General features: G+C 39.5%; 2 protein-coding genes across 7 annotated transcripts; one reads left to right on the top strand and one right to left on the bottom strand.

Annotated features, from left to right (window-relative positions):
* Window positions 1-50,246: 50,246 nt before the first annotated feature.
* On the bottom strand, window positions 50,247-93,490 carry ACOX3 (acyl-CoA oxidase 3, pristanoyl). 4 transcript variants are annotated; one of them, XR_010071168.1, is made up of 19 exons: window positions 93,338-93,490; window positions 89,730-89,908; window positions 87,959-88,192; window positions 86,838-86,909; window positions 85,326-85,415; window positions 83,209-83,352; window positions 82,280-82,368; window positions 72,663-72,759; window positions 72,065-72,247; window positions 70,532-70,654; window positions 68,028-68,148; window positions 67,407-67,526; window positions 66,608-66,721; window positions 64,826-64,941; window positions 62,015-62,189; window positions 61,438-61,505; window positions 60,658-60,744; window positions 54,671-57,199; window positions 50,247-52,841 (listed from the first exon to the last, which is right to left on the bottom strand). XR_010071168.1 is itself a non-coding variant. In XM_063335545.1 (19 exons), exons 3-19 carry the CDS (start codon window positions 89,895-89,897, stop codon window positions 57,080-57,082), a joined length of 2,121 nt encoding a protein of 706 aa, XP_063191615.1. In that variant the 5' UTR covers window positions 89,898-89,908; window positions 92,957-93,107; window positions 93,338-93,359; the 3' UTR covers window positions 52,919-57,079. The 4 variants fall into 4 exon arrangements, 3 of the variants coding, with proteins under 3 accessions (XP_063191616.1, XP_063191615.1, XP_063191614.1); XM_063335545.1 differs by lacking the exon at window positions 50,247-52,841 and adding an exon at window positions 92,957-93,107 and having other exon boundaries at window positions 52,919-57,199; window positions 93,338-93,359; XM_063335544.1 differs by lacking the exon at window positions 50,247-52,841 and having other exon boundaries at window positions 52,920-57,199.
* Window positions 52,726-113,474, top strand: TRMT44 (tRNA methyltransferase 44 homolog). 3 transcript variants are annotated; one of them, XM_063335548.1, is made up of 12 exons: window positions 93,116-93,875; window positions 97,707-97,824; window positions 98,560-98,779; window positions 100,056-100,124; window positions 102,771-102,878; window positions 104,360-104,431; window positions 107,609-107,715; window positions 108,344-108,527; window positions 109,180-109,567; window positions 110,484-110,600; window positions 111,566-111,661; window positions 113,075-113,141. In XM_063335548.1, exons 1-11 carry the CDS (start codon window positions 93,446-93,448, stop codon window positions 111,646-111,648), a joined length of 1,896 nt encoding a protein of 631 aa, XP_063191618.1. In that variant the 5' UTR covers window positions 93,116-93,445; the 3' UTR covers window positions 111,649-111,661; window positions 113,075-113,141. The 3 variants fall into 3 exon arrangements, with proteins under 3 accessions (XP_063191619.1, XP_063191618.1, XP_063191617.1); XM_063335549.1 differs by lacking the exons at window positions 93,116-93,875; window positions 111,566-111,661 and adding an exon at window positions 52,726-52,850 and having other exon boundaries at window positions 113,075-113,474; XM_063335547.1 differs by lacking the exon at window positions 111,566-111,661 and having other exon boundaries at window positions 113,075-113,474.
* The last annotated feature ends 5,482 nt before the right edge of the window (window positions 113,475-118,956 follow it).

The following is a 118,956-nucleotide window of genomic DNA, read 5'->3' as shown; positions in this document are numbered from 1 at the left end:
AGTATCTAGTTGGGATCCCGTTGTCCTCAATTCTGCCTGTACGTGACAAGAAGCAGAAAGGAAGCACCATTAACCCTGTTACTACAGCCGGAGCCTGTGAGACTTTTACATGATAAACCCGGGACAGAAACTGCTGAGAGCTAAATCCAGATCTCCTAGGTCTCCTAAACTACACAGCTATCTTCTTTGTTAGCAAATGTTGCTGCTGTTTCCAAAGAGACAGAGGAGTGTCTCTACAGCAAGCTGTGTTTTCTAGACTTGGTCTTTAACTCCTTTTTGCATCAGAGTGTGTCTTTGGGGCAGCTAGAACCTTTCCTTTAGGTTCCCATCACGTTTAGACACTCTGGCTATTGTTTGTGACAAGTCTTGCACCTTTGGGTTTGTAAGATGCCAGCCATGTGGAAAAGAGCAATCTGTTCTTTGCTTGCTGGCTGGCTGTGACTGCAACTGTACGGCTGAAAGGTGATGGGGTATATTCCTCCTAAAAATGAATACTGTTTCTTTCCATCACATTATCACCCATGTCTTTAATAATGGCGTAACACCCATGCTGTCACTAAAAGAAGGGCTGTTTTCACCACTCCAACAAAAGATACTTGCACCTGTTGAGTGTTCCATATTCAGAGGGATCATCTCCTTTCTATTAAGATACAGCCTTAGCATCCAGGCTTGCAAAAAGCATAAGCGGGTCCTGAACTTAGGATAGCCGTGGAATGCAGGACACTGTCGTGCCTAAAGTCAAGCCTATCCATAGGTGTGTACCACGCTAGGACTACCATTCCACGGTTTGTGAGGGGTGTATGTTTGTGTCCATTGATTAATGTTTGACAACTTAAAATATTCCACGAGTTTGTTGCTAATTTTTCAGATTATTGATCAACAAATTGTTTGGTAAGGAGACCCATAGGGCGGTGAGTGTCTTGTTGCAAGAGAGGCTTTTTGGTTTCCAGATAACATAGTAGTGATTTTGAAATAAGTTGCGTAACAACTCTTATTACAGTAATACTGAATAGAGTCTGAAAGTGACATAGCATTAAAATGAAAACAATACACTGTTGTTGGCGCTGGCCAAGTGCCTTGGCTTTTAAATCGTGATGCCGCATGGAGAGGAGAAAGGCTGTTTCCTTACTCATCAAAAACTCTTGTGTTCTACCCACAGCCCCTTTTTTTTAAGCTTTCTCGGACAATTTTGTGGAGCTCGCACGTCTTGGAGTCTGCAAGTGCCATTGCATTATAGCAGATTTCACTTTGAGGGAATAAAGGTCAGACGAGGTTCCTTTAGAAAGAAAGCATTGTCATTTCCTTTGGCTGCGGGAGCGTCTGTGTCATTTCAGCTGTGGCGTGACCCTTAACTGCTGAGATACAAGAGCAGACTTTATTAATTGCCACTCGTCCCCCCTGACATCGGCCAGAGCTGCAAAGGTTAATTGCTCAGATTTAAGATAGAGTCAGCATCTACCGATGCCAGCAGTTAATGTTAAGTCTATAACACAACCTTCCTAGCTTCGTTTCTTGGCTAAGAGAGAAAATACAACAGCAGTCAGTGTCTAAAACAAAACGTTCAGCAACTTTTCTGTTAGAAGCAGTTACTGGCTGTGTCTGTCAGGCAAAAAAAAAAAAGTAACAAAAGTATGATCTTGATCTCTCAAGGAAACTGGCAGCTGCGGCTTTTCCAAGTCAAGGTTGGGTCAGGAAGAGGAACGTTTTGGATATTCATCAGTCTGACCACTCTTTTATTACCATGAAGATTTCTAAAGCGGCCTCGTTATTTCTGCAAGGCCTAATCAGCAAAATGAGGAAAGAGAAAGCTCAGCAATGACAGCACGAAAGGCATGAGCATTTCAGGGCGTTTCTACGCTGCAGCCCGGCCGCGTGGGCAGTGGGAGCTGCTGAGCACTGCCAGGGAGCTCAGCCCTGCAGGGGAGCTCCCTCTGGCCTGGCCTGCCCACCTGCGGGTGCCTGCTGGGGGCAACGCGCAAGGTAAAGGCGCTTCAGGCTCAATGTTGGGTAGAAGACAGGAACAAGGTAACACCATGCATAACGCAATACCATTCATAGAGAGAGATGGGGGCTGTCAGGAAGACAAGGTACATGTGAAGCAGAAAACAAGAAAGGGAAACAGCACAGAAGAACAACAAAAAAAGAATTATATTCTTAGGACATTTTTTTTTTAAAAGAAAAGAAGGCATGTCTTTTAGTTTCTTTAATATAATTAGATGGGCACGACACTGGGCCGGACTGCTGTACAGCTGCCAGGTACTTGAAGACCCCTTTCTGCAGGGATGGCAGCTCTGTTAGTATTTATCTCTGTACCCTCAGAGCAGTTTGGGATGGGAGGGAAGGGTAACATCCCAAAACACCCGTGACCCTCCCCAAGAGGAACCAATAACGGGGAGAGTGCCTTCAGACTGCAGTCAGTGCGACACGCACCTTGTCACCCTCCCTGAGCCCCACGTAGCAGCTCCGATGGCTGATTATTTATGACTATCTGCTCCCCAACTCCACAAGTGCGCCATCACACTTCAACTTCTAATACCAGTTAAAAAATATGATGCCACTGGCAAGAGAGGCACTTTCTATTTGCAAGCAAGGAAAACCCAGGGAATTCCTTCCTTTACAGGGGATCCTGTAGCTCTGTCAGGGAACTGGACGTGACACGAGGGGTACATGAGTCCTGGGGCTTGCCTGGGTGGAAAAGGCTGGCAAAGCTGGTGATTTGCAGGCTGTGGTTGCCGTGCTAGACAGAGCACTCTCACGGCCCAGCAGTTGTACCTGATGCAGCTCCAGGAATTTTGGCCTGTGGGGATCTGAAAAGGGTTCAAAAGGCTGCAGAAATGTCACACATAAAATCAGTGCACAGCAGCTCCTCAGTTCTCTGCACAACCCCGTACCCAGCCAGCAGTCCCTCCGTTCCATGTATCCGTTGTGACTGCCACTGTGCACCATGCAGCCTGTGCCAAGCTCTTCTGTGTGGCTTCTTCCACAGCGGCCCTTTCACACTTCTGCATTTTGCCTTCTACAGCAGCTGCTCTGTTTGCTCTTCTCCGCTGGTTTTGCACCAGCTATTCCATACCACCATATATCCCAGACAACAGCCTCTCACTCTTTTAATTTTGTTTTGACTGCTTGTTTCGTGCTTGAGGCTTTGTTGGTTTAGCAGAAATCCAGAAAAAAGGCGAATTTTATTTTTTTCTTCCCAGGCTCTGAAGTCTGGAGTGCTGTGCTGAGCATTTCAAGTCCATAGCATAATACTAGGGCAGTGGGTTGATGAAAAGTTTGTTTAACCACAAGACGCTGCAAGATATAGAAGGTGATGCTGCCTCTGTTTAGGCGCCACCAGCCAGAAACTGGTGTTCAAAGACACGCAAGGGTGAGAGGTTATCCCAGAGAGGGAGTGTATGGATAGTATGGGTACGCTTTCTGTACCCACATGTAGGACTAAAGTCTGAGGGTTGCTTTGAAGTAGGAAGAAGCCCTAAAAAGGGAAGGGAAAGGGGGTGTAGCATGTTTATTTTATTTTATTCCCCTTATTTACTTGGGTTTCTGTAATCTTCATTTAACTGGACATGCCTGGGGAAAACATCCAGGTCTGTGTTTGTTCCCATCCCTCTTCCCACAGCAGGAGATTTTTTTTGCAACTTTGGTATTCTGCAAATAGTAGATTTGGTCTTTAATCCAGACCTTCCCAGCAGACACAGCATGGTGGGGTTTTGCTGTAGAAGAACTTTCCAGGCCATGCCATGGGGTGTAAACCTCAGCAGAAAGAAGCAGCACCAGCAGTTAAGGCAGAACTGCTTAGAAGATCTTGCTGGCTGGTCCAATTCTTTACCTTCTGGCAAACACGCGAGGTAATGTTATATTGCATTTTTCTACTAAAAATGCTCAATAGTATATTCACTAGCAGCGAGCTAACGCTTGGGGAGCACACAGCATGCATACGGGAGCAGGGCTTCAGGCTGCAACAGTCACAAACAAAAAAAGAGGAAAAAGATGTTTATTTTTTCTCTTTTGATTTTTATCCTCTGGGGAGCAAGGCCAGACAGAGCAGGTCTCCCTCCATCCTCCCTTCCTCTTCCCCTCCCTTTCTGTCAAAAGGCTCCTCCAGAGACTGTGAGAATATGTCAATATTAAACAGCGTTTTCCCTATAAAGTCCTCTAGAGAATAACAGAAGCAACTGCTCGCTCGCTCTTTCTTCAACAAACACTGGCCAGGCCTTCACAAACAGCCCACTGAGGCATAGTCAGGAAAAAACAAGTTCTTAGAGGAAGCAGTCGCCAAAGAAAATAATTGGGCAGCACGAGGGGTTTGGTGACGCAGCTGCACAGCTGCTAAGTTCAATGACTTCTCGATTGCCTCCATCTGAAGCTGTGTTCCACTACAAAATGGTCTTCTGCCTCCGTAACTATAAATAGCCAGGCACGATGATTTGCTGCTTGAAATCCCAGAAGCAGCTTGGGAAAGAACCCAAAAGTAAACCCTAACAACTAACCCAACGCACAACAAGAAAACAAGACGCCTTCAACTATCTTCTCAGTAAGAACCTAAACACCAAAGGCAGAGAGAGAAGCTACAGCATATAGCGCTAATGCTTTTGAAGATGACTTTCTGATGTCTTGTTTGGTCAAGAAGACGTGCAGTGCTACAGCAGAGTGACAACTGGTCTGTCCTCCTTCTGTGGGAGGAAGTCTACCTCAGGGTTGGTGCCACATAGACTGCCAGTCATTCCATCTGAGCTACCTGTCTAGATTCCCTTTGCATCAAGGGGAAGAAACAGTAGCTTTTCTCTTCTCAGAAAGTAGAGGTTCAAAACAGGCCTGAAAAGTTGTATCCTAAAAATATTTACTATAAAGTCTCCTTCCTGTAAAGAGGGCCTCAGATGACCAGGATTGATGTACGCATCTGTGCTGTATGGATCCCAAGTTAGGTGAGATGACTTTCAACCCTACAATCTTAAGACGGTTTCAGAAAAATGAAGGTTTTTGCCTTTGGTTACTAGCTAAAGTTCAATCCTAATTTTGAATGCGTGAAAAACAATCGCAGTTTTGCCTCGTGTCCAGCAGAAGTAATCCGTAAAGTTCTGGGGCAACGGGAGAAATGAACTCTTTCTGAGTGGAGTAAAACATGGTATTTCATGGTATTGTCTAGGTTTATCTAAGACAGCCTGGGGTAGGTTTTTCAATCGAAGGGAGTAAAATGATGGACCCTGCCTCACTCAGGTGTCAAGCTCGCTACACCATGCCATGCCTACCACAGCCACCTACCAAAAGTTATCTGTCAGAGTTTGAAATGTGTTAATTACACTTTCCTTTCTAGCCATTTTACCTCTAAAGATGTTTCTTTCCCATCTATAAATCCAGATGCAAGGAACATAGGAAAATACGCCTAAACCACCAAAAATGCTTCCAAATACATTTTTTATGTACACAAAAATATTGGAGTGCGAAAGTCCATCATGCTGGTAGTCTTTGCGGTTAGACACCTGCACTCTGTTTCCCACTGCAAAGTACGCAGGGCTGTATATCCCACTGGAAAACTAGCTATTGCTTACATTAGGGGCATAAAGCTGCCAGTTGTGCCTCTACAGCAAGACTTCAACATCTGAAATACGTTACTCCACTGGGATCAAATATTGCCATTCTCGTCTACTAAAATATTGCTGTTCTGGCCCATAAATCTTACAATGAAATCCCCCGTTTAGGGAAAAGCAGAGAAAATTTTGCGGCAGATTAAGGGAGTTCTGCTGTTTTGAAAAGCCCTTTACAGCTTCTCGGTGGTCTGGGATGTCAGATGTTATATGAAGAGGAGAAATCGGTGGGCAGAGTTTGAGGAAGTGATGGGAAATACAATGATAAATAAATACCATTGTTTCTCATTTTTTCCCCAAAGATCTGTACATATGGTCTACATTTTTACTGGGTTTGTTGCAGTAAACTTTCTGAGTGCTTCTGAGATTTTTTAAGGAGAAGTTCTCTGATTTCTTGCTAATCGATGTCATTAGTGTCATTGGTATGAGGCTAAACAACCACAAACAGAAACGGAATGTGGTCTGAAAGCTGAGGGACCTGCTTTGGGTTGTATTTTTTTTGCTCCACATCTGTAATGGCAGCTGCAGAAAAGGTAGACACATGAGTAAATCCTGGCAAAAATGAAAAAGAGCAGCCCCTGAAAGCAGCCTGGCAAACTTCTGTAAATCACCACCACCCCTTTAAAATAAAGCAAGCTTTTCTACAGCTTAGTTCTACCACTGAAGCAATTTAATATATAGTTTGGAAAAGAAAGATAGTAATCTTTACACACTTTGCATTGCTAGGCATTACAGATTTGCCTTAACTTGGAACAATATTTGCAAAACTTACTTTTTGAACTGTTTTACCCCCGAAGATGGTAGGTAATTAAATAAAATCAGTATTTTCTTAAGAGAAATGTGAACTGGACTAAGATTATTTTTTTTAAATGAGCAGTATTTTCATAACACAACATTTATTTTGCATAGTACTGAGGAAATTTGACCCCACCGAGTAAATTGCTAATGCAGTCAACCCTAGTGGCACGGAGTCGGGCTCTGAAATGAAAGACTAAGGCAAAGAGGCTCTGTAAAAGATACCCGAAAATTTGCTTGCCAGCTAGCAAAGCCCTTCCATGGACTTTGGGTAGGTTTCTGTAATTCTGCAGGTTGCTGCAGGTCAGGCATAATTTGTTTCTGCGTGTAACTGTGAAGGCTTTGCAAGTTTGCAGCAACTGCTATTAATTACAACAGCTGGGGAGAAGTTACCTCCCTCAGCTTGCTGATAGCAAAGACCTTCCTTATCAACCTCATCTGACCAGGTCTGAGAACATACTTCTGCAGATGATAAATCAGCATCAAATATAGAGTTTCCTTTTTTCCAGAAAACTCTGATTCCTGTTCAATGACACCTATGTTCCTCTTTTTACATGTAAACATTTGCTACAGCTGTCGTCCTGTTTGGGTCAATGACGTTTGGTGGGTAAATGCAAAGAGATGCTTAAGCTTCAGATGGTCAGTGAGGTAGCAAGGAGTTGTGCCACTAAAAATCTTAGATTTTGAGCAGAAGGAGCTGTTGACACATTTTAATTTTGCATGCGCAGCATGAGTTTATAGCCACAGACGCATCTTTTGAAAAATCAAGCCCCGGTGGTCCTTTTTTTTTACAGAAAAGGGAAGTGAAAAATGAGCTGCATGCCATCCTGCTTTCTCTATTAACACGGAGGAAGAAGCAGCAGAAGAGAAAGGCAATCGTAATCTGAAGCATCAGCTAGCTCTTCTTGGTGTTAGGAGCGGCTGGATGATGCAGAGGTTTGTTTAACTGTCTCTGTCTTTATACAGTCCCATTCCCAAGGCATTTGAGGTCCAGATTCTCCAGAAGATGTAGGTGGTATGCCATGAATACCTTATAGATTACGTGATTCGCTGTGTGTGGCTCATGGGTGCTATATTTCCTAGAGACTGACCATAAGACAAAATTTATACGTGTGTGGCGATTCCTGACACCACAGCACTGGTTTGTGTCCTGATTTAGGGAAGAACAAGTTAGAATGTAAACATCTTTCTTGGAGCGAAGATTTCCCACAAGTTCATCCCGACACTTCCAATCACAGTGACATATTTTGATATTCATTTATCTCCCTAAAAACACAGCAATAGCTCAGCGAGAAAGTCAATAATTTATAATCGCAGAGCACACAGAAAACCTGGATCGAAGGTAGGGCAAAAGGAGACATTTTTATTTCACATATTATAAAGCGCAGAAATTTGTTAGTAAGTAGATGATATATCCAAATCTCACACGCTAGACGAGTATTACGTAAAGAAATCTTACCAACATCTGGCAAGCAAAAGACATCCATCACAATTGTATCTTGTCACTGTACACAATTTGTCAGATTTTTAATGGCAGCAACATATTAATAACAAGGAAAAAATGGGGTTTCTCTCTGTAGGACGAGTCTTAAGCTAAAACTGCACCATTTTGAGAATTTGCTTCATGTTCAGGTTTTAAATTTATACGAAATAGGAAAGAGCTGCATGAAATTAAAACTTACTGCTTAACGATGTGTAGCAGAAGTCTTTCTGCTGTTAGTACCAAAAATACTTCAGCTCGTTCTCACTGATAATTCCCCACCGCCATTTGTGCCAACACTAACAAATAGAAAGTCATATTGATTGTAATGCACCGCATAGGGTGGGTTTGGTTTAGATTGAAATTCTCCCCTAAAAACAGAAAAGAAAACCCCAGTCAGCGTGCTATTTAACTTTCTTTTGTGCGTGTGTGTGTGCAGAGATTAGGAGGATTAGAAAAGAGGGTCTTAGCGGCATTGAGGGTGTTTTGGGTTAAACCCAAGATCTAATCCCATGACTGTAGCAGTAGTATTTTGAAAAATCATTTTTCAGCTGCTATGGTAAATGTTTCTAAAAACAGAGGAGAGGTTTACAATCTGTTACAACAATGAATCAAAATAACTGCTCATTTTCCATGTTCAGTCTCAAGAGCCTGGGTAAACGCCACATTGGCTCATTGGAAACAGAAGAATGATTGACAATGTAGTGCAACCAAAAACCTGAAAGAGAGAACAGGTAGATTAATTATCTCTTCAGTTAATACTCGTCTACTCCTCAGAATTCTAGTCACCAGAGCTGGGTCTGCTTAACAAATAAACTGTCTGTGGGTCCAGCACAAGTACACCATAGAAACCTAGGCCCTGATCCTAAAATTGTGAAGCGAAACATATGCTTGAAGTTAAGCATGTGATTAATACGCTGGTGAACATCGAAATCTGGTCCGTACCGGAATTCTCATGATGCGAATATTAAAACAGGCCTCCGAATCTCTGCAAGTGAGTGATCACCGTCAGCCAGCCCAACGCGCGTTTCACCTGCCCTCAGTAGCAAGCCCATAGTGTCCCTGGTCTTATGAGTGACGGCGACATAGCACACAAACCTAATTACCTCCACGTTATATATACTATAAACCACACACGATGCATACACATGTATTCATTTTGCATGCACCTATGCAGTCTATACACGCGTAACATACAAAAAGGGAAGTGAATATAAATAAGAATATAATAATTGTAGAAGTATTCATCCGGGAAATGCAAAGATCAAAAATGAATTCTGTGGGCAGCTGATGTTAAAAAATCTGACACTGGGAACTTGAAAAGAGCTCTGCTTACCCTCGATAAGTTAAAAACACTGGTGGAAGTACTGGCAATAACGCTTAAAACGTTGCCTGACAGATATTTCCTTCTGTGATACAGAGGTATTATCAAATGAGAGAATAGCAAATGTGGCAGATAATAATGACATACTTTCCAGTTTAACAGTAGCTCAGAATGAAGTACAGAGAGCTGTATCTAGAACTAGGCTTTCCCCCCCTCTTTTTTTCCTTTTTTTTTTTCTTTTTCTTTTTTTTCTTTTTCTTATTTGATCAGGAGGTTCAGGTAACTTGTAGCTGTTTCAAAAGCCGTCTAAACTGTCTAATAGTTCATGTTAACTTTCTGTAAACCTAAGAACTGTGGTCATGCTCCATGAGTAGCTCCGAGTGAGACTGGAAGAGCTCTGAAATTTTTAAGGGCTTCTAATTGTTGAACTTATAAATAAGCACCAAAGGGTAGATTCTGATGGAATTTTACAGTCAGACTAATAACTTTGCAGCTGATAAAATTAACTGAAACTGGAAATGATAACTGTCTGGAAAGAAAGGATGATTTTGATTGCATTTTGTGCAGACCACAGGAATGAGAGTCACATGGCAGTAAGAGGGCGAGGGAGGAGGTGGCTGTGGTAAATAAGCTCTGACTTTAATACAGATAAAATGTTTTCTGCAACTTATTTGAAAAGTAGGGGGTTTGCAGTTCAAATCTATTCCAGGCTGTGATTGATGCTGGACTAGTTGCTCAAGCCCTCCTCTTCTTCGGTTCCTGCATCCACTAGATGCGACTGGTAGCAATTCCTAACATGAAGCACTTTGAAATCTCAGGCAAATAAGCTTATACTATCAAATTGCAAACGCTGTCACTACGTGATTAAATGAAATGACACTCCATGAGCCTGTGTGGTCTGTAAGAAGACAGATGTGTAAATGGACGTTGCCTCCTCTCTGGTGTTCACTCTCTTCACTGAAACCTTAGCTCATGGATGAATATGTGCTTTTATATAAGTCTGAATTCAGTGCCTCAGCAGGGTATAGGCAACCTGCCCAATTACTCAGGGGGATGTCTCTAAGCTTCCTAACGTTTAATTTGGACTGACTTTCAGCTGACAGTTTAAATTTCAATGTTTTTCTTTTAAACTGTGATAAGTCAGCATCCATTCTCCAACATGTTTTGTTTTCCTGGCTCAAATTCACATTCTGTGTTTCCCCTTTATCATAAAGTGTCAGTTTTGGCGTTGTTTTTTTCTTCTTCTTTTATATATGTTTTCTTTCTGTGTCAAGTCTCAACTAGAAAATTCTAGTAGGATATTAAGGTTCTTATAATTTAAAGATAGAATACTAAAAATAAAATGAAAGTATCCCTTAGAACATTTCTTTTTAACGTCTGTAAACTAACGCTAAACTTTGTATCATAGGAAAAACTCAAAGCAGAAAATCTTCCACTTTCTTGTAAATTTTTGAGATGAAACATCCGGTGCTTGAATCAAAACTGGGAGAAGTCAGCGGGCAAGGATGCTCTCCATATTCATAGGATTTGGAGGAAAAAAAAATCCCAATGAAATCTGCTTCCAGTGGGAAATTCTTCGCGAAATGTGACCTGCTGCTCTCTTCATTATATGATATGAAACATTTGAAGTAACTTGTGAAAGAGATTTGCATTAATACTTAGACATGTAGGCTCATTAATTTGATGTGTTGCCATCTAAGACCAAAAAACAAAAGATAGCAAGTAAAGGCAGGTTCTTGAAGTTCATGGTATTATTCATCCAGCTGCATCCAGTGCTTGAAAGGTGATGCATCTGCCAAACTGTGTTCAACCAGGTAGAAGTCAGCCCGTGGGCCAGTAGCTAACTGGCCTGACTGATTCAATCGTGCCTGTGTTGACAGATCTTATCTGCATAACAACAGCAGACATTTGTCTGAAAAAGTCGGGTTTTTGGAAAACAGCCTTCATTATCAGCCAGCTGCAAAGAACTCAACATTCAAACAACCAGGAACAGGAAAAATCCCCATAAGAATCTATGCACGTTAACAATGCTTTTGATTCTGCAAGGTCTGAAACATCTGGGAGCATTTGGAGCGTTTGTGCTATGAAAACCAGCTGAGGGTTTCAAGGTGCGCTAGAAGCGGTTAACTACGAGTCACCTGTCAGCCTCCTCGTAAATCTGTTAAAAAGCAGAATATGCGTAGACTGGCTGGTATTCTCCATTCTCATGCAGGGAGTAATATAGCAGCAGGTGACTTTAATATAAGCCAAGTAATTTGTGCACATTATACAGCATAAACTCATCAGGCAGCTATTTTGATACTGGCAAGACTTCTGAGCAAGCCAGTTTTGAGGAGGAAAATCGAAGACATGATTTATTCCATTTTCTTTGATTCCACAAGATGCAAGAAAGCGTCCAGCCTTTTTGCTACTAAAGCATTCAGAAGACCCATTAGGGATTATACTGGAGCTGTATGTTCTGTGCTTCACCACTTAGGCTAGGTCATCAAATTAAATAACCTCTAGCTCCATGATCCCTGTCATTCCACTCCCACCAGTTGCTTTTTGCCAAGCCATCTTTTCCAAATAGTTGCAGCAGGCAAGCTTGGGGAAACGTCAGGCAAAGAAAGGGAGGATTTACGAACAGAAAAATCTGATAAATTTTAACTTTTTACGAGAGTTCCTGCCTTGTTATTACCTATATACAATATTGTAAATCAGAGGGGGGGATGTAGTGAGGCAAGATTTATTTATTACCTTATCATGAAATGAAGCTAAATAAGAAATCTTCATTGTAATATGGAAAATAGTAATTTCCTCAAAATAAACTTTTGATTTTGATTTTGTGGAAAAACCCCCCCAAAACATTATCTGATAAACACTGATGAACTATTTTCAGTGGTGACACTGAGAAACGATATGAAGGCAGCAAAGAGTAAATCCAGACAGCAGTCAATCACTGCCATCTTTGTTGCAAATACAGACAAGGTACTCACCTTTGTCATTACAATTATAAACTGCTGAGAGCTGGACTAAAAGCAACAAAGTCCTTTTGCATTTGTCGTGAAACAGCTATAATTTTATGTAAAGGAGTGACCTGGATTTGAGCCAAGTGGCCAGCTGGAAAATATACAGCCAGTTTTAGGATCTGTATAAATTACTACGTTGACTCCTTCTGAAGAAACAAGCTAAAAATGTTCAGATCCTTTTGAAACGTTGCAAGAGTCGAATTGCAGATACATCAAACCAAATGGAGGATAGTCTAGTCCCATCCTATCCTATCCTATCCTATCCTATCCTATCCTATCCTATCCTATCCTATCCTATCCTATCCTATCCTATCCCATCCTATCCCATCCTACCCTACCCTATTCTTCCTTATGTCTTGTCTTGTCCTGTCCTGTCCTTCCTTGCCCTTAACGTGGTAATAAATAAAAATGCTACGAGGCAGTTGCAAGGTGTTACTTTGTCATACTCTTCCGAAGGAGCGCATACAGTCAGTAAAAGTAATATGACTATGTAAAGGTCTGTAGTTTTTAGCTAAATAAAACAGAGTAAGTTTAAGCTCTAGGAAAATGTTGCCCTCAAATCAGAGGAGTTTTACCCTCATCGGGATGAATCCCAGAACAGCTTAGGTGTATCCCGAATTTTAAATATACTTAGGTCAGATATTGACCATTTGGGAATAAAGGGATTACGACCTTGGGCTTCATTGGAGTATGTCATGAGTCAGAGTTGTACCCAAGTTGTCACTGAAGAGATGGGCTACAGTATTTTACACTAACATTTCCTAAATGAGCAAGGCTTTTAGACTAAATAGATAGCCATTGCTGCTGTTGAAGTGAGGAATATAAAGGCACAAGTAACTGTGATTACTTGACAGAGAAACAGAACACACGGTTCCACAGAAATAGCCCAGATGTCATTGTACTTTTTTTTGAGGCTAATGAAGAGGTATGCCGATAATTAAAGTTGTTACATTCCTATTCAAAATGCCAGATGCAAAGTATAATTAGAATGAGCTGAAATAGCAAAATCTGGTCCTAGTCTCCAATACCATGAGAGTTTGTTGGTCTGCTCCAGGTATATAAATACAAAACTAACAAAATATTGTATTTTCAATACTGATGCTGAAGCAGGGTAAAATTTGAATCAACACTGAAGCCAGTTTCACGACGTTTGTTGTGGAGCTGGATATACTGATAGTAAGATTCAACTTCAGCAATTGCCCATAGTCTCTTATAGCCTGGAGGCACATTTTTTGGTGCGCATTATTCTCGTGACATCTCTTGCAACGGTATCTTATTGTTCACACAGGATTTGAATATGACATAGATGTATCTTTTTAACTCCACATATTGTGGCAACTGTTTCTTTACAACAGATGTTTTGTTCCTCTGGGAGAATCTCCCAATTAGTGGTGGCATTCTGTAAGAATGCTTTTGTAAATGCGGCTTCTTACATCTTTGGCTGAAAACCGAAAAAAACAACCCATAGCATCTTATTGTTGCCTTGAATTTTGAGGGTGTACTTACTTCTGCAATTAGATCAGTTCTTTTTCCAGTTACTTTTCTAAATCCATTTATGGTGATGCAGAAGGTAATATGACCAATAATGGAAGATTAAGAAGACTCCAATAGAATAGCTTTAGTCCGATCCTGAAGAGTGTGTAATAAAATTCTATCCTTTAGTAAAGAGTTATCAGATCTCAGAAAATAACCTTTGCAACCCTACTTTCTGCTTCTAAATAAAGTAGACATAGTTCCGATAAGGCTATTATTAGGATTTTCCTTTCTGGGGCATAAATGAATTCAAATTCCCCTTTTGAAAACTAGACATCTAACTGCTGCGTGCGCTGCAGTGAATTGGGTCTCCTTTCCTGCTGCGGGCTGGAGCCTCTTCAGAGCAACAACCGGCTTCACTCTGTGCGTGTGCAGCCTGAAGCTCACGGCCAGAGCCCAGCTACTACTGAACTCTAAATAAGCGCATTGACACACACTCACTCTGACTTGGCCTGGGTTTGTGGTTTGATATATTTCCCAAAAGCTTAGAGAATTTAGTCTGAGATTTTTTGCGTGCCTGGCATATGGCTTAACGCACAAGCAAGAGTGTGGGAATACACTTTTTTTTTTTTTTCCTTTTTCTTTTTTCCTACTTCTCCCTCATCAATAGTAAAAGACTTCATCTGTGAAATTTTCTAACACGGACCAGAGTGCAACAGGGGAGCCACAGAGGTAGAAGTCAGTGAGCGTAAGTAGTCATGGACTGAGCAGTTCTGGGACCAGTCCTACAGCTCACGTGCAAACCCTTATCTCCTCGGTTCCCTTGATCTTCTGTTGAAGGCCTTATCCCAATGTGGGCTATGGGCAGTATCTGCGAGTCCACCCCTTACAGCAGATGTGCTGCAGTCAGCAATGTGCTTACTCATTCAGAGCGAGAAGAGACAGCAATTGCTTCACTTTTGTACTTACTGGAACATGAACATTATGGAAAGGTTGGGTTTTGGGTTTTTTTTTTTTTGGTCGGTTGTTTTTTTCCCATGATGTCTTTTATTTCTTCCTTTCCACATAGGAGATGGACTTAGTTATATTCAGACCAGTTGACCTTTAAGCTCTTGACAGATCCCTTTCACAAATTACAACAAATGCGTTAGCTAATGGCACTGGAAGCAAGAATGGGAAAAACTGGTATTTCTTACTCAGTGTCCTGAGAGTGCTGTGTGATTCCTGCCCCAAGAGGAAGAACAATGACCTGATGGGATTAGATTATGAGGACTAGGGTCTGAGAAGCTGTCTCAAATAAGTCTTAACTGAGATTAGGCACTGCAATCCAGTACTGCAATATTGTAACATCTCTCCTCAAGTGCTGTTGATGTTGACAAACGTCTAAGCCCCAAAGATGTGCACACCTACAGCTGCATCTCTGCATCTACCCTATGTCAGTGCAGCTGTGATGAGGCTAAGTACTGTAGATAAGCCAAAATCTATGAAGTTGGATGTCAGAATCTCTGCTCCACAGCTTGTTCTTGTAGGTGTTCTTGAAGGGGTGCTATGCTATGGTATTTTCTGTCTCCCTGTGGTGGCTTCCTCTTTCAACAAACAAGCAAACAAACAAACAAACATGTTTAGGAGGGAATATACCTTTGCAATACAACATACTTGTGACTTTGCCACTTGCCCAGGAAATGTGGAATCAGGCTTTGATTCCATTCATTGGTTAAGGGAGTTCAAACTAACGTCTCTTATCTTCTAGTCAATTGGCTTCACTAACTCACTGTCAGGGAAAATGGCAAAAAATGTGCTTCTGTGAGAGAAAGGATTTAAGAATTGTCATTTCTGAACAAGGGCATAGCAACAAGCATGACCTTAGCTTACTTAGCAGAGTGACCAAGGCTTGGTCCTTGGCTCTTAATGAATTTTATCAAAAGACAGCTTTAACGGGATGCCCCTCAGGTGGTCAGGACCTAGCACAGGTTTCTGAATTCAGCTCTGGGAGCAAGTACTTCACAGCAGGTCACCTGGACACAAAGTCCCTGTGCTTCTGTCAGCTTTAGAATTCTTTTCCTTTCACGCGGTTTTTTTTTTTTTTCATTTGTGCTTAGTTGTTGGCCAATTTTAGAGACCTTTCTCTAAAAGCAGAGGAATGGAACAAAGTCTTAAATCAATGTGAAATGCTCTCAGAAAGAGGTTGTCCATACACATCCTTTCTTCTTTGTGAGTGGCTACAGAGAATGATCCTATTTCTTATACAGAGGCAAAAGGGCAAGACAGGGGAAAAAAGTTGACCCAACTGTAAGCATCATTGTAAGCAGCTCAGGGGGACGAGGGTAACACAAACACAGTTCCATAAGATGGAAATCGCTTTATTAAAAGCATCTGGCATGCAGAGAAATAGGATATTTTGGCACCATCAGAAACTTTATCAAGATTTAGCCATGTAAGGCTGCACTGATTGTTATTTATAGTGTCAGCTTAGAGGGGGTATGGAAATGATACCAGGAACCTCATTAGTATCAGCATGAGAGCCATGGCCAATCTCGCTGCTCTAGTGATTGTATTCATTCCATAGCACAGATATAGCAAGCAGTCAGGGAGAAATCTCAGTGCCTTTCAGCCTTATTATGGAGGAAACATGTGAAAATGGAAAGCAACTACAATACTGACCAGGCAAGACCTTTCAGGGACTGTAACTGTCTTTTCTAGATTCACAGACATATACTGGCATCCCAAAGCAGATTTGTCTTTTCTTCAGAAATTAAGCCATTGGAAAAGGGAAAGTTTCCAGAGACAAAGTTTTAAAAATCTGTGATTGCTTTCTTCAGAGGAAAGTGTGCTATAAACTGAAACAGTCAAGGGATGACGTATGCCATTAGCAGATGTGCAAGTTATCTACTGCAAGCGTTCAGCGTGGTGAAATCGGGCATGAAATGGTTTTAATTGTAAACCTCTTATCACTTTGAGATCTTCTCAGAGCTTTGCAGGCACTTATTTTCTTTAACCTGACAGCGAGCCAAGTCAAAGGGATGGCTGATTTATTTTTTAAATCAAGGTGCTGCCAATTACTAATATTGCCTATATAATACAAATACCGCTGTAGGTGTTACAGCTCTGGACTTATCCCTGATTTGCAGGCAGTATGCATCTGCTACAGTCTCTTTTTGAATGTTTGGTGTGCTCATGGGTTTTGCTTCAAAAAGCCCTTATTCAGGTCTGAGCAGCTGGTGTGTCTGTCACACTAGCTCTTGTCAAGGGAAAAGCTGAAAGAGGCTTGGTTTTCAAAGGGTTTGAAGTAGTGGTGTGTATATTTGAGGGCTTCGGTACTTAGCATGTTTGCAGACTGTGTCACCAGAGAATTACAGAGCGGACAGACTGAATCTGAGGAGTCTCCGTCTGTATAAAGAGCAGGGCTGCAAAAATGTTATTGAAAAGAAAAATCATGGCTTGAAGTGTAGAATTTTCCCTATGTGCTTGCTACTGCTTATTGTCTGCATTTAATAACATATCCAGAGTGTTAAAATTCAAACTCCTATTCAATATGACTTTAATCTACTAGTTTGGTATCAGGTAGATGAGTGGAAAAAGACATGCAGCAGCACTATATTTTGAATTCTGCATTCCTGTGGGAGTCTGTTAATTTTCAAAGGTTACAGTTCAGCCTGTAACTGAACAACTGGGATAGAAGTTACCAGTCTTAGAGTTTTAAGTATTATGCCTTAGCTGAATTGGGTTTAAAGGTTTTTTTGGGGGTTTTTTTGTAATCAAGGTTTATCTTGCATTCTGTATTGGCCTTAATTATTTCATTTATTAGATTCTTTATTGATAGCAAATTGGGTGATAAAGGACACATGAAATACAGCCATGTCAGCAATTGAACCGTTTGATTTAACTTGTCTCTCCAGTTTGGTGTAGTCATTCCTAATTGTTTTACCTCTGAACTTTTCTTCTCTGTGGATTAATTACCCAGGAAAATGTATCCTGACAGCCTCACTCATGTCTGGAGTTACATTATGTTCAACCAGTGTATCCATCCAAACTTTTTCCCTTGGGCTGAATGTCAGTTTAGTACATTCTCTTGTCTTATACTTTGGATACTACAGGAAAATCTGAAATGTCTGGGCCTTGGATATACTATTTTCAGGTGGGATTTTTAGATGCAAATTCATTTTCTCCTTTTTAATAATATTCTAATCTGATCTACCCTTTGCAACAGTTACCTTCGAGTTCTTATAAGGGCCAAGTAGATCTGCCACAACATATGTACATCTGAATTGGCACTTTAAAATTTATTCTTCGTAATTCTTTCCCCTTATTGTTAAAAATCAGGTGAAGTAACATCACGTATTTTCAAATGACTAAATGGTATCATTTTTCTCATTGTCAGTGCAGAGATCCTTCTGCGTCATTTATCTACGACATTGCTTCCTCTCTTGCACATTATTACATTTGCAGACAAACTTGAGGATTTCTAGTAGGCATTTTTACTGAGAAATTACCTGCAATATGCATTTGTCTGTAACTCTGGAAGAATGTCTCTTATTTCCTGGTAATGTTTTATGCTGCTTTGTTTAGGATTAGACTTCAGCAAGCAGAAACTTCCAAATCCCCAAAGATCTTTTTAACTTATTCTCTTGTAAGCTGTCAATAGGTGATTGAAGTTATGTAAACTTGTGTTTTCTGGGCCACAACTGTTGAAAAGGGAATCACCCTGTTGTTCTCAAATGAGCTATTAAATAATGATAGAGGACTGCACGGTTTCTAGTAACTGCACTTGAAGTGTAGCAGACAGACATTAAACATCCTGTGCCTCCCATTTCCATAAACATTGGTTTGGAAATCAGTAGGTTCGGTAGTCTTCAAAATCCTCAGTAACCACCTGGCTACCGTTAGAAATTAGATGTACAAGACTGACTTCAGGACATGAGTGACCACTTGTGAGAGATGTGGGTTCAGGATCATGCCCAGGCTATGACTAACACCTGAGAGCTGGAGTTGACAGCTGGCAACCAAAGGGATGCTCTTCACACATCACTTGATAAGGGCAGAGGGACAGGAGCAGAACGTCAAAAGGACCAACAAGAAGGACCAACAACATTATATTTATACCTTGCAAGTCATCACTCCTTTTAGTTCCTTAAAAATTTAGCTGGAATACAGAACCACAAAGGATATGTGTCTGCTTTCCTAGAAGGAAATTATGTTACCTACCTAAATGCTTCTAAGGCTTCTGTGTCGCATATTTTGGATTTTTTAAGGCTACTTACTATGCCTAGTACCTGTACCCAAGTTAGAAAAAGCACTATTCTCCATTGACTATGGGAAACGAGAGCTTCCTGAGATAGGTGCTGATGACTGAGATATGAAAATCTCCCTTTGTAACTTGTTGTTGGGTATCCATTCGAGTGTGGTCAGGGAGAGAGAAGTATTAGGCTTTAACTCTGCAGTCCAGAAGTAAGAGTTAGGGATATAAAATAATTTTTAATATTACGTAGAAATTCCTGCAGAGATAATGGCAGCCAAGGAGAGAATTTGATAAAGTAGGTAGGGGAGGAAATGCTATTAGGCTAATTGGAAATCTGGGATAATGTAGTGAAAAGGAACAGTCTGAAGAATAGAGGAGTGTCTGGCAAATGTTATATAACTGAAATTATTCTGGCCAGCTTTGGGTAAAGAGGAGCCAAAACCCAGAGCAGGCTCTGGTAAGGACCGCCCAGAAAGAGGAACTGGAATGGAAAAAACTTGTGAAGCACTTTCCAACTGTCCCAAATTCCTTTGTCAGTAATGCAAAGTGCTCTTTACTGATTGCCTTGGATGGGGCTGGAGGTGGTGAGGTAGCGTCTAAGCTTTAGCGTATACCTAGCAGCTTTCGCGCACACGCAAGCCGAACGGGAGGAGAGGAAAGATGAGTCCCCAGTATTTCTGCAGAGAAAAAGAAGTTCTATTTAGTTGCTGAATTTTGCCCAGTTTGCCTACCAGCACTAAGCCATTGTAAGAATACTCAGCTCATTGTCTCCAGAAAAGACGTTACCAGCAGAGCAGCTGTGGTGTTTCAGTGAAGCATCTAAAATTAAATCACATGAAGCTGTCTAATTTCTTATTTTCCCATCCCAGAAGCCTTTTTTTCTGGTTCAAAAACATCTTGAGTGCCCTCAGCTTTTCATGACCTACATTCCATGCATTGGATAGTCTCGCCCTGCCCCCGACCAGTGACAGACACCCAAGGACTAAATGTCAATAATATTTTCCCAGAAATAGAGATGATGCATGTCTGAGTCAGGGACGGAGAAACCAAAGGGTGTACAAACAATACAAGCACAGAAAGATGAAAACGATGCAAGAGAATCTGCTGGAATTTGTTGTCTTCATAATTTTACATGAACACTAAGTATATTCAGTATCAAAGTGGTGCTATTTGCCTTTCAAAGTCTTGGAGGTGGAATAATTATTGTTTTGCCATTTCAAAGTTGTTATTAAATTTGGCATCGTATTTTTGTTCTATAATTTTCTACTGTGTAAATTGATCTGGGCAATTGTTTTTAACCTGTATACCTCAGATGCATAATGATGCAATTTTAATTTTTTCCTGGATACTTATTAATGACATCTATTAGCATGACATATGAGTGTTTTAAGATACATTAGGTATATATTCTTGAAACATCTCTAAGCAGTGTTATTACTGAAGTTTTGAAGCAGAGGCACAGACATTTAAAGATAACCCAGAACAACCAACAGTGTAGTAGCTTAAAGCTGATGACAGCCAAAAAACATGTAGTCCCCTTAAATGTCTAAGTCTCCTTTTCTGTCTTGATCCCTATGATTAAGATCTCATACTTTGGAACATTTAGCTTTCTTGATAGAATGAGATTAAAGAGTGTGATCCAAATGGGGGTGGCAGTTAGTATGTTGTTTTTTAGAACAAGAACACTGATGGTGAACTTTAGAAAGTACAGAAACAATAAAGGTCTTTTTAGCCAAGTACCCTGTATTTTTGAGTAGCCAGTAACATCTTGTAAAGAAAGAGAGTAAGAACAGGGCAAGTAATCAGTGATATGTAGTCCTTGTATTGTTTTCCTAGCAAAATATTCTCCTGTGACTTGAGGAATTTGAGCTTCAGGTTTGTGTCTGTGTTTTTGTGTGCAATAGTATTCCTGAAAAGACTTTCCTTTCATTAATTTATCTGGTTGCTATAAGAGGATCAGTCTACATACTCTCTGCTTTAACATAATCCCCCTAAGAATCTGCAGAGGATTCTCAAAGACAAAATGCTAGATTACACAACCAGAGCTGGTTCTCCCTTTGGGATGGTGCCTTCCATTCAGCCTTAAATTGCTTGGCTTCTTCAGTTTGATTGAGTCATGGTTGCACAGTTGTAGAGTCTTTATCTTTGGATGTTTTCAGGACCAGGCTGAACAAAATTGCAGGTGGCTTGATCCAGCTTTGGTGACCATCCTGCTTTCAGTGGGAGGCTGTATGGGATGACCTCCAGAGGTCCTTTACAGTCAACATTTCTATAATTCGATGATAATTGATGTGGTTGAGGGAATCTGAAATAGAAATTTCATTTCTTGTGGTAAGGCATGTGTAACGCTTACGACAGTAATTGGAAAATGTGGCTGAATCCAGTGTAATAGTATTTGTCTCTGTAGTCCCATTCACATTAAGGAGAAGTGATTATAGATTGAGCTATTTCATCCACTTGTATTAGCAAATCAGTTGCACAGACTTCAGCAGAATATGCTGGATGGCTTCAGTGGTTGGATGGAAAAGTGTTTAATTGGAATTGCAAAGTGGCAAGTCTCCAGCCAGTGGTTTGCTGTGACTCTGCTACAGAAGGCCTTTATGCTTCCCTTTCTGTGTCCAAAAAAAATCGGTGTTTAGATTCTGTAATATGCTTTGTAAATATTTTGCTTGTCACACTAATAAATTGTTTTTCTGTTTTGAGGGTAAGTAAGTCTGTTGGCTGTGGATGTTTTGGATAGGCCAAGTAAACTGAGATACAAAATTTTGGTACGTAGACAAGAAAGCTGATGATATGAACCTATCCCATAGGTCTCTGACTTGGTTTCCTAAGAAGACTTTGATGCCTTTAGACACCAGCATTTTCAGTTCATTGACCCTCTGAGTGCAAAGAAGTGTGTATGAAGTACGTAGGCTCCCTTTGAACAGCAGGGGGAAAATTAGACATCTTGGAAAATACATAACACATGTATTAAGCAAGAAGAAGATTAATGCTAACCAACAGGAAAAAGTAAGAACAGGGGTTTTATATGTTATGAATACTATCCCTCTCCAGAGCATAGAGTCTGGATTGAAGCCTACAGAATGGTGTATCCATCCATTTTAGAGCCTAGGGTCTTCTGTGGCTAGACATTTACATCTGGTTTTTGAAAGAATAACACTTGTGCTTTTCTTTAAAAATAGAAGACGAAAGCGGTACCCTTGTTTTATATAATAGTCTTATGCTTTAAGCACTTACCAGCAAAAGAGCTGGTCCAGACAGGCACTGAATGCAGGGCATTTGACCATGCTGTTCGTTCCGGATACCAGTGCCCTGGTCTCCTGGTCTATGCTGCGGAGAACTGGAGCCGAAAGGAATCCTAGGTCCAGCAGGCAACAAAGCCAGAAGGGGTTTGCAACTTGTGGCTAGTGTGGAGGGGGCAGTCTTGGGTTTTGGTCTGTTCTAGTACAGCTAAAATTTGCACTTTATATTCTTTGAACAGAATATGCGAAGAAAACTTGTACTATGTATATGAACAGTATTATGTCTTTTATTAGGATTAGGATTTTCTAGAGATTAGGAATGTCTCTAAATTAGGTGATTGGACCTCTTTGGGCACAACTGGAGGAATGGTTTGTTCCTGTATCCTAGGTGGACACAGGGCAGAAGGCATCTAGCCTGAGACATTTGGGCATCAGTACCTTTATTCCACCAGAATCCTCCCTTCGTGGTCTAAATCCCTCACTGGCTGTGGCTCTCAGTGGTTTGCTTACATCTATACTATTTAAACTAAGGACTGAATCTACATCACCTCAGTCTAGCCTACAGCCTTACTACAAAGCCACTGCTCCTCAAACGCGTATTACTGCTTTAATAAGCAGCCTGTGGGCTCTTAAGTTTGTGGCCGATTTCCTCCTCTGGTGATTGTTCTCAGATTTCCTCCCTTTCAGGAAGGCGAAAAGGCTTTTCTAAGAAAACCCCAAACTAACAGTGCTTGATCAGAATCCTAGCAAGTCATTGAAACCTTTCTGTTGAGCCTTGCAGTGTGAAGCCTTGGAGAGCAAAGACAAAATATAAGCTGCTTCAGCTGAAGATAAGCTTCAACCTTTCTGCTGTAGACAGGAGGGAGAATTGATATCCATGGAGTTGAGTTTCCTGTGTTTGATGCTGAATGAAAAGGAAAGCTTTGCTGGTGCTTTGGTGGACACCAAGTAAAACTGTACAAAGTTAGAGGCCAAGCCAAAGAGTGGAAAAAACAGTGACTGACTCTTCTTAAGCTCAACTGTAGGTGAAATAGCACCTTAGGTTTTCCAACCAAAAAGCCAGAAATCTCTGGGTTTTTTTGATTTAGTGTAATAAAAATCTCAGAAAAAGTATCCAGAATGGTTTGTAATTTTCTACTTTGGTTTCACAAATACTTAACTGAACATTGAACTGAACTTTGGACAGCATAAATTCTGGTACCCAGAATAAAATTTCTTATACCAGGAAGAGAGATAAGGAAATCTGGTGTGATGAAAAAAACAATGCACAAGGAACAACTAATACTTTAGGGAATTATATGTGCCAGCACACGCAGAATCTTTTAAAATGTCACAGGTAAATTTAGAGACCAAAATCAGGCACTGAAATCTTAGAAAATAATTCTTTGTGCACAAGCGTTTTTCTTCCATTGATATCATGCAACATTTTCCACAGGCTCACTGCATCATCAGGGTGTGAAAAGAATTAACAAAGACCTACTTATTATTTTTCTACTGAATTCTGAGTTCTGGCCTAGGTACTATTCAAATTATTTCATTATTCTTTGTGTTCTAGGCCACATTCTATCTGGAGATTACTGTCATTATGAGTTAGGTGATTGGATTGTGTGAATGCTCTTTGGTTCATTGCAACGTCAGTCAGGTCTGAGCCATCTTTCAGCCAAAAAAGTCACCAGAATTCAAACTGATGTTGGGGAGACATTTTTAGGCACTTCATCTGGTGATGATGTAGCCGTGGGGACAGTTAAATCCACCAGAGGAACAATAATCAACTTTTTGGGATAAAGAGCAGTGCCATCTTAAACTATGGTACCCATGTCTGACTAGGCATGATTTCCTATTTCTTTTCTTGTAAAAGAAGTAGAGGTATTTCATCATATGTCATTGCAGAACTCAGCAGGGTGCTGTCAGGCAGTTTAATAATTTATAGCAGAAGTAAATTGACATAATTTATAGAGACCAGCTGTGAAGGAGAAAAATGCTCATAGATCACAAATGGGTTTCACAACTACTATCTGGCAACAGCAAATGATGAGACTTAGGAAGCTGGGTATCCATTACAGGCTAAAAAAATATGTTATGACTCCCAACTTGTCACTTTGTGTCTCACCTTCTCCAACATGTTCCTATGACTGCATTGATTCTCCTGGGCTTCTTATTCTGTGTAATTTGGCCAGTCCCAGTTCCCATCTTCCAGCAAAGTCTTAAATCTTTGTTCACTCATTTTCAGAGCGCCATTCCCTTCACTGATCTGTCTTTGTCCCCTCTCCCATTCTTAGGTAGACCATTTCTCCTCTCTGCTTCCTCATATCCAAGTTCATGTTTCATTTGCATTTGCATCGCCTAGTTTTCTGAACTGAAAAAAGGGAGGAATCTGGAAGAGAGAGATACCCTATTTCTCATGCTGAAAGAGCAACACTACAGGAGATGTGAGAAGCTTAAGACTGTTCAGTGAGGACAGAATTGGTCTGTTTAAGAGCTGTTTAGCTCTTAAAATAGAAGCTGTTTCTACTGGGCCCATTGAATCTGTGATTTTGTAGAAGTTTATCTTGTAAAACTTTGTCTAGATTTAGTAGAAAACAGTGAAAGATGCTCCCTGTAAGAAAGCATTATTTTCACTGTTTCTGTGTTGTAGTGTAGGCTTCTAGCTTCTCCAAGAAAATGTCTGTATTCTTTTAACATTGCAAAAATTGTTTCATTTTCTCAGTTTTGTTCTTGGAGAAAGCTGAACAGTTGCACAATTTTGGCTGATACTTGCCAGTAAAATTCAGCCTAAGGCTAAATTTTCTGAGAAACATGTCAAATTTCAGCCCAAATGGTTCAGGTCTGGCAAAGTTATAAGCTGTTGACTATGGTGTCTTGTAAGTGGAAGTGTTAGGAAAGTTTAATAGTAGGCAGTGCTACCAACTCCACCTATAGAATATCTTAAATCTACTGTTAGGTCTATAAATTAGATCATGCTAAAAGTAATAATAAAATAGTAACAAATATGTTTTTATGAAATCTGAAAAGTCATAAAAAGCTTTACAGCCTTAAGCTGATATATAAATGTAGGCTCTGATCTTGCAACGTTTCATAAGCAGAGGCGGAAGTCAACACTTTTGAGTTGTGGTGTCAGTATTCCCACAACAGCCTATTGGCGAAGCTTCACTACCTTCATGTGCTAAATAAAATTTTGGTGGGAGTTCCTGTGCTCTGCAGTTCATGCCCTGAAATCTCTGCTCAGTCATTATATGGACCAACTCCCACTGAAGTCAAGTTTCCCCTAAAGAGTATTGAGCAATAACTGAATAAGGACCTCTGTGTGTAGAAACATTTTTACTGTAACTCTATCCATGTAGTGGAGTTTCTGTGATGTTTTTATGATAAAGGAGAGCAGGATCAGGGTGTACGGAGGTGGGAGTAAGAGAGCAGTGTAATAATTAACATCTAGCAGACTTAAATTCTTTCTCAGTTGCTGGAAAGCAGCTGTAGTAGGGATGAAAACAAAGAAGAAAGAGCACAGTTGTTTCAGACAAATACATCCACTAAGGCTTTCCAAAGTTTGTGTTGAAAGTTTGGTGGGCAAGCAAACAGAGAATAGAATGAAAAGTCAGGGATCAAAATGAGGTGGTTTTTTGGCAGGTAAAGCTGGTGGACAAACTGATAAAAGGATGGGCTTCTCTCAGTTTCTCCCTCCCCTTCTTGTCCCCTCCCTCTCTCTTTCCGTCTCCCTCTTTCTACAAATCTAGAATTCTCAAAAAAAAAAAAAAAAAGAGTTGGAACTAAAAGAATTAAATGTCTTGAAATGCCCATATTATAACCCAGCTCTCATAGCTACCATGATTTCCTCTTCATACTTCACGAGCAACCAAGATACCCTCCCACCTCTCATTACCATATAGAGTTGTTTCTTTTACCAACTTTAGCTAATTCCCAAGCCGCTCTTGAATTCCTATTGTCTTTTCTTCTCTCTGATGATGAGTGTCTGATGAGATTTTGTGCTCGGGATGCCCTGAAGTAAGATGACAACTAAGGGTTAGCAACTGAGACCGTTGCTCTTCTTTACCTCTTGCCACTGGTGTGGGTTTATTCTGCAGAATAAGAGTTAGAAAATGCAAGAACTCTCCAGCCACTGCATTGCACTTTAGATGCTCTTCTGTGGGGTGATGGGTTGTTTGCCCCACTGCAGAGAGAAGGCTTTTCCTTATCTAGATTCAGAGTTCCTGCACGTATGAATCAGATTTTCAATTGCCTCCACCCTTCTTATCACTAAAGACAAAGGTGCAAAGGAATCAAGCAGAGATGAATTTTCAGTGCGGAGAAGCTTAACCACCTCTCTCACTGATTATTACAGAGTAAGCCTTTTGAGAACAAACATTATTTTAAAAGAAACTTTTGGAAAAGAGGTTTTAGTCCTTAGAGCATAATGGGGCTGTATTGAATAAATCGAGGATAATCATACTAAACTAATTCCCCCTCAGAATGCCAACTTTCCTGAAGGTATTTAGAAGACAAATACCTATAGAAATGAACTATGTTTCTAATAATGCAGATGAATGGAGCCCAGGCTTATGAATTCTTGAGGAAAATGAATAAATGCAATTTCATGCTGGCTCCTTGGCATAATGATAAAATAGAAGGTCCATACTGCTGTACATAAAAGGCGTATGAGTATTCCTGAAATCTAGAGTCGTCTCTTCAACCTGTCAGACCTATTTCCCTTATTCTTGCTGTGCTGGGAATGCTGGTTCTTAACACTCCTTAGGCTTTGTGTTCTTCTCAAAATGACACCTCTGGTAAATTGGAGTGGCAGGATTAATATACAATAGGAATTCGGAAAATTTGCTGAATCTGGACTTTATAATAGCATGGCATGTAGTCTCATTTCAGAAATGAATTAAAAATGACTTGGAGAACTACACTTTCAAGTAGGCTGGCAAGCAGACAAGGGACCATAAATCAAGGTTAATGATAATGGCAATGTACCAATTTGGAAGGGAAGACGAACATAAGGAGTATTGCAAGAATTGGTGCTAGGCCCAGCTTTACTAAAAGCTATTATTTATTATGTTAATGGAAACTAAAGAACACTGAAGTCAAAGCAGTTGCCAAAAATCTACGGAAGGTGGAGAAGACATCTTGCCTAGCTTCAGCTATCTGAGTATTACTTGCTTAGAACATTTCAGTTTTCTAAATTTTACTGAAAAAAAATGAAGAGAAAAAGGTACCTGAAAAAGAAGTGACAAGGCTAAGAGGAAGGATGCACTGTCCAGAAGCACCTTTCTATAGATTTGGAAAAAGCCTAGACGAATGTAGTTGTTAGATGACTGAAGTACTTTTGGGATGAATAAATGCGATTAAATCTAGAAAAAGATTAAATTATGTTCCCCATTGGATTTGCTTTGGGCTGAGATATACAGCTGGAGAAAGATATTTTGAAATCTTAGTGTCAATAAAGAAGTTTTAACAGAGATCAAGGAGTAAAAATCAGCTTTCAACATACAATAGTTCCAGAGTCTAGTGTTTTACTGTTTCATATGTAAAGCTTAAATAGGTATTAAATAATTTAATTGCAAAAATAATAAAGAAATATATGTTGAATTTGAAGAGTAACAGTATTGAATGAGAAGTCAAAGGGTTAGTTCAACAAATCATATATTGAAAGTTAAAAAAAAAAAAAAAGAATCAAGTTGGGCCAAAGGATGACTAAGAGGGAAAAGAAAACCTGCTAAAAGTATTTATTTAAAGATGAAAACAGCAAGGGGAGTGATAGCCCAAGGGGCATGAGTAAGGAGGATGAACTCACTGTAACTATAAGCTGAATATTAAAATTATTGCTTAATACTAAATTTTTTCAGACTCTGAAATATTTTGCAAGAACAAAGATGGAAGCCCAATAACATCAGGGTTGGGCTTTTTTTGTTGTTGATTTGATTTTATATAAATCAAATATATAAACTGGTTTTATAAAACAATGAGAGCATGCTTTGGAGTGTGTTTCTATGCTAATTATGGCATGGGAAAACTAGAAGTGAAGTGAAATATGAATGCGGTCCTCTAAAGACAGAAGAAAAGAGTGTCTATCAATGGTACCGTAATAAGTTTTTATCAGACTCTTAAGGTTTGCCCAAGGAAAAATGAATGAGACAGAAGTAATGAAATCAACACTCTAATCTAGTGGTTTGATCCTTTCCCTGGAAGACGCAAACATGCTCTTTCAATTTTACTGCATTTAGGAACGGTGCATCCTATTTCTACAGTATCCATAGTAATTGGACAAGATATTTAAATGGGTCTTACAGCAAGGACTGGAACCCAAGTCCACTCTCACAAAGGAATTCTTTAAACTGAAAAAAAGAAGGATTATCTCTTGGCCTAGTGAATCTTTTACAACTCCAGGGAAAGCTGGCTCTCTAGAAGGGTGTATGAAGTCATCCTCCAGCAATTCAATGTTTAGATCCTATTCCTGGGACACGTGTATTTGATATTCCTCAGGCTAAGAAAACAATTTGAAATAGGTGTTTCACAGGCTGCGTGAGTGCTCTACCCACTGCATTAATGGATGACAAACCGACACTACAGCCACCAAAACCTTTGCTGGCATTTCTGTGCAGAACCTTCCTCAGCAGGCATGCTATAAAAATCTTTAATATGTAAGCGAGATAGAAGGATATTCATTGTCTTCTGATGTAATTAATGCGCTGGACTTTTCTGCATTGTCAGCGATAGAGCGTATGTGGCTGGTGTTGCCATAAGCACGTGCATTATCGGTGAAAACGGAGGCATCAAAGGGCTGCCATTTTGCAGTTAAGCAGCCTGTGTCACATATCTGACTTCATATTGCTGATTCTGAAAAACATAATGTTCCGACAGCAGTATCTGCCTGGAAATTCACTGGAAAGAATAGTCACACAGTCAATAAAAGCTCCAGACCTGACTTTCAGGAAGCAGGAGTGGAGGACTGGTATCTCTGAAGGCTACCTACTTGCACTACATCACCTGTGTTATTAATCCTGAAAACCTTGCCATTGTCTGGAAACGATTTGCTTTGAATATATTTGGGAGTTCTGGACCCAGTTTCCACCTGCCCGAAAGCAATTCCCTGCACAGCAGGTAGTCCATTAAACAACACAGAATCCCTGTTTAGGGTTTCAAAAAAAGGCTTTTGCTTTTTGCAGCTCCGTTTGGATTTTTATTGACTGGATGGAGTAGACTATTATGTCACTTGCCCTGTAAAAATACACAAGCCATGAAAAACATCAGTGTCAGAGCTAAAAGAGAAAGGCCAAGGTCTGCAAAGGAGCTTAAGGTACTTAAATTCAAAACGTAGATCTCTGAAACTTTTTCATACCTTTCAAAGAAACTTGATTCCCACCAGTGCAGATTTCTAGATGTCTACATTTCTCGTTTTGGAAATATGGATTTCTTTCAAAATCCTGATAGCAGATCAGTAAGTTTAGTACTCTCAGGGTTCCCAGGCTCCAAACGTTTTGTCAGTCTTACTCACAAGGTCCCTGTCCTCTGGGCCATGCTCTTGGGACGTGTTGCAGTTCTGCCTGGAGCAAAGCTTGGAGGAGGAGGTGAAATCTCTTTCGAATCTTTGACGGAGCAGCGATTAAGGCTGTCTAGTCTGGCCCAGAGTTTTTTGCTGGGATCCATCCGTACATTCTCACATAGGTCAATGAAACCTCTCCTGTCTGTAGCTCACCTCAGTCTTTGGTGAACACCTTCTACAGAAGAACAAGTGCATGCCTAACTGCCCACCATTCTGTCAGGAGAGGACTCAAACCATCGGGCTGTTGGTGCACAGACTGACTTGTGCTGCTCTTGAGGTTTCTTGACGGATTGTTTCACTGTGCATAAGCTGACGAATAATCACAGCGTTGTGGTGGAAAGTGATGAAAAGTCTCTCTGTTACCATTGCTAATGCACCATGCTCAGTGTGTAGGCAACACAAACCTTGCTCCCCTACCTAGATGAGTGCCCTGATCGTCTGGATATTTGGCAGTGAGAGGGCTCTGCATCTTCGTTTAAGGTGCTTTGTGAGAAAAGTGCTGGGCTGAGCTTGGGCCTAATTCCAGGCAAAGGTTATCCTGGATCCTAAGAAAAGGGATCAAACCCCTAAATTTTCAGGAATGTGGCAAAAAATCCATAGGCCAATGGTGGAATAGAAAGCCGAAGATCTGATGTAGATTCTCTGAAGTTTGGGAAGTTTCACATCCATGGGACTGAGCAGAAGTCCCTAGCCACCAGTCTAGGGGCTATTCGAGACTGAGTTAAAGCAGAAAAACATTGAATCTCTGAGCAGGCGCAAGCAGGCCATGGATTTTAATGATCAGGGAAAATGGATGTCTGGATAGCAATCGCAGGAAAACCATTGGGAACATCATAAAACCAGTTTTCTTGTTTCTTAACTAGGCATGCCATTACCTGTATCATAAGTCAGTCCAGAATGGGTGTTTAGAAAGTGCTTATGCAGGCTTGGGTAGCACTCGATAGCTTCAAAATGCTGCAAGTAGCCCTTCTGCTGTCTGCAGGGTGTGTTGAAAGCATGGCTGGAGAAGTGGGAATTGAAACAGCATTCTTTGGGTGGGTGGATCTGCTTGTCACCAGCTATTGGCACGGTGGGTGCTGTGTCAGAGTCTGCCTTCAAGTTTTCATTTTTAGACAATATGTTCTCATCTCAGATCTCCAGATATCCCTGAGGTTTCATGTTGTTACTAATGATAAAAATATCTCTATCTTTCTTTTTTTTTCTATTAAAGACCTGCTGTCTAGCTCAAACCGGATCTCTGCTTTTTTGGACACTCGCTAATATCTACCTGGACTACTGTTAAAGTAAAAATCCATTTGCTTCTCTTTAACTAATGTCGTTCAAACATGGTCTCTGCAAAATGTAATTTCCATCTAATGCTTGAACTAGACCTCATGAAATAAAATGCTGCGAAAGATTTACGAGTCACCAAGGCTCGAGCTAATGTGCTGATAGCTGTGGAATTTCAGATGTTCAAATAGAAGTACTCACAGCTGCATCAGGAATTTCCTAATTTGCCAAAAGCCCTTAGAAAATAGCCCTCCAAACAACGGTAACTGATGTTTTAAACCATATATGTGCACTTGAATTTTTTACAATTTTAAATAGTTCTTACAACCAGTAAAGAATAATTCTGGAATAATATTCATACATAAAGATACTTCTGAGGATGGAGCAAGCAAGGAAGAGTGAGGTGGACCTTTCTGACTGCTCTGCCCCTGGGAATTCTCCCGGGCGCATACACCTGGTGGCACCTGCCCTGCGGCAGAGCTGCTGACACAGCCAGTGGCCTCTGGGAAGTCTCTTACTGACTTCAATTTGACTGAGACTTTCCTCAGCTTCTAAGCACAACATATATCGCGTAACAGACCAGCTCCTGCCTTGAATACTCATTTGAAATATTCAGTGATATTAAGTGAATGTTTCACTTAGGTAAAGGCTGCAACACCAATTTCGTTACTAAAAATAATGGAGGACTGATGCAGTGGAAAGCTGATTTACGAGTATGTCACACGTCAAATCCAACTTTCAGGTTTTTTGGTTCACTTGATGTTATTTCAAGACATTAAATGGGCCCTACCCTATGTTGTTTTCTGCAGGAAAGGTAGAGTGCAATCCTCTTTGATATGTTTCATCCTTAAAGTAAATGTTCAGAAGAGGGATAAGAAGCTATCTGAGGAGACAGGCAGTGCTTATAATCTTGTAGCTGGGATTGTTTAAGAATGTTATTATTTTTCCAGTGTATATATGCTGGCATAATGCTAGTTTGGATGCAGTTATGAAAGTATAATAATAAAAAGTTTTTTACAAGTATAATTCCTTTCCTGGCCAAAATCGGCTATAGAAGCATAAGCATATGTACGTAAGTGCATCTATGTTTATACCATTACCTGGCGCAGCTGAAGGAGGATAGCCTTTTGTCTAGGCAAGCCCATGTTCCTCATCTCTTCAGAATACATCAAAATGGCACCAACCTTAATGTTTAGAGATCTGACCATTTTTTTGTGAACAAATTATACATTTTTTCACTCTCCTCTGCATTTGGGGAAGAGTCCTTAAGCGAACATGTTTAAAGAGATGTCATGCTTCCAATCGAGGCATTGGAAACATTCAATTTTTCTGCAGTGTCTTTCAAAAGCTAGTCATGTCGAGCACGCCAAGTGTTTGATGTTGGTAGCCCGACACGAGCACTTAGAATTGTGTTGTTTGTGATCTGATTTTGGATAACACAAGCATCGCCGTGCTTTGATGAATCCTTGATGTTTTAGTTCTTTTGGGGAAAGATGACAACAACATCTAACTTTAGCCAAGAATCCTCTATTCTATTTAAGTTGCAGCCAGATATCCAGCTGCAGGGAAATGAAAGCCTAGGACATTCAGATAAAAAATAAAACCAACCTGGATGTGGACTGGCTAGCTCACACTTGGCCTGTTGCTGAGTAACAGCTTATGAGAGAGCATTATAAACCCGTTATAAACTCCTGTACTAATATATGGAATTGCCTTAGGACCAGAAGCAACAGTTTCATGTCCAAACTAGTGAAGAAACACAGTGGAGAGATGTGGCGTAGAGACATCTCAGAAGAATGTGTGTTGATGGAGCTAGTTGCCTGTCCACCCTGGCATTATTTGCAACTCAGATGATCCACTAATGATTAAGGGAAGTTGACTACGAGTGCATCTACTGGTGAAGAAATACATCTTCCAAAGCAGCAGGAATTTTACTCTTCATTTAGCAAATGATCTTACTTCTGTGCTCACAAGTGAACATGTGAGATGTAAATCCAACTAATTTATTTTTAATTTGTGGGTTGTTGGAGAAGAAAAAAGGCAGTACTTTTCAAGGTCTGACCCAAAGTTCATTGAAGTCTACGGATGCTTTTTTGTTGCTTTTTATGGTCTTTTCTGCAGCCTCTTAATAAATCTGTATGTGCAGTGCCTGGGCTTCCATGATTCATTATATTGCCCAGATTTCACACTGAGTTGGAATGAATGTGTGGTATCAGTTTGAGGAGAATAAAAATCATTAGAGAATTGTTCCAATGCTATTTGGGACAACCTATCGCAAAATTAGGTTATATATTTTCTGTCTTTCTTAATGTAGCCAGTCAGTACGTGTCATTCCGAAAAGAAGCCGTTGAGTTAGGATGATTTCCAGTTCACTGTACGTTTTCAGGAATTTGCTGCAACAAATGAGAGATCAGTCTGTCTTAGGAGGAGAGGGAGCCTACTAGACATCACTGGGTGTGTGGACTTGGACGAGTCCTACATAACAAATATCTTCCAAGGGATCAGCGACATCAGATGCTGTTTGAACACTGATGAAACAAATGTGCTAGGCACAGGCAGTTCAGCACAGGCTAGAGTAAATTTTATACTTTGCAAAACAAATGACTTTGCAAGTGCAAATTCAGCACTCAGTCAAAGCTTGTGGTCACAAGGAAGTCATCGGTTTTGTTTTCCCTTGTTCTTGTTAGTTGCTTTTATTAAAAATGTCTTTGATATTCCCTAGAAGACTCTTCTCATTTTCTTGATATTTTAAGGTATGCTGCTGAAAACACAGCGCTGCGCAAAATGATCTCCTACAGTGTCAAACTTCTCTTCATTTTCAATTTGTTTCAAAAATAGTTCTAAATTTAAATATTGTCTAGCATAGAAGCACTGAACCATTTTTGTTAACTTGGCCTGTACGTGACAGAGTGGTATATTTTAATTTTGTTTGAGAGAGTAGCTGTTTGATGTGCAGCTATTTCAAGCCGATTCTACTTTCTAAAATCCTTCTAATCAAATTGGATAACCTTCTGATAAAGGTATTTCATGAAAAAAATCACACTTGTGATAATTTTTGTTCCATATTGTAAGTTTCAAACTATTCTCACACACATGAAGAAACTGCTTTTACTCTCATGTAAACTCGAAGACATTAACATTTATCTTCTACCTCCTAGACAGCTTGTGTATACATGCTCCAGTACAGTTAAGAAGTTTAATGTTTAGGACTGAGTTTGGATATATGACAATGAGGCGTCTGCTCCTGTCTGTAGCTCTAATAGGAGATTGAAGCCCATACTTAATAGAGTAGCTAAATTAAGGCTGAAATCGCAGAGAAAGTGAGCTACCAGTAAAACTTAGCTGTGTCTAGGATTAACAGCAGCTGAATGAGAGTTTTCCACACCACACTTATGAATTTACATTATTAGGCAATTATAGCTGACTTTTTTGGAGTTAGCCTTTAACCTCGCTGCCTGCCTTTTTCTCTGTACTGGGGATATATACCTCCCTGCATGTACCTCGAAGAGGGGTTTGACATCTATCTTATATTACCTCATCCCTTCCGTCTTCCCACTCGTCCATGATTGCTCCTGAGAGAAGTACTTAGGATTTTGTGTGGTCCAGCTTTGAAAGACTTTGGACACGAGAATCAGCCTCCTTCCTTATGGGATTACTTCACATTCTGCTTCGTTTTACTGGTAGAAATTGTATTTCAGTTTAAATTTTTCTTTTTCCTAACTTCATCCTATGAAAGCCCGTCTAATTATGCCAAGCAATGAAGCCAAATCCGGTTCAGCCAAATTGATGCTGGCTAAACTCGAGTTTGATGAGTCTAACTTCCTTGAGCTTGGAAAAGTACCATGTACGTGACAGGGTGGTAAAGCAAAGACATTTCCCTAAAAGTGTTGAAGGGGGTTCCTGAGACCTGAACAGTTTCCTTCACGCCTTGGCATGAGCCTGAGTGAAAGCTGACAGCCTGGGCCCACATCTCCACTGTCCGTCCAGATCTTCCATCAATTTGATTTCTTTTTTTTGTGCAAGCTGCTAAAAAATTGATTTTTTCTACTTACAGAGATAAGATAAAATAAAAAACCACCTGCTTTTCAGACCACAACCGGGACTGAATCTCGTTGCTGTGTTTCTCCTCCCTGCTTCACTTCCCGAGTCCAGGCTACAGGTAAATTTGAAATCCTCTGTGGCAGACTGCAGGCCACAGGCAACATATGCTGAGTATTTTGAAGGGATGATTCTGGTAAGAAGTTTAGAGTTTATTAGAAGGTGGAAACACTTCTGTTTCTAATGTGCAATTAGGGAATTGCAAATCTTTCAGGAAAATCCGAATAGTTGGGATAAAAAATTCCAACAGCCTAATACCCCCTGTAACATCCAGGCCTGGCATTTAAATTAAACATCTCACTCGTTCAAGGGGTGACCCTCTTCGCCCTCCCCTTCATGGCCACAAAGCAGCATTTAGTGTCAGGTGCCTACAGAGAAAATCTGCTGCTTCTGCTCTCCCAAGGATTCATGCACCCTTTTCTCCTACCCTTCCCAAAAGCAAGGAAAGGGTTGCTTAAGATCTGACTCTTACCTTTGTAAGGGAAATTGTTTGATGGGAGTTGGGCCAGGTTTGGATTGCTTCCAGAGCAATTCCTAGAGCAGCAACTGTAAAGGCCCTGTAAAAACACCAGCCTGAGTCATTTACTTGCTGTCCTTTGCCATCCCTTTATCTGTGAGCAAACTAAAAATAGAGATGAATTATGGGGCTCCAAGCGACTATGTCAAGTGGAGCATTTGAGATGATGGTGTGTATTTAACAAGAAATGTTTTACAATTGAAACAGAAATAGTAGGAGCTAAATGGGAGCTAAATATAGACTTTTTGATTCATTTGGAATCTGGAGTTGGCCATTTTGTCTTTGTGGTATTTGTACCGATTTCCTTATTTGAACCAGTATGAAGTGCTTTTTTATTTTTTTTTTTACAGACTCCAAGCATTTCAGTGATCCAACATTTTTGGTACACATCAGCACAGAATATCTGATAATTACAAGTTAAAATTTAAAATCCGATGTTTTTTCCCCCTAGACAAAGTTCCCATGAGGAAGAGGTCAAACTGGGTGTTAGTGAACCCTCAAAGGGTGACAGAAGGAAACTATACATTTTTGCCAAATCTATTCTTTTTGTTTAACTTTGATGAACAAGTTCAGGGTGCTGTTATTTTCACTCTGGTTGTAGAGATACACAATTTACTTCCTCCCACGCTCATCCCAAGCCAGAAGTGCTCAGAGACACCTGAGTCTGGTGTGCACTATTTATTGCTGCCAAGCCAAGGCAGAAAGTCCTCCCATGTGATTTCCCTCTTGAAAAGCTCCTGCAGAAATCTCTGCACCACGCTTGTCTGCACGTTGTAGATGTTCTCTAAGTTCTCCAGGGCAAATGGGAAGCAGTCTCCTTTTCTGTAGGACAGATGTTGCATACCCAACAAAAAGGAAAAGCACACCCAACAAAAAGGAAAAGCAAGTTGGGTGAGGCATTCCCCTTGGATAGCTGGCTATTTACTGGACAATACAAAGTGTGGCAGAAAAGCAACCAGTGGAATACAAAGTGAAATACCAAGGTTTCTTTGTCCTTGAATTGCCCATTAAATGGTCAGTAAGCCACCAGGAGTAGTTCTCTCACCCAACTGTAGCTGCCCAAAAGTTAGGAGTCTGGTCTCAGCTAATTGCCTGCCTCTGTGACTGAGGAAAAGGAGGATTTGTCCTATCTTAACACATGATTAGTGCTGCCCATTGGAAATGTGCCACTCTACTGACTACTGAAAAAGCCCGGATGTCAGTTCAGAGTCAAAGAATCCTATCCTAATAACAAAATTACCCATAAAATCTCAAAGATCAGTGTGGGCCAATAATTAACTTGAAGGCATTCCTTTAGGAGAGATTTTATACAACTTTTTTCTTTCCAAAACAAATCATTTGGCTAAAAATACCAGGACTGCTTCATTTCAATCTCAACAGAAATACACAAACAAACAAAAAAAGTTTTTCATTAAGGGCTGCAATTATAGAATAACAGGATATGACTTTCCACCACATCCTATTTCTAGCTGCAGGCGTTCTGAAAACGCAGCAGCAGCAGCCAGGTCGCAGAAGCGGCGTTGTTGACTGAGCTCGCTGGTGACGGAGCTTTCCAACGACAGCAGGTTTCGTCTTCACCTCTCCATCAGGTCTGCCAGGGGGTGAGTTCAGAATTAAGTCAGGAGGGGCAAAGACATCACCGCATCATCTTTCAGCCCTTCGAAAAAAACAAAGAGCACATACTTGGCAGCACTTTAATTTCTATGGTTACTGATGAATAACAGCACAGCTGGGGAACTGTTGCTACAGCCCGCTAGCAGAGATAATTTAAGAGGTCACACTTAAGCAGATCCATTACAAAAGTGCTGGGTTTTTTCAGGAATAATAAAACTGAGGACCGTATGTTGTACTTTTTGGATTAGTATCAAGTGGACTACCCCACTAGTCATAAATTTGCCCTCATTACTGTCATTGTTTAGAAAGCCATAAGAGGAAGGACAGCTCTTTAATTAAGACACCAAAATAGAGCTGGTGTGTTATGGACAAAATCTTGACAAGGAACACGATTTGCTTGGATTTTGTCACAGCCTCAGATGTTGATGTCTCCCATGCCAGTGCAGGCAAATGCTCCTTGCAGCTTGAAGAGCCTTTCTGGCCAGGGAGACCTCCATCAAGGCTTCGCTTTCTACCAAGGGGACAATGATACAATTTTCCAGTGAAGTCCGGAAAAAATAATTGAGTAACCCTGAATCAGAATGGTTTGGGAGCTCTGACACGGATGTCTTGCTTGACCTGGGTGAAACAGCTGGTTTGTGCTTTCAATTTGTGATCTGTGTTCCCCTTCTTATCTATTAGATTACCAGTCATGAAGCCCTGGTACCTTCAGTGCAATGCAATATGTCTTTAAATAATTGATGAAACAGACTTGAGCAGCCTTTGGGGCAGGGAAAGGCTGTTGCTTCGTTTTACACAGTGCCTCATTCAGGAGGGCAGTGAAGGCAAAATTCACCCTTCTTTCTGCCTGCCATGGTCTAGCTATGGGCTCCTCTGAAGCAAATCCATTCCTAAAACAGCCAGGGGTAACAAGGACTTTCAGAAATTTTTTCACTTTTGCATATAGTCAAGGAACAGAACAACTATTATTTTATATGCCTGTGGGTAGAATCACAAAGGACACTGTTAAAAATACAAAGTAATTATTAATGGGCTGAACTTGTGAGTCAATCCATAGAAATGCACTGTTGCTGTCAATGAAAACATTGCAATTTTACATTTTATTCAGTGTAATGCAGGATTAGTATCGGAAAAGACAAACGGAATCTGTGTAAGTCCTTTTGCAAGACTCTTCTTTCTACATATTGTCTCTACACACACTGGAACAAGCACATCATCGAGAATGACACCATTGACATCAGTAGACTTTCACCTGGGACAATTTTGGCCTACTTCTGCTAATTGCATCATTACCCTCAAGCTACGCTGAACAATTCATTAGTGGCAGACAGCTGAATTTCTAAAAGCGTGTGTAACCTAACTCTAACCACCAGCACAGTAGAAACTACTCTCAGTAGCTCCTCTGGGCAACCAAGGACACCATGAGATTGAACAAATAAATATAAACAAAGAATGTTTTTCAATTTGCTCTCCATCTGGAAGACTGGATATTTTTCCAGCTCTGAAACCAAGGCACGTTTGCACGCTATTAGAGACGGTCCTCTTTATTTTCTGCCATCTCTGATCATCCCAGTGAATTTAAGTGTGTTTCTATAGATAAGAGATTTTCCTTACTCTTCACCACTTTCAAAGAACAAACCAGTATCCATGGGTCACTTCATGTTTGAAAATTCCTGCTTAAATATTTTTTTTTGCAGTTCAAGGCAAAGGTGAAAGTAAGATTTTTATTTTTATTTCTTTCACTCTAAATGCCCGTTTTCACTTACCGGTTACATTCCTATGAATAATTAGGGAATGCCAGGCCCTGTTCCTGGCCGTGGGAGCCGAGGTGGCTGTTTGCGGCGTGGAGCTGAGGTGGGGTGGTCGGGGACAGCCCGCTCTCCCCAGCAGTTGCCGGGGCCATTCCCTGTGGGTGGTGGCTACACGTGGCTGCCCTGTCTCGGAGGAGAGATGATCTCCCCGGCAGACAGGGCTTGCTCTGTGCCAGCTGGCTGGAGCGCCTGACGGCCTTTTTGAACTTGCTTAATCTGCCAGCAGCGGTTTAACCTCGGGGTCTGCAGAGGTGCCTTTCACTGGCAGGTACAGGCTGGGTTCCTTTTTTACTTTTGTCTATAACACCACATAAAGTGGAATAATACCAATTCATCCCTCTTGGGTTATCCCTCCAGATAAACAGGTTGTTTCCTACAGAACTTGCAGTTTAACTGATGTGTCTGGTATCCAATATAGGACTTCAGTAAATAAATAACCCACCCCCCGGCAAAAGAGTCTTAGATGTTGCCTAAAGTTTCATCTCTTGAGAGACAAAAAATGAACTAATCTGAAATGTTGCTATTGTTCTCATCTTCTTTCTCTCTTTCTGGCTCACGGCCATATTTTTTCTCAGTAACAGCACTTCAGGAGCCGAGGGACCATCACGCCATCTGTGGGATGCTCTTTCTTCCCCTCATGACCGCTGAAAAGGGCTGAGGCTGTAGGTGGATATTCACAGGCTTGTTTCTGGATCTCACCAGACCTGGCTGGGTGCAACTGCAGCAGATCTGGGGGCATATCAATGTAGACTTACAGGTATCTCCCCTAACAGATATTCCAGTCTGGAAATTAATACCTTTGTTAGTGTCAGCAGAGATTGCTGCTCATCTCACCTCTGAAACAGCTGTTATGAACCATACACTGTAAGTGCCTGTTCCTAGTCATTGATTATAAAGGGATTCGAGATGATCACCTCAGGTGCACCATTTGGAAGGCATCTGAGGCCAGGAGAGGCTGATTCAGACACCAGCCCCCTGTGCTAAATGCAGGTCGAGATGGAGGGTCGCTCAGCTCGTAGCTTGACGAAGTGCCACAGACCGTAAGTGATTTCCTCGCTCGGGTACTATCCACAGAGTAAAAATCTGAGATGAAATCTTCTGTTTCTCCTACATGTGCCTCCACACCCCGATGTATTCAGGGCCCTTTGGCCAATGACTAGCTTGCAGACCGAGGCCAAGCTTTCCTCCCACCCTGCCTGATTTGTATTTGAGGATTGTTCCTGTCACAGAATCAGCAGTTTCGGCAGATTTTTAGGAGCTGGGGTTGTGCCCAGTGAGGCACGCTGGGGATCGCATCTGTGAATATTCCTGGTAGATGCTGACTAACGTGCACCTGCTGCTCAAACAGGTCCCAGTCAACATACTGGTTGTGGTCTGGGTTTGCCGTTGTCTCAGATGTGCTGATTCATCAGAGCCTCTCCCCCTCTGTGTCTTCCCCTTTCTCCTGGAATAGAGTCCAGACCCTACCCTCTCTAGCAGCACAGGGTTCCCAGGAAAACAAATCACCCTTCGTCAATCACATCATAGGGCAGGCATTTAATAGTCCTCCACCTCTGGTGATCTCCAGAGGTTCTGTGTAAATAAAGGAGCTGAGTCATCATTTTCACAAACGTTTAACTCTACCTAGTCCGTGAAAAAGAATAAGAGTAGAAAAAGATTTTTATAAATATACTGTACATGGCCAATTTGACCTGCTTTAGCAAAGTGTAGCCAAAGACCTAGTCAGATTTGGGGTCAAAGAAAAATTCACTAAGGGCAGTGGTGTAAAATTTAGTTGAGGCCATGAGCAAGTAAGTATGCAGGCAGTTGTAAATCACTAGCAAACTCTCTATGGTGTAGCTTCTTCACCAAGTGTTATCTCTTCATTTAATAAGTGGAATAAACTAGAAGCAAAAGTTGTTTTGACTTTTGTTTCTAATTTTACTTTTTACTTCCCTAAAGTAATAAAATTTCTGGTGCAAAAGAAGCAGCTGCAATGGCAGTTTCTCACTTGCTCTGATTCTAGGAATAAAGACAAATCAGTGTCTGATGCTGTCCTTCACCTCCTGCTGGTCCATTCAAACCAGCTGCTGCAAGTCCACCCATTTTAATGCTTCTCTGCATTTAATACTCCTTTGCTAATTTTTAAGCACTCAAGCAATGCTTTTCTTTACAGGTGGTTAATGAAATACCCAAACCAATATCAGACTGAGACTGTTCTAAATTTTCTTTTGAACACAAAAAATGTCCAATCTGGTGAATACAAACTGATAGCAATTTGAATTGCAGTAGGTAGTGAAGACCCTGGCCAGAAGCACAGCCTCATCAAAGATGTAATGCAATTCTGCAGCTGACCACACTCCTCCTGCTTGGCTTCAGCCAAGCAAATGGAGGGAGGTTCTGTGCTGGGGGCTTTGCTGAGCACAGAAGGAGCCAGGACCCATGGACCAAGTCTAACCTTCTGCTGCCGAGCTGTAGCTCTGCTTCTGACACCTTGGGATGCACGTGGGTGTAGTTTCAACAGGAGGGACTCCAAAACCATTCAGTAGCAAATACCCTGGGAAGTGCATTTCAGACATCTCAGACTAAGGAGGGAGCTGGATGTGGTCCTTCCCTTCCCTGAGTTGGTACTTAAAAGGTCAGTGCCTCCTTGCTGGCAGCATTGTTTTAAAGACTCATCCTTACCCACAGAGGAGGGCTGTGGGCTCTGAAGCCTCCTGGGTGTCATGTGCTGCCCTGAAACAGGGTCTGAAGCTGCAGAAAAGAGACAGGGTTTGGATGCATCTGTCTGCAGGGTGCCTGCTATTAGCAAGTCCTGCACCTCTCCTGTTGATAATACATAGACACAACTTCTTAACTTTGTGTTCTTGCTTATGATACCTTTTTCACCCATAGTTGTGCCACGCAGTTTTGAGTAATGGTATTACAGTAAGTTAGTTGAGCACTTTCGAAGGAATATTGGAATGTTTAAAAGGTGTACTGAACAGTTTAGATCAAACGGTTGTCCCATTTAAAGCAGATTTCTTGCTATAACTATTTCAAGGAAATATATTTGTTGTGCTCTGTGAAATGGCTAAAAGATTTTAGGGACCATTTAATAATTATATAGAGTCCAAGGAGGTAAACAGGACAACAGAAAATGAGCTTTTCAAAATTCAAGGAAATGTAGCATGCAGCAATGGTAATTTGGCACAGAGCTTACACAATAGATTTTATTTTTTTCTTAACAGAACAATAATTGAAAACCGACTTAGCCTCTTAAATAAACCAGTGACAGCTGGGAAAATCAGCAGATTGGCCCTTTGTGCCTGTTTATAGTAGATTTTGGCAGCAAGATAGTTGATGTAGTCTCTATAGGACGCAGCTATTATGTCTTCCAGATGTGCTTGACCTTTATCTTGGATGAAGAACGTCTTGCCATAGAAACTATCAATTTATATACTCTTAGCCCAAGTCACCAGCTTCTTTAAGATGCTGAAAAAACCTCCTTGAGATGGTTATGCTTCCATTGCCATTCAGCGCAGATATCTAATTTGCCAGTGCTTAGATTTTCAAATGTGAGTGCATAGTTTCAGCTCAATGTGCCTGTAGAGTTCCTACATGAGGAAGATCTGTAATATGATAAGGGCTGCTCAGTACTAGCAGAGGGACATTTAGGAGGTCCTTCCTTGGTTAGCTACTCACAGTGGGTGGAAGTAAAAAGAAAAATGGCAGTAGCTTCTACATGGGTTGCCTTTTATTATTTACTTATGTGTACAGGATGATGCTACTGTTCTCTCTGGCTCTTTGGGGGAACTATGTCAAATACAGTTCCCAGCAAAGAGATATGCTACAGACAACTTAATGCTAACATGCCAGGTAGCTGAGAAGAGCATGGGCCACCTCGTACCCACTGACTCTAGGGGACATGAGCAGGAGTCCTACCAATGCCAAGCCTGCGTCAATGTAAATTGTCCCCACTGGCAAAACCCCAGAGCCAGGAAAGAAAGAAAAGAAGTCTCTGTCTATAAATGCACTTGTCAAAGGAGGATTTCCAGTGTGTAATTTGACTGTGTCAAGAACTATAGTGGCACTACGATAGAGTGGCACAAGAATAGAGTGAAAGTCATACATGAATATTTATGGGGAGGAGAATTAGGACATAGTGGAGTAAAGGAGAATGGGGGCAATGGATAGGGTACTGTGGGATGAGAGGGAAGCTGTGGGAATCCTGTGCTTGGCCTGGCTGCAGAGCGGGAGAAGCTGAGAAGGTCACATCAGGTTGAAGAGAAGACTTGTTTTGATGGGAAATAAATATTTGTTGGCTTTTCAGGCATTGGAACAGGCTGCCCAGGGAAGTGGTGGAGTCACCAACCCTGGAAGCATTTAGAAGGCATGTAGGTGTGGTGCTTAGGGCATGGTTTAGTGGTGGACTTGGCAGTGCCAGGTTAATGGTTGAACTTGATGATCTTAAAGGTCTTTTCCAACCTAAACGATTCTACGATAAAGCAAGGCAAGATGCCGAGTGGTTCATACTTGTTGTCACATCCTCACATTTCTGGGCTGGTAGCTGAAGAGCCATGGCTCTCTGCTCCCAATGGTTTGTGTCATCAAGCCCATCAAGTCTAGCTTGATTAACCCTACGGTGACTGAATTTATTGCTTTTCCTTTTCATATAGGCCAAATGTGAGGTCTCCTGAGACGGAATACACGTTCAAGTACAGGAAACCAGGGTGACATGACACACTAGCTTAGAGCCACGCATCCTGGTGAGTGCATCTCAGACACCCTCAGCGCAGCACTGCAAATCTTCTGCCACCCCCATATACTCCTTTCACCATCCCATGAGCCAGTATGTCTTGGCCTGCTGTGACCAGGCAGGCTCATTGATGTGTATCTGTCACCTGATCTGAGGCACAAGGTTCCCACAGGGCCACCTCATGATGTGATTTTGTATACAGATGCCTGGTGTTGGGAACTTAAAGGGTTGGAGGCGGGTGTGATAGGGTGGACTAAGGTTACGGCAGAAGAAACCTGGCTGAAAGAAAGGCTAGAGCCAAGCACTGTGAGCCAGTGGCCCATCAGTATGGTCCACTGACAACAATGGATGCAACTCTGCCCTCTACATTGCTGTGGGACAGGAAGGTAAGCTTATAGAAAGGTGGGGGTATACAAATGATGAAGGGAAGAGACAAGAGAGGGGCTGAACAACTTTTTCTCGTGTCCACATTTTACCCGGAGGTAAAGCTTTTGAGATCTTATGACACAACAGTAGGCCAGTTTCAAAGGAGTAGGAGGAATCTGGAACGTAGTTTCTGGAAGATCATGTAGCAGTGTTTCTGCAACTGATTTTCTGTGGAGTTGTTTGTGGGAAATTAAAAAAGCAACAAACCCAGGGTAATTGTTCAAATTGGACCAAAAATGCACACAAATCAGAAATCTTGCTTTTCAGCCTTCGTGGCTGTCTTCTGGCTCTTCTACTGAGACAAAAGTGCCAGCTGGCAGCAGATGGACAGTGGTTTCTGAGATGCTGTTTCCTGGAGATAGGAATATTTCAGGAGAGGTGACAGGCAAGGCAGAACTTTGCTTCATCCTATTCAGCCGCTGGTGTAATGTCGTTGGAGGGCATTACTTAGTTTTGCAAAGTAACAGGTCTAAAGAGAGCTTTCTTCCTGTGTTTAGCAGAGACCCCCAAAAGGGATGAATTGTCTCTATAAATTCCTGTTTCTCTCACCATTGAGGCGGATGTAATGGTACACACGCCAGTTTACCCATATTTGGGACTTTAATGATTTCACAGTGTCTTTAAATCATGAGGCAAATCAGGGAAGGCAGTAAAGCAATACGGTAAAACGTATTTCAACAAAAATAACCAAAATGTTGAAGTAGCCAAAAATAAAATGGAATTTGACAAGTGGGAGGAGATAACAGCAATGTCAGCTGTTACATTGCTATGTAAACAATTTAATGCAATTATAAATCTGCTTCTGGTCACCCTGTAGCATAGATAAAAAGGTTTTTATCATACGCTCTTCCTCTGCTTTCATCGGAAGTCCTCCTCTCTAATCACAGGCTGCCTTGGTAATTTGGTAACATATGGTAAGCTGTGTTTATGGAGTGATGTGCAGATGTTTCAGCCCAAGCCTCCACAGATGCTCTTTCTGTCTGGACCACTGGGGACAGGCAGGTGCCGTCAAACCACATGGCCAAAGGTGCTGGTTTCAGGCCGTGGCTTATACTTCACGCTTGCTGCTAGGAGGAAAACCACAGCTTGTCTTCTTCGTACCCGCCGTGCAGCTCTTCCAACATCCATGCCGCTGCGGCTCAGATTTAACCCATACTTGTGATCATTGCCAGATTTAATGAGTTTTACACCCCATCACACACACCCTTCATGAAGTTTGAGGGCAAAGAAACGAGAGGTTTCCCAAACTGTCAGACCAGCTGGTGGCGCGTGAACGTGGCCTGTCCATATGTTCCGGCTCAGCTAGAGGATAACAAAGTTCTGCTTCTACCGCCCTGGCTCTTCTGCCTCCCCAGGTTCCCACGTGCGTGGGCTTGTCCAGCGCACACCCCTGCTGATGGGGAGGCAGATTCCAATATGCTGGGGGCCACCCGCTTCTCCTTAAAGTCCTGGACCCTTCATAAACTGAAAACCGTTGGGCCAGGGACCACTCCTTACCATAGACTGGTTTTGGTGTGGGGTTTTTTTGTGGTTTAAATGTTGACTTGCTTGCTTTGCCACACGCAAGCACTGTCACTTGCACGAGACATGGCAGTTTTTATCAGTGCGCTGCGTAGGGAAAGTCATATACTGTGTAGTAAGGAAGGGCTTTAGACAGAGTTTGCCTTTGAAGTGTGGAAACAGTACAATGTAATAATTTAAAACACATTGAAATGTGCTTAAGTAATTAGGGAGGGTGTATGCATCAAAATTCAATTTGCATGAACCCTTCAAGCTTTTCAAAGCATTTCTAGTTTACATAGCTATATGTTAATCCACAGACAATATATAGGTCTGAATATTCTCGTAGCAACCACGGATCAACAAATGATTTCCCTGGGCTATTTGGGCATACCACTGCTCTTATGTCCTCTGATTTTTAATTAAAAGGAAATAGCTCTAAACATCTTGAGGTAATTAAAAGATAATATCTTCTGTAGGATGGATTTGTTAAAGTAACAGGAATTCCCCTACGTGACTTTGTTACTCAAAAATATAACTTCAACTTCATCAGACAAATGAGATTATCCCCTTTTTTTTTTTCATAAACTTAAAACATAAAAAAGGCTTGCAGTTCTGCTGAAATTCTTGAAGGTAATAAGAGAACTCCCTCTCCCACATTTTATAGTATAATTCTTGAGATAATGATCTTATTAACCTTCATTGTAATCCTAATTAATATACCATATCAGAAATAGTTCCTTATTATCTCTTTGCCGTTCATAATGCTTTCATAAGGAGTTGATCACTGTGGTAATGTTATGACTCCTTGTTAAAAAAACACACACACACACCTAGCTTTACACATTCATTTCTTCCTGAATTCTGACAAAAAGAAATAACAGCCAGAGGGAAAACTATTTGACTAAGCCTGATTAAAAATTGTTTATTTTTGCATCTGAACACATGCATAGATTGAGTTTTGTAAATAAATGCGTGTCTCTGTGTGTCTGTGTGTGTGTATGAAATCTGTATCTTTAAAATGAAAATGTTGCAACATGTTTTGCAATGAACCACTGGATTTCAGAGGTTTTTAGAGAATAATATTATTCCAGGTGTTGCCTAGATACATATGGAAGCAAAAAAACAACTGAACAGAAATTGCCACAGATGTAATTACTTAAAGTAGCGGTTTAAGGAGAGACTTCCACTCTGGACGAAAGCTTACTGTCAGTCAGTCTGGTCCTTATGTCCAAGCTATCTCTGAATTTTAAAACTTCAAGTTTTTTGCAAAAGCTATTGACTTCCCTCTCTTTCATACAGCAAAACTTACTCATTGAAGTATGTGCCGATTATTTCCCTTTCTCTGTCCTTGGCAAATGCACCTCTGTCCTTATCATTTCCATGCCAAATACAAGAGATTACTTGCACTTTCTCTTAGCACAGGACCTTGGCACTGTCCCGCCCTTTCTCTGCCCTTCCCCTGTCTGCTATATTAGATTAAGTGTAAATTCTTGGTCTTTGCTCACAAGACTCACCATAGCCTAATCGTAGTTTTGAAATCTTTCATTCACTGATGGGGTATTTACTCCAGCCTCCATGATGCCATCCTTCATGCCAAGTGCTGGCTACCTATTTTCTCATCAGTTTCCTTTCCAAATTAGGAAGTCCTAAGAAAATTTCCAGAGAAGTGTCCCATTAGCTTCTTTTACGTCTTGCCCTTAAGCTCCCCTGACACCATGCTTATAAAAAATATGGTTAAAAATGGCAACTGAACATTGAGATTGCTACACATACTGCTTTCCAGTACTGACATATTAATTTGTTCATGGTGCATTATTTCTTGTCTTTTATTTAAATTGCAAGGTTTTGGAGATATATTTGTGAGAGCTTTGTACAGCACTGAGGATGGTGCGACCCTGGTCTGTGATTTCCTCTCTTTCACATTACAATAATCCCTCCTCCTCTCTCCACCAACAATCCACGAAAACACGTGATGAAAAAACAATAGATTTCTAGAATAACAGTTATGCTTGCCTATTCCAGTATGTTAATTACAACTTAAAATTGAATATGTATTCAAGAAAATGTCAGGTTTAAGGACTAACACAGATATAGTTAACATTGTCTTGAGGAACAACTTTTGACCAGATGACATCTTGACTTGCCTTAATTTTTATGAGGTAGGAACATCTATGAATGAGTCCATATGGGACCTTCTAATTGTTTTTCTTGAACTAGTGTTGCATCCCTGAGTGGGAATTTGAATACATATGACAGAATCATTCTGGTAATTCAGAGGTAACATGATGGTTCTGAGAAGTTGTAAGACACACCTCAACACTAACGATGATGCTACCACGTTCCTCCCAAATAAAACAGAAAGTAATTGATCATGTTGTAAATTGAACATCTAAGGAATGTACCTTTCTGTAGAAGTTTTTGCTACCTAACCTCAACTGAAGCAAAATGCAGCATGACTCTTTCAACTCTGAGCTTTCTTAGGTCAAAATGAAAAAAAAAAACAGGAAAAGATATATTTTTTTTCTTTAAACATCTAAAATCCTGTCTTGTGAGATTAGCTGGTGAATCAAGTTTTGGATAACATTATTATGGGAGAAGTCAAGCAAACAGAAAGATGACTCAAATAGTTTAGTGCCAAAACTATTTCTTAACAGAGAGGAAAATCATCCTTTGGTTGCATATGGAATCCTCCCACAATGATCAGGGAGCCTGGCAACAGAAATAAAACTGCAAATGCTCCAACTTTTGCTGTAGAACTGGCCTCACAGCTGAAGTATAATGAGGAGACACCAGAAAAAAGGACACTGCCTGAAGAGGAAAAACCATAACATGGTTAAGTGATGCTGTGCCTATTTCTTTGCTTTCCAAAACAAACTGGTAGATGGTAAAGGTAGCATTCTCTTGAATTCTCCCTCCCTGTCAAAAACCTCCCAAATGAAACCCAAAAGAAAAAGTGAGCCAAAAATACAGAGGGAAGTTCCTTGAACACATGCTCTTGCTATAACCATGACGGACTATGCAGGCTAAGAGTGGATTTCTCCTGCTCAAGTAGAGTACAGCGGGATGGCACTGCACCACCTCCAAAGTACCATGTGTCAACAGTTGCAGGTCCACCCCGGAACAGAGCCCACCAGTGAGATCAAAGAGTGGCTGGGACTGGATCCGTGCTGACGGGTTGTGTCTTGGGTGAACAACACTCAATGCAACTGACTGCTCTGAAAAAAATACATGGTTTTCATCTGCTGTAGTGCATAGCTCAACTGCACGAATATTCGTGTGTTGAGCGAAGGACTGGGCTGCCGCTTGCTCAGTGTCTTAGGCACTTGTGCGTGTCTTCTTTTTTATGATCTTGTCAAAGATCAGGTGGTGGTACCCTTCCCTCAGGTGGAAAAGGTAGTTTTTCTACAGAAATACTTTGTGAAAATTGTGCTCCCGCTGCCCCGCGCTTCTGGCTGTGGGACTTCTCCACAGCTTTGTACTGGAACAGGATTTACAGTTTCTGTGGAGCTGGAAGACATTCTTTTAATAAGAATTTGTAAAGAGATCAAAACAAGCACAGAAACCCAATTCCACCCTATATGTATCAAAAATAAATTTACAAGTGGGAATACTCCCCAGGAGATATGTTTTTCCTGGCTCCTCCATCACATTAGTGAAATACAGCCAGTGCTCAGTTCTGGACTTCGCAAACACTCATCATTGATAAACTAGATGGAAAAAGCCAAGTGTTTGTGTGGGCTTAAAAAAAAATCATTATTTAATGACACTCAGAGAAGCACTTTTTTGGAGGGCAGTTCAATGGCACCAGCTGTTCTGAAAAGGAGATTTAAAGGATCTTGGTACAGCATATAACAAAAGCATAGACCGTTGTTTGGTCAGCCCAAATAATGGGAGTATATGCACACACTTTCTTTCAAAGTAAACCACTTCCGTAAGTCTCTCGCTCGTGATCGCACACAAATTATTGTTTTGACATTCAACATTTTGTTCTACTTTTGGACAAGCCGATAATACTGTAATCGCATCATATTTTAAGCTCCTCTTTGACATGCTAAACATTGAGTTTGTCCAGTTTCCTGCTGTAACGCACTTTTCTCCAGCTTTGAAGTCAATACTGTTGCGCTCTCTCTTTTTTTCTGGTTTGTGCCCTGAGGAAGCAGCAGTCGGGCACTCAGTTTCTGCGAGCACAGAGACAGAATTGCTTGTAGAATTTCTCACTTTCCACAACACAGTTTCCATTTTCCAGGCAGGTCAGCACTTTTGTGGGTCTAACTTTGGATGTGGCTTTTTTGGAACTAGAGCTGGACAAGAAACAATTCTCTGATTATGTCAAGGTTGTGAGGATCACACGTGTTCTTATTCCTCCTGTCACACCCCTGTAACTTTTAAAAAATTGTAAACCACATCTTTCTCTCCCAAATACATCAGTGCAGGTCGGTTGTTGAAAGTGATTAGCCAATGTGGAGAGGAAAGTGTTCACCTTGTCTCAATTCTGTCTGACCTAAGCTGACAAAATCTGCCTTTCTCCGCATAATTTTGAAGGAGCTGATACTCAGCTCAGCAAAACCAGACTGGTTTAAACATACAAAGCATTTCAGACTCTGCTGTATGTCAAGTCTTTTTTCACCTTTATTTACCAGTCAACCAATTTGTTCATTTTAGTAAAAGAGATTTTACAATTACTTTCAGCTCACTGAGGAAAATAACAAGCACTGGTAGGTCAATAATTTCTCCGCTTTCTGAGATCTTGTCAGTCAGGAAGTTCCTAATCCAATTAAAGTGTGTTTTCCTGTGTGTACTGAGTGTTGTTCACCCAAGACACAACCCATTGGCACGGATCCAGTCACGGCCACTCTTTGGTCTCATCGGTGGGCTCTGTTCGAGGGTGGCCCTGCAGCTGTCACCAGATGATACTTTGGAGGTGGTGCAGTGCCATCCCGCTGTCCTCTACTTGAGAAGGAGAAATACACCCAGCCTGCACAGTCCATCATGGTTACAGAAAAAAATGCTGATTTTTCACTCATAGTGTCATATAACACTATCTATGGTGTCTTAGAAGTGTGTATGTGCATTGCCTGTCACATAATACTCAAAAAACGAAGTCTGAGAATACCTGGGAACGCCTCCAAGAATGAAATCAGGTTTGTCTGACAGTCTATTTTCTATAATATTTCTGATCGATACTTACTGTATTACTATATGCCAAATGTTTTCTTAGTCGGATCCTCCTTCGTGTTTTCCATTATTTTGTTTGTGACAGAATCATGTTCACCACTTTCTTGTCCTTTTAAAATACTGGTATAATATTCAGCAAACTCTAATCTGGTGGAATTTCTTTGCTACTCTTAAGTATAACAGAAATGAGTATGAGTAGGCCAGTCAAGTCTTCCTAGTCAAGCTTTCACAATATTTTGTTGCCAGTTATATGGGTCTGCTGATTTTAAACTGTTTACCATAGTAAGTGTTGCTTAACATCCTCCTGGGTTACGAAGGGACTAGAAAGTATTTCATCACATCCTGGTGATAAAAGCATAGAAATACAAAGCAGAACTACTTGTTGAGTACTTTTTTTTTTGCTTCATTATAAACAATTTTGTCGTCACAGCTCGTATTTTTGCTATGGGGAATGATGTGTGCCTGTAGACTCCTGGTTTGATTCTTACATTTTACAAAAATAATGTATTACGCTGTTAAAAGAGGTCTTGTTCTCAGACAATGGTTTTCCATTACTAATGTACAGGCTGCTCCAAAAGACCTCGTGGAGGTGGCAGGGCCAGTGTGCAGTATGTGCTGTACGGCACATTGGCAGTAGAGTTGCTTTTCTCTGGATGCTTTCGAAGGTGTCCTGGCCCATGGATCACCTGTTGAAAGCATGAGGCATGTCTCTATTGTGGTCACAGGTCTGACCAAACTAGAGCTCCCTGTTGGGCCTTCCACGGGCTGCTTTCCAACTCCTGGTTCTCTCTCCATGGCAGGTACACCGCAAGCAACTGTCCTCCTAAACAATACTGTCATTATGAATTGATGAATTTTCTATATTAAAGGACTTACAATTTAAAAGTATTCTTTGCGTAAAAGGAGGAATAGCAATGGATATTTTATGATTTGGCAAAAATGAATTTTTAGCAAAGCTATGAGTACAGAGAAGATGACAAGCAAGAGAAATGAGTTGGGAGGGCAGGAGGGTGGAAGAACATGGGCATGTGAAGGGGGCTATTGCCCACTGACACTGGGTCTTTGGACTTTTCTTCAAATCTCAGTTGACCATAGTTGCCAAATAAAAATGTAAAAAAAACGTGTAAGTTTGCTTCAGGAAATACATTGGGAATTGTTCTAGCCACACACTTCCTGGTCTGTTTTTTGACAAACACAGTGAAGTAAATCCTGATGGAAACTGCATTTATTCAAGAGAGATTCATGCTGTGGGAATGCTGAACAAAGGCAACCAGATTGCAAAAATTTGGGAAAGAAAAAGGCAAGGTAGTCAGCAGAACAGTTGCTCTCAGCAAAAACTGCATTCATCTCTCTGCCTCTGAAAGGAAACTATGTGAAGTGCTCTGCTTGTATTTGATAAACCTGTGACTTGCCTTGCTTGGAGAAGGTTGAAGCTTTATGCTTCTGTTCCCACTGACAGTGTTGTGGGCAGCCTGCTGTGATCACAGCTGACCTTCCCTTGTCTGGATCCGTCTGTCTCAGATTATACTATCACATGGATGTCTCATGCAGCGAGCTCCCCTTTGCTTATGGTGCTCCTCAGGCCAGTGAACCGAGCTAAAATGGTCTGGAGCCTTACTCTGATCTCAGGCTAATGAGAATTGGGAACAACAAAACATTGCTAAGGTACAGTGCTACGAGAGGAAACACAGACCTCCGTGATGTCCATATGGTCGCACCTGAGAGAGACCGGTCATGCTGATAGCATGTGCTAGTATTAGATCACCACTCAGGTTTCAAAACACATTAAGTCAGTAAAGAAAATACATGAATAAAGGCAAGCAGAAGAGAAACTCGCTACCCTGCAGAACGCATGATAAATCATTTACTACAGTGGGAAAGAAGCTTTCAGACAGAAATGGCAGCAAGTGAGTCTACTTATCTCTGCAGAAAACACGCACCTCTGGGAAACCTGTATGCACAGAACTGCAGCTATAAAGATGGCAGGGCTTCCATCTGGCTCCCTAAGACTTTCTCCTGACACCATCGCTCCTACAAAAGGTAATGTGAAATATTCATGTATTTATCTTGCCACATCAGCAAGGGAGGTGCGTGCATTCAGTGTCCTACTGCACATGAACAATTTGGGTTTTTTCTGACAGAAAAGAGCTTTTTTGCTTTAACTGAGTCACATCAGTAGAAATATCACATGACAGAGGAAACCAGTTTGAAATACCTTTGTCAGGTAGGAGGTTTCACAAAGTGAGAAAGAAGAAAAATGCCACTATCCAGAGACAAGCCATCATGGGCACAGGGGAAGCTGTAGGTTGAGGCTCTTTCAGGCCTACTTGGATTCAGCTTTCTGGTGACAGATTTAGCTGCCTTTATGTGACAGCTTAAAAGGACAGATTCCCATGGCCAAATTGTTTCGGACTGAAGCTGTTTGACAGCCTTTGGCCCAGCTCCCCAACCAAGTTTAAATGACACATCCAACTTTATTTGGCGTTTGAACTGGGAGGGAAAGGACTTTTCTGTTCTGCCAGAGGCCTCTTTTATTTAATGTCCTGTAAAGAGAAACAAACTGCATATAATAATGACATCTTGTGGTAGTTGTTGAATTATTGCCCTGTGATTTAGTAGAGAATTGGATGCCAAATTTCATGACATCTTTCTCCCTCCATGCTGCAGCTTTACAAGTTCAGACTTACAATTGCTGCTGCTCTGAGCAGCTGGATGCAGAAGACCTCTAGAACCTTTGGCACATTGTTGACTTCAGAGGAAAAGGATATTTTACTTATTTGATTACATAGGTCTGGCTTAACATCAGGTCAGAAATTCATAGTCATAACTGATTAAAGAATGGTTCTCCAGATATTCATACAGAAAATATTAGAGCTTTGATAATTACTGAGTGCTCTGGCCCACAGAATGGCCCAGAGCCTGCCTTTTCTGTGCTGTGGCTTTGTGCTGGGTGTCAGAGCAAAGGGAGATAGTCTTTGCTGGCAGCAGATAAAGCCCAACAGCTGCGGAACACCTGGCACTGACCTTGCAAACAGTCTTGGTGAGCAGCCACCATCACCCCGCAGCTGGGGATACAGAGATGTGGGGTGTTACAAAGAGTAAACCCCCAAGGCCTCACAGCCTCCCTGCTTAGCTTTTACTAATTTCAGCTCTGGTGCTCGGATGCGGGTATCCACGGATCCCATGAAGCTCTAAGCTTAGTGCAAGCTGACAGCTCCTATTAGTGTCCATAATTGTGGCATTTCACTGAATATCCCATTTTGCCCGCCCATCATCCTATTCTTGCTGATGCACTCCCTGCAGTGCTCGCTCTAGTCAGAGTTAGAAGCTCTTCAGAACAAAGAGCACGCTTTCCTGCCAGTTTGTACAGGCCTTATCAGCACGTTGGGACTCAGCTTTTATCAGGGAGTTTGGCTGTTGACTAAATAGTCATAATAAATAAGATTAGCAGGAAGAGCTCAGGGATGTATTTCTACAGAGGTGTCTGCTTTTGCAGTCATGTGTTTGGTGGGTATTTCTGGGGCTCACCAGGTCGTCAGTTCTATTCTGTGGTGACACAGCTGATTTCTCAGGGGGTTTTTTTGGATGAAGGTGACTTAAGCTACATGCCGAACACTTTTGTGTGTTCTTCTGGGCTACGAAGGCCTCATAAGTAGACTTACAGTTTATATACAAGATTATATAATAAAAAGTCTGTTTCTCAGCTGTGAGGAAGAAGGCAGGAAAAGTCCGTATCACTTATGAAGAGCTCAGAGGTGATGGTGAAACTGTGTGCATGTAAGCAAAATTGTGCTGCTGAATGTGGGGAGACAGATCAAGGCTACTGGTCTCTGCATTTTATGTAGTGGGGCAGCTCTTACCCCACTTGCTCCTTTCACTGTCAGAGATCCTGGTGCTCACACTGGGTATTGGGCATAATGTGCTCTCCCTGCTTCCTTCAGGTCTGCACAAATGCGAGCAGTAGGCACTTGCTGGGTTCCCTATTGACACAGAAAACAGATGAAGATAATCATGAGACTCCATGATTCTATAATATCTAATTATAGGTATTTAGCTGTATTGATTTATTTTTTTTCCATGGGATGATGCCACCTATTGGACGTTATTAGAAGAGGCAAAACAGTTCAAAAAATAAATATACCGGGTTTTTTTCAGCAAAGGCAGCTAAACTTTTGATTGTTTCCTACAGTTCAATTGCTAGACAAGGAGCTTCTATTGGCACATCTTGAGTTATGGCACCTCACTAGAAAAGAAGAAAGAACAGAGGTAGAAAAAGCACAAGCAACACTGACTATCTCTGGCAAATAAAATGAAGTTCAGAAAAAAAAATACAGGCAAGCTTTAACAAGATAGTTTATACCCATTTTTCCAAAGGGACTACAAAAAACATTTTGTCATTTGGGGGTTTTGTTTGTTTGCTTGTTGTGTTGTGGGGTTGTTTTTTTTAACTGCAGTGTGTTGAGGGCTATCATCTTTAATTGACTTTGAACTTGCAGTGGTAAAATCATTAATATTTCAGATTGCGAGGTCTGTCTAAGAAGTTATCTTTACTAAAAGAACATTACTTTCAACTAAAAGCTAACAATCTGTGATTGTTTCCAACTCCTGTCTTCTGAGCCAAGATAACATGGGGTGTCCCACTACTACAGGCTTCACCAAGAGCCATCTCTTCATATTGTCATGTTATTTACTGTTTGATTTCCTAGAATTGTGGCAGTTAGACAGCTCCCCAAGGAGTCCATGCCTCCAGTGATGGATATCTGGCTTTGTTAACACTGAAATGATTGCTTTTTCTCACCTCTCTGTTTTTCATGACATGGTATATAGGTTGGGTCTCAGCAATCAGTTGTCTGAGAACAGGGGAGCAGAGGGGGAGATGCTCTCTGAATGTTCTCACACTATGCTCATAAAGTTTCTGTCTGGCCTGTCCTAAATTGTGTTTGCATTATGATGCATTTGGGAGTCCTCAATGGACTTGATGGAATCAAAGAAGACTGCAGAATTACTCGGTCACATTGAGGCAGCCTGTAAAGACCTACAAACTTCTGTATATTAACACTGCAACAACAAATGAAATTATAAAACCCCACAAGGACAAGGGTCTCATTCTGCTCAAGTAGAATTCAACACTCAAGTACTGAAATCATATTTATTTAGTAGCCCAAACCATAATTCGTCCCTGATTGGCCATAAACAATACTGAATTTTTTAACTTATAAAATAATCTCTTTGGCATGATGGGATTGCTCACAACAGTAAGGGCAACAGGAATTAGGTTTTAATGGTACTTCAGTTTATAGATACAATAAAGGAAAAAATGAATTTGTTTTTCACAGCGTATCTAAAACACAAAATATTCTGAACCTTCACAGCCTTGTTAGTGTCTCTTCCATTTGTGAATAAAAATATTTGATAGTTAATACAGCTGAAAGAGAAATATCCTAGTATGTTGAATAATGCCTACTACTGTTGTATATTCTTATAAAACCATATTTATAATAATTCTGACCTAAAACAGATGCGGTTTCTGTGTGTCAACATATCCCAGGCTTGATAATGTTATAACTAACCAGGAAGGTATATAAAACTTACAAGTTTGCACTGCCATACATTTAAAAAAAAATATGTATAAATGAGATGTTTTCAATTAATTTTATCTACAGAATTATACACAATTCAAAGACAGATTATCTAAAATCCCAATCCTCTCCTGCATTGAAAGAGCAATCAAGTAGTTTAACACAGAGGCATACGAAGTAAATCAGAACAGCTTCACAGACTTCAAAGGGGCTGTCGGAAATGATTCACATCCCTTAATACAGGTTTATCGCTGTTGGTGTTCTTGATGTCTTTTTCCTTTTTTCTTCAAATTCTCTTTTATTTTGCTTTTGTTCAGTTTATTCATAATCCCTGGTGGGAAATGTTTTTTAATTATTAAACTTCTGTAATATGACAGTAAAGTCAAGAGACTGATTAGAACATTTCTTCTATAGGAACTTTGCGAAGCAGTGATCATAATGAATCTTCATTTTTTTGTATTTAATTGAGTAAATACGAATAGTGTGCAGATGTGTTGCTCTTGCTTCTGTCATTATTATTACAGTCCCTGAGACCAAGTTGGACTGGATTTCAAAGTTATTTTAAAACTTGGCACTTCTCTATGAAAATCTCTTTCATTTTCAATGTCTGACATATGGTCTCATTTCCTCCTGATGTTTGAAATGCGGTATCCATCTCAGGCCCATCCAGCCTCCTACAACTTGTTTGGTTTACAATCTTGACCTCAGCCTGCCTGTAACAGGTTTATTAATACAAAATTCTGCCCACCACGAAGGTCTGTTCAGAGCTTTGTTGACTTGAAGGATCTCTGCCCACATATTTTTATATAACTGCAAAATAATAATAAAAAAAGGATTAATTCATATAGAAAAGAAAGAAAATTTCTGCAAGTTAAATTATCTAACATTAGATACCTGTGTAAATCATTTAGACCATCCTTGGCATAAGAGCAGGAAACCAGTAATCTTTGTAATTTCTTGTTTTCAACTTGACATGAGTTGTATTATCAAAGGTAGAAATTTGGAAATAAGGTTATATTAAGCTAATCTTTGTTCTGTCAAAACCTGAAGATTGTGTCTGAAAGCACTCGTGCATGTCTGGTTTTACCTTTATTTCAACACATTTCTGGAAAGTAACATAACTTCTCTCCCAGATGTGAACTGTTCGACCTGACCATAAGAAATTCCTCTCTCCTATAAGCAGATTGTTAATTCACCATCTTCATCAATTTGCAATTTTATGTGGAACAGTTAAAAAAAGTACATGGAAGCAAATTCTGCAGAAGTATCATTTTAGCAATTCTTGGCAGTTCATAATTAACTGAAGCTTAAACTTTAAGTAACATTATAGAAAGATGAGGAAAGGAAGGCCATATTTTCAGCAGTAAGCTGAAGTACGGTATAATACAATATTAATGTAGTATAAAAGCAGTCAGTGATGTAAAGTGAAAAGCCCTTCTTCTACATCAAAAGATAGCTTGGCCCTATATATTTGAGATTATGAAAATAAATATTGAAATATAATATATTTAATATAAAATATATTTGACCTTGATTACAGGGGCTAGTGTTAACTATTTATTCCATTCCAAGTTTGATTTAATATTGTCTAACAATTTTTAATTAATCTTGAAATAAATGTGGCGATAACTTCACATACTTAAGCTGAGATTGTCAAAGCTTCTATGGGGAAATGATGTCCACACCGCCTAAGTTTCTTTTAAAGAGAATCTGAATTCTTATTCATTGCTTACAGCTGCCCATAACAAATTTGGAAGCGTTTCTTCTGCTCCGATTATGATCTGTGGCTCACGGTGCAAGGCACTCCACTGCAGTACAACATAGCTTATCCTGAATTAAATTAATTTTCCTGTTATGCTTGGATAATCTATTCTTTACCATGCTGTAATTTTTACTAAAATGTTTGCATTGTTTTTTACAAGTTGCAAAGATTGCAACAAATAGAGAATTAAATACAGACAGTCAGGAGTCAAGGAGCTTTATTAAGTATTTTCTTTCAAGGAGGGATTGGCAGCCTTTTTTCAAATTTCAGTTGAAAATATTTACACAAGTTGAAAACCACAGACTTAGAGACAGTTCAGAAAACCTTCCTCAGTTCTGCAGAACACCGGTTGGATATCACTGCGTGAAATTATTTTCTCAACATGACTCAATGAAATTACAAAAACCTTACCAAATATTTAGTGCATGAGGAAGCCAGTAGAGTTTAGAGTCCTATTGGCATGTCTCACATATTATATTCCTAATATTATCTCTATTCTTAATTCCTAATATTAAAAAGCCTCTGTGGCTTCTGTATTTGTATGAGCTAAGAGCTAGCCAAGGAAGAGCTAGCCAAATCCATTACATGACAGCTTTATTAGCTGCTGATAAGAAATCTCCAGCTGACTGCTAGAAAGCAGATAGTATTCTAGGAACAGACCACTGTGTACTTACACCATATTTTATATTTCTGCCTATAGCATTTGCTCACAGCTTCTGTTAGAGACAGAATAATGGGTGAAAATTTGCTTTTGGACAATACAGATATTCTTTCTTAACATTCTTACAGATGATGCTCCTCTTAGAGTCAACTTTGGAGCTTCCCTCCCGTGTTCTCTTTCATTATTTTAATACTCCAAAATCTACAGAAATGGAAACAAGGTTTCCAGTTATGATTATAGTCCTCTTGTTGAGATAGCTGGATATGTAGAGCTAGCCCTTCCTCCTTTATTTGTAGAGACTCTGTTACCAAAGTTAATAATTCTGTTAGGTCAGTCTTGTTAGAAACATCTGGGCTGCCTTCTGTATTGCTTGATTACCATGGGAACGATGGACAACTTTAGACATGAAGACACAGACAGCGAATATTGAAAAGCATTGAGTACACTTGACTCAGCAATCCTGTCAAACTTCCTGGCAGCCTCCCCAGGCTCTAGTGATTCTCTACAGGGTCTATCCACACTAAACCAAACTACCGCACTGTGACGCCAGTCTCTACACAATAGCTGTCCCACAGCTTGGCTCTGCTGAGTAGGGTTGGCCAGTAAGCAAGAATTTTGGTTTGCTGAGACTTTGGAATGAAATACAGCTCTTTAAGTACGTCAAGTTAAAAAAAAAAAGCAGAGCGGGACTGTGACCTAGTATTGCCAAATCCATGGTGCACCCACATCCTGGATCTTGCTTGTAGGTTCGGTTATGATACCTCAGAAAGGACATGTCAGAACAAGGAAAGATACAGAGAAGCAAAAGAAGGCCTGTCACAGGAATGAAAAGGCCCTCACAGATAGTAAACGTATATGGAACAGGACTAGAAAGTTATTTTTTCACAATACTCCCAATATGGAAATTATGGTGTCATGGAAGCCAAAACACAGCTGAAATTGAAAATGGATGGGAAAAATGAATGGAAGCTAGATACATCTGTGACTATTAAACAGAATGACACAAATACAACCTACGGCTTGAGATATCTCTCAAACCACCAACTGCCAACAGCCAAGACACAAGGAAAAGAACACTTCAATATTTCATCTGTTTCATACAGTGTTTTCTAGAGTGTTCTGTGAACTGGATCCAGTATGGCCATTGTTAAGTTCTTGATTCAACTCTCGCTCTTGTTAAGGATGAGCTCTCGCAATCTCTCAGCCTTAACAAGGAGGGATTACATATTCATTAAAGCAAGGAGAGGTGCTAACAAAACGGCATCCTTCAAGTCTGCATTAAGATTACCAAGATCCCCTGGGTAATGCTGTACCTCGCACTGGTTATTACAAGGTACTCTGTCATATCCTAGAATTCCCACTGGATAAACAGAATTCTCAAAGAATTGCACTATTTCTGATATAATTTTTAACTGGAACAAGTTTTAAATTTTCCTTTCTCTTTTTATGAAGAATTAAAAGAAAGAAATGATTTCTACAACATTTATAGGCACATCACACAAACTGGGTGTAATGCGAATACCAATAAAGGCTGCAAAAGTCCTAGGCAGAGAAAAAACACACCTTACTCCCTCTCCAAGATATTAAGCTATATACTAAAGACATGTTACTCCTTAAGGAATCTTAGGAGATGGTAAGAGCAATACTGTATGAGTTTCTCATTGAAGCCTGTCTCCAGCAAATGCAAAATGTCATTTTCTGCTGACATCAATTTAACTACGGTACTTTCCACTGAAATAGTGTCTTCCTGTTCTTTTGTAGCTGTGCCTTGGATATGTTATGGCTATTTACAGGCAATGCTCTTCTTAATGATTAAATTTACAAATTTTAAAATGGGTTTCTTACCTCTCCACTAGCTTTACCAATGGGAGAGTTGAGGATGAAGTCAGGAGGAGCAAAGACATCAACCAGGGCAACTGCATCATCTTTCAACTGTTTAAAAACAGAAGACGTAATATTAGGCAACTTCTGTAGTTGTCTATGGCTATCTGTGAACTACAGAGCAGCAAAAAGGTTATTTTCATAAAGTACCATCTCTTGGTAACTTACAAGATATCCAAAATAAGGAATCTAGGTTTATTTTGCTTTTTTTCCTCCCAGGGTAAGAGGGACGTATTTTAGAGAGACTCTATTTTAAATATTTCCTCCTTTCCTTATGGGTTTAAAACACATTTTAACCAAGATGGTACCATTTACACACATAAAAACATGTATTTTAGAACTTTAAAAACATAACTTCCGGATTCTTCACTGAAATTTTATTTATCTGCAAAGAATATGATCCAGTTTTAAAAGCTTTTGTGCTGAGAAAAAAATGAGCTAACACATAATGAAATAAACAGCACTGGATTGCAATATTTCACTGGCTTTCCAATGAAGATTGCAAGGCCACAAATGACAGAGTGTTATTTTGTAAGATACATTGTTTATCATTTTTTGGTAAATGAACTATGACTATATTCAGGATCAATGAGTTACTAAACTTTACAGAAAGTTATTCAGAAACTATTAATGTAATATCCTGCTAATTTAGCCCTTGAAGTATAGCATAACCGATAGGTCTCTTTTTCAGTATTTGTATACTATATTATTATTTAATCACAACAAACAATATTGAAGGCTTACTGTGTTGCAGAGCTCCAGAATAGCATTCTGAATAAATCTACCAGCTTGTTCACCTGAAGCATAGCCACCTGCAAATACATTCACAAAGAGGCTTATACCAGTTAAGATTACACTGATACAATCCTTTTACAGTTTATCAGTTCAGTATTCAGGAGACTAAATAGGCTCTCCTGTGTAATTCGACTGACTGTCTTTCATTAATGACCTGACCGTAAAACTGTCTTAGTTTGACATTTGAAGGCTTTTGCATTAACAAGCTACACTACAACATCTTGCTGCCTACCCCCCGTCCTCTCTCCCAAGCACCGGACCACATCAAAACTTGTGGGCCCTCCATTACCTCTGAGCTAAGAAAGAGTCTTTTGGGTTAATTCATAGCTCCAGGGTCCTGCTCCTGAAATTTTGGCCCAGAATGGTTGTTTTACATCACACAGGCAATAAGAAAATGCTCTAATCTAAACCCCAATTAGGATTCCCTCCCCCTGCCGAGATACAATATGGGAAAAAATCCTCATAATGTTTAAGTTAGGACTTTTATGAAGTAACATGTACAGTATATTCAGGGAGCTGATCTCACCTTGGTAGAGCACAGCCAGATGTTTACTTAAAGACCAGAATCCATACAGAGCACTGAGATTCTTAAGCACTGGCTGCAGAGTAGATGGTATGTTGGGATCATGAGTGAAGTCATGATATCTTTGTAAGACCGTTTGTTCAATAAAAGCAATGGCTAATGATCGACAGTAGTAGACCTTAGGAAACAGAAAAGAAGGACACTGAGTAACAACATACAAGGAACCAAACGTCAGCTGGTGCAAAATGTCATTGCTCTGGTGAAGCTGGAGATTTGTTGATTTGTTGGAGATTTAGTTTGAGATTAAAGAAAGTCTAAGACGAAACTCCAGAAGAAAACCATTTCTAAAATGTCTTTGCAGAGGTTAGTCATAAAATGCCTCATGAAATGCCTCTTAGAAATAAGATCCTAATTTTCCATTGTGTTCCAGTTTGGGTACTCTCTTATGCCAATCCAAAGGGAGAGCAGATTGTATGTCTATTACCAGTGCAATTTGGCAGTTGCACTCAGACTGTACGGGATCAAGTAGCTACATAAGAGAGAAGATCATGCAAAATCAGGTTTGCTGACTTTAGGGTCATTAATAAACCCATAAAACTTTAATAAGATAAAGGTAGGTTCATCTTTATTTAATATACAGAATTTTATAAAGAGGGTAAAATCTTCAAAGTGGTGCAGTAACCTACTGAAAACTTCTTACAGTCCACTCAAATAATAAATAAAAAATCTGATCATGTTAGCATGAGTGCATTCTGTTTATGGATTGTGATAGACTGTAGTATGTTTTGAAAGAACTATCCAACTAATCCTTGCAAAATATCTGATCAACAAGGCAAAGGTAACCAGTTACTGTTAATACCAAGTATAAAGCCTTAAGTGATTGTACTCACATAGGAAAACTTTTCTACTTTTACTTACTTCACCTTTGCTGTATTACCGCATATGTCCTACCATGAAATAGTCTGCTGCCTGAAAACACTCTAGTTGGTGAACAGAAGGGGACTATAAAACCATTGCTGTTGTGGCCGATTTGTTGCAATGCTGCAAACTGGCGTTTGGTTTTAGCCCATTTATTCAGTTTTGTTTTTTTTTCATTTAGAGTTAGTTGATTAGTTTTTCTTTTTTCCATTGAATACTTGCATCATCCTTGCGTTTAAATCCACCATGCAATTTAAAAAAGGCACATTCCAAAGATTGCCGTCTCTCTCTTGATAGCTGGTCAGTGGAATACTTACCTCCAAGCTCACATACAAGTGTGAACGCAAAATAACACACCTATTCTCTGCAGGATTAGGGAGAACTTCCCCCTCACTAGATGGACGTTTTTAGACATGAGCATCAATTCCCTAGTCAGAATGAAATAAGTCTCAGTATCCCAAATGAAGCATTAATTCCCCATGCGTCTCCCCTGTAATTTTATTTCCTTATTCACCTCTGCTTGTACTTCTGTATTGTTTCTATCAGGCTATCCCCAAACCAAAATAGCCTAGGGATAGGTTAGGAATCTCTTCCAGATCTCCCATAGCAAGAACAAATATTATATATTAGTCAGCCACTGGGCTGACAGAAAAGTGCTTCTTCATGCCCAGAAAATTTTAAATCGAATATGTATATGTCTTTAAAGCCCAGCTTGTAAATCATTTTCAGATGTTTTTGAGGATGCCATTAAAATAAAAAATCCCGCTGTCCTGAAGACAAATTTTAGGGAGAAAAGAAAGCCTAATGACCTAAGGTATATCAATGCCTATCTCAGCAGCAGTTGTGTGCCTAAGTACCTTTATATTTTAACACATTTGAACATAAAATAGAAGAGAACCTTCATACTTCTGAGCAAACTATTCTCTCTAACACGCTGGCCCTGGCACCAGCCTCCCAAAAGCTGGCCAACTGACAGGCAATCAGGCTTGAATTTCTGGCACCCATTCTGAATTTGACCCTGAAGAGTTTCTCTAATTAAGCTGCTTCTAGGGTAAAACCAGGAAAGACTTCTTCCACTCTACCATAGGTTTCACACAGAGCATCCCCTGTTGAAGCTAGGCTGGCTCTTTCTAGGTGCAGAATTAAATATTCCTTCCTGATGTTTTTTAATGAGCTTTGCAGAGAAGGTGAATGACACTGGCCATCTTCAGGGAACAGATCTCTCTCTCCCCAGTGACAAATGACAACTGTTCTTTCCTAGGATGCAAGCCAGTTTTTCTCATGGAGGCAATGGAAGAATTTGGGGAGTTTGGGGATATACACTGAAATTTGGAGTTAAGCCATTCCTAGCTGTTAAAAGTCATTGGTGAGATAGAGGATCTGCTATATGTAGATTGTCAATGTTTCCTTTTCAGGTTCCAATGCTGTCAGTCTGGTATCTTTCATGACTACTTTGCACTATAGAAATTAGAGATGGAAAAGATCTATTAGGTCATCTAGTTTACCCACCTGCCAGAACAAGATTCTTTCCTACAGTATGTATTTGGCCGCAAGAGCAGATGGAGATGTAATAATCAGATGCTGCAGTAGATTTAATAGTAGTAGACTTAGTCTTCAAAAGCTGTGCTATCAAAATTACAGACATCACCCACCACATGCCTGCAACTTTTCTGAAGGGAAATATATGCTGAAAGACTTCTGCTGATGGTAACTGTCCTCCTGCTATCATGTTCAATACAATGCACATGGACAGGTATTAAATTTTATTAGTTATTTGACTTGCTGCTTTATGCTTGAGGAAATGGTACTTCATGACAGAAGAGAATAAAACTAACAGGATCTGACAAACTTGGATGAAAGTAAGTAAATAAAATAAGAAAGCCGAATAAGTATTACCTGACAGTTATTTTTTGCCTCAAAATCACTTCGCCCAGACTGTTTCTCCTTGCTCAGCTTTAGGTCACTTTCCCGGAGAAGGTAGCAAACCAGCCATTTATATGCTGCTAAAGGAACTGTGAAAAAGAGAAAATCAAAATTCTTAACATTCACATTTATAATGCAAGAAGTCATATGCAGATTCTTCTGCGGTGTCTGTTTTTGTTACCCGAGATGAAAAGTGACAGTGTTAATTAATCAATCCATTAACGTGACACTTTGCCCATTACTGTAGATGTAATAAATGGCATCTAGGCAAGACAGTCAGATTGTAACTGTACAGTGAAGACATACCATGCCTGACCATACACTAGTTCAAACTGACCCCAAGCTAAAAGGCAAGGTATATCCATAACTCATTTTAGACTTCTGACTTGATCAAATTTTTTTAGCTTGTTATTTTCTTCCCATATTAAGACTTAGGTCTGCAAGGTATTCAGTCTCTTCTGAGTGTACATGAACAGAAGACAGTCCACATTTTGTGAAAGCATGTGACTTCTAACATCGCAAAGGTGGCTGAATGTAATCGCATTTGAATGACCTGCTTTGTACAGAAGCACATTATATTTTTAAAGCAGCCTGGAACTACTAAGGAAAAAAGTACTTCAGCATAAAGTCCTTGTATGAATCCTGCTTGCTTGTGTCTTAGCTTAAGATTTAACGTAGAATATTATTTAGGCAATCGTGAGTGTTCATATGCTGCCTAAATTCAGGCACCTAAATTAGTAGTCCAGTTTCTAACAGAATGGGACAATAAACAGATTCAGATATTTGAAAAACCATAGTCTGTTTCAGTAGGTATTACAAGAGAGGAGACAACACGTGCTTAGGTATCAGTTTGTGCTCTGCTGGATTTCACAAGTTGGAGACATACAACAAAGTAGAAAGCAAGCAGTTCTTTTGAACTAGTCTTTTTCTTATAAGTCTTTGTATTTTGAAGTTATTCAGATTTTACCCCATAGCTGTTATGATACTATGTCACTTGGTACTATGCATCACTATCCGAAGTTCAGCTTTTTTGCAATTATTTGAGCACTGAAGTGGTTACCGAATTCTAGGAATCAACTTGATTGCCCCTTATATGTTAGGACAGGAGTTTCTTCCCCCAGTATGTTCTCAGTTTCACAGATTCACTTTTGCTCAATGCCCTGTCACTATCTCATTATCTTCTCATTTCTTCATTAATTTTTGCCTCCAAGGGCCAATCCGGGCTCACAGTGATACAAAAGTGGGAATGGCATCCAATGTCATACTTGATTTGATTATAGCAGAGTAAGCCAGAAAAACTGCAGGGAATTTTCTTTCATGCAACCAAAAGCAACTGTCAAAACCAGCCACACTTTAAGCCTCTTCAACATATTTCTAAATAATTTGTATGGTTTTCTAAAATAAGATATTTTACAGATATAAGTGAGCAGCAATCAATGCCCCTTACAGCAGTTTCACTTGAAAACAACAATACAGTGCCAAAAAATAGATAAGAAATTCTACTTTAGAGGAACAAAAATGGAAGAAAAATATCTGATGCTATCCTACATTCTAGAGTTGAGGCTGGGGACAATAGGACATATTTTGAAATGCAAACTGTGTTCTTAGTAAACTGAAATGCATATTATACAAACAAAGTCAGGAAAAAAGCAATGTGAAAAATATCTACTAAGTAGCAGAGGTCGAATCTCAAATCTCTGGTTCCTTTGGGAAGGAATTTAAGATTCTCGAATCAGCTTAACAGCAGAAGGCTACCTGAGGAGTCCATGGAATTTTCACCGCTAATGGGTGTGAATTTCCAGCCAAGGATATGATGGTAGTCTTGCAAAAAGTTTATTGTTCCAAAAGGGGATTCAAAAGGAGCTTTATCTGAAATACCAAAGAAAATAAAAATGATTTATGAGAAAAGAAATCAGACTTTTTGGAACTAAAAACCTATTACAAAGCCATGCATATGCTTGATAGGCCAGATGCAATTAGGCCATAATATTTATTTTATTATAGCCTAGAGCAGCCAAATGAGGACTGGTGGACAAGTGCTGAAAAACCTGACATCATTGCCTGTAAGCCCCAGAACACTCAACTCCTATTGCTGAGTTTTCCAGTTCTATAAGATGCTGGTGAAACTCACTGCTAGAAAATTGGAACAAAATCTTTATCTGGAGAACTACAAAATGTACTGATGGATATTGCTACCAATTAAGGCAATGTGAACTGTTTTAAGTACAATGAGCAGAGGGTACCCAGACTTACAATGACTTCAGGAGTAGTTCCATTGAACACAACTGCATTTCTCAGGGAGTAAGATACTACTTAACCTGATTAGAGATGGCAAAACATCTAGCTAACTTCTGCAAGGCTTAGGAGAAAGAATATTTCTTGCAGCAAGTATCTTTGTATTGTGAATGTATCATATGACAGAGTATGTAGCACATTATTTACGTTCTACAATATGATTAAATGACTGTGAATTGCTTTCAGTATGAAATTACCTCCTAATTCCATTAACTACACGCTGTTGGGTCCAGCATAGGATTCCACAATGAAAACTTACCTCTTATGCAATTCATCCAGCTCATTAAGTAGTTGCTAGTTTGCTGAAGCAGGACGTTGTTATCTCCCTCATATGTGCAGTTTGGATCATTGTCATTTCGGATTTCACCCAGACGATTCACTTAATAAGAACAAGTGCACAACTTAATATATTGCAATGTACTCATGGAAGCTAAGAGGGATGAAATAATTATTCTGTGACAAAGTGCAAGAGAGTTGTCTGTTGCTGTATGTATAGATAGTTACCAACAAATGAGCTTGAAAGTTCACTGTTTAGCTTCTGAAAATTAATATTCATTATGAAAATGAATAAAGTTTTTAGAAAAATGTGGCATTAATCTTACAAGGGGAATTTTCATCTCTAAAGTCTGCATCTCTATTTTTGGAACTGAGACTGAATCACATATACAGGCTGTCCAAATGCTGGTGCAGATGCTTGCACAGGTTTAGTTCTTTTTTGTGGTATCAGGTATAAAAACTTTAAAAATATGGATATGAGGAAAAAGTCCTTTCTAAACATATAGCTAAAATTTAGACACCATGATGCAACAACAGCCAAACATCAACACATCAACATAACCATTCTTTTTCTGATCAGTGTATGCAGTAGTCTGTAACTTACTGGCAAGGTAACCATGTCCTCCACAAGCTTCTCGGCACTCTTGGGCTGCCTGCTGAGCAGTCCAAGATGACAGTGGTTTGCTGGCAGCAGATAAGGCATGAATCTCACGTCCCAAATCAGCCTTTGTGAAAAAACAAGTTACAAGTGAGTAATAACTTTTACACAAAGTAAGTCTGTGACCGGTTAAAGCCATGGCTATGCAGAATCATAGAATTATTTAGGTTGGAAAAGACCTTTAAGATCATCAAGACCAACTGTTAGCCTAACGCTGCCAAGTCCACCACTAAACCATGTCCCTCGGCACCACATCTACATGTATTTTAAATTCTTCCAGGGATGGTGACTCAAACACTTCCCAGGGCAGCCTGTTCCAGGGCTTGACAACCCTTTTGGTGAAGAAATTTTTCCTAATATCCAATCTAAACCTCCCCTGGCACAACTTGAGGCCATTTCCTCTTGTCCTATTGCTTATTACTTGGGAGAAGAGACTGACACCCATCTCACTACAACCTCCTTTCAGGTAGCTGTAGAAAGCTATAACGTCTCCCCTCAGCCTCCTTTTCTCCAGGCTAAACGACCCCAGTTGCCTCAGCTGCTCCTCATAAGGCTTGTGCTCCAGACCCCTCACCAGCTTTGTTACCCTTCTCTGGACTCGCTCCAGCACCTCAATGTCTGTCTTGTTGTGAGGGGCCCAAAACTGAATGCAGTACTGAAGGTGCAGCCTCACCAGTGCTGAGTACAGGGGGACGATCACTTCCCTAGGCCTGCTCACCCCACCGTTTCCAATACAAACCAGAATGCTACTGGCTGCCTTGGCCACCTGGGCACACTGCTGGCTCATATTCAGACGGTTGTTGATCAACACCCCCAGGTCCTTATACGCAAGGCAGCTTTCCAGCCACTCTTCCCTAAGCCTGTAGCATTGCATGGGGTTGTTGTGACCCAAGTGCAAAGCACTTGGCTTTGTTAAACCTCATACAGTTGCCCTCGGATGTGTACTGCTTTATAATGTAGAAAAGAATAACTGGCAATACATACATAAAATTTTCTGAAATCTATGTAAGGGATAAGCATAATTTTTGCTGCCACAAAAAAACCCTCCCACAACTGAAAAACATTCAGCACTAACTTTCTTATATGGGACAGCCATAATTTGTGCCAGGTAATGGATACATGCGTACATCTTAGCTCAGATGTGCCAACTGACATGCGATAGTTCACTGCTTGCAACCTGTCCCTCCCAAAGATGGAGAGGTAGGTGGTTGAAGGTGGCATGTCCAGACGAATCTTCTATTCCCTCTGTGACATAAGCAATCCCTCTCTCCCCAGTCAGCAAGGGGGTATTTATAACATTTACTGATTTACATGGTTTTCATTGATCTTTCAAGCATCAATTTTGCAAAGAGCAGGAAAACTTAAATGTACCCTCTCAGTTTCTAGTAGCCTGCATTTACACTAACTCTGTTGCTTTCCTTTGAAAATGTGTTTGGAATTCCAGCTTCTGGAGATAGTGGATTGATACTACCAAAGCTTGTTTAAAAGTAACTCCCTGGTTGGGTGTTTTTGGATTGTATTTTTTTTAAGATCTCCTGTAGAACACAAGGAATTCATAGGGATTACATTCCTAACATTGTCAACAATCAGATTTCTCTCTATCATGATATTTTTTCTGAAAGCCACTGTTTTGCCAAAGGTTAGTGACTGCATTGGAGACCTCCAGAGATAAAATATCAGATTAAAAAAATTAACCAGATTATTCTGTGGTTTGTGCAAAGAGAAGAAATTAGAATACCCAGCCATTTAGTACACAAATCTTTCATGAGCTTTATTTTAGCTGAAAAAAGGCTGACTGTTTAAGTGAGATCTACAGACACTGTGTAGGTCCTAAAAATGAATATTGTCAAAATTTAAAAAAATAAATAACATTTATATGCTATTAAAAAAACCATACTGCAGTTATTTTGGTTGAGAATCAGTCCTTGCACAGAGACAGGTCAAACTATTTCCTCTGTAAAGGGGTTACTTCCAATGGTCTGATTGTGGACGAAAAATTCAGCATTGAGACTCAAAAGCCTTAATTTTTTTCTCCAGAAACATTTATCCCAATGCATAAATATGAATTGCAAACTCAAGCCAGATTCATAGAGCCGCTGCAGAAATTAATAGTATTATTTCAGAAAATCTTTGATACATCCCCCCTGAAGTATCATTTTTAAAAGTTATAAGCTGAATTTGCATTACCATCATATATTTATGATAAATAATTCTGCAAGGGAACATAGATTTAATTTGCACGGAAATCAATAAAACGTTAACCACTCCATCAAAACTAATTTTCGGAATGCAACTTAATTCATTACTTTGTATGCCCCATATTTCTGAGAGATTGCTCTAGCATTCTTGATTGTAAGATGGCCTAAGACTTCTAAGTAGGTCCTTCATTTAACAATTTCGAGTTCATTACAGTAAGAACTCAGCTGAGAAGAAATGTGTAAATATCTCACCTGTCTCTGACTCCTTTGCTTTGTCAATACGCCTGCATAAAATTCTACAAAGTTCTCAAACAGGGATTTGGAGAAATAATCTAAGGCATATGCAGCAGCCAGATAAGGAAGAAGACGCCATTGCTAGAATAAAAATTAAATAGATTTGATCACAAATTGATATGTATTTTTAATAGTTATATATATGTAACTGTCTTATAATATTGAACCCACCCATTCATTTTTACTTTGTTCAAATTGGAAAACTGTTTTATAAGGAACAAAACTTAACAATAACCATCCATAAACATAATTATGTATAACTGCTCTATACACAAGTTACAGTTACATCATTCTATGTTCATGCATTTTATGCTCTATGTTCTTAGTTCATGCGTTTTACGAATTTGTGATAAACATTCTGTTAAACCAGTGCAAAAGTTCACTGAAGCTTTGGGGACTAATGACATATTTTTGCCTTATGTTTATACAATGTCTGGCATGCCAGGGCCAGTCATGATTCATGTGTTTGTTCAGTACCAACATGACAGAGGTTGTAACTGTTTCACTTGCTTCTTCATTGCTGAATGTAAGTTAGTGCTGGTTGCATTCTGTGGAAAAAAAACAGGGCTGGGAAGCAGAGAAAAAAGCATCTTTGCTGCTCCATGCAACTCAGATAGAGCTCATGAAGGAAAGAAGAAACTGCTTCAAGAAGCGTTTGTGGTAGAGCAAGAAGAGAATGAGAGGTTCAGCAAGCAGAGCCTAAATAACAAGCCAAAACTGAGCAAAACTGAGTGTCTTGAAGAATAGTGGGAAGCAGACCCTGGCTTATTTGGAAGAGATGTAAAGAAGGCAGTTTCCGTCAGTTTGTAGAAACCCATGAAATCTTTCAAAGTGCCAAGACTAAGTGCAAACCTGGAAAAAAGCACCCACTGAGCAATGACAAACTGGGCATGATTGTTTTCAGGACTTTCTATAAATTAACTTTTCTCATTCAGCAGACCAGAGTTTTCTCTATTTTCAAGTTATCCTACATATTCTTGTTTTATTTTTTTCGGAGCAAAAGGTGTTTCTGCAGAAAAACAATGGTTATACTCCTCTCCAAATTACTAGTAGCCTGAGACTTCACCACAATGAATATCATTAATTTCTATACTTTAAAAGAATAAAGGCTAAAAAAAGAGAAAACTAGCATAGCAGCAAAAGAGGCACTGACATTTTTTAACAAATACTAGTTTCTACATCTGCAGTACTTTCACATGTGCATAGAAGACAGTCTTTCTTTGAAAAGGTTACTATTTCAGAAGACAAATGCTTCTAGGTACTTCAGAGAAACAGGATTATGGTTTTTGCTATTACAAGAACTTATGTTAAAAGCCTGATCGTGCCAGGAGAAGTGTAAGGAGTTCTTAAGTTAGAACAGCTGCACTAGAATGACCCTTCAGATGACACAGACAACCTGAATTTCACTAACTAACTTCAGTGTCACTATTTTGATCTGAATCTTAGTTTCATTACATGAAAGTCTGTAGAGGTGAATGCCAAAGTATTTACCTGTGTTTGGTATTCAAGAACAGGTATTTCTTCTTCATCAGTTGGTCCAAACTGATGGCGAGCTGCTGAGAAGCGAATGGCTATCGATAAGGCAAGCTTTAAATTGGTCGTGGAAACTGCTGTGATCAGAATTCTGCCAGTGGACAAGGATCCCAGAGATGCACTAAAACGCTCTTTAACATCCTGAATAAATAAAAGACAGCCTGAATGGTGAGGCTAACATTTCATTTACCTCCCCAGAAAGAGACAACTCTGGTAGCATGATCAGAAGCCCAGAGGACTAGCCAATTTCATTTCTTGACATTCCGATAAGGCATTCAGGCAAGATTCAAAGTAGTTTCTCTAAACTCCTTCAGGATCACTGGGGTAGCACAAAGAGCAAGAAGTCAGTAAAATCAGTAAGGTGAGCTCAGAAATCTCTGGAAGGCAATTAAAAAACCAGCATTCTGACTATCTCATGTGAAAGCATCAACAGCCCTATTTAAGTCAAGGTATCTAGTACTTCCCAACATGAGAGATCCATGCTCTATCTCTTAACCTACTTATACCTTTGTATATTTAATGAACTGTATTAATGAGACAAAACCTTGATTCATACCTTGATTGAACTTGAGTACTTTCCCTCAGCTGTGACATCTCCAGCTATATTCAGTATGTTTTCTTTAGGTATCCTGACATTGTGGAACATGGCAAATCTGTTTAAACAAATACACAGGAAATGTAAAATCTGCCTCAACATAGTCTGAGGTGTCTATGTTACAGAATAAAGGTCACAACAAAGACATGATTGCACAATGATCTCAGGCATATCAGTGAATTGAAAACAGTGCCCATCAGGCCAGGTAGGTAAATTTAGGAGAGTATGCCTGGGAGAACAAAGGCTTTCAGACTCCGGGCAGCAGAGCAAATTCAAGATGGAAAATTATTTGTTATAACTCTTCAGTTTGTTTTTTTTTTTTAAAAAAAAGATGATGCTTACAAAAGCAAAACAAACACCTCATGGACTCTAGGAGACACTTTCAGCAGCTTCATAAGTAAAGAAGCAAACCACTAATGGAAGGATGAGCAATGTATTCTGTTTGAGGTGAAGGACAGGTAAAATTACTTACTAGAGACCTTATACAGAGGCAGTTTGACAGACACTTCCACCGACAGCCCAGAAACTTGAAATGAATTCTCAGTTTGCATGAGTAAGTTACTTAGCTTGATAACTCGGCTAACAAAAAGCTTGGGAAGATGAATAACTTCCTTCTCCTGCTTAGAACCTGACTGGGCCATTCTGACTCCTAATAATTCCCTGCCACAAACAATTCTGCTAAACCATATGCTCTACTGAAGTGTTGGTCAGTCCAGTCTGGAGACTGCTTTGGAATAGAGACACTGTATATTTTTATGAGTCTAAAATACAGATCTGTGAGGATCATTCGTGTTATTGCAATACAAATGAGGACATAGCTGAAATAGTGCCCCGAGAAGCAACTGAATGGAGAATTTTCCTTTGTTTAAACTCAAACTAAGATTTCTGTTCCCTGGAATGTGGCATCTGAAAAAGGAAGAGCAAGAAATTGTGGAATGCTAGCAGCAGTAAAGAAGGAAGCTGTTAGAACAGGCAGAATGTCCTGAGTATTCATATTCCTCAGGAAGAAAGTATATGAACTGTTTCACCCAAATGGGCAATACAACTTGGCACAATAGCAGTAATATCAGCTCCACTCACGAATATCTCAGTATCTAATAGCACTTGAAAAGCTGTATTTGTAATCAAAGCAAATTCCTTTTTCCTGCCAATACAGGCTGATCTATTTAATAAGGCTCACGAGAGCCAGGTCTTTCACGTTAATAAATTACATAAGGGCTGCATTGCTGCATGTGCTTTAAAATTACAAGTTGTTTCCAAGGAAACATATCTGCATACTGAATTTATTCAGCCTTAGAGATACACAGTATTTTTGGACTTAGCCACAGAGAAAAGCGTGCTATCCCAACAAAGAACCAGCTGCTTAGTGGCCTTAATGATGCTAAAAAGTGCTTCATTAAGTGCCAGTTTCAGCAAGAAAACACTACTTTGTAACAGAATCAAATTCAGAATTTCAAAAAATCTGATTTCCATCTTTATTAATATTTCTTCATATCGCTCAAAATAAAAAGTGTCATTCAAAAAAGATCTTTTAGTTAAATTCACATTCTCTACTCACTATATCGCAAATAAAATCCATCACAACTAAAACCGTTTAGCAACTCCAATATTTTTAAGCACTAGCATGCATGTTAGACAGAACTTGAGCTTTTTTAATTATTATTACTCATTACTTTAATTACAGGAGAGTGTGTGTTGCAAGGTTTAGGTCCCTAGTTTAGGACTCTTTTTTCCTAGTTACTGCACAGCCATGGAACTACAAGGAGGTGCTTCCTCCTAGGAGTTTACAATCCAAGCATAAGGCAAGAAGCTACAAATGTGTCCAAACAAACAGTGAGGCAGACACTAACTACTGAAGAATACTTTCTTGATATGATACCTGCCAGTCGCAGCACCTTGGCAGCTAAGCACTGACTTTTTTTTATAAGCCATTAGAGCAAACGAGAATTTTAAGGAGGAATCTGAGTGATGAAAGTAAGGGAGCTTCATGGATGCTTATAAAGGATCCCTCCCAACTAGGAAAAGATGCATAGAAGAAAGCAATGAAATATTATTTTAAAAAGCTATTGAATGGGTGATAAAAACTGGAATCAGAAGCCAGACTAAAGGAAGAGTTAACCTAACAATGTTTGGGGCACAGACTAGGAAGAAATTCATAGGGCTCTAGCTCTCGGGCCTTCTCTTTGCAAATACGCATTTTCAGCATGTTTAGTCCTGTGTGTGATGAACGGTGAGATTCGTGATAGTAATGACAATAAACAAGATGGCAAATTGTCCTTTTGTGTTTTACACTGTAGTGATTAGTTCAATTCATTCAGCAAAGCTGTGCAATTGTAGAAAATTATTTATATTGATACATGCTTGAAACTAGGGTTCTTAAAAAGCAAATTCAAATCTACTAATATAGAAATTTATATACGAGTAACCTACTTTTAGGAAATTCAAGCCTACTAATATTGAACGTATGGCAGATGTGTGCCAAACAAAACACCTCCCAAAATGACCCAATAAACAGTTTTACTCACTTTCATCTGTTGTGATACAATCCCAAACAGCTAGAGGAAGTTTTTTGTTGGAAAGAGCAAAAAATCTTGTCGAAAGTTTTATTATAATCTGTCCAACATAAAGTAGCTAATTCTGTATCACATGAAAGATTACCTAGAATTACTTTGATTAAAAAACCACATGTATACCTTTCTTATAATAACTTCTTTCACAGCTAGTGAACCAGGATACTAAATTTCCAATCATTATATAACAATCTATTTTCTTAAAATGAAATTAGTTCAAACAACAGTTTTTGAAAGTTTAGATTTTTTACTTGATATTGTCCATTACAGATACAGAACTTCCTTCTTTTTTTTTGTAAGCTGCTATCAAAATAAATGCATATAAGATGACAAAAACTTCAAGAAGGAAAACAGAGAGACAGAACTAGCAATTAAAAATCACACAGAAAATTCCCATGTGTAAAGAAATAAGATATATTGCCTTTGAGTACCAGTGTTGAAAATAAAAGCAGAACCTTACAGGACCTGGGAGTTAGGTGACCTTGTGAGATCATTGCCAACTGCTGTTATGCTTCTTCTCCAAGAACTTCGCTATTTGAAATTGTTAGACATACTAGCCAATTTGAACTTGATATTGGAACATATTAAAAATAAATAGTAAAGATTTAATGAAGTCAACGATCACATTTCTAATGGTTATTAGCCTAGAAAGCATTGTGAATAGACATGGACCACATCTGTCAACACACTTAGGGGAAAAATCTCCTTCAAGAATTAAAGAAATACCTTACAATAATGGAACTGTATACATAGTCATGGGGATATCATGTACCAGCAAGTTTGGAAAATGGCTAAATTTCACATGCTGATGACAAGACCACAGGTTTGAAAGGTACCCTATTTAGGGCCTCTTCTGCATAGCAAATAGTGTGACTGAGATTAAGACCTCTCAGCAAGACAGACAGATAGCTGCCACGTTAAATATATATCATAGGGCTCTATAGCAATGTGCAATTTTGCATCATCTAGCCTGTAAAAAACACCTGTATCACACAGATTTCTCTATAGATTAGCTGAGCAGACTGAAGCACTATTCCAATAGCAACATTCTTGTGTGGGTTCTTTGGCCACTAGGTTAGGGAACATTTCAAGCAAAGTTAATCTTACTGACTTTAAATCATGCAATAGTAATTCATCTGGTGTGCAGTAATGCTGATAAAAAAGGAGCAGCTGAAAAGCTACGAGCTCCCTTTGCCAGTCCTAAATTAATAAGCTGTTACCTATAGTACAAATAGCTCAAACATGCTTTGGTGAATTTCAGACTCACTGAAATGCCTTTCCTGCCAGCTTTCGTTATTGACTACGTTAGAGGTGGTGCAGTGACAGCTCCTTCAATCCTTTCAGCCAGAAACAGAAAGTAGGTAAGTGGTATTGAAAGATTGTGAGTCAAGTGATCTCATGGCTGTTTATAGGATACAGTAAACCTTGGGAAGAATAACACTTCAGGGGTTTGCTAAAGAACTTGCAGAAGGAAAGAAAACAGCGACATACTCCAGACTGAAACTCACAGAAATGTTAGAGTTGAGAAGAGTTACCGAGAAGCTGGGGAAAACTGCAAGGCAATATTTTCTCTCTAGTTTCTACTATCGAAGCTTTAATCTGAGAATGTAGCTCTCTAACAGTAATGCTCAATAGCAACAATAAAACAACATAGCATTTTATAGGCCTCCTAATCCTGCCTTAATAGACTTCGTGGATGCACAAAGACCCACGCACCCTGAAGTTCTTACAGTCTAAGTGCCAGTCTTTCAAGGAGTTTTGGATGTGCAGGCTCCTGCAACTGTTGGGAGCTGACAGAGCTCTGCTAAGGAAGAAAACAGGTTCACTGCAGATGCGAGACCTATATTTCTGTGGGGGATAAAACAAATGCGTGACCAGATCTGAATCGGCCTTTCCCCATTAGCACCAACAAGTGCCTGTCAGTGTGAACTGGCTACGGCTACACAGTTTTGAGGTACTTGTGAGTGACAAAAATCAGGGGATAAGGCAGCACTCTTTAGCAATGTGACTACATCTTAGCAATGTGCACAGCACTGTATGTACCCAGATAAGTGTCTAACCTTGACTGTAGAAACTAAGTGGAGAGGGCAAACAGGTATATCAATGATTCCACTGCAAAAATCACTGTTTTGACTTAAATTGCAAATATGAAATATGTATCTTGCAAAATATTTGGTTTAACTGTGAAAGTGGCAGCATTCACAAGGAATGGAAGGATTGATGGTACTGTATTCAGATAATGCAGGCACAGGTACAGGCATTTCTAACATTTATTTTTATTTTGTAGCTGCTTCATTAATACTGCAATTGTTTGTGACTCTAGTCAGAGGCTGCAAAACAATAAAAATGTTAAACAAACATAAGCTTGTTTATTTGAGAAGCAGGACTAACTTCTACACTTGCTTTCTTATTCACTTCCCTGTACTGTCCCTTTCCCTGGACTGGAACAGCCTCTTCTGTGGCCTTGCAATGAACCAGACCTGACAAATGATCTCGTTGAAGACAGCCAAATTTTGGGGTTGTTTTTGTCGGATTAGTTTTCAGGCAGTTCCAGTTCCCTAGCTGAGTCCCCTACACAGCTAGACAAATGTTTGACCCAGCACAAAGCCAGTGTGGGAAGAGAAGCAAACAACCAAAGAAGATGAGTATGGAAATTATCTTCACCAAACCACTGCTTCAGATTGTAAGATGGAGCTCCAAGAGACTATTTCGGCTTCAACCACGTATTACAGCTCCTGTCTTTCTAGTGAAATAACTGCAATCATTGCAAAACCTAAATAAGAGTTAAGAGGATAAATACTAGGGGAGACCAAAACCCTTTGCAGGACTAGACTTTTATTTGTTCTACCCTTAAACTAGCAGTAGCAGAATCTTAATGTATTATTGGCACTGACACTGGAATAGTAACCAAAAAAAAAAAAAGAATTAACCATTTAAAAGTAATCTGTAAAGGCTTGGAGGTTGTGTGATATATGCCATCTTTGCCAATATACAAGGAATTGTAGTGAGGGCTTTCCGAACCTGCAGTCTCTTTCCAGGAGGCATTCTTTTATGCCATTTATTGCTTTTCTGCCCAATAGAACCCCTTTATGCATTTTCTCTTGGGTGTTTTCTTTTGTTTTCAGTATTCAGAAAACTGAATCTGGCCTCAGTGATTGCTAGAGAACACGCTGAATGTCTTAGCATGTTATACATGTGGAGAGATGAATCACATTTTAATTCTACATGAAAGCTGATAAAAAACCTTCAGTTTTCCAAAGTCCATAATTATAAGTAGATACAGCTAACAATTCTTCTTCCCCCAGAAAGATCCATTTCTCCCCAACAAACAATTCCATTAAAATAAATAGCTTTCTGTCTGGCAGTGGTTTGCTGTACCTTCGATAGCTTCATTTCACTAGGTCTTCCCTTATCAGAGGTTTTGTCTGCTCAATAAACTGTATACACGTTATCAGCTGAATGAGCTCAGGGCACGTTCTACAAAGACAGGCATGTTAAGCACCACTTCAGAAACACAATTATAACTGATTTTCAAACTGTTTCCCATGCAGATTCAGTTGGGCATCATTTCTATTTCTGGAGCGGGGAAAGCAGCAATTTGCTGCTTGTTACAACTGGACATAAAATTGGTTCACCACAATTCAACGGCAATCATTTACTGACGTGCACTGCAGTCAGTAATGGGTAATTTTGGTAATGTCACATTAGCCAGGGCAGACAAAAAAAACCCAAAGCGAAGACACAGAAAAGCACATCAGCACTGACCCAAGCTCTTGCTTTATGTCCCTCCTCTTATGCCTGCCATGCATTTTATTGAGAAGTCCCTGGATCCCAAATACCCAGAGTTTTTTCAGTGTTTTTTTCCTCAGCTATTTCCATTTCGAGACTTCCGTGAACAGCACATTTCAAAGACTGCCAGGGCGCTAGGAACAGGTGGCCATTTTTATATGAAAATAAAGACTGAAGCACTTGCATCCCCTGGTGGCAGTCTGATTTATTTTTTAGTAACAAAACACAAACCCAGTCTAAATGCTTCACAAGAAAAACTGGAGTTCTGTTTTTAATCATTTATGTATTCATTACAGAAATTGTTGTAAATGATCAAGAGAAAGAAAAATATTCTAAAATATCTTAAAGCGATTTTGCCTTTTTTTGCCAGGGTAGCTGAAGCCCATGGGATTTTTGGTCATTTCAATTGTGAATCTATGAGAATTACTTGGAAAGACAGACTTAGAAGCAGCAGGCTAGTCAATTGGATATAAACTGCAAAAATTCCCACATCACTTCTTAAATTCTTTCTCTTACTGAAAACATTACACTCTTCGTTAGCAGGAAACCAGCCTTCAGCCAAACAACCCAAGAGATTAATTGTTTTCCAGAGCCAGAAGGGACAACTACAATCACCTACTCTGTTCTCTTATATAGCATAAATCAATGACATTTTCCAAGAAAGCTCTGGAATTTCTTCCCCATGTCCTACATAAGTGTTCAGGAGCTTAACTGCCTGTACTCATATTGAAAATCAGTAGCATAAACTTCTTGAAGTGCAGGAACAAAATCTGACAACTCTGCCAGAGATGTCAGATTCCGATCTTCACTCTGACCATTTATTCTGAGTGTAACTACATGGAAATATATCTGATTTACTAACTGTCTATGGTAGTTAAACCAGATTTCCCACATACATGCAAAAAGCTGGCAAAGCATGCAGCAGAGACTAACACTTGTAGTCACAGCATAATTTAATGTTTTCTTGTCACCGCATACAACAGGCTTCTATACTGCACAAGAACTTCAGGCTGTGCTCTCTCTGGGATAAGCTAGGATATAAAATTACCAAACTGCTTAGGAGAACACTTTGACAAGGCAGTGTCTAGTGAAACGTCTCCCTGTGAATCCTGGGACTTTGCAGATCGTGCAAACAACATGACTGGTACAGCTTGTCATCTCTGCAAACAAATGCAGAGCTGTGAAGCTACTGCCTCTCCAGCCCCATCCAGGCCTTCATGCACCTCTGACAAGCAATGTGGACAAGTCCTGACACTTTTGACAGCTCAATGTGAGCAGGAAGGTTGCGAAGTGAAAACTAGTTCTCTAGTTCTTGTGAACAACGTTGGCATCTATCCTCTCCATGGAAAATAGCTGAGGTAGATCAGGAACACAGGCTTCTAGAGTTTTCAGCTGAATGAAGGGTATCTACTGATAACTTTGGCCTTCCTCATCCCTCTATCTTAATCTGCAGGTGCTGTCTTAAGAAATTTAAGCTTTCTAGTACAGAGACTGTCTTAATCCATACTTAAGAGATCTAGATCCATGACTGTGGCTCCTTGGGTGCTGCTATTTGTTAGAAGAAAATAATATTTTTTTTAAAGCAGCATATGCAAAGTTAACAGCAAGATTAGAGTGCCCTATGATTGCTTTAAATGACATGTGATGTCATAACTAAGATAAGGGACTCCATCTGACATTAAGCTAGCAAGTCATTGATATCTCCTATTTACAGTGTATTATATGGATTATCACTTCAGATTATTCAGTTATAACCGATATTTTTAAAATGCTCTATTTTTCCCCCTAGATCAAAGGATAAGTGGATTTTTAAATGATGTGTATTTTGATGTTATGTGACAAGCACACTCTTCTCTTTCCCTGTGTTCCACATAAAACTATGCTGCAAATTAAGAACAAACAGAATTCGAACATTTCTACAGAAACATGAAGCTGAATTACATTTAGATTACTCAGGCCTCTGCTGCTGTGCCACCTGTTGGCTACTATTTTGTAATGCAGATGCAGGCAAAAATACCCACCAAAACCCAAATCCCCTTCATTTCCAGGCCTTTTCTCACATTTTTCATCTACAAAACTTGACGCTTTTTTTCGTTATTTTGTCTGTGTCTTCAGGCAACAGCGCATCAATGATAATGAGCTACATAAACATAAAAGTCAGTGCTATCAGTGCCACTACAGGCTATTTGGGACATCAGAAGGAGGCTGGTACAGACAACAAACTACAGAATAGCTACCACCTTCTGGAAAACCAGTCAAAGCCATTACATTTGAAAGCAGGACACCTTAGGATGTCTATACTTTGTTTACTGCAATGGCATGTTATGAAGGACAATACATACATGGGAAACAAACTCACTCAACAGCTTACCTCCTGATTTAAAACTTGAGTTTACCTCAAATTACCTCTTTGAGGTACATTTGAGGCATAAAGAAGCGACCTCCACTCCACCCTTACTATTTTAGGTCTCTGTCTTTACACAGAGCAATGTAACTAATACAGGGGTTTAAATCATAATTACATAATCGCTGTTTTAATGCAGAAATCTACCTCAATTTCCTCACTGTCTCTCCTCCCCATTGGATGCCTTCACTTAGTGAAGCAGAGACACAGCAAGGCCACTGAAGTCCAAGACTCAGAAAAGGAGCCCAGGCACTATTTTATTTCAATGGTACACAGAGAATACAGAAAAAAAAAAACTAATCACCTTCTTCCCTTCTGCAGTGAACAGGATTAATCCAGAAACACCATCGTTCAAACAAGACACCTAGTTTCGCTAGTGGGTCTCATCTTTACTAACAATAAACCTTGTCTGTGGACCTCCATTAGCCTTCCGGCGGGCTGGAAATCGACAGACAAAATAATTAAGGGCTAACACCCAGATGGGTGGAGAGGCTGATTAAGTTCTTTACTTAGAACTTAACGGATTTTTGTGTTTTTTTTTTTTTATTATTGTTGCAGAGACCGCAAGAATGCTTGGGGATATCCAGAGAGTTATCAGTGGCACTTTAAAAAGTGAGAGAAGTAGAAAGACTACGGTTACTCAGATAGAAAATACTGAAATTCAAGATTTTTCAATCTGGGATTTTTTTAGAAATACCAACAACCTAAACCCACTACTGAATACCTCAGAAATAAAGAGAGAACTGACAAAGGAGGATATATATCACAGTGTGATATAATCTAGAATGTTTCCTCCTTCAGATGGATTGACTTACCCATTATCCAGGCCATTCAGTCCAAGTTTCTTTCCTATGTCACCTACCATCACACCTGGCATTGGTAGGAGAGTTTTTGTATCTCGAATCTGCATAGAAGGGAACAAAATATTATTTCAGTTGTGGAACAATGGAAGTTATGGGTTGAACTTTTCAAACAGTGAAGTTATTCCCAATTTGTATTCTGCTATTAACACTAAAGAAAGTTCTCTGTTTTTTTCAAGCACGTAACCCTGGATATAACTTGTACCTATGTATCCTCTAATTCAGGATATAGCTCCCTTAATGAAAATTATTTTGGCAATATGACACTAATTACATCACCGTGTTAAATATGCTGTCATCAGACTAGCATTGAAACCTTCTTGAGGTGTACACAGACATAGCAGGAATCAATGGAACTTTTATGTAACAATCAGCTTTGAGGTATTCCCCGATTTTGTAATAAATTCTGTTCATTGTGCAACTAGTTCATTTTACTACGTACAACTTCTCTACTGTATCGCCATATTTTCTGATGCCTTTAATCTTACAAACTGATCTCTGTGTAGAAGCTTAGAGATTTCACACAGATCAGCCTGCAGCATAGGCAGACATAAATCATCTTAAGCCTTATCCAAGACTTTCAGAACTTCATATAGCATAGGTTAGTTCTAACTATACATGTAGTGTGATAATCTGGAGGTTTTTCAGCTCTTTTGTATTTTTCAGAATTTTTTGCAGAAAACTGACAGTATAAAACTGGCTGTACAAACATCACAAAATCAGTGAACATTTAAAATCACTACACTTCTTACAATTGCAATAAATGTTGAAGGCATTAATTAAAGCATCTGCTGGTCAGATATAAATAACAGCATAACAGAAAGTCTTTAATTTGAACTCACTCCCCCAAAAAGAAAAAAAGATTAGCAACATTTCTATCCTACCTGTACAATGAAGGAATGTAATCCTTGGCACTGTCCATCAGGAGTATAGAGCTGGGCGTACACAACTGCATGAGTGGCATGTTTCCCCATATTACCAACCCAGAACTTGGCAGCTTCAAAGTCAGGAGTATTGATGATAAATTCCTGTAGTCAGGAAAGAAAGGAGCAAATTATATAAATCATAAAAACCAACACACAGTATTTTCTTTTTTTTTTTCCATGACCATGGTAATGTCTTGAAAACATTCCTTAATTGTCAGGGTTTAATTCTGTATTTCACTCCAGCAGCTGAGACGTCTCTTATTGTGTTCAACTTCAGAGAGAATACATGTAGCTTGGAAAAATTTAGAGCTGAAAAAGTTCATTACTTCATTGTAAAGCCTGAAATTCAGCCTTTTAATTGCTCATTTAAGCAGTTAAAAAAGGTAAAGCAAAATGATGGACTTGGAAGCATTTCCTATATCTTAGGTTCCATATGAGGGACTTCAAGGCCTGAAACCTACGCAGCGACCACCTCCTTTTTATGCAGTTTTGTGTGGAAAGGAAGCCTGGTTGACAGTGTGAAAGGCAGCACGCTTCCCAGCTTGGACAATGTGGGGGACCATGAGTAGTGGGAATTCTAAAAAATACATGTATCTTAGACATTTAGACACAGACATTCAGATTTTTAGATTCTAAATAGTGTGCTTTCTGGATGTAAAAGAAATCTGAACTCAGAGTTTCATGATCTTAAGAATGATTTAGTCATTTCAGTCACTTTTACTGCAGTGCACTCATCACAAGCACAAAACTCAATTTATTTAAATGGAACTTTTCATACTGCCAAACTCACAAGTTTGGATTTTTTTTCTGGAATCTGATCGTCCACGTTGCACAAATGATCGCTGAATTGCTTGTATATGAAAAAATGCAGACTAGAATGCTATCCAACTGAAGAATATAAAATGTTAAGTTTCAAAATGTTGCTTCTCATTTCTCATTCTTTTGAAGCCACTTTATGACTTACAGATATGAGTGATGTTGTTTGCTGACAGTAATAGCACCCAGTTCTGTACATTACAGTGCAATAAAATGCCACAGTCTTTGGGGAAGATGACGAGACTACCTTCTTGGGACATTAAATAACACATTTTAAATTCAACTTGGCATAAACCAAGCATTTAGATGACAAAGAGAGAGAGAAAGTTCTATCAGCTTCCTCTCTTAACTTCTCCCTTAATGTACAACTAAAGAGTTCTATTAATTTACCGAAAAAAAAGTTAGGAAAATTAATTTATTTCTGCAACAGTGTTGATTTCAGAAAACAAATTATGAATAGTAAGCAGTATCCTATTGGAAAGAGCAGTTTATTGTTTTGTTCTTTTGGCCTCTTCAATAGTCTTGTTATCTCTTTTTCATATTTCTTCTTCTGATCCTCAGGAAATAATCCTAATTGTCATATATAAAGTGTTCATGTTTAAAAACAAAAGACAATGTAATCTGCATGTCCAACTATTCCTCATGAGACACAACAAAGAAGAACAATGCTATCCTTATTTTATATCACAACCAGAAGCTAAATTAACTTGTACAAGAAAACAGAAATTTCTGGACTTACTATAAATATTGACATATGATAGCCAACCATTTCACTTTCTTGTATTTTGTTCTGTTGGAATGGAATCCCTTTCCTCTTTTTTAAAAGTATTGTTGGTATTAAATGCACTGATTTACACTAGTCAAAAATACTAATGCAGAAGACACTGTTTTGAAACACTGGAAAGTTGTGTGGGAACATGCTTACCTGTTGAAATCCTCACATCCACCTTAATTGTATTCTTTGCAGGAATGTATTTCTTTCTTTTAGAAATAAATGAAGCAGAGAGTGAGCTTTCTATGAACTGATGCACCCACAGCGCATGAAGCATGATATGCTTGTCTCTTTTGGTTTTCTTGAACCAGGGCTCCCCAAAAACACTCTTCTCTGCGTTGTAAGTATTTGACTTTCTTTTTTTTATACATGGAGTTGAACTTGATTCTTTCTTGTTAGTCAAAGAAATCCTTGAATCATTCTGTCCTGCTAGCAACTAATGTAATCTAACAGTGTCAAACGTTATTCCTGTGCATTAAGGACTAACCTGAGTGCTACGATCATATGTGGCAGTAGTCCGTATGCCTTTGGTATTAGTTCCGTGGCTGAGTTCAGTCAGAGCAAAACACCCAAAGATCTAAATAAGGAGACACAAGGCACAGTTGAAGACTACTTTATTACAGCAATTAAAATAGTAAGATTTTCAAACGATCGCAAATACAGCTATTGGAAAGTAACTTGCAATTGCAAGAAACCAAACAAATGTAACCCTAAGGCCAGGACATCATGCCTGCAATAGGGTAACAGGTACTTTTTTCCTTTGCTGATGGCTGATTCATTCAGGCAGGTACAGATTATTACATCAACTGACTACATTTTCAGCTGTCTGGGTTGAAAGAACTGTTATATGGTGAAAATCAGCAAGTCTTCTTGCACTACAAGCAGTTCTGGGAACTCACAAAGTTAAGAGAAAAACAGAGTGAGGCTGTTTCTTTTCAAAATTGTGAATAGGCTACATTACTGAAGGGGTTAAATTTATATCAGATCAATGTATGCACACACTTAGTTCTAAGCAGCATTTGGGAACTCTGCCTGCTTGAAGCCACATTGAAATATGCATACTGGAATCCCTTTCCCTGGTTTGGCCTGTAGCACATACTCTTTAGTAGCAAACCCTTGAAAAGCAACTGAAAATTAAAAAAAAATAATTAAACCTGAAGCCTCAGGGAAAATTATTCTGACAAACACATACCCTCAGGATTTTGTGTAGACTGAGAGTCATTAAAAGAATGCATCCTGATCTTTAACACAGGGTATCAAATCACAACTATGTAGCAGTACGTTGCTGTCTATAAGCAGATAGACACAGAATTTCAGAAAACTAAATAAGCAAGGAAGGTGAATCATTGGCAAAACAAGAAGATAAAAAGTGATAAAGAATAACAAAAGAAGCGTGAAGCTCAGTTTGGGTGCGCTAAGCCAAAGAGGGTCAGGACAGACAGTGAAATGTTGCCCACATGGCCAAATGGCACAGACAGGAAAAACTGTATAGGATTGGCTCTTTCTGTAACAGATAGGCTACAGTCGTTCTTCAGGACACTTGGTCCTGAGTCTCCATTGGACTCTATGTGGTGTTTCTGTAGCATTAAGTCATTATTATTGTCCATTTTATAGCATCATGGCAAGGGTATGTGTTGCACAGTGTATAATGTAGATGTGGGAGGTGGAAGTGTCTGAGCATGCAAAACTTCCAAGGATACACTCTTAAAAGGACTGTGGACAGAGACAAAACTGTTGTAGTGTCTTCTATATTGCCTTTTTGGAGAAGTCCCCAAACTTTGTCTGCACGTGTTAACTAAAACACATCCAGGAAGTGCCATAATAGCTAGAAGTGAGGATAGTCAGGGCTCAGTGCTTCAATCTGCTCCTTGGTCTTTTCTTTCACTATTTAGTAGTACCTAGGTATGTAAATAGATCAGAAATAACACAAGGGTGCAGGCAGTGCCATGGTTCTGACAGTGCCCAGTTCTAACAAGTTATAAAAAAAAAATAAAATTACCTCCATACTATAAACCTGTTTCACAAAGTCTGCAAACCTATTAGAAGCACTCAAAATTGCACCTGCGAATACCTGTAAAAACAGAGAATTATGAATGAAATCAGCGTCCCCATGATGGAAAGCACAAATTACATATGCACAATAATTTGTAATAGTGACATCCATTAAAGAGACCAGGGAAAGTAGGCTGCGCAGTAAACTACTACTTAGCCTGTAGTTGGAGAATGTATGTCAGAATTTGATCTTGTCAAGGCCCCTTTACAGAGGATTGAAATTTTCACAGCTCTAACCTGTTCAAGCCTTCATTGCAAACTCTTAAAAATGCTTAACGAGCTTACTTTCCTCTTGTCCTTACTGATGTCCCCTTGAGTGAAGTAAAACTTTTAAGACTATTCTAGTTTGTTTTATTGCAAATGGATTGGGAACTGAAGCTTCAAGATCAGACAAGAACACTGTTTTTAAAGCTACCTTCAGTTTTTCTAGATGGATATTTACATAACACAACTGTACTTCCCAGACCCTACCCCGCCATTTCAATAGTAATAATTAGTTAACTCAACTAACATTATTTGACCAGCTATGTCAAGTATTCTTTCTGAGAGATTTATCTAGGGAGCAAGCGATGAACACAATACCAGACACTGATGTCAGCAAGAAACTTTACACTGGTTTCCATTCCTTCTGGATTCTACACTGAATCAACACACCAAGGGCAAGGCAAGGAAGTTCCTGATACCTGTACCTGTAGCAAAGACATAGCCACCAAACAGGGCCCAATAACCAAGTTCTTTGGCTGCTAATGCCATAGAGAGGAGGCAGAGGAGTGGACAAAAGAAGGTGGAACTGTAGGCATCAAAATATCTTTCTGTAGCTCTGTCTATACTGCTCCAGCTTTACTTTCCAGGTTGGATTCCACTGGAGACAGGGCTTAATGACAATGATCTAACTTAATCCCACAGCTGTCTGACTGTTCTAAACAGTTAAAATTAATTTCATTTTTGAAACCAAATGACTGGGAAAAAATATAGCTTTAATAAAACAGGCAGAAAGCAACAGAACTACAGTATTACAAGATACGTAAATTAAAATATGCACCACTATAAACTTTGAACTGTACTTACACCGCAATGTAAGAAATACTGGAGACATGGAGACCAATCGTACATTCCTATACAGATGACCATATTAAATATCTTTAATGGGTTCTCTAAGATCTCTTGCCGACTAAGAAAATCATACTCAAAGAGCCTTTTACAGCGCAGGAATGTCAGCTCTTGATATTTCTCACGGCACAGATCTTCTCCAGGATGATGTGCAAAGAGAGGATCACTTTCCAGAGCAGAGAAGATTATGTTCTTGAGGGGGAAAAAACTGACATGAGAATGTTAATCGAAAAGAATTAACAAAACAAGTTACTGTTCTTCTAGGATAATACTAGGCCTCAAACTACAATCGTTTGATAGAAGATGTAAATTCATAAAGCCAAAACTCCAGAGAATTAAAAAATATATTTAAAAGGTCTGACAAAAAGTTCATGCAGCTAAATTTTATGAAAGCTCCTTTGTCGAAGTAATATGTGTAGGACTGACTCAATCTGAATGTAGAGAACAGTATGGTAAAACTTACTTGCTTTTTATAGCAGCTTCATTATTTCACTATATGAAGCTGCTGGCAGGATCTAAAGGGCAATGGCCCTCAATCTGAAAACAAAGGTAAAACTCCAGGGGTTACATTCAGTTAGAAATATGCCATAATGGTAAAGCCATTAAGGTACCACAACCGCTGTGTTCCCAGATGAAAGCAGAAATGTACTCCATTTAATGGAACCATCATATGCAGCCATTCAATACGGGGATGTGCATCTTTTAACATTTTAATTTGGATCTTTTTTTTTTCCCCGTTAGATGATATACTATGGCTTTTTTTTTTTTACCTCAGATCTCTGTGTCTTCAAGATATCCACATCTTCTTAATTGTCTTTCATGTAATTTTTAAAAAAAAGTGCAGTGCCTTAGGGAAATCTTGTGAAAAGGTTTTTAAAGTCCTTTCCTCCTCTCTGAAGAGAATGACAGAGTAAAAAGGAAGAAAACCAGAAGATTTTCTGTGCTTTTCTTTAAAAGGTAGGGTCATTCCCTTTCTCCATATGAACAATGCTATTCGCCCATAAAAACTCCCTGAGTCACAGAGCACTTCTGTTTTTTTTATGTATACCAGTCAGATGCAGAACATTTTATTTCTTTGATCCACCTTCCAAGATTTTAGTAATTATTGCGAACGTTCAAGATCAGCTTAAATCCATGTAAGTCTATACCACCTTCAAAAAAGTCAGTTCTGTCTCCTCCTACATCTTTTAAATCATGCATTCCCACACAATCTCTTGTGCTACAATTAATGTCTTTTTTTTTGGTAGGGTTAGCTTTCAGTGAGGTAAGCATCTGTCCAACTGCAATGCCACATATGCATTAATGCAAGCACAGAAGACCGCAGAAAATCATGCCATGTCAAAGAAATATTGTTCAACAGTGGCATGAACTTAGCTCAGTTTAAGTGCATTGCAAAACCATGGCATATATGAACTAATGCATGCAGTACAGTAAAGAAGTATGGTAGAATATAGGTTTTTTTCTCAGTTTGAAATAAACACTGAAGTTCTCTAATGTAGCACCTGCTGGTCTCCCCTGCACTGATGTTTAGTAATGAAATGAGCCTTAGGAGACAGCAAAGTAGGTTGCTTGAAAGTTCTGTTCTGAAAACTGGATGTGCAAAACCAATTTCTTCATGCTCCATATCTACAGAGTATTATTAAATTAAGTACTCTCCCTTTGAAAATCACATACTTGCTTCTACTGATATCTCCAAAATTAAAGCATCCTTACAATTCTTGCAGTTTACCTTAAGCTGGATGATATCTTTGCCATCTAGTAGCACTGCCATCTCCTTCCAGTTGAAGGAAGCTTTCTTACGATATCTGCAAAGCGGTCCTTTAGGGAAATCTGGTAGCATAGTATCCCATGAACTTTGGTTGCCAGTGACTTCTTTCAGATTTAGCGTGGATGCCATTGTTAGCTAAACTGCACCAACCAAGAAAAGATACATCATGAACTGAAGCACCACAGATGTCTAATTTTTAATAATTAAAAGAAATCAAAAGCATTGTTAACTAAATGCAGACTTGTTCAAATGTACGAGTACAGCAGTGCAGAGCCAACTAAAAGCTTGCCCTTCCATTTTTCTAATTCAGTTGGCTTGGTACAAGCTAAGCAAAAAAATATGTGTTTGATCAAATGCGATCAAAATGAATTACATGGTCTTTTTTATTAAAATATGAGCTAAACCTTTTAAAATAAGCAAAATATGAAACAGGGACACCATTGGTTAATATTACATAATAAGAAAGAGTGGATGAGATAAAAGATCCAGGCAAGAAAATAACATGTTTTATAGAATATAACATGAATAATTGTTACCTCACTTCTAACTTAAACCCAAAATAATAAAGCACCCAAACATGCATACAAAGGCCTGTTCAAATGCAGGAGATGCCTGTATTATTTCAATGTTACTAGTTAACATTTAAACAACTTTCAATTAAATGGCATGTTGGTTATACATTAAGGTTTGTTTTTATATAACCTAAGTAATGAACTATTGTTCATGGATAAACATGAGACAGAAGACATCAGGGAAATGGTAGGAACTCTGCCCTTATCTTCCACTGGTTGAATATATGAAAGAGTAAGTGGGTAATAAAACCTTTATTTCATGTACACCAACTGCAACGAAGAAATTTCTGTAAAATTCTGCACATTTGCATCTCCTTTGCCTAATTTAATCTTGTTTGGTTAGCTCCCACAGATCCACTCAGTTATGTGAGCGCTATGCTATCTGGGTATATTTGCCTAGATCATTAGGAGTATGGTGCAGAAACAAATAGGTAGCTTTACATAGGGGAAACATAAACACCTCAAGCCCTCTATGCTATTTGATACGGTGAACATTCAGAATTGTGAAACCAGAACAATGTCAACAAACTGTCCATCACAACACTGACTTGAATGGAACAGGTGAATGGGACAAGCAGAAGGCTCTGTCTGCAATGGGTCTGTAAAAGGTACAGATTATGGCAGCATAAATGACTGCACAAATGAAGTAAAATAAAACTATCACAGTAGTGATTTCTACAAAACACATATAACTATAGGGTTTTTGTTCTACATGGATGATGCAGTTCTGGAAAACTGTAAGCACGTTGGTATGCACTTCTCTTAAGTTATCATATTGCCGTACTCGAGAATAAATTTAAAATAATACAAAGTATGAATTTTGCAACCACGCTTGAACTTCACTTTTAATTCTTTCTTCACTGAGGTTTAAATTTTCATTTCTGTTATGTGGTGGCTTATTGCATTTTCAGTTTGTCTTCCCACTTAATGTTTTTTTCTGAATACACTTTTTTCTGTGCTGAGTTGACCCCTCTTGCGTATGTGATCAGAGGTCATAAGGTCCCATGAAGCCTGCCAGCATTCTGTCATGTAGATCTACGGGTCATGCAAGTGTATTGCAAGACTGAACAGAACCAGCAGGATTTCACTATCAGTAGGTACAACTGCTCTGGTTTTGGAGAGATGGGGAATCTCGCTTTGTGGTAAAACCTACCCAAGGAGTAAAGGCTTATGCCTCTGCTGCTTCCAGAAGCAGATGTCTGAGTGCCCTCTGCTGCTACCTGCTCATATCACACCCAGCAACTTGTGTCACTTCATGCAGATGGCAGAGATCTGTGTTACGCCTGTAAAATGCAAAAATGATCGAGCAGAGGAACAGAAGCTGGGCACACAAGGGGACTGGCTGGAAGAAGCAATTTTCGAAGGTACTGGGAGGACATCTGGGCCCAGGGCTGGCAAAGAGCTCAGTATGGACTATGAACATATCAAAGTACACAAACTATTAGTCTGTCATTCTGCTTTTTCCGTCAGTTTTTTTTTCCTTGCCTCCTTGCTACATTTCTTTTCTTTCAACCTAATCTTCTTATGGAGGTCATTTTCTAGTTCTGGACAGTACAGACATAGCAGAAGATGACTGCAGGATAGTATTTCTGCACATGACTTCCAAATTGGTTTTAGGAAGGTGCGGTTCCACTATTGAGCAACAGGTTTGGAAATAAAAGGGAGGGGGAGAAAGGCATTGAGAAAGAGCATTTCAACCTGAAGCCAAGTAAACAGACATTACTCTTACAGCTGGAAAACAGGTAAATCAGACAGAAGTTCAAGGCTTCTGGCTCAGAACAGAGAAAAATTTACATCAAAATACTGCACTTGTTGCATCTAACTTTATCTACTTTGCAAATCAATGAGATTGCTGAAATGAGAAAATCTCAGCATTCATAAAAAAGGATACAGTACTTCAAAAAAAGTACAGTTTCTCTCTCTGCCTTCATACAATGTTTTAATATAATTTGGTTCCAAGCAAACAGTTTCAAAACTAATTAGGAAATGAAAACCAGCAATTACAGGAGGAAAGTAACAAAGGACTGCCCTAAAGAATAACCTTAGTGTTAATTTCGACCTTGCACTGACATTCTGAAATCTGCATGTGGATGTGGCAGCAGAAAATAATGCATGTTATTTTCAACTTGCTGAGAACTGCTGCAGTTTCACTGAGAAATGCTGAGCCGAAAACACTTTTTACGTGGAAGCTGCTCTTGTGAGTAATTAGAATTCATGACTGGACAACAACAGTCCGCAAATCTTGAGGGAGTATTTCTGTTTGCAGTGTATTATTGCCAATTATCTTGCATAACAATGACACTTAGCTACCAAGATAAGACACTTGGTAGTCGACAAGAGTAAGGATATTGTACCCTTACTCTGTCAGAAATACTGTTACTCACAAATGCAGAGCCGCTAGAAAATAATTTTTAAAAAAAACGGTGAAGGCAGTTAGCCAAAGAGAGACAGCACTGGAGAGGTTAAAGGCAGGGAAGTTAACCTTTGAGGTTCCATTGCAAAACCGCTATTTGAACTGCGTGAATTCAGGGCGGGGCCTCGTTTCTGCTCTCAGGGGAAAAAAGAGAAAAAAAAACGACTACACAATGTAGTGGGTTTTACTACGAAAAACTGTACCGAGATTTGTTTCCTTGCGGAGTGTGGTGGCCGGGGGCCTGTCAGGCTGTCACTCAGCGCTCCCCGCTTGGAGCCCGCGTTCAGAAAGGCGTTTCCGCGCTGAGGTACCGTGGCCGCTGTCACAACCACACAGACCCTCCTCACACAAAACCTAGAAATCGGGTAAAAATCCCCCAGCGCACGTTTGTCCCCGGGCGCAGGCGGTACCGCGTAGTTCTCAGCTGCAGGCCGGCACCCCCAGCGGCAGGCCCGGCTGCCTGGGGAGGGCTGACAGTAGGCGCTTCCCGCCCGCGGCCGCTGCGCCGTGAGGCGGGCAGCCCCGCCGCCGCCTCCCTTGCGGCTTCGAAGCCCCGTCCTGGGGTGAAGAGACGCCGTACCTACCTGCGGCCGCCGCCGTCCCCGCCTCAGGAACTGACGGGAGCAGCCTGCGACGCGGCCCGCCTCCTCCCCTGCGCGGCGGCGGCGGTGGTGGCGGCGGGTCGGCCATCCATGGGGCTGGTGGGGACGGCGGTTGTGCGGGATGGCGGCGCCGCGCTGCCCCGCGGCTTCTGGGCGGCGGTGCGCGTCTGGCTGGAGAAGCCGCAGGTGGCCAACAGGCGTCTGTGCGGGGCCGCCATCGAGGCGGAGGGGACGGTGCCGCTCGGGGACGGTGGGGAAGCATCCTCCCCCCTCATCGCCGCGTGGGGCGGCGGGGGGCAGGAGGGGCGAGAGGTGTCTGCCGGGGCGGCGGAGCTGGGCTGGCTGTGGAGGGAGGTTCGCGGCCAGCTGCCGGCGGGACACGGGCACCTACCGCCGCCCCTCACGCCATGGGACGGGACGGGGCGCCGCTCCGAGCTTCGCGCCGTGCTGAGGACGCTGCTGCCCCGAGGGCGGCCGGTCGGTCCCCCCGCCCCGCCGAGGAGGGAGCTGGCGGTGCAAGGTGAGCGGGAGCCCGGCCCCAAAGCGGGGAGAGGGCGCGGGGCGGCGGGCAGGGGGGGCGCCCGCCATGCAGGAGCGCACACCGTGAGGGGCCACCTCTGTTGCAGGCCCGTCCCGTCCGAGATTGTCTCGCAAAAGAGATAAATGACACATTTTTCCTTACTTGTGGGAGCGCAGATGGATATTTTTTTTTTTGCCCTTCTCGTTTGCTTAGATTTTATTTTTCCTTGTTCAGGAAGTGTCAGCAGTTGAAACACAAATGACAGAGGTCAGACATCTGTAGGACTCTGACTCTAAACAAGCTCCACTTCAACCTGAGGAAAACATAGTAGGGGAAGAGATAATATGTCATGTGTAAGGTACTGCTGAGGTGGGAAAAGCACTGAGGGCAGCCAGGCACCCTGCTCCTGAGGAAGAGATACAGAAACTCTCTGATCTTTTTGTTTCCTTTAAAGAGAAAAGGCAAGAAGGACCGTCATCGTGCGAGGTCCTGTCATGAGTAAGCTGCCCACACAAAAATGCTGCTTGTAGTGCAAACCTAATTACAGGTTTGTAAGGAGTGATGGTAGCCTTTGAAAGTGCAGAGTTAATGAAGAAAAGTAGGCAGCTGTGGCACCTGCCTGCCCAAGCTGAACTGTTTTTGTCAGCTTTCTTATTCTTCAGTATTGCTGAAAATTAAGCTTGATTTATTTATTTTTTAATTATTTTTTTAGGCACTTACATTATATGATGGTAATACACTGCAGTAAACCCTACTAATGGAAAGAAAATCATATATGGTAGAGGTTGACACCTTTTTAAGATAAATTCTGGATAATTTTTGACAAGAATCAGAATTCCAGACCCAATTAAATTTATGATTCAGAAAGACCTGTAGTCATTTACGGGGGACAGCTGACAGGATACTCTTGTGGCCAGCGATTCTTATTCTGATGCCTTCAAAAAAAAGTATACACAGCACTTTTATGGTTTTTTTTTCTTTTGATATTAAGAGGAGATGTTCCTGAACTACATCTGGAGAGTCTTATCTGTAAGAAAAAGGCTATAAGAGAATTTTTTTTTAATTAATATGTTTAAAATATTAAAAAAAAAATCAGAATGTTAGGGAAGTGGCTAAGGATGGTCTGAGATAGCAAGACTTGATGTTTGCTCGGTTGCTAATTAGTTTTTTCCTGTTTTGCTCAGAAAATTTTGGAGTCAACTTGAAATTTGATTACTTAGCCAATATAGCATTCTTGGTTTGAAGGTTTGTAGTTGTCAGAATATTTGTTTTGATGGTAACTGAAAAAACATTTTCAAAAATGAGAACTTAAGAAGTTATTGTAAAGACATTACTCTAGGTAAACAACTAAAAAGATTTTTGCAACTGGTTTATAAAGTAATTATCCATATATATCATATACCATATGGAATATAGTAAATGCTTTTAGAGTCACTTTCTAGGAAGGACATAGGGAATAAATTAAGATGTTAAGATAAAAAAATTAATTGTGTGTGAGTACTAGCTTGTATTGTGCCATTCATGTTTTGTTGCAGTCTCCTTTCTTTTTATTTGTAAGTTATTTCAAAAGAACACGCTTTCCTCCCTCTCTGTTTTTACTTGTGACAAAAATTGCAGAATATCGTCTTGAAATATGGTAGAGATATTTAAGGGTGTGGGCAGCTGTTCATAGCTCATCTCCAAAATCTTTGACACTTCCTAAATCTCAAGTGTTTGGAATCTGTCACTGGACATAGATGTTTTATTCCACAGGTGATAGATACCATTGAGATCAGTAGTGCAGTTGCTGACCTTAACTTAATATATTAACATAATACATGCACATTCACTTAAAACCAGGTCTTCTCAGGTAGCCTCCCTTCAGAGTTATGCCTGGCAAGATCATGGAGCAGATTCTCCTGGAAACTCTGGTAAGGCACATGGAAAATAAGGAGGTGATTGGTGATAGCCAACATGGCTTCACCAAAGGCAAACTGCACCTGACAAATTTGGTGGACTTCTGTGTTGTTGCCACAGCATTGTTAGATAAGGGGAGAGCAACTGACGTCGTCTACGTGGACTTATGCAAAACGTTTGACACTGTCCCGCATGACATCCTGGTCTCTAAATTGGAAAAGCATGGATTTGATGAATGGACCACTTGGTGGATAAGGAACTGGCTAGAACTCAAAGGGTTGCAGTCAATGGCTCAATGTCCACGTGGAAACCGGTGACGAGTGGTGTTCCTCAAGGGTCAGTACTGGGACCAGTGCTGTTTAACGTCTTTGTCGGTGACATGGACAGTGGGATTGACTGCACCCTCAGCAAGTTTGCTGGCAACACCAAGCTGTGTGGCATGGTCAACACACTGGAGGGAAGGGATGCCATCCAGAGGGACCTTGACAGGCTTAAGAGGTGGGCCTGTGCAAACTCATGAAGTTCAACCAGGCCAAGTGCAAGGTCCTGCACCTGGGTCATGGCAATCCCAAGCACAAATACAGGTTGGGTGGAGAATGGCTTGAGAGCAGCCCTGAGGAGAATGACTTGGGGGTGCTGGTGGACGAGAAGCTCAACATGAGCTGGCAATGTGCACTTGCAGCCCAGAAAGCCAACTGCATCCTGGGCCGCATCAAAAGAAGCATGGCCAGCAGGTTGAGGGAGGTGATTCTGCCCCTCTACTCAGCTCTGGTGAGACCCCACCTGGAGTACTGTGTCCAGCTCTGGAGTCCTCAGCACAAGAAGGACATGGACCTTTTGGAATGGGTCCAGAGGAGGGCCAGGAAGATGATCAAAGGGCTGGAGCATCTCTGCTATGAGGACAGGCTGAGAGAATTGGGGCTGTTCAGCCTGGAGAAGAGAAGGCTCCAGGGAGACCTTATAGCGGCCTTCCAGTACCTAAAGGGGGCCTGCAGGAGGGCTGGGGAAGGACTCGTTATCAGGGAGTGTAATGATAGGACATGTGGTAATGGCCTCAAACTGAAAGAGGGTAGTTTTAGATTGGGTATTGGGAAGAAATTCTTTACTGTGAGGGTGGTAAGGCAGGTTGCCCAGAGAAGTTGTGGATGCCCCATCCCTGGAAGTGTTCAAGGCCAGGCTGGATGGGGCTTTGAGCAACCTGGTCTAGTGGGAGGTGTCCCTGCCCATGGCAGGGGGGTTGGAACTAGATGGTCTTTAAGGTCGCTTCCAACCCGAACCATTCTGTGATTCTGTGTTATGAGATACTAATTTAGGACAGATAATGTTGGGGTTTTTTTCACGGTGCTTAAGCCGGGAGCTCTAATTGGGAAAGCTGCATGTTGCTAAACATAAAGCATAGCTATACTTAATTAAAATAACACAGTAGATCATGTGTTTGAACATAGCAAAATTGATAGATCCTGATAATACTGTTGATTATTTTTTAATATTGCACTGATTGTTCATCTAGTACCAGGCTGATATGTAAGTCTCCATTAATTTGGAATGTGCTTCCCAGGACTCCAGGTTTAGTGTGGGATAGGGTAAAGCAGCAGTTTTGTGCTAGAAAAGTCTCATAGCTTTTACTTTATGCAAATGTTTAGGTTTAAAGAACATGAATAATCTTACTGATCAGCCTTAGATATTTTGGAAAACATCATGCAGCAGAATGCAAAATTTTGAGCACTCAAAACAGTTCAGTAGTTTCAGATGTCAGGCGCACTGAGAAACAGTTCTTAGCATTGTGTTCTTAGCATTGTGGTTCTTCCTGCATTGTCCTAAATCTTGTCTCACTAGTTTGCACTTAAAGTAGTAAGGAAGCAAAAGTTTATTTTGGTGCTAACCAGGATGGTTTGCACCATGGAATAATATATCACTATTTAAATATCTTTTCAGATGTTTACAATGGAACTGTGACCTTTCTGCCTTTGGAGGAAGACAGTGAAGGAAAATACCAGATTAAAAAGTGCAATATTTATCAAATTCAACTTACACACATAAAAGATGAGGAATGGTAAGTGCTGGGACTGAGAGAGGAAGCAAACCCTGAATTATTGTAAGGATCACACCGTGTTTTAGCGTGGATATCTAGGCATAATTTGATGCTTGATTAGTAAATGGCAGTAGTGGTGTGATTTTAGTGCATAGTGTTGTGTTGAAAATGAAACATCTGCAATACCGAAATCAACACAAAACAAATCTGTTTCAACTTTGAATGTGTACATTGACTGTACATGTGTGTGGTCTAGAAAAAGTATGCATATTCTGATCACGAGAAACTAGCTATGCTTGTGAGAGAGGTCAGGTTCTGTGGCTGTTAGTGAGGTTTTCAGTCAAATTGGAATTGCTGTTTGGCACCTGCTGAGCTTCAATCACTGAAATATAGACCATGAGCATCTGAGGGCATAGCTCTAATGAAATCTGGATAAAGTTAGAGATGATGAAATAATGAAATGTGCCAACTGATGTATTTTCCTCCTGAATCTTCCTGTTGTTTTCATGAATTACATGAATTCACTTTTACTAATTAGTCTTTGGATATATTGCTAAATCAGGTTGTTCATCATTTGCGAGTCCTCAGTCATTGTGGTTTTGTGTATTACCTATGTCCTTATTCCCTCGTCTACTTTTACACCTCTGTTTGATCTGCTGATTTTTTTCCACTTAATCATTCTTTTAATTTTTTGGGGGTAGCTCAGATAATAAAATACACTATATGTATATGAAGTTTTTATTATTTTTTTTAAAGGTCTGTGTCTATTGTAGCTCCATTTCCCGAAGACTGGTTTTCAGATGGAATTGCATACCCAAAACTAGCATGGCTTGGAAATGAACTTTTGTCCAAACTGGCTAAATGGTCTGTGGAGCAAAAGCCCAGTGAGTTTAAAAGTACACTCTCACTCATTTCTGTAGCAAAATACAGCAAAGTTTATCAAGACCTTAAAGAAAAATACAAAGAGATGGTTAAGGTAAGTTTGTCAGTAAATGCAGTAATAATATGCTTTCCTATAATTGTTTTTGTTATTTTTTGTTTAGTGAAACTGCTTCTTCCACTGAATTCTTATTTTTAATAAAAAAAGCAATTTAATTGAAATGTGTGTTTTATAGTCTGGTGGTTTGGGGTTTTTTTTCTGTGTATGTGGGAAACAAACAATTCAGTATTTGGAAGAACAGAACTGGAAAAGCAAGACTTGGAGCCAAATTCACACAAAATGTCTGGAGGAGTTAAATACTTTCCAGAATGCTTCCCTTGAAATAAGACGTGAGCAGTAGGTCAGTGGATGTAAATACTAAGTCATCCATGCTAGAAGGCATAAATAAAGTGCCACCTTCTCCAAAACCTGAAAGATTCTGGAAACAGCACTGGTTAGTAAGCAGGTTAAATTTCCTATTACTCTTTAAATTTAGATGCAATGTTGGTATGTCTTTCTGAGTTAGAGGAGCAATGTTGTAGTATTGTTTTATCCTGGGAATCCTGAAAAATGACAGTGATTATCTTAAGTGCTGTGTCAAGTAATACCTATATCCTTATGCACCAGACTCTGTCTACAAGCAAAAAAATTGGTAAATGCTTTTGTAAAATGTACTGTGAGAATGTTGAAAGGTTTTACCGTTGATATTTCTGTATTAATAGGAACATATATATGAGAGGAAAATTGGACTTGTGGGTAAGGTAATGGTTCAGCCTTTAGCAGTGCAGTAGACTTAGTGTAGTGTTGAGCATTTAAATCTTTGTTTCAATTCCTCATTTACAAAACAGGGATAACACTTCCACTTTCACTTTCTGTCTTCCTACTTCACAATTTCATTCTTCATGTTCTGTTGTGCCAGGATAATTCTTTGCCTGTTATGTTGTGAAAACAAATTTACAAACGCTCATGTTACCAATGTTGCACATAACAGGAATAATATAAGTATTTTTCTTCTGAGAGAGTTAAGCAAAAGGATGCATGCTTTATTACAGAACAGATGCAGCAGTTTATTTGTTGTGAGCTGCACATACGAAGCCATAATGTTCTTGGAAACTTTATTGATTGTATGACAGCAGACATTATTTACGCCGTTATTCTTTTGTGTGACTCACAAACAGTCTTTATTTACATTCTTTGTGTATATTTTTAATGAGGTTCTAATGCAAAATGATGACATGCAGAAGCCTATTGAAGTGAATTAGTACCTAACTGAGCACTGTTTGAAGTCATTTAAGATGGTGCAGAAAATATTTTTTCTCTATCTTTTCTGAAGGTGTGGCCTGAAGTGACAGATCCTGAGAAATTTGTTTATGAAGACGTTGCCATTGCCACTTACTTGCTGGTAGGGAACTGCTTTGCCTAATAATATTCTGTAAGGTTCTATTTCCTAGTAGTAGAGCCTCTCTAAAGAGGTATTTTCATTTTATAGTTGTTGCATTCTTTAAAATTACTACAGCCATACAAGGCAAAAGGAAGGGGGTAGGAGAAAGAGTGTAGGTTTAGGAGGTTTGGGGGTTTGTTTTTTTTTTTGCTTTTGCTCTCATTTAAGCAGAGAGACAAAGGTCATATATTTACAAGCGTAATTTAAACTGAAAGTGAAATTTATAACTGTTCAAGTTGTGTTTGTATTCTGATCTTTGGTAGTACTCTCAATAGCGTTTCAGGGATTTACATATAGTAAGTGATTACAGAAGGTAAGTATTTTATAACAATTGGGAAAAAAATAATGTCACAAAGCACAGGGAAAATCAGTTGATTTGGTTTTCATACTGCCCCATACCACACAATTCACCACAATAACAATGAAAATTAAGTTTAGAGGGGTACTAAAATCTCTTTGTGAGGATATGATAAAGATTTGCAGTTCTTCATCACAGGAAGTTTATGATCTACACAGACAAGATGTTTGTTTGTTGGGGTTTTTTTAAGTGATAAAGCAAAAAGCACTGACGTAGCAGAAAAATAGTGATTAGACAGACCGATTTGCAGATCAGAAACTATTGTTTTATACATATTTCTCCGACTTGTTAATTTTATGCTAAAGGTTTTTCACTGCTTCGTCTTTCCCTCATAAAGTTCAGATCAAATCCTGTCTTCAAATGCAATAAGGCCAACTCTAGATGCTAGGAATGCAGATAAATGCTTGGTGCAGTTTTCGAAGGCACCTAGCTATTTAAGAATTTATGAAAATTCTGCCACCTGCAATCACTAGAAACCTCAGTTTTTTAACCAGCATCAAAATTTGTCACTCTATAGGCACATCAATATTTTTTGACTGTTTTCCAGAGTGCAGTTAAAAGCATGTCTACCTTGAAGTAGATACCTTGAAGTATAATGTAGATACCTCTTATGTTGTCTCTAAGTCAGTATTTGTAAATAAGTCAGCTCATTTACAGAACTTGTTGAGGACTAATTTATTTTGATAATTGACTGTTTATCAACTTAGAACCTCAGTTTATTTTCACATGAAAATTTTTAAAATTGTCTGGGGAAGCCTGACTGACCTAGACTACTCTCAAAATCTTGATTGTCACGTTGGTGCGACAGAACTTTTTACATCAGAGAAACGATCATGATGAAGTGGTCAGACAGTTGGCCTAGATGATCATTGTAGGTTCCTTCCAATGGAACTATTCTAATCTGTGATACTGGCTTGTGGAAATAGCTATGTAGTAGTCTTATCTTTTACCATTTTTACCACCATGATAATATTAGATGTCAAAAATTAGTTGTAGCCACAAGAACATTCTGTAATGACACTCTTGAAAATATTTTGCAAATTTTTATGGACGAGTGTTAGTTTACAACGATAATATGTTTTAGCTGACATAACACTAATTTTCAAAAACTTCTTAAACTAATCCAGTAACTGTCTTATATAAATGAAAGCTTAAAGTATGGTATTAATAACCTAACCTCCTTGCAAAATTTTAAGGTATCTATATGGTGGTATACAATAACTCATTACTTGGAGGTACGTTAAACAGGTGATTAAGGGAATGTAGGTCCAGTGTTAAATTTTTATGGATTTACAGCATCTACATCTGACCTCATTTTACTCTGCAGTCATATTAAGATCACCTACTGTCTAGGCACATGCCCAAAGAAGTGGCTAGTCAGTTTGCATTGTGAGAAACTCAGCAGGGGATGGAGGATAGGTGTGATGTGTGTAGGAAGTGATTAGGGATTTTTGGGATACAGCCTGGAGTGCAAAAGTAGTACACTTGAAAATGTGAACCCAGCCTGATAATCTCATGGATTATCTGCAGTTTCTTTCCCTCTAGCAACACTGACAATTTAGCAAGCAGGAACATTACAAATACTAATTTTTGTGGTTAAATACTCTTGATTTTTGTTAGTCATAGTTAAAAATAAGTGTGCAGAGTTGTGGTGGTCTGTAGCTTCTCATTGAAGGAAGAAGTGAAGGAAGGACTTGTAACTAGGTAAATTACACTTTGTTCAGGAGAAAGTGATGTTACATGTACCAATATATAGCCAATTGATTACAAAGAACATTTTGGTTTTTATTTTCAGCTCTGCCACGAATTCTTTCTTTAATACAGTGGATATAAATGCTTCCGTGGAGTTACTTGCAGAGACACTGTTGAAGATTACTTGCTACTTCCCTTGCTTCCTCTTGCACCCTTTGGCTTAGCAGTTTATTGTACATTTATGCTTACTCTAGCCCAGGGTTGTATAGCCTTGATTAATTTCAACTTCCAGTGATTCAGAAGGGAGTGGAGGATGTGCTTAGCACTTAGAAAATGATTGATACTTTGCAACATAATTCCTGCCCTCTCCATAAACAGTTTTATTTGTTTGGGTGTCTTTTTTTCTCAAGTTATTTTCTCTGTTGAGTACAGGGGGTGTCTTCTGTCACATCTGCATTCTCTCCCAGCTTTCTCCTTTCATTTCCAATAACATTTACTGCTTTGTTACAGGGAAACTTGAGAGCAGAAGTCTAAAATGTTTTCTTTTCTTGTCTTAGATTCTTTGGGAAGAAGAGAGAAAGGAAAAAGGGTTGACCAAGAAACAGTCATTTGTAGATCTTGGATGTGGAAATGGTCTACTGGTTCATATTCTAAATAATGAAGGGGTAAATAGAGTGCTTTTTAAAATAATAATTAAAAAATAGAGACAGTCAATATTGTTGTAATGCTTTCCTTTTATCTGGTATACAAATATCCAAAATTCAGTTAATTCATGTTGCTAAAATACAAATTTCTCACTCTAGTGGCAGGAAAAAAAATCCTAGCAGAGCTTTAGAAACCTTATTTCACTTATTTATATATTTTTATTAGTGCAATTCATTTCAATTCAAGGCTATTTTTCTGAGGTAAGAAACTAAGAAGGAAAACAAAAAGTGGTGGTGTAACTTAGTTACTCTGTAGACAAAGCAAAAAGGAATAAGGAATCTTAACATAGAGTTTCTCTTTCCCAAGAGCCTTTAAATGAGAAGGTTTTCATAAACTTAATTTTATTGAAGTTGAATTCTACTTGTCATGTCCTGAAGTTGTTTTTCTATATCTTTAAAAACAATCCTGGGATTTGTTAATTGTGAAAATGCCTAACAACATGCTGTGCTTTTGAGAGTGAAAATGTGGCAACAGCAACATTCGGTTTCTTGAGGCACAGTTTCTGAAACAAGAACAAAAATGTTCAGTGAGACTGAACAAAACCCAGTGAAGTTGGGTCCATCTTTCTTAGAAAATTGTATTTTCCGCTTTAGGGAGAACATGGTAAAATTTGTAGGGGAAATTAACACCTTCTGTTAGATCAATGGATGTCATTGTGCATGGTAAAAAAGTACAAGTTCTCCTAACACAAGCTCTCTTTCCTTGTGTGGCCAGAAAAAATTGATCTAATACAAGACACTATTTTCCCTGTAGACATTTCTTTTCGTACATCATTAGCTCATCGCTGCTGTAGCACTGACAAACATTGTTGACTCTCAAAAAAATCACGTGTGAGAGTTTTATGAGACTTTTTTAGTAATTGAATTTGGTTAGTTCTGCACAGGGTTCTTGAAGTTCAAATACTGTTACTTCTGCATTCTTCATTTATTGCTTTGCTTTTCAGTCCTATTTCCTGTTCCTGTCAGTTCACACAGGGAAAAATGTGTTTGGACTCCAACAGCCTAATTGACTGTTGAGTTAAATTGAGTTAAAAGGTGGTTCTGCCACCAGGCACTGCTTAGAATAGCACTCTTCTCTGTGCTACAGTAATACTCATCTTATGAAAGATATTTTAAAAACAAACAAAAAATAATGTTATGCTTTTACTTTTGCAGAGATTCAGATTTCCAAGAGCAGTCTTAATAGGTGTTCCCGGGTAAAATTTCAAACCAGATACATTCTTAATGTTTCCTAGTCTTTCCCTTCATATTTAGAAGGGAAAGAAGGGATTAAAAGTATTCAGCTTCTGCCTGAAATGGTGAAGCTGTGTTTCATTATGTGCCTAAATTTTAATATGAATGATATAATCAATATCAATATGTACACTTAGTGAGCCTGTTTGACACCTTCTGCTAGAAGTAGTACTTAAAAACAATACTTTTTTGTTCTTCAAATATTTCAGCATTCAGGCAGAGGAATCGATGTGAGGAGAAGAAAAATATGGGACATGTATGGACCAGAAACTCATTTAGAGGTATTATGCAAATGTATGTCAGTCTTATTGCTTTGTAATTTTACGCATTTGTTCATTGCTTCTGGTTGTGTTGATGCAAATGTAATCAAACATACTGGTGTATAGACTTCCTAAAGTGATCTGTGGGTTTGGTATGATGCCACCCATATGTCCTGTGGGAGTATAAAGTAAGTTTTAAAGGGAATTATTAGAGCAATGCTGTATTATACCCTTGCATATTTGCAACTTAAGTATTTTCCAGCTGAGAAGACTAGCATGATTTCCTATTTCATGTACAGACAAGCACGGTATAAAACAATCTTTGATTTTACAGGAAGATCAACATCAAGCAGCTTTGTTTGCACCACTGTACCTCATAAAAGATATTAGTATCTAAAGTTGTGAGTAGTTTATTCTTGAAAGTGATTCTGACTTTCTAGTGCTATGTGCTGTTTTGGGGACAAAATTGTTGTTGAACCTCAAAGGAACCAGTCCTCTGCTGCACTGACCTTGTGGTAAGTAATTGCAGTAATAGCCTTCAAAAAAACGAACAGGAAAATGAGTCTGAAAGAGGGATTATATTTCAAGTTCCACATTAGCATTTTTATAAGAACAGGAAGAATTCCGGCACAGGAACATTCACTTTAACTCCAGCTGTTTTTGATCTAATACTTGTAAAAGTGTGTTACTGATCAACAGTTGCCCTTTGGAGGTGAGGTGTTCCTGATTTCTTGTGCTGTAGGCTCATAAAATTTCTCACTCTGTTATCTCAAAAATTACCAGCTTCCAATATATTAAAAGAATTTTCCGCCTGTAGTTACTCTCTAGTATTTTTGTCTAAAAGTTAATTCAACATATCTTTGAATGCTGACAACTTACATTAAATCAACAAAAGAGCAGCCGTTTTCACAGATGGGAGGTGGAGCTTTCACAGTCTTGTGCAGGTTTCTTTTTGCCACTCTGCCATTTTGGGTACAGATTGCCAAAACTGACAGATTCCTTTGCTGCAGTCTGTATCCAGGTGAAAAGCTTCAAGAAACAATCCAAAACATCAAGCTGTGGTGCTCCTTCATTCCTGGATCGTACCAAACAGCATCTTCTCTTTTCCTTCATGTTATATATTCCTTTTCCTGACTCTTTTTCTGTATTATGGAAATCTTTGAATTTTGTACATTGATTTCACATTGAGCTCTGACTGTTTACAGTTTCTTAGATTTCTTGACTCATAGGGAAGCTTTTGAGCATCAGCTGCCCCTCTCTGCAGCATGAGGGAACAAAATAGAAAAGGATGGGGTGTATTCATCTTTTTTAAAAGAAAAAAAATATCACAGAAAACACTTGAAAAAGGCAGACAGAAATGATAAAAATATCCAAAATATGCATATAAGGAAAGGACAAATATATGTGTCAAGGATTTATATAATGAACAGGAAGGGTGAAATGATTTTGCAAGGCTCCGGTGGCTAAGGGGGAAGGCACCTGCTCACAGCCTTTTGTTACCCTCAAAGCTAATTTTGTTTTGATCTTTACTTAAAGCATGAGTTGTAGGGTGAATATTGCCATCTGTGACATTCAGTGCCAATACTAACAATATAAATGAATGTAACAGGTGGTACTGTGCATAGCCAAACTGTTGTCAGACATGGTGAATACAAATTTTATTATGGCTGACTGTCAAAATGTGGAGTATGGCAATGATAATTCATGCTATACCAAAATTAAATGATCAAAACTGAAATGTGGTGTAGGAGTAACTTGTTCAATCAACCATAAGAAGACACTTATCAAACACTTCGTTTAACATCTAGTAACCTGCCAAAAAGAAATTTGTTACATGTGCATATACATTTCTAGATAATGTAACTAAACATGGTCAGAGATACATATTTAAAGTTGACAATGATACACCATACTGATACTTAAAACACCTAGCAGTGCTTTCTGATGAGGCGAATTGACAGGGGTGGTCTGAGATTTCAGAAATTCCCTAGTAAGCGTTGTTTGTGTGTTTTAATTCCTACACAGCTACTATTTTACATATATATGTGAATTTTGACCTCATAAAGCATGCATATTTTATATGAAATGAGAGTATGGGCATAATTTTCAGGGCTTTTCCTAAAATTCTGTGCAGATTCAAATGTAAAGCTTTTTTTCAAATATGACCAATAATTATTTTGAGGTTCATACATGTTTTTAGAGAAGAATATGTACTTTCATAGTATCAACATCTTTAAGTACTTTCTTTGCTGTATTTAGTTCAAGGTAAGAAAATGTGTGTCTGAGAAAGAAACATTAAAGGCACTCTAGAACTTTTAAAATTTAACCTGTATGAAAAATTCATCCTGTTTGGTGGTTGGTTTTAGTTTTTTGTTTGTTTTCTTTTTGTTTGGGTTTTTTTTTTTGTTTTTTAAAGAATATCAGGATAGGGTATTCTTGAGACTACTCACTATTCTGTGAGTCAGTATTGTGTTGGGGAGACCTCTGTGCTGATGTCACCTCAATCCATATATCTTGAATTTCCACAAGGCAAAATGCTATTCTAAAGGCCACCAAAGAAATCTTCTTTCTCTATCTGATTTTTTTCTTATTGTTGTATGTATCATAAGGTAGTCTTGACACAACTTGGAAAGGGATGGAATGGCAACATAGAGAAGAGGGAGAGTGTTAGGGTGGATAAGTTTTTTTTATACGTGAATGATAGGGTGTGAAGGGTGGTGTTCTGTAAGACTTTGATTTGGGAAGAGTCTGTGAAAGAAGAGAAGATAGCAGTGAAGCTCTGTTCTAATTAAGTGCTATGTGAGTCCTAGGACTGTAAGACATAGCAAATTAAGTGCCTTTCTGAAAAACTGAGTGCAAACATATATGTGACAGGAGAATTTCAAGGAATCATAATCCAATGTATATTTGTTTACAAATATTTAGGGTGCCAGATATCTTAATCAGAATTGTTATTCCGCTCTTTGTCTGACCAGTATTTTGTGGGTAGCTATTGCTAAATTACTTCTTTGTAGCTATAAAAAATTACTGCCTGGCAAAAGCGCAGATTGAGGAAAGTACTGTTGGTGCCTGTGGTTCTTGTTCACCTTGTATTTGTCAGCTTGTATGATTTTATATCGTTGCTTAGTGCTTTATTAATAAATAAAATGCATTTAAAGAAATCATAAAATTCACTTAATGTATTGTTTGTTTTTTTAGGAATCTACAATCGTGCCAGGTGACAGTCATCTCTTTCCAGACACTGACTGGCTCATAGGAAACCATTCAGATGAATTAACACCATGGATACCTGTAATTGCAGCCAGGTATTTGTGGAGGGAGGGGAGTGGGAGGGAAAGAATTAAAAAACAAAACGTAATTACCTATGTGTGCTTGGTGAGAGCTGTCATTTTTGCAGACACACCTGCTCTCCTTTCAGGTCTTGCTGCTTTTGATGCCAATTGATTATTTTTACAAAATGTTTCTCTTCCTTTGGAGAAGCACAGATGTAGTGTTTACTTTCTTATAAAATTCAGGACAGCGTTTTGCTTTTGAAGTTAAGAAAACAGAATTGATTTTTATCCTTTAAGTGTGAATCTGTTGTTTGAGGGTTGGGGATTTTTTTTGTTTGAGTTTTTTTTTCAATAAAATTGCTGTTGGTTCTGCCTTTCCTTGAACTGTTGTACTCTTCACAACCAGCTGCAATAGCTTAATATCTAGAGATTTAGTTCTGCAAACCAAGTTGGCACAGTAATTTGCTACAGCAAATACTTTGCGAAACAGTATTTTTGATTATGCTAATAGATCTACTGAAAGAGGAACATATAAATATTATTTTGTGAAGCTGCGTCACTTAATAAAAATTTCCGTTATTGCTTGTATCTGATGGGTTATTTGTTAAATTTGTGCGTTCTCTGAAATGACTTTCCATTCAGCAGTTTGTTATCCTTTTAGGTCTTCCTATTCATGTTGCTACTTTGTGCTGCCGTGTTGCTTCTTTGATTTCCATGGAAAATACAGCCGAAGACAAAGCAAGAAAACTCAGTACAGAGAATATCTTGATTTTGTTGCCCAAGTGGGAGTTGTATGCGGCTTTCGTGTGGAAGAAGATTGCCTTAGAATTCCATCAACAAAAAGGGTAATTTTGGACTGTGTAGGGTTTTTATCTTTTTTTTTTTTTTTTTTAAGCTGCTAGCTGTCTGAAGCATATGGATGTTTGTTCGTTATTATTGTTGTAAGATCAGACTATACTCAGTTGCATTACTTGAGACAATATGCTCTGAAGAGAGACTAAAAGTACTCATTGTTTTCTTTGAGTAACCTGCTCTTAACGTCATAGGTACAATCCTAGACACAAGAAAGAATGGAAGGTTTTATGGTTATTTCTTATGTTGCCCTACAGGATGGAAAACTTACAGAACCCATTTTTGCTTGAATTTTTCCAGCTGCCTATTTTGCTTATTTTTACTTAATTTTGCTGTGAAACGTTCTTAGAGTAGGAGGAGGCGTCCAGCTTTAATTGTGTAAATAATCTGAGTATCGGGAACAGTCTTTTCTGTTCTGTGCTTGTATGGCGTGCTGGATTATAGTTTGATACTGGATTTCTTCTGTGGGACCAATATTTGAAAACTAAAATTAAAAAAAACCCAGATGTTGATGAGCGTTGAGTTTAAATGGGTATCTCCTGTAGGTAGATTTAGAAGCCTGCACATGAGACATGCAGGTTGGGGGGCTGTGTATTAGTATGGGACTCGATATAAATAGTGATTTACCTGTTTCTACTAAAACAGGTTTGCCTTATTGGAAAAAATAGGACCTATCCACCTACAGAACATGCTTTGATTGACAAGCAGATAACACAGTATATTAATAATCGTCAGACCTGTCCTGTGGTCACACATGACAGAAGAGTTGGATTTAATCATAAGGATCACTCTGACGTATTCAAAGAAGCAGGCTCGGAACTTCCTGAAAATGAGACTGAAACTGCTGGTACAGTTTGGATGCCTGGATTTCAACCCAGAGAAAAAGTAGAACAAATCAGGAATTGTGCTTCACTCCCTCGGGATTTTGTAGATGATGTGGTCCTCAGTGTGGCAAACTTGCTGTTAAATGCAACCCCCCAAAAATCATGTTCTAATATGCATGGTGGAAATACGAATACCTGGAATCAAGGAGGTGAGATTGTCTTTCCTTTACATTATCTTCTGCTGGTAGACAATGTTTTTTCCAATGGATTTACATGTTTGTACATTTAGTGAGTGAAGTAGACTTTAGGAGATGCCAAGAACAGTACAGTAGCAATCAAAGGCTTTTTTTTCTGCTGTGTTTTATTGCACTCTGGGATGCCAATAAGGCGTATAAGAGTATTTTGAAATTGGTGTGGGTTTTTTTCCCTCTACACTTAACTACTAGGACAGAATCAATCAATTTTTGTTTAAAAAAAACCCCAAAACAAACCAAACCCAGAACTCCTCCCCATTTACCAAAACAGAAGACACTGTATCTATTTGGTGAGAATATTAAGTGTCTTTTTAGATAGTCACATAATAATTAGCTATAATTCTGTAAGAAGTGCCTCAAAGTGCCGTTTGGTTATGACATAATTAGGAATTTTTAGTTTAGTCTTAGGAAGAAGAAGAATGGAAGTTGCTGTTAATTTTACAAGCATTCACTTCTCACTACTGCCATCTTTTCATTTTCCTCCATCCATTTTTATTATTTACTCACTGTAGTTTGTCATATGTTACTGTTACAGGAGATATTTTGAGTCATTCTCTCTTCTCTGTAATTACAAGCATGTAAACAATGCTTATTGCAGTGAAGGTTATATGCTACTGTAAAGAAAGCACAGAAAATAAAATGTGTCTTGCTGTGGAGATTCTGACTTGAGTCCTGTAGCATGAAAGCTGCTATTTTACAGAAAATATACATATAAAATACGTATCATGCATGATATTGGGAGCAAACAGTTGGTCCAGTACTGTAGATCAGTCATAGATTCCACATATAATTATTAATTTATATAGAAGTTAGATATTCTTAGGATTTTATATATATACATTTTTAATAGCTACACCATTATTTATTGCAGAAAGCCTTTCCTTGAAAGAAGTAGCAGAACACTTAAATAAAGAGACTTTAAAAAGGCTGAAGAGTGAATATGGAGGCCTGCAGACGCTACTGAAGAACAATCATCAAGTATTCGAAGGTAAAGACGGGGTTTTCAGGATTTTTTGTTTTGCTTTTCTTTAACCATTATTTTATCTTCTCTGTGTGCAGTTAAACTGAACTAAAAAATTACTATGGTGGTGATTTTTTTAACTACTTTCTACACTTTTGTGGAAAATTGGATAGTCTTTATGTACCCATTGCTCCAAGATACTGTTAGTAAAATTCTTTTGAATTAGGTTGATAAGGCATCTATGAGCAAAGAATTGTTCTAGACCGACTGTATCTGAAAAGACAACCCTTTAGTTGAAGTGGCTAATTTAATGCTATTGTTTGAGTAAAGTATTGATGATTTTAGGGCTGTCACATGCAGAGCAAGTTCACTAAAGCATTTAACTGAGACTTAGTCTGGCCTTGCCAAACCCCACAGTGTAAATGCCAACACAAGATAAAACTAGTCTCCATAAGAAACCGTAACTATGAGAGTTACTGTGTTTATGTAGCCTGTGGGAGCATGGCAGAAAGAGCTCAGTAGCAAGTTTCTGGGTTGGCTGTGGTTTGTTAATAACTGTTTTGGGGTGGTTTTTTCCTGTTGCAATGATGTGGCGGTGGGTTTTGTTTGGTTGATTTTGTGTGGGTTGTTTTTTTGTCAGTGTGGAGTTTTGCAAAAGTAAGGTCTAGCTTTGCAGTAATACAAGACCTTCAAGGTTTTATCAATATTTTTGGCTGTGTTAAATTTGTAAGCGTGCGAGCTTCGTATCTCCCAACAGTTCTACATCAGCTGCAGAATGTTGACCAACTAATCCATGGCAGATCATCCTGAATATGCAACCCAGTTGTTGCCAGTGGCTAAATTAACCAAGTTTAGTGTTCACTAAGGATTTCTGTACACTTGGCAATTATAAAATGTGAAGCCATACTGAAATCTTTTTGAATTACCATGCATTGGAAAGAGTCAGTCACACTGCATTCATTATGTGTCTGAATTTGATTCCCTTTCATTAGGGATAGGTGGAATAGATTTACAACCTGTTACACTGAACGAAGATTTTTATTTGACGTGGATGCTGTCTGCGCATTACCTCTGAAGAAAGACTAGGAGTAAGGCCAGATCTTTCTCAGTTAATTTACATCACATGGGAAGTCCCTGGGGCTTCAGTAGAGACCATTTGATTCTTTCCTTCAGTAGCATGTCACCATAACAAGGGACTTGCATCAGCGAGTGGTCTAGAAGGACATTGCTCGTGCCAAAGAGGACAGAGAAGAACATGGCTACAGCTCTTTTGTCATCTTTACTGAAGTGTTTTAAAGACGTGGACAACAGATGGATACACGCTCACACACATGCAAAAGAAGGGGCTTAGAGTAACCAGCCTGTGTCAGTTTCTTTTGATCAGGCATCTTGTCCAATACAGGGCTGATTTTCGAAGAAAAAAAAATACGTATGCTTGATCATAAATAGCATTATATCTGCTCATTTTTCTTCATCTTTTGAAAGAGATTTTAAAGCTCTGCTGAACCCACTTCTGGATTGGCTTTATACAGATCTATTTGTGTATCACAAGGAAACCTGGAGGCATGAATTCATCCAGGCTTGAATGTGTGAAAGGTAACTGGACTCGTTACCTTTTGAATAGCAATTATCAGAATGTAGAAAAGTACCAGTTAACTATTCCAAGCTACAAGTGTGTGATACAGAACGTATGATTGAAGCAGAATATGAAAATAGAGCATGGCAGCTTAGAAGTGGCAGATTCTTCTCTCCTCATTTACACCATTGTTTTTCATCTATGTTTTTTCTTTCTCTCTTACTAACTTCCTTTTATTCTCTTCTGTTTACACATTTAAGGACTTGACAGAGGTTCATAAATGTGTGTGTGCAGTTTATGCTACTAATACAGCAAATGAATTTAAAAGAAAAAGCCTAATCTTTAATAACCAATTATAGTTCACTGTTGATTCGTATGAAGGATTAGACTTGTCCTCTCTTTGGTGCAGTGCATTTTTGGGTCAATGAACCATTTTGCCAGAGCATTTCTGTGTAGTAATAGTAGTAGAAGACTTTTACTAGATTTTTGCTGGTAATCACATTTTAAATGTGGAGTAATAAAGTTTAGAACACGGGAAGGATTACAGTTCTTGCAGTTGAAACTTCTTTGTCAGGACTTGCAATCTAAATTCACAGGATTTTAGTCTAAATGATCCAAACTGCTATATTTGAAACAAATGAACAAACCTTTACAAAGATGATACAAAGGTGCCTCAAACTATTCAGCATCACAGTAAAACATCTCACAGGGAGATCAATCAATTCTTCTTTAGACTGTGTCTATATTATCTCCGTTTGTTTTGCACTTCTTTCTGTTTCTGTACAAATGGCACATTCGGTTCTGCCTGAGCGATCCATTTGTAGAATATATATTTTATTCACAGAATGTCACTATGCATCTTTTCCAGTACAATTCCCATGGCTGTCTATTAACAGCTGCATTTTTGTTTGTTTTTAAATCTTAGTTCTAAATGGGAGAGTTCATATTCGTGACTGGAGAAAAGAGAAACCATCAAGGAAAACTAAGCCTGAAGTGAAACGACGCCTTTCAGCTGAAGCATTTAAAACACGTCTCTGTTGGTTTTTCCTTCATCATCCTGATGGTTGTTCTTTGCCTTCTGAATCTTGCCCATATGCTCATGGAACTGAGGAGCTAAGGCAGTCTCAGATTATTAAAAAGAAAAAACATATACAGTAATAAAATGCATCCACTTATGTTTAAGCTTGTGTACATAACTGAATCTGTGATTGACTTTGGGACTGCCTAGTCCATGAAGATCTGTACAATATAGAGGTTTTGTTCTCATTCCTTTGCATCTTATTTTCCAGTTGGTTTGCAAGTCCTTTTCTATTTTTAATTCTTTATTTTTTTTAATTAACATGGAAAAGGTATAGTAAAATATATGTAATATTTTTGGATTCTATCATGGCATGTCTAATGTGTGTTTGTGTAAGTAGTAGAAAAGTTAAAAAACTTAATTTCCGGGGACGTTCTTCATGATCCTCGATCAGATCAAATGTACACGATGCAGCATTTTCAGACCCTCAAAATCAACTGTTTTGTTGTGAATTTTCCAGGAGGATTTATGGTTTCTTAAGACTTGTGAGTGAGAAACTGGAAAGAGCTCGCTCTTTCCTGACCTGACAGCTTCCTCTCCATGTTAACTGTGGAGTAATACTACATATTACCCTTACTTTCTTGGTCACACCTTCTTTCCTTCCTTCCCCTACTGATTCAAAATGAGTGTTGGTTTGAAGAATAACTTTCTGGGAAATTACTGTGGAAGGCTTCACATGTAGATGTAGGTTTTTAGGGCTCTGTAGGCCGTACTGTCCTTTCCCTCTTTTTAAAGTAAGGAGTAACAGTAGAAAATGTATTTAATAATGGAATGGTAGGGTTTCTGCTTATCAGATAACAAAGGAATGTCTTAGCACCTTGAGCAGGTTATGATTTTCTTGATAGACTGTATTATTTTCTTTAAAAGGTTTAACATAGCAGAAATCCTAATTATTACTCAGTGACAGTCATTGAATGTGTCGTAATTTGTATCTGTCAACTGCTAGGTACTTGTAAAGTTCAGTATCTACTGAACCAACAATTGTGTTGGTTCTGGCCTCGTATACCGATAGTGTGGAATCTCTGCTCTGATCTGCTGAGACAAGACTTTGATTCTAAACCTTCCTGAAGAAAGGGCAAGGGGGGGGGGGGCGGGGCGGAAAAGTTGCTAAAGAAGAAATGTGTAGGTAAGAACAATGACATAGAAACTGACTGCAGGACGAAGAGGTCTAGGGGTAACAGTGAGTAAGCCATGTGAGAACTCTCTAGGAGCTCAGGGAATCTGAAGAACAAAGGAAGGAAGTAATTGAATACAAAGCAGAGGAAAAATGAAAGGTGACACTGGGACCACTTTTCAAAACAGTTCCAAAGCCACTTTTCTCATGCTCTAACTTTTAAGCCAACAGGTTGCAGTCCATCTCATGCAGAAGCAGCAGGGCCTAAATCTACTGACAGGGTGGGAGCAAAGAGCTGACTGAAGTGTTGTGTGTTCCCCCTTCTCCCTTTACATTTCTTTTCTGGTCCTGGAGGTGGCTCTTTCTGGATAATCGCGAATGATGATTGCAGCAGCACCTTACTCATGCATCACATACCACATTATCCAATATGTCACGTTGTGCAGCTACCTGGCCTGCCTCTAACAGGAGCCGTGGTGGGCTCTGAGCGTTTTTCCCCGTGGCTCTGGTCTGCAATGTTGTATACCTTATCCTGAATTTAGTGCTAGTCAGAGCTGTGTTGCGGTCATTACAGAATTTACGCATTTTAAAAAGAAGAGGTGAATCACATTCTAAGGGGCAAATTGGATGTAGTTCAGTTAAGGTTATTGGACTAAGGGGAAGAATAGTATAAGCCAGGTAAACTGCAACTCATATGAAGCAGGGCAGCAAAATAAGGGAATGCAATTGATAGTGTAGTTAGTGTTGTAAGAATCTCAGAAAAATATTTAGCTTATCGAGGGGACAAGAGTTGAGAAAAGCCATGGAATTGCATAAACTTGTGTAATCAAGTGATGATGTTGCCCTAACCTTTGTTTTGCTATGTGCAGAGTAAGAAGTGTTCCCCAAGATGCTTATTTACTGTAGTAAACATATTGATATGTTTGATGAGGAGGAGGCCCCTGTAAAATTAAGTTCATGCCATCTCCAAAATGAGATTGTTTCCGGATGGTGCAAAGAGCAAAAACAGACTTTCAATTCTTTTCCAGTCACTGGAGACTTCCCGAATGATTCACCTTGGGGTAGGATGTGTTTGACTTGAAATAAGTCATTTCCTGAGTTAGAATTTACCTGTGGGGCCCCTCAGATGGGCTTTCAGGAAGTCAGGATTAAGAAGCTGGAAGAAGGTTGGTTGTATTTTAGTTTGGTTTATTTGGTTTTTTTTCCCCCCCCTTCTTTACAATAAACGGGGAATGAAATACCTGCTTGACTCATTGAAGTCACAAATATATACATGACTAGTGAATTAGTTTTAAAACTACCTTTTTTTTATTATATGTGCAATGCTATGGTAACTAGCATAGCACACTGTATTACTGTAGTACACTGCCTCCTTTTTATAGACTTTGTTTCTGAACTCACCAGCGTGCAGATCTGTCACAGATGCAGGATGGCGGCTCCCCTTCATGTTTGGCATCACCGCAGGTGGCAAGCCAGCCAGAAAGTCTTCTGTAATTACAGAAACTTCCCTGTTGTTTGGAGAAATGGTAAGAGAACATTTTGCATCCAAATGCCATCCTTACATAATTCTGCATTTAAATGTGAAGATAACTGCTAAAGGCGTCAAATAGCTCTACTTTATCTAAATTCTCTATCTTGATGCTTGCTCTATGATCCACAGTCTTAAAATGGCATTAATACAATATTCAATTTTGTCAATGGATGAAGTACTATAGAGAGTAAGAATCAGTTTCATTCTTGATAATAAAAACTCTTGCTCCACGAAGGAATCAAACATGAAGTCTCAATAATTCAGGTGACACTGTAATTTTACTCCTTAGTATATTAGCATCACTACCCATTAGTTAATTTGGCTTTATTTGAAGCCTGTTTTATAGAGGGAAAATAACTTGCTGTTGTAGGTACCTTGCAAGAGTGAGAACATAAAGAGAAGTTAGATGTCAGATTGCAATCGGAAATGCTGGGACCTAAAGATTTTGTGTTTTCATATGTAGGTGAGCTGCAGTTTCATTAAGTGTATAGATAAATATTCTAAATTAAGAACAAAAAAATCTGTGTTTACCTTCTCCCTCAAACCTCAGTAAAGGACTGCATTTTAGTTTTTCATCAGATCCCTAAAATTGAAAAAAAATCACAATATTTTTACTTATGTAATATCTGTATACAGCTTCAGAACTGTCTATTTTCTGGCACCCTTCAAACCAGGAGAATGTTCGGTGTATATATCATTTGGATCGTCTGTTTACAATATTACTGTTACTACTTCATGTTATAATTTCTTAACCCAGATTTAGAGCAATTCCTAGAGGAAGTCTTACGGCTTGTCTGACAGCTAATGTAGGCCTCTAGATATGCTTTGTAATAAAATCAGTCTGCTTCTTATGGGTTTTGGGGCTTCTTTGTTCAGATTCAAGGTTTTAATTGATAAATAACTCTTCATCTTCGGTTATCTCAGCATGTTTTTATGAGCTGGAATCTAGCGTTAGCAAGATAAAGTAGGCAAGAATGAGCAATCAGTAGCTTTGCTTAGGGCATCATAATGGCAAATATTTCAGAATCAACAGACATGAAAAGTAAAATCTGTGACAATCCTACCGAGTGACAGCTAAAACAAATATTGGGACAGGTGTCCACTGAAGTGTCTAAGCACTTCAGTGGCATCTGCTGAAGTCAGACATTATGTTTTGTTACTGCTGGTAACTGCTATTTATATAATTGAAAGACTATTTTCATACAAAAATTGCAATTAATTGGGAATTCACCCAGAATGTAATGCGGTCATGTTAGTTACTATGAGGAAATTCCTTTCACAGTCACCTTTTTTCTGCCACTCTGTCGTGCTGGGCATGTGAGTAGCATCTTAAGATTTTTCCTTCAGGGTGTTGGAGCATTTCTTCTTTTGTAAGCCTCTCGCAGCAGCACTGTGTATACGTGGCAATGGTTTCATGGCTGGAGTTTGCATGTTCTGAGTAATTTTTAGTGGACACTGTTATTTAGACCTGCTGGGTGTATGCTGTTCATTTGTATTATAACTTATTGTTCATATTTATCAGGTAGAAATATGTAACTGCTTTAGTGCTTATTTCCCACCTTTTAAGCCCTGCTTTAAGACGCTTCTAATGGGGTGCTACTGCAATGCTGCCAGATGAAATCTGCATAGCAATTGCAACCCATCTCCCCTCTTCCCTCTACAATTTTATTCTAACAGGTTTCAACAGCTCTAAATAGGTGCAGGTTCATACTCCTTTGCAGCAGCAGAGCATCGTGGCAGATTTTTCTTCAGAGATCGGTGGATCCATCTGCACTGAACTTCGCACAAAGCTGTGTATCCAGCTCGTCCCAGGTATGCGGTGCTGTGCCCGCTCAAGGGGCCGGTGTTGGCTGCTGAAGCTGAGAGCACCTGCCACGCTGCAAAAACACTGCCATTCAAGTTGCCAGTCAGTCATCTTGTCTGACAGCTCACCAGACACTGTATACAAAATCAAAACAATCCTCTCCCGGAAAGCCTGCCCTGAATTTTGAATACTTTGATGATTGCTTTGCTATAGTAGCAATAAGGAAACTGTCCTCACTGCTAACTGATATTATGAGTGGTGTGTACACGGAGATACAACAACTGTGCAACGAGAGTCTTATTGCTTTGGATTGTCAGCTTTGTTAGTAGTTTTTAATCCAGTGAGTAAACATGGAACTGAGAGAGGAAGGGAAAGCTGTTTTCCTTTTTCTCAGGTACAAAATATTGAGGCAGCAGAGAGTTTTCAAGTTAGCTGTCTTCGGCAGTACGTCACGCTTTTTTTGTTTGAATATGTAGCCTTCCCAGGGGCAATGCTTTTACTCTGCAGCACCGTCTTCACTGGCCTTTGGTGCATCATCAGGAAATCCATTCAGTACAGGCATTGCTATCCTTATTTCTGTTATACTTTGGAATGGTATAGACATAATAATTATGGTCCTTTTTTGTCTTCTATTTTATTTGACTTTTGTTTTGTGAGATTGTTTCAGACTTTAAATCCTATAGTGAACACTTCACCTGTTAGCAATGATCTGATACTGATGTGAACATAAATATTGACACTTTTTATTGAGTTTAGTCCAGCAGTCATGTTTTTTCTTGTATTTGGAATCTAAGCAGATAGGGAATGTCTTCTGTTTTTTGAAAAGCTTTAATGATAGGGTATTTTTGCCCTTTCTTTCATTGTTTTTTTACTGGGGTGTCTCATCAAAGATGCTGATCTCACTTTTAACAATAAAAAAAATGCAAAGAAACTTCACTAATTGCCTGTGGAAGTACCTCGGTGTGAGGGCAGAATCACTTGAGCCGGATATTTTCCTATTGGTGCTGTGCAGCTTTCCAGCGTGGCCAGCAGGTGGGGAAAGTGAAAAAGCTGCAGAGAGGCAACTGCAGCCGCAGCTGCGTGTTCCAGAGCTCAGCGAGTCCTGCGGCTGCTTCTCCAGCGCTGGGGGCAGTGGGCTGGTGGCTGCGTTGCATTTCATTAGACGTTGTAGGCAGTTTGGTTCTTGCATCGTTCTTCCAGGGTATTCCTGTATTTTTTTCCCTTGAGAAGATAATATGAATTTACTTCTTTCTAGGATCTTCCTTCTGTATAAATATAAC

This window comes from Chroicocephalus ridibundus, chromosome 5, assembly GCF_963924245.1.
Source record: "Chroicocephalus ridibundus chromosome 5, bChrRid1.1, whole genome shotgun sequence".
Lineage (NCBI taxonomy): Eukaryota > Metazoa > Chordata > Aves > Charadriiformes > Laridae > Chroicocephalus > Chroicocephalus ridibundus.
Note: the sequence above shows the minus strand (reverse complement) of the source record. Positions and strands in the feature narration are given on the sequence as shown.

Excerpts from the sequence above, each read along its gene's own strand:
- ACOX3 (XM_063335544.1), bottom strand. The coding sequence starts at position 89,897 with ATGGCATCCACGCTAAATCTGAAAGAAGTCACTGGCAACCAAAGTTCA. Across the intron at positions 72,760-82,279 it reads CTGAATGGCCTGGATAATGG|ATTTGCCATGTTCCACAATG; the intron begins GTAAGTCAATCC and ends TTGTTTAAACAG. Across the intron at positions 70,655-72,064 it reads TTCTTGAATACCAAACACAG|CAATGGCGTCTTCTTCCTTA; the intron begins GTAAATACTTTG and ends TTTTTATTCTAG.
- TRMT44 (XM_063335547.1), top strand. The coding sequence starts at position 93,446 with ATGGGGCTGGTGGGGACGGCGGTTGTGCGGGATGGCGGCGCCGCGCTG. Across the intron at positions 104,432-107,608 it reads GACCAGAAACTCATTTAGAG|GAATCTACAATCGTGCCAGG; the intron begins GTATTATGCAAA and ends TTGTTTTTTTAG. Across the intron at positions 107,716-108,343 it reads ATACCTGTAATTGCAGCCAG|GTCTTCCTATTCATGTTGCT; the intron begins GTATTTGTGGAG and ends TTATCCTTTTAG.